Below are 142,643 nucleotides of genomic sequence, written 5' to 3'. Positions count from 1 at the left end.
TCCCTGAAGGCCAGGATGATCTGCTCCAGGACCAGGACCAGGAAGAAGCCCATGGCCATGATGAACTCAGGCAGAGGGAACTGGAGCTGAGAGGAGAGAAGAAGAAGTGAGCAGAGAAACAGGGTGTAACGACAGACAGGCTCAGGTTGTTATTCTAAGTGTGTGACAACATGACAGAAAGGATCCCTACAGAGATAGACCTTTTTGTTACAGAGGAAGATGATTGTTTTAACCACACACAGACGTTACATCGCTCTCTGCAGACACACCAGACTCCATTCATAAAAACAGTGATTTTACCTCACAGAAGGAGCTGCTGCTCTACATGCTGCTTTGATTGGAGAGTCAGTCTGCATTATTGTTTGACGTTATAAATTGAACAAAGGCGGGGCAGCAGCGTCTGTGTTCTGTGAGGTAGAATCACAGTTTTTGTAAATGGAGTCTGGTCTAAAGAGAGCGACGTAACGTCCGTTTCTTTGACCAGAAATAACGAAGTTGTAAAACCTTATTTAGAACTTTTTTTTAATGTTTTTATTTGAAGTTATTGAATTTTATTTACAAAGATAAAAGCCTGGAGAGGCACCGCCTCGTGTTCAAGGGGGTCCCAGCAGTTCACAACATGACATCAGAACTGACAACAAAAGAACAATGACAATAAAACAAATATGAAATCAACAAAAAATAATAATAATAAAAACAATACATATAAAGAATACATAAGGCGCCACACTTCATTTGAACCTAAAGGCCCTTTTACCGATTGTTTTCTCGGCACGAGGGACAGAAACATAATCTGAGGAGGTCCTGGTGTGATGATTTGAGGTAAAGGATACAAAATACTGTCGGACACGAGGAGGATCATTGAAATGAATACATTTAAATAGAAACTGAATCCAGTGCACGTGTCCTCGTAAAGAGATGTCCATGTAAGTGCATCATACGCTGTACATTGAGGAGTTACAAAAGCACAACCTGCAGAGTCTGCTGTATGCAGCGTGAAGATGAACGAGGTCTGAGCGATCAATAACATCACCACAGTCCAGAACTTAAACATCAGTTTGTAGCGAACGCTGCGCCTACAACAATCGGTTTGGAACGTTGATGCCAGCGCTGACTGTGCATGTATCAACGTCATGCAGAGGGCTGCCATCACACAGGTGATCACAGTGAGGTCAGGTTGGGATTTTTAAATTGATTTCTGACTTCAGGTTTCGATGCCGTCTGTGCGGTTCGATCTGCTGTCAGGATCTCTGAGAGCACAGGACGACAGAGTGCTGAGGAGTTAAAACCAGCGGATGTGGAGAAGATTCAGATCAGAGATTAGGATGAAGACAAACCTCACAGAAATACACGTCATCATTATATTAGGATCCACGTATAATTATATCACATCCACAGAAAAACATGCACATGTTTGACAGGAAACGCAGGACTGGAGGAGATCAGAGGAGCAGTTACACTGTCGCAGGCTGATGATGTCACCTTGTGATCTAATGGAGGCTCTCCATTTTTACGTTCACACATCCATGTTTCTCTTTTGAGCTTTGTTTTATTTTGTTTAAAAGAATTTATCAGGTAAAGTTGCAGTATTGTTTATGTGAGCTCCTCTTTGTGTGTGCGTGAACAGCTGACAGGAAGTGTGCCTACTACACAAATATAGCAGAAGAAGAAAAAGATCTGCAAGTGCTCCTGTTCACTTTAAGGGTTAGTATAAAATAACACTGAAGAACAAATAAAGGACCAGAAATAAGATATAATTCATTATAATAAATGTTGTTCTTTCAAATTAAAAGCCCTGAAATGTCTGACAGGCTGAATTTACAACCTTCAGAAAACAACAAGAGCTGGAAGGCAGAAAGAGACACATTAAACACGATGTGGTGAGAGGCAGGAAGTGTGGGAAGACACACACACACACACACACACACACACACACAGTGTTACCGCAGTATTTAACTTCTGCCTGTTCAAGCAGCTGGAGGTTAATTCAATGTTATTTGAGAGGGAGGAAAGCGATTCCCGGTAAACACCCCCTCCTTCCACACGTACCACACACTCACTGAGATAACACACACACACACACACACACACACACACACACACACACACACACACACACACACACACACACACACACACACACGGTTTCCCAGCAGAGTCTTTTTAGCATTGACCTTCAGCTGCCCTCCTCTGCTAAATCTGCCAGTTTGAAGCTTTTTTACTCCACATTAAATCACACTTCAGCTGTGTCAGCAGCAGCAGGGCTCTGACTGACAGGCATCCATAGTGCCCAGTGCATAAACCACAATAACTCTAGTGATCCTCTGAATTTTCCATAGCGACGCCAGCAGTTTCTCGTATCCAGCTTCTCAACATCTCCTACATAAATGAGTTTGGTGCTGACGTTTGTGGTTTCTAGACAAAGACTTTCAAACTTTGGTGATCCTCTGACGTGTGTGACAGCATGACAGAAAGGATCCCTACAGAGATAGACCTTTTTGTTACAGAGGAAGATGATTGTTTTAACCACACACAGACGTTACATCGCTCTCTGCACACACACCAGACTCCATTCAGAAAAACAGTGATTTAACCACCCAGAACACAGGAGTTTTTGCGGTCTACTGCTGCCTCGATTGGTTTGTATGTCTGTTTTCTGTGCATATAAAAATGTTGTGTTGGATCTTAAGTAATCAGTAAAAACACCAAAGTCACACAACAACACAAACTTACTGAAAGATTGAGGCACCTGCAACTCCTGTGTTCTGTGAGGTTAAATGGGCACTTTTGTCAATGGGGTCTGGTGAGTTTGTAGAGTAACTTTTTAGATGCAATTATATTTCCCTTCCTGCAGACAGCTCAGCACAGTGTCAGTTACTGGCAGCAGGGAAATATCAGCCCACGTGTTCATGTTTCTGTCTGTGTTTTTACAGCACTAACAGTGTGTGATCTTACTGTGATCCCCGCGTTGGTGAAGGCCTCGTTGATGCTCTCCAGGTAGTCTGGCAGCAGGTCCAGCAGGCAGGTGGCCAAGAAGACTCCCCCAGCAAAGCAGCTGATCAGACTCAGCATCCTGCGCCGCAAATCTGCAGGACAAAGATCAACTTAAAACTTGATCTACAAGTTTGGATTAGACAGACACAGCTTTGATTTGTTCCTCACCCGGGTCGACGCTGCAGCGGCCCGTCCCCCGGATGATGCAGAGCGGGGCGAATCCGAACAGCAGCGTGACGGAGAGCAGGACCACCAGTGCTCCCAGTTTGATCTCCAGAGGGGGGACGGCGGCAGGGTTGGCCTGCAGCACCGGCGAGGAAACTCTCCCCCCGGCAAACATCTTTAGTCTGGTTTATCTTTAGGAGGAGGAGGAGGAGGAGGAGAGGGAGGAGGTCTCAGAGAGCTGCCATGGATTCACACAGGAGAGGAGAATCTGCCAGAGACACAAACAAACAGTTAAATCTTCTTTGGCTTTGTTCCATCTGTTATGTGGATACGGTAACCTTTGACCTCTTTAATGGCGGTGAAACATCTCAACAACAAGTGGAAAGATTACGATAAACTTTGGTACCATCATTCACGATCTCCAGAGGTTTAATCCACAGTAGATAAGAAATTGACCCGGCCTGAAGGTCTGAAAGTGATGCAGCAGTGTGTTAAACCTGCGTCTTTCTAATGACCAGCAGGGGGCGCCTCCACTGGCTGCAAAAAGGAGTCTGATTGTTTCCCCCACCTCTCTGACATGTAGAGACTGCCAGCTCAGAGTCACGACAGACTGAGAGACTTTATTTAGACAAAGAGCCGCAGTGAGTCAGGGACAGAAACGAGAAACCCTCGAGCGTCCATGAGCAGAAAGTCAGGTGTCTCTAATGTAGGAAGCACCTGAACTCATCACGTTTGCCATTAACGCACGCTGTGATTGTGTTGAATTAACCTGAGAAACATAAAAGTCAGACGGACAGGCAAGCACCGGGGTCATGCTAACAGATGTCGGAGCACGTGAAGGTTTTAAGGTTTTAAACTTTTCAGTTATTAAAACATGATTCTGATCATTTTTGTACCCATCTACGCAACTTGACGTCACGTATTTTTCACTTAAATATATGAAATAACCACATGGTCAAGACTATTTTTGGAGCATCCTGAATGAATTAAATATTTTTTTTTTAAAAAAGCACTGAGTTACTGTTCTCACTTGCGTCCATGTGAATAAATCTTCTCCGTGGCTCGCTCCAGGTTCACTCCCACGAGCGAGGATTAGAACGTAAAGCGATGTCAAAAGGATGTAAACATTGCCGTAAAGCAGTTCAGTCGCTGGATTTGCATCATTACACAGAGACGATATAGAAAAACACGTACGACTGAATGTCTTTGAATGTCCTTACTCATCCTGTTCTCTTTCAGGTGGTCGTGATCCACCTGATTAGGAGGAAACAATAAAGGGGGGGTGGAAGTAGGGAGTAGAGGGAGAGCAGCTGCTCCTACGGCCCTCTGTGGGATGGTCTCAGTGCCTGCCTGCTTTTGTTTGGTTGGCCGGCCCATCAGCCCTTTGTTTAGTCTGGTTTTGGGTTTTTGGTGGGTTTCTTGTAATTTCATAAATGAATTGTTTTTGTGGCAACTCTTCTGACTTTTCATTTTGTTTGGCCTCTTTGATTTGAGCCTTTGGTGAGATCGTAACAAACCCTTTACTACAGAAGAGTACTGAGGCCAGGCAAAGGAAGAATAAAGAACTTTTTTAGGTAAGGTTACAAAATGCGTCACTAAACTGGAGGGAAAGAAAAAACGTATTCATTTAATATTTAGTAAAAATCTAACTGACTTGAAAACAAACCATCCAGAAGGTCTTCAGGGCGAGTCACAAGATTGTTTGATTATATCTGTATTTAAAAACAGGAGAAAAAGATAAATTATTCTTATTTTTCTTGCCTGCTACCAGCACCGAAAGTTTCACTTTATTCTCAAAATATTCATTATTTTTTTATGCCTGGCTCTTCTACTTCACTGTAGTCTGTTTCCAGTTAAACCTCTGATCCTCTGTACGTTCATTTCTGATTTCTACGGAGCAAAATCTGTGAGGAGATTTAGAGCATTTTAAAGTTTTTGATAAATATATGTGTGACTGACTCCTGCCAGTTTGAAGCATCATTACACTGCTACATGTGTTCAGACCAGGAGAGTATTTATTATCTTTACTTAAAGATAAAGTACCTTTGCTTCCTCTGCTGCCTTGTCAGGTGGAACTCTGCGTTTATCTCTTCCTCACATGATAAACAGTCAAGTTTATCATCAACTCGAGTCACTGTTTTGATGACTTGTGACTTGACAAAAAATAAATGACTTGAGACTCGTCTTGGACTTGAGGCATAATGACTTGCGTGTGTTCATAAGTTTGAATGTTATATGTTAAATATAAAATTCAACGTTGTCAAGTTTCTGTCAAACTATCAAGTATGTACGCAGCGCGAACTGGGCATCATGATTGGACGACTCAAAAAGCTCCCCGGTATGTGATCGTCATGATTGGATGACTGGCTGTCAGTCAAACTCCTCGCTATGGCAACCCGCAACATCAAAGCCCCCAAAGAGAAGCCTCATCAGTCGTACTCGTTACTCCTCAACACGGTCTCAGAGCAGACCATCATCATGGCTGCGTCTGTGCCAAGATAACACAGATACAATTCACTGTCATACTTTGTGAACAGGTTATATAAACTGGCCAATAATATCGTTATTAGACGGGCTGCTAACACCTTGTGTTTTCTCTTTATTAAGGCCGGATACTACAGGTCAGAGTGCTGGATCTGGGGAGATAAAAAAGTGACTTGACTTGTCTTAACTGAGGACTTGACTTGACTTGCCCAAGAAAAAAATGACTCGAGACTTGCTTGAGACTTACTTGAGACTCGAGCAAAGATGACTTGGTCACAACACTGCTGTTTCCGGTATTTATATCTATATGTTACTAATGACATCAAACATTAATTAGCCATAACGTGTTTATATCCTGACAGAAATGTTTAAATCTAAATAAACACATAAAACGTCCTTAGAGGATCCTTGATGTCGGGAACACGATCCTAAAGTTCAGACTGATGCATTGATGGGAAAGAAGAATATTCCAAAGATAACATATGTTTAGTCACAGGATTATGTTGTGGTCGTATTTTTGACCTCTGATGGCATCAACCTGAACTTTCTAACGCTTACGTGTTAATTAAAACCTCTTTCGTACCTGACAGGCAACACGCTCGTTATAAGCTCCGGTAAGAGATCATAAACCAGAGGCACGAAACATGTGACTCATAGAAACATGGAAACTTTCACGAAACTTCCAACATTTCCGTGTTTTTATTTCCGCTCGGTGATTAATCCGGATCGTACCTGAATCCGGATCCAGCTGATTCTCCTCCGTAAAAAACGATTCCGTTCAAATCTTCAGAATAGAATTTAGTTTCTTTCTCCGCTCGGTGAGGTTACATGTTGTCCGGGAAGAAGTGGTGGTGACTCAGTTCCCATCAGCTGATCCCGCTTTGTGATGGAGCTGCTGTCAAGTATGTAAAGACACACCGCGTTTCCTGTTTTCAAAATAAAAGCTGGGTTTGGTCAATCTTGGTCTGATGTGAAGCAATTAATTTGCATGTATTGTGGAAAATTAGCTAAGCCCGTTACAATTAGTCCACTACAAATGAAAGTGCTGCATTCAAAACCTGACTTGAATTAATTAAAAGTGAACATTATTAGCTTAATGTACTTTAAATATGAAAAATAGCGAAAAAGTAATGATATTACAGATAAATGTTCCCTGTGGTCAGTATTTTGATATTATACAAAATGTTTTAGGGATTATTTTAATGCTTTCATGTCAGCTAAAGTCAAACAGTGTATTATGGAATATTTTTCTACAGTAAAAATGCAAACTTGGGTCAAGATCCCGATTGAGGCTTTTAGAAAATTAAAATGTCACCTTAAATTTTTGTTGCAGAAAATTACATTTATTCTTTCAAAACTTTATTTATACTTTTTTTTCCGGGGGAAATACTGAACCAGGGCTGCACGGTGTTGCCGTGGTTAACGCTGTTGCCTCACAGCTAGAAGGTCACTGGTTCAAACCCCAGTTTGGGCAAGGTGGGCCTTTCTGTGCGGAGTTTGCATGTTCTCCTGCACGTGGGTTCTCTCCGGGGTCTCCGGCTTCCTCCCACATGTCCAAAGACATGCTTGTAAGGCCAGTCCAGGGTGTACCCTGCCTTTCGCCCAATGATGGCTGGGATAGGCTCCAGCCCCCCCGCGACCCTGAAGGATAAGCGGTATAGATAATGGATGGATGGATACTGAACCATTTTACGACTGTTGGCTTGTAAAATCATTTAAATGAAACATTAGGATGAAACAGGAGGGGAGGGAAAATTAGTAATGTCCAAAAGCACCAGAACCTGTGTTTAGAGGGTCATGAGTAAATAAAGCATCATTTAAGGACTCATGTTAAGTATTTAGAGCACACTTCTTTAAACTGACAGTTAGTGCTTTTATTTTGGTGGTAAAATTCCCTTGTTTTCCGGTCTTGCTGTGTCTGACTCTGTCTAACTTCACACAGCTGCCGGTGGGAGGAGGATCCGTCCAGCTGCTGATGGTGCCGCTGAACTCAGATCCTCGAACCGTTTTTAACACTTATTAATCAACCAAATGTGTTAAAAAGCTTCAGTCAACAGTCTCGCGATGTTTGACTTTATTGGCTGTTTGTCAGAGAATGAAAACGTTAAGACAGAACAAAAACCACCTGTTACACTAAACCAAGACTAAATCCATAAAGAAGATATATATTAAAGTATGTTCAGTACACAACAGAGGAAACAACGTCTGCTCCGTTGTAAATAATCCACATAAAGTTCTTCAAACCCAAGCAAAGGTGATGATGCAGGTGATCTTTATCTTTTTATGTAGCTTTTCTTTTTATGGTTAAAATGTACTGAAGTCACAGGGGCCAAAGGTCAAAGTGAACTCAAACACTAAACATGAAGTCTGTCTTTATGATGGTGTTGGTCTTCATGTGCAGATTTATGGAGCACATTTTATATTTTGGCCACTGGAAACATCGTTAGACCGCTGGGTAATCTTAAAATCATTTAAAATTCTATTTATCTATTTAAGAGTTTAAAAAATATCCCTGAAAAATATCCAGAGACGACGAATGTGTTTAAAAACACCCGAACGCTCTTTCAAAGATCACGTGAACCTCGTGAGGAAGTCGGCGAAGTTTCAAGAAAAGTTGAACGAAGTTGTTTACAGCTTCTGCTTTTGGCCTTTAAATAAATTATTGAGATTTTTATGAATGTATTTACTGCTTTTTTTGTAAATATTGTTTGATATTTGCCAGTTATTTATGTGGTAAAAATTTGCCTTTTGGGGATGATAAAAACATCTCACCCTAAATATTTTCTTTTGAATCCTTTAAAGAAATAAAGAAGACCCTCCAGGAACAGTCATGAGTCTGGGCTAGATCCTCGAATGCCTTTGGAACCCCTCAAGAGCACTTAGATAAAGGTGAACTAAACAATCATAAAAACCCTCTTAAGAAGCAACAGCCTTCATGAACCTGAACTAAAGGTCAAGAACCATTTGCATCCTGCTAGAGGTCCTTAAAACCTGCAAGACCCCCCCACAGTTCTACAAGGACCCTGTGAAGAGGTGCTGAAACCCCCTAAAGTCTTCCTCCATGAATCCCTAAAGGTTGTTTAGGTCCACTGAAAACAGTCTGAACCCTTTAAAGAGTCCTCCAGAAGCCCAGGTAGTCTCTTGATACCCCTACAGCTCCTTTTAGAGTCGCCCAGGGACCCCTCACACCTCCCACACCTGTACAAAATAAACATGCTCACAACAAAGACATTGAAACCATAAATAACAACAACATGCTAACTGTTCATTAAATGGTGTGTATGTCAGGGACTAGTCGTGCTTCATCTGACACTTGGCGCCTGGATAAACGTTTGTATTTGGTGTTGAACCCTCTGTAAAGCAGGAACAGGGAACAGGTAACATGGATGTACAATAAAAATCATGTGAGATCATAAACTGTGAACCGTCTCTTCCAGACCACAATAAAAACTAAGTGTTATGTCACATCACATGCAGAGGATAAAAAAGAGCTTGTGTGCCGATTAGGTGAAAATATGCACCTCAAAATGAAGTTGGAATCAAATCCTAAGGACCCTTTTCAGCGCTGTAGATCAAAAGATACTGCTTTGAGAAACTCATTCCTGAACTCATCCTGAGTTTGTGGGTCACTGGAAGGCCGCTGGTATCTTCTCTTCACCTTCTGAAACTTATTGTTGTTGTCCAAAACACAACTAACTACTACTCCTCCAGGAACCCCAGACAAACTCCAATATTTCATGTAATCCAGAGCTGTGGTAGACCAGCTGCGGGGGCAGAAGGTGCAGCTGCCCGAGGGTCCAAGCTCAGAGGAGGCCCCCTAATAAGCTACGTTTCAACCACATAGCTATATATGGTTTCAGCACTGTGGACAGCGCCGCACCTATGGAGTCCATGTGTGATCTGACTCTCTGACACAGATTTAAAACGCATCGAAAATAGGAGTCAAAATCAGTTTGTTTTTTGCCTTTATTGGACAGGACAGCTGAAGAGAGACAGGACATGTGGGGAGCAGAGAGTGGGGGTGACATGCACCAAACTGGGAGTTGAACCTGTGATCAGAGCGTCAGAGGACTGTCGCCTCTGTATATGGAGCACCTGCTCTAACTGAGCTAAACCAGCGCACAAAATCAGGTTTTTTCTCTGGTGTATTTGTGAGTTGCCTCGACAGTCAGCCAGAGAGGGTAAAGAGGCTCTCTGTGTCCGGTGCAGGGCCCTGTGACAGCTTCACTTTATCATGCCAGTTTTTAACAACCTTTGAGCAACAGTACAAACATGGACATGATTATTTCTTGTGTTTGTGGTTCTGCAAAGAGAAATATGTCTCAAGGACGCACTCACACAAAAATAACAGGTCAGTTAGTCTCTGGCAGCAGCCTGATCTCTGCACTCTCCGGGTCACTGCTGTGCCCGCTGTAAGTTCCCAGCGCATGCTCACGCTAGCTCTCCAAAGCGCAATCTAAGACCTTTCATGCAATAGGAGAAGATATATCAGCTATTTTATAGTTGTAAATTTATGAAGAAGGGCCCATCGAGAAAGCTACGCACCCTCTGGTCTGAGAGTCCAGGTCCGCCCCTGCTTCAGAGTGTATCAAAGGAAACCCTCAAGACCACCTAGGAGGCCAAGGAACTAAAACTTTATGGAGGTCCCTACAATCCAAGCAAACCCTACATCAGTAAAGTACCCTGGTAGCCCAAAATGCATTTTGGTTTGAATCAGGAGCCTTAAAACCTTCAAGGAGCCAGTGGATTTTCACAAGTATACAAGCATTTTCCCTTTTTAACCCCTCTTCTTTCTTTGAAGAAGTCAGACCTTAAATCCTCATTCAGAGGTCTTTCTCCAGTATAACCTCCTCACAGTAGTTGTGGAAGAACGACACTCTGCTGTTGTTCTGGCAGAACTGGTGGAGCCCCGACCAAACCTCAGGGTCCACGTAGGTGTAGAAGACCAGGTAACCTTTGAGACTGGGCAGCAGAGCTTCCAGCTGAGCCACGAACACCGAGCACACTGAAGCCAGACTGCGGCCGAAGATGTTGATGTTGAAGTGCAGGGCGTCGTGGCGGTAGGGGACAGCGTACGGTGTGGTGCACAGGCTGAAGGTGGTGGGCTCAAACTCTCGGTCAACGATCCACGTCAGCCCCCTGCGGCGCAGCACCTCCATGTTGGCCTCCACGGGCTTAAAGAGTAATAAAGAGGGCGAGGTCTGCTGCCTCACAGCACAGAGACAAGATGGCCTGCAGGGGGCGACAGACAACATCACTGGTAGTATAAGAAAGGTCAGATTCTTTCCCTTCGGTTTTTGCTGAATGTGCTGCAGCTGCCTTTATGAGATAACAAGTGTTTAAGACACTAAAAGTGTCCCTGTAATGACACACACCTCCTTGGCTATGAGTCGATACTTGGCCAGTGTCTGAGGTGAAGGCTGGTCTCCTCGGCCCAGCCTGACAGCAGAGACCTGTGGGTGATGAAGGCGGATGTGTTCATGGATGTGCCTCTGGAGGGCGCCAGCGATGCCGCGGCCCCTCAGATCAGGAGCCACCCTGAGACCCTGGAATACACCCGTCTGACCACCGTCAACCAGGAGAGCAGACTCCAGGGCCACCTGTAGGGGGAGCAGGCGAGCTTAGGTGGAATTAGCATACTAAAAAAAACAACAAAAGTCAAATGTAAAGCAGTTTGAAAACTTAAGATTACAACAAACAGAAAACATCCAGAAAACTGCACAATTCATTTTTCTTTTATGGCGTTTGTCTCCAGTCCTCACCACTCTGTTCTTCATCCTTGTGATGAAGACGAGTCGTCCTGGCTCGTGCAGCCAGCGGTGGAATGTAACAGGCATGTAGTCCAGTCCATCGAAGGCGTCACTGCAGATGTTCAGGACCTGAAACATGAATACAAGTATGTTAAAAAAACAACAAATTATTGTTAAATGACAAGTGTCAAGCCTCTAGTCCGGTGTTTTAGTCGCCATCTTGGTTTTTTTATGAAGTCAGAGGTGACCATATCAGGGAGAGAGGGTAGATACTAATTTCTAGGTCACTATCCTGAGTGACAGGTGGCCCCGCCCTAACCCCTCCCCTCTCCCTGCTCTGTGTGACTCTAAATGGGAGCATCAGTGACTAAATGAACATCATGCTGTGTTGAAGTTGAAACTAGAGATTGAGACCATAAACTCATTAGCAACATGTTTACTGAGGGAATAAATCAGGAGAGGAGGAGGAGCATTTTTTCTTCCGATGATGTCGCCCCCTGCTGGCCACTAGAGCAAATTCAGGTTTAAGTTTCAGTATTGGCTTCACTTTTGTGACCGGGAGGCCAGGCCCACATGTTAAATGTAGTTTATGGGTTGTATTTTCTTTCAAAGTCAATCCATAAATCAGCTAGCTGCTTCACAGGAACTTGAGTGTCTTAAGTACTCCAAACGTATCTTTTCATCTTAAGTTACCTGAGGTTAAGGTTCAGGCTGCAAAGCTTCAGTATACTAATGACCAAGTTTGAAAAATAAGATCGAAGTCGTTACAAACCAGAAGGCAGAAAAATAAAGCTTAGAAAGGAAACATGTGGGACCTGCTGGAAGTCCTGCTCCTCTGCCAAGCTGCACACCACGTCACAGGTTTCCTGAGCTGCAGACATCCGAGAAGCTGATTTCAGCTAACTCAGAGAAGGAGATGTTGGTGTAGGCTGTTTTAAAAGTCTCAAAAAAGTTTGCTTTTTGTTTTGAAAAGTTCCCTCTGTTTTTTCCCCTTTTTACACAGAGAGGATTCCAGTCAGCAAAAGGAGGGCAGAGCACCGATCCTGAGCTGCGTTCAAGAGCCACAACATAAAAGCAGTGCTTCATGAGCATGCAAAGGCAACCTTAAAAACATCAGGAGCACGAACGATGACCTTGAACGCAACTTCTGAACCCAAATCCCTCTGCTGGTTTTCTATTGGCTACAAACATCTGTGTCCAATCAGAATCAGGCTGGTGGGAGGGTTCAAATCAACATGACAAGAATAACGGGGCTTCTTAAGTAAACAAAGTGAGCTGAGACAGATCTCATGAAATTAATATTTGATAAAGTGTCACATGCCGGCTAAATTTGGTATTACACGCATATTAAAGGATTACTGAAAATGCTAAATTGGAGTCAAAATATGAATTAATTTAAAATGTTTCTACCATGTCAAAAGCATTCTTCTTCTTTATTCAGGACGAACTCTTTATTTCTATTTGAAGGGAATACGTTTATTTCACTGGCCCTTATGTTTTATATCAAAGAAACTGTTCTGTAACTTTTGAAGATTACTAAGGAGTGTATGATGGTTTTATATGTAGAGGAAATAATAATGTTTATTTATGTAATATACCTGGTATGATCTTTTATCTTTATCTTTTATCTTTATCTTATATGGTCTTTTTGGACTTTAGATTTATACTTAAGTATTTTAATTTTATCTTTTTACTCTTCTTAATAAATACTTTTTGATGCGTTACAGATTTAAAAAATACTATTTATTGTAGATCAAAATATTTTACAGCATAAAAAAGTAGTTAAATAAGAATAATTTGAGCTAACTTTTAGTCTATTTTAGCTTCTAGTTTTGTTTTGTTTTTGTCGGATTTCCTGTCTCTACGAGCCTTTTTGACGCTGCAGAGACTCTTCCCATACAGCAAGTGGCGCTGTAAGCTACCCTGTATGCCAGAAAAATAATCAACAGAAGAAGAAGACGGACAAAATACAGGCGTAGAAGAAGAAAAGACGGAAGCGGACTTGTATTCTGCCAGCTGGACTTTTTTATTTACAGTGAAGCAAAGGAAAGCAGCGTGTTGTGTGTTTGTGTTGTCGGTCCTCCTGCAGCGGCGGAGGGGCCGCTCCGTGAGGAAGAACCGGGGTTTCTAAAGAACCGGAAATACCCAGAAGAAGACGACGAAGAAGAAGAGCGTTTTTGTGCAGTGAGTATTAACGTTAAATGGGCTGTTATCTCCTGTTGATCCGGATGAACCAGGATCAGGCCTGAGCGCTGACAACCAGCTAACAGCTCATTAATACACGGATCACTAACAGCTAATAACAGGCTTCACGCGGGCCTGGAAGAACCTCGAGATCTTGTGAATATCCTTAAAAACAAAAACAGGCTCATGGAAGTTGGAAATCACTTGTGAAGTTTCTGTAAGTTATTTACTCAAGTTTCTTCTGCTTGACTTTCATGTTTTAATTCATGCTACTTAATTCTTTTACTTCAACTACATGCCATTGCATTGTTATACTGTAAATATAACCACCAAACAGTATGAACAACAAATAAAATTAGCTCCACTTCCGCCAACAACAATAATAAAATCTTACAAGTTAGTGCAACAAAAATAATAAAAGTCCTTGTGTTTAAATGAATGCTTTCTTTTATACGTCAACTACATGTTAGAGGGGAATGTTGTTCTTTTACTGCACTACCTGTATCAGGTGCTTTTTAAGAAATTACCTAATTATCGTGTAAAACACAATTAATTGTTTTACAGTGAATGAAACCTCCAAACAGTGTAATAATAATACAATTATCCCCGTGCAGACAGCTACGATATTAAAATCAATAAAATAAAATCTAAATATTAAATCGTACAATAAGTTATAATAATGTAATGTAGAAAAAATGTAAGAGAATGGGCTCTTACATTTGCTTGCTGCATAGTTTAATTTAAGATTTTGAATACAGGTGTTTTACTTGTAGAAGATTATTTTTAAATTGTGGTATTTCTATTATTACAAAGATATGAATACTTCTTCCACCACTCAGAAAAAGGGAAAATAAGCCTTTAAAGTGCTTTATAAGAACACAGACCTTTTACTGAAGTAAAAGCAACAACACCAAAGACGAAAAACTGGAAACACGTTTAGCAGCTTATCAAGTTTCTATTCAGTCGGACAGGTACGATCAGAGGCCAGGAGTGTGTGCTTGTGTGTGTGTGTGTGTGTGTGTGTTTGTGGGTGTGTACCCACCAGGATATCCTCCTCCAGTATTTCGTCACCTGGGTTTGTCAGGATCAGCAGACAGACTCTTTATCCTGCTGTTTGATTTGTGGTGTGTTTACTTTCTCTTACTTTGCTGTCACATGTTCGCTGTGACCGCAGAACTTTGTGTCTGAATATTAGACAAAAGCCTTTTTATTTCTGTACTCACAGGGAACCTTGTCACTATAATCCTTAATATAATAATTAACCCTATTTATAGCATCTTTCTTTAAAGAAAAAGCCACCTAAAGTGCACAACATCTAAAAGAAATGAAGTGTACAGAACAGTTATAACTTAAAATACTGTTAATGTAAATAGTGTGTAATGTGTATTATTAGGGGCAGAAAATTCATCTATTAAATGCATTCATAGAAAAATACAAGAATCTTAACGTTGATCTTGTAACGGACCTGGAGCCGTTACAGACACTTTGAAATCTCCCCGGATGAGCTTTAACTAATTTATGGACTTTTTGTGGATCATGGACATGGATCACAGTGGTCAAACCTACTTAAAGTCAGGACTTCACAAGCGTCTCTGCACCTCTGGTAGAGAGGTCTGACCTTAGAAATAATCTTTAAACAACTAAACGGGGCTGGATGAGATCAGGATCGATGATAACACCCAGAGTTCTTAATTCAAGGCTCATTCAGGATAGCGAAGGCGGTTAACACGGACCTCTGTTAGGTCTAGATTCAGCTGTAGAATATGTGTTTGGTGTTATCTGCATAAAAGTGAATGGAAGTCAGTATACTGTGCAAATTTATAATGGCTCCTGTGTAAACATAAAAAGACTGAATCAAAGAGGACCCAGGACGGAGCCTTGTGGCACTCCACTTGGAACTAAATCATTTTTGTCCATTTATCAACTGATTTTTTGGTTTATAAAAATTGTAAAAAAAAGTGAGAAATGTTTCATCACATGACCCAGAGCCCAAAGTGACACCTTCACAAAGCTTTTTTTGACCAACCAACAGTCCAAACCTCTAAATTATAACAAAAAGGTTATTTAAGACAATCAGAGGAAAAGCTGCAAATCCAAAACATCTGAGAAGCTTAAACCAGGACATGTTTTTACTCTGCAACTGTTTAAACGTATGGGTAGTTTAAGTCACAACAAAACATCACATTTTGAAAACTCTCTGATATGTTTAGTGTAGAAAAAACAGAATTTAGAACGTATCTGAAGTTTTCAGGTTTTTGTAATGGGCTAAAAACTTTATCCAGTAACTCAAGTAAAGTACAAGAACTCTAATTGGTACTCAACTATAGTCCTTGAATAAATGTAAAATGTTACATTTGGTAAAAGACAGATTTGTTTAATTGTGTTTCAGGTCATGGATGCGGAGAGCGGGGAGCTGTTTCCGGGCGATGTGGGAAGCTGGCAGCTCGACGCTCCTTTCTCCTGCTCTGAACTCATCTTCAACGGCTCAGAGAAACCCCTGCAGGACTGGGCAGTGGACCCCGACTGTGTGAGTGTGCACCCAAGCACGTGTGTGATAGAATTAGATGCAGGTGAGGTTTACCTGACGCAGCTTGTGTGTCTCTCTTAGACACTGAATGACAGTGAATCAGAGGACGTCCTTCATGGTGTCGACCCTAACGAGGTGTTCCCAAGCGGGCCGGCTGTAGACACCTCATCTGAGAGCGACAGCGGCATCTCTGAGGATCCCGTAGTCGAGAGTCCCGTCAGCTTGGTGACAGCGGTGAGCACGGCGCCCCCCCAGCCGGCCCCCGCGACCATCTACCAGGTGGTTTATGACATCAGCAGCCTGGGCGGAGTGAAGACTGAACCTGGACAAGAGAACATCATCTCTATAGAGCTCGGTGAGGAGTCTGAGGACCAGTGTGTGTGACGGTTTCTGTAACGTTCAGTCCTTCTAAGGTTTACATTAAAGCTCATTCAGAGAGACTCAGGAATACATGCTCGTTCTTACCTACCAGGCCTGAAATCTTGATTTTGTACAAAAACTAACAGAAAAATCCCAAATAAATCAGAAAAATCATGAATGTATTTGTTTCTTAAAGTCAGGAAGTATCTGATGAAAGAACAGGTGAATCTCAGCAGGTGTTTTTCTTACTTAGATGAGCTTGCTTCTTTGCAGTTAAGCTAGTGTCACAAATGTAAACCAGTTATTTTCAAACACATGCAGTTTAATCAGTCACCTTTTCCTCATCAGTAACTGTGATGTCACTTCCTGTCCCGTGCAGATGAGTGGAGCTCTCAGGTGTTGTTTCCAGACTCGTGCATTGTTAACGAGCTGCCCGTGATCCCTGCTGCTCGCCTCGACGGCAGTCTGACCATCACGGAGCCTCACAGCCCCGACGCTGACCTGGTGAGACTTTTATTTCTTTGTGTGTCTTCCTGTCGAGAATTCAGTCGGTTTGACCTGGAGGACTGACTTCTTCTTCTACTGTTTCAGCTGTATCCAGACCTCCAGCTGACAGAGGAGGAGCAGAAGCTGCTGACTCAGGAGGGAATTTCTCTGCCCAACAACCTTCCTCTCACCAAGGTCAGACTGCTGAAGGAGACCTCGCTTCTTCTTCAGAGACTATAAACCTTTTTGCACCAGTTAGATAACGACAGGTTAATCTGTCCTTTAAACAAATAGACTTTTAGGCAGTTTGTGATTTTGTTTTCGATTTATTTTCAAACTTTTTTTTTATTTTTAGGCAGAGGAAAGAATCCTGAAGAAAGTTCGGAGAAAAATCCGGAACAAGCAGTCTGCTCAGGACAGCAGGCGGAGGAGGAAGGAGTACATCGATGGGCTGGAGGGCAGGTACGCACGCTGACTGGCTGAATGTCGACAGTCTGGACCGTTGAGACCAGGCCGCGTGTTGCTGTCACTGTGGGTTGAGAAAGGAAAAGTCTGGTGGACCGGGTTCTTTCGTGACTGGCTGATGTGTAGACCTGCTGCTTTTAACGAGAGAACTGGTTCACTTAATTCACTCCTATTTTCGCCTCTTCACATCGGCTCCCCGTTTGTTTACATTCGATTCATCAGATTACTTTAAAGGCTCTTCGTGGCCTTTCTCCCTGTTTTATTAGTTCTTTACGAGCCGTGTATGTATGGTTTTTTTTGCCTTCACTGTTTTGGTTTCTGTTCTTTTCAAACCTGCTGATTTTATGACGTCTCAGTTTCATTCTTCGCTTGTGAAGCACTTTTGGTTTTCTTCTGTTGGTTGGACTAAAAAAGACATTTCGCTTCATCATCTTCGATTCTGGGAGGTTTTTGTTATTTTATGTACTCAACTCCTCATCGTAAACTGTCATGAAAACATGAAAATAATCACAGTAATTATAGTCAAGATAAAAGCTTCAAGAGTCTGCTGAACGGCTCTATGCTACGAACGCATCAATGTAACAGAGACAATAATGCTAAAAGTTATCCTTCATAGAGAAAAAGAACACTGCCTCTGTGTGTGTTTATGAAGGACTGTTAAATGTTGCAGTGTTGGTTTTCTCAGCTTACACAGGCCGCCTCAGCTCAGAGCAGGATTTGAGAACTCTCGCTGCTTCAATCTTGAGTTTGGTCATTTATCCTCGTTAATATGGGAGTTTCTGTTATGTTATGTAAAATATTCACTTTATAGAGCCTTGTGTTGTGGCTTGAGTTGAGAAAGTGTAGCTTGTAGTAGTAGCAATTTAGTGTTGGAAGTCTAACTGTATTTCCTGTTCCACTCCAGTTCAGTTGGTGGCAGTATTGCACCTTTTAGCTGCTTAGCCAACAGTCAATGAATCGTCGTCTTTGAGTCTGAAAAGTTTTAGTTATTTTATAAACTCAAGTCCTCATCATAAACTGAAAACATGAAAATAATCACAAGTTAAAGCTCTAATATTACAATAACTGTGTGTGTGTGTGTGTGTGTGTGTGTGAGAACAGGGCTGCAGCGTGCTCAGCACAGAACAAGGAGCTGCAGAGGACGGTGGAGCAGCTGGAGAAACGCAACATGTACGACCTCAGTTATTATTGATTATTGACTCTTTACTAGCAGTTACACTGCGCACACAATTCAAATGTGTTTCCAGCAGCAGAGGGCGCTGTTGTCTTCTTTCTGCTCTCCCTTCTCATATCATTTTAAATGTCCCACTGGAGAAGATAATAATGAGAACTAACTAAAGTACGACACATCGTCTGCCACCATAAACCAGCGTGTTCGTTCTTCCCCCTGTTGTTCAGGTCTCTGCTGGCTCAGCTGCGACAGCTTCAGTCTCTGATCAAACAGACCGTCACTAAAGGAGCTCAGACCAGCACCTGCTTACTGGTAGGTAGAGTGTGTGTGTGTGTGTGTGTGTGTGTGTGTGTGTGTGTGTGTGTGTGTGTGTGTGAGAGAGTTTGCATATTTTGTCATTATTTATACTGGTACCAGTTCCCTTGTTGTGACTGAAACAGTAAAATAAGAGAGGATCTGGTTCCTGTGTGTCCTCAGATCATCCTGGTCTCTCTCGGTCTGATCATCATGCCGAGCTTCAGTCCGTTCAAACGGCACCCCTCTGCAGACGACGACTACAGACCCACAGGAGGTCAGTGCCTGATGATGTCACTTCCTGTTTTTGAAAATATTCAGCATGCAGAGTCACAGACGGTTACAGAATTCATAAAACATCACAGATCGTTGTTTGTGTCTGGAGAATGTTTTACCCTTCTGACTTGTTTTTAATGGAGTAATAATTATAGTAAAGTTTATTTATGAAGCGTTACATGAATACAAAGCGGAGAAGCAGCTGTGAGAGAGTCATTTATATTTTGTGTTACTTTAAAAACAGTAGAAACAAAGTAGAAAAAAATATATTTCTGCATCTTTCCAGTTATTTCCAGAAACATCCTGACAGACCCCGCCTCCTCCCAGCCGGCAGCAGAGGAAGCAGACGGTCCTGCGTTCCAGTCAGACTCCTCATCACCGCCGTCTGAGGTCAGCCAATCAGGAGCCCCGGATGCTGCTGCTTCCAGCTTCCAAGAACCAAAAGACAACCCTGAAAAAACTGATGGGACAGCCGTAGAGGGGAGCCAATCAGGGAACAGCTCTGCTCTTGTTGCTGGGCAGACTGAGCAGCAGGCGATGGGTTTGAGGTCGAAAGGAGGAAGTCGTGATCCCGGCAAACCTGCACACGCCGATGAGATGTAGACAGACTGTTTGACTTCCTGTCGGGACACATGAGCGGTGGATGAAGGCGAGCCTGTGATGAGCTGTAGCAACATGAGGTGCAGTGGACGCTCTGAGTAATCTGTGCTGAAAATGCTCAGCCCATATCGGTCAGGAGGTAACTGATTAGTGATGGCTTAAAAAAATATGCAGATCATAAAACAAGACGGAGACACGGCCGTCTGTCCTCTGATGGATTTTATAAACAGAAATCATTTTTCAAACTGTAACCACAGTTAAACCTTAAATTAAGCGGATCCTCGGATGCTCCTGTTTCCTGTAAAGTGTCCTCTGACGTCGGTGTGTGCTCAGATCTTACGTCCTGATTTAAGAACAACATAGACGCCGCTAAGAACGTGTAATATTTTAATAATTTAGATCTAGATGAAAGACAAAAATTGATTGGCAATAGGTGAATTGATTTTCTTTTTGACCATCAAGCTGCTTTTTACTTTGGTCCGCCATCTTTTCTTCATAATAGGACAGTACGGGCCTTCTCAAACCACACCCTCCTCACTGGCTGTATGTGGGGAAGCTTCGGGATAAACTCTCCTCACTGCGGCTGAAACAGGAACTTTATGCAACCATAATTTCATGTCGCACAAATAACAATCTCGGAACCGGCCGACAGTAATTGCCTCTGGGAATGACGGGCAACTTCTCTGTATTCTTCGGTGTAGCCAGTGTTTAGTGACAAACGACTTCCAGCCAACACTTCCTCCTCCGTGTGCTGCATGTTTACAGTCCAGTCAGCAGCTCGAGCAGCGACCGTGTGTTCAGATCAAAGGTAAATTCTCCCTCCAGATGTGTCTGCTAAATAAACGCTGTCATCTCTCGGTTCGTCCCATCCCCCGGAGGAGCGCCCGTTCATCTGTCTGTGCTGAGTCTCAGTCTCACTGTAAACAGGAAGTTACACAGAGGCTGCACTCTGGCTTCCTGCAGCGGGATGAAGCCCAAACAGAAACAGATTTTCTTGTGATCGACTTTAATTAACGGCTCTTCAGTTTGCTGAAAGAACAACATCATGATGCAGATTAGGAACAACATGAAGCTTTGTCGGGTCTGTCAGTGCCTCCGACACAGTGCTGCTTTATGTGTGCGCTGATGTTAAATCTGAAACACTCATTTAGAGTCATTTTGCCAGTTGAACTTTCTCATTCAGCAGAAGGTGTGCTGGGCTGGTTTGCTGCCATATGTATCTGTCTCAGTATGAACCTTTGAATCCACCAACTCGATCGAATTAGACAATCTAAGGAGCCGAGTGTAACACGGTGACAATCCTGTCGGGTATCAGAATATTAATATTCAATAATTAAATGAAGTCAATACAGACGTGTTCAGGTTGAAGGTGCCTTTCTCAGGAGGACCGAGAGTTTGTTGTGTAATAAAAGAAACACATGTAAAGTGACTTTGAGCTTTTTGTAAATAATGTGGAACATGTTAAACATTGTTTTTGTTTGTAAGAGGGACTTTTTTATTCTAACTCTGAATGTGTCAGAAGTCTGTCTGAATGATTAATTATTGATTCTTTTCTGCTTCATTAAGAAAGTTTCATGTATTTATTGAGCTCCTCTGTAGTTACAGGATGGAGACTGAGAAACGACCTTTGACCTTTTTAGCCTTTCCTGGATCTGAGATGAGATTCAATCTGTGGAATCAAATAAAAACCAGTCAAACCTTATTTTTGATTTCTAACAGCAGTGCAGCGACTCGTCTGTTTGTAACGTTTATGTGAGACGGCTTCATTCATTCATTTGCTCCTGAGTTATTTTGACTTTATTAAAACAGAGCAGTCGGTACTGTCTGAGTTATTCATCACTTATTTAAGATAAAACTATGTTGACATGCGCTGAACAATCTGACAGAACGACACAACAACAAACGTCTCATCACCCATCGTCACATGATACAATATTATCAAGCGCTGGTCCCACATCATGCATCATTTGTTGGGAGGGGGGTGGGGAGGCGTAGTACCTGTATGGGGGGTATCACCTTCTTCCACCCCACTTTGATTGGCTCAGCAGTGTGATAGGGTGAGGAACAAAATAATGTTTGTACTGACTTTTCTTGCAGCCTGGCACCCTATAGCGCCTCATGCAGGACAAGAGAAGGGCGCAGGGTGGTTTTGCACTGTGACTGGAGCAGCACAGATGTCTTGTGTGGCTCCAAAGATGATCTCCTCTGTTTTGAGACTGTTGAGCTCAAGAGCATTATGGTCACACACCTGGACCACCCTGTTGACTGTGTCCAGGTAACGGTCTGGCTCCTCCCCTTCCTTCATCAGTGCCACCAGTGCCGTGTCATCGGAGAGTTTGATGATGTAATGGTTTGGCACGCAGGTAACACAGGGGGGAGGAGGTGTTATTAACACAGTTTGACCATCGTAATGTACAGGTGTTGTTTCCATTATGTTGTGTATTTTGTGTTCATGTTGCACCTCTTCATCTCCAGCTGTCAACCATGGATGTCTCTTCATTAAATGCCGGTTGCCTCAACTTCCCTTCTTGTGTAGCTCCCTCTTCTCCTCTGTCTGTCCGTCTGTCCGTCTATCCATCTGTCCGTCTATCCATCTGTCCATCTGTCCATCTGTCCATCTGTCCATCTGTCCGTCTCTCCGTCTCTCCGTCTGTCCGTCTGTCCGTCTGTTCTTGACTGCAGGACTTTATTTCTGCACTGTCTAATGATCTGAGTACTTCTTCCACCTCTGCACACAAGCAACACATTTTAGAGCAGCCATCTACAGGTGCTGTTGTTTTCCTGTTAATAACAAGACATGTCTCTTTAAAGTGGACAGCTGTAGTTATGATTAAACACAATGAAGACATCAGTATCTGAGGGGATTCTTTTTCCAGCTTGATCGGAGCCTTTTTTATTTCCTAAAACAAAAATATCTAAAGCTGTGCAGAAGAATCCTGTTTCTCCGTGTGAACTAAACAGCTGCTCAGTTTTTCAGCCTCAGCCTTACAAACAGACTCATGAGGGTTTTCAACATGTAAAACCGTGAGTGCTTTTTATAGCTGTTTATTCTCTAAAGGTGGCATAAATGAAAATGTCTCCTCTGGGAGCCAAACACAGAGGCAGACATGAATGTTTAATCTGCTGTGAGGACCTGGTGATGTCGGGACATGTCGTGTCACTCAGGAGAAACCTGGACACGAGGAAAACCATGATGTTGGAAAACTGCAGAGAGGAAGAGAAATGTCAATTATTTATTTCATCAACCTGCTGGAAACGTTTCGATTCACTGTAAAGATCTGTGAGCGGATCGTCTCCTGGAAACAGGAACTATGTCTTTAAACTCGTCTTTGAGTGAATCATTCATATCGGGAGTAACATCCAACGATAGGACTGTGAAACCATTTAGTTTTGTCACTATTGCATCTTTTGAGTGATATGTTATTGGAGGGGACTTTAAAGCTCCATTAAATCATCCTGTCCCTCCATCTCACAGCCGGCCTTTTGATATCATCAGCTCATTTGTCTGTATCATCCATCCATCTTTAATCTGTGCCTGTCTCTTTGGTTGTTGCCATTTCAACAGGAAGTGGAAGCCCTCCCCCCACCCGTCAATAATTCATCAGTAAAGGATGTGAATATTAAAAAAGCTGTGGGTCTGCTCACCGTGTGCAGAGGGACCCGCCTGCCGCTCGGACTAATTCACTGATTAACTCTCACTGAGAGTCTGCTGGTGAGTCCGTCAGATATCAGGATCACCGAGAAGGTCTCTAAACTATCGTCTTCTTTTGCTTCCGTGTTTTAAAGTCTATTTTAATGCCTATTTATATGACCTGTTTTACCCGTCCCAGTTACCTGCTATAATAGAAAATTATATTATAGATATAATTACAATAAAACATAATTTCTTGTTTTTTTGCAAAAACAAATGAGGAAAGATAAAAGACCTCCGTTCTCTGTCCATGGTGCTGAAATATGCCTTAAAATAGATGCTATGAAAGGCGCTTGCAAATCTTTCTCTACGATGAGTCTCACATGCAAACATTAGTGTATGTGATGAACGATCGCCGTTCAGTTCTATATTTCATTCATCTCAGTTTTCATTTCCTGTCATACTTTGTCACCTTCTCCTCTCTCGTGTTTGATGCTTTACTTCCTGCCTTGTATTTTCTTTGTTCGTGCATTTTTGTGAAACCATGAACTCTAGCTCCTTGTGTGGATGTTTGATTTTGTGACCCGTGTTGTCTCCGTGTTTTCTGGACCTTGTCACCTTCTTTATGAACTTCTGATTTCTGACCTGCGCCCCCCCCCATGGACTCTGTAAGCCTTTTTGTTTGTGTTAGGTCAATCCCGGGCCTGCTGTTGGGTCGTCCCCCGGTGTATTAAAACCTGACACTTGAGATGTCTGATAAAATAGCTTTCAATAACGAAGTCAGTCCTTGCTATCTGCTCACCATTTTCAAAAGCAAACAGATGTATTTGTCTACAGTTTGATGCATTTATATTTTTTCTGTTAATTCTGCTTCTCTAGCAAAGAGCACATCTCATGAAGTAAAGGATATTTAGGATAGATGTATGAATGTGAGGAGGCGGAGGAAGTTAGGTCAATCTTGGACGGATGTAAAGAGGTCGGAGAGGAGGAGAGTCACAGTTGGTGGGTTGGTCTCTGGAGTAGAAACAGTCGATACCCAAGATGGTAAACAAGAGAGAAATAAAGGAAACATCTAGAATGTGAAATAAGATGTGTGAAGGGAGGGGAAGAGAGGGAGGGACAGTGCAGGAGCTGAGAGTGGAAGGAGATCATTTAACAGCCATAATAATAATGAGAAGACTCGCACTGCTGACTCTATTATCACCCATCGCTCATTAAGTGGAACCACACACACACGCACAAACACACAAACACACAAACATAACACACGTCAGCTGCTAAATGTCACGTCATAAAATCAGCTTCAGTTAATGACACAGAGGAAAACGCCTTCGACCTCTTCGACCCTCATGTGAGGGAGTAATGTAAACACATTCATCTGTAAATGTTGACCTTTATAACAACATCACCACTTCATGTTGAATAACGTACATTTACTAAGTAGTGCATAACTGACTTACTTTACCTGAATATGTTCGATCATCATTTCTACACACGTTACTTTTCTAGGATGTTTAGATCTATGATTGTTTTCCTCTGACTCCACCCAAATGCACACATTTAATTGATTGGATGTCTTCAAGCCAATCACAGCCTTCCACATCATCTAAAATGGACAGCAGAAGAGCCACGCCACTTTTTTTTAAGTATGGCCAAACATTTAGGTAAGTGCAATGCGTGTAAAACTGTTTTAGTCACTTGTAGGATTTAATCATGAATAAAACATAAATAAAGTTTTTATAGGAATACAAATGAACTTTTAAGAGACATTTGAAAACTGAGAAAATGTAGAGATCACAGAGATCCATGACAATGACTGATCATGTTTTGATCAAAATTGTGTTCTGGACAGAATTTGAGAAAGGAAAAAGCAGGTTTTGTTCTTTACTAATAACCAGATTTCAACATGTAGTTTGGACCTATGATTCAAACTTAAGACATCCATTTAATGCCACTACGTGCACGTTAACCTGTATACAATCACTTCTATTACAGTTTTGTGTGTCGTGTCTGCCTTCACATGTTTATCAAATGGTTCATGCACACAGTTTGTACCCTGAGCTCTCCAACAGCTCTTCTATGTGACACCCCAGCATGCTTACATCCCTGCAATCGCTCCAATGTCCCCCCAGTTTGTGTTAAAGTACAAAATGTTTCAACAGGGAGGTAAGCAAAAATGTTGTTGGTGTTTGCATTCATAAACATATTCCAAAGACCCTCGCTGAATAGTACATGTCTGTTTTTCACCGTACACACAAACATGGAATCATTTATAATCCTAATGTGGAACAGGAAGTTGGGCTGTAATGGAGCCCCCTTCAGAGGAGAGAAGAGGTCAGAGCGGATGGCTAACAGCACATAAGAGGAGGTGTAGTGTTTACATGGAGGATGTACAGGTGGCGCTGACTCCCACACTGTGTTGAGCTAATGGCTTTCCTCGGCAGCTCAACGCCCACCGGATCCTGACAAAACGCTGCTCCTGTCAGATAAATGCAGGCTGTCAGCTGGAGAGGAGACGCAGAGTGTCATATCAGGGCTGCTGTGGACGTAAAATGGACTTTGTCCTCTTTCAGTTTGTGTAAATCCCATCAAAATCTTCTCCGAGCTCTCAAAGTTAAAACAGATTGTCCAAACCTGACACTGAAATGTCTTGAGACCATCTCTGTCTGTTCTACTCCACCTTTAATCTCTTTAATCTCACTTAACTCCTTCCCCAGCTCCTGCATTAAAGCATCCACCTGAAGATTTTCTGCTTGCAGTTAAATCTCATGTGCAGATTAAATGTATCTTCTAACATGCACTTTAGTTGTTTTTATTTAATCCCTAACACACTGTCCCGCTGCCCCAAATACTCACCAGAGCACCTGATGTAGACGTATCTTCCCAGAGCAACAGTAACCATTAAAAGCATCATTTCCTCCTCTTAAAAATGACTAAACTCTGTCTTTGTATTGTTGTTTCGGGGGATTAGCTTGGATCTGAAAGCCACACACAGGAAGTAAGAAAGTACCAAAGGATGCATTAAAGCGCGTCCTTGGTTTGGCTCAGAAATATTAAATATCTCCGTCTTTATCCTCTGAGGAACCATGTTGTTCTCCTCTTGTCCACCAGAGGTCCTCAGAGTTTTCTGTCCTGTGCCAGACACCTGCTCCTGCTCCTCACTGCACACCTGTGCCCACCTCAATCATTCTGCCTCAGACTGTTAGTGTTGCAGGATGCTTCCCCCCCCCAGCAATTTCTAGCGGTCAGTGTTCAGGTTCTGTTCCTGTTGTGTCTGTCTGATTGCCTGTCACCTGTGTTGCTGACCTTTTGCCACACTGTGAGCAGCTTCCTGTCTTACCATTATTGGATTTTCTGGGCAAGTTCCTTGTGGCCTATCCCTGAGTTCTTTGATTTGTCCATGGGGCCAGTGAGTGCATTTTATTTGCCATTGGAGAGGTTCTAGGGGTCATTTGAGTGATTGTATTGGACCTTGAGGTTAAAGTATTCATTACAGATATTTGAGAAGCCTGCTTGTTCCAGTCGTTCTTTAGGCGGTAAGAGAGGCTCTTTGGCTTCTTTAGAAGGTTCCTTGGGTTCCATTAAGGAGGTAATTCTTGAGTTGATTTGTAAGGGTCCAGTAGGAGATTCAAGGGACCTTGTAGTGGTTCTTGTGGCCACTAAGAAGCTACTTGAAGTCCTTGAAAGAAACTGGAAAGAGTTTGTTAAGGATGTTCTTTGGTATTTCTAATGGTAATTATGAAGGTTGTAGAGGTTCTAGAGGTTGTGGTTTTCCTTTAGGAGGATTTCGAGGTTATAGAAGAAGTTTTGATCCTTTATTTGCTCTGTAGGGGGCATTAGGAGATGCTAGTGGACATTGATAAGGTTCAAGTGGCCTTATATTGGTTCATGGGTTAACTAAGATAATCGTAGTTGTAACTATCGGAGTTCTACTGGTTGTTTCATAGGTTCTACTGTAGGTTCTTTCCAAGGTTTCCCCCATTTAGTTCTGTAGGGAACCAGGAGGTTCTAGTAGATGTTCACAAGGATCTAGACGTTCTTAACAGAGTTTCTAAATTAGATGGTCTGTGGGGGTCCAGTTTTAGTGGCCATGCACGGACATGGCTCTTGCGGTCACTGAGGGGTTCTTGAAGTCCTTAAGGTGTTTCCCATTGATCATTGACAAGGTTCTGGGGTCTTTTTTTGGACGGTATTTGGTACTTTAGGTGATTCTTTTGGTCAGTGGGGAGGTTCTATGGTTCTAGATGTTCATTACAAGGTACTTGTGGTCTTTGAGGAGGTCCTGATCATTTAGATGGTCTTTGGGGGTCCAGTTTTAGTGGCCACTAACGAGGTTCTATTGGTCCTGTAGTGGTTCTTGTGGTCACCGAGGATGTTCTTGATGTCCTTAAGGTGTTTTCCATTTATCATTGACAAGGTTCTGAGGTCTTTTATTGGATGGTATTTGGTACTTTAGGTGATTCTACTGGTCAGTGTGGAGGTTCTAAGGTTCTAGATGTTCATTACAAGGTACGTGTGGTCTTTGAGGAGGTGCTGATCATATAGAGGCTCTGTGAGGTCCAATTGGAGGTTCTAGCGGTCACTGATATGGCTCTATGGGTGCTGCAATGGTCCTTGTGCTAACAGTGAAGTTTGCTTTTGGGGTCTATAAGGATTTTCTTTATTAAGTGATTACAGCGTTCACTGAGTTTCTAATGGTGTTGTACATGTCATTAAAGAGGTCCAAACAGTTTAGCTGGGCTGAAAGGTTCCAGTAGGAAGTTCTAGCAGCTACTGATAAGATTAGAGTGGCCCTGCAGTGGTTCTTGAGATCCTTTGGGATGTTCTTTGGTATTTTGGGTACTCTCTACTCACTGGGGAATTATTACCGGAACAGTTTGACATATTGGCAAATATGCTTAGTCACATTCTTACAGAGGATTAAATGAGGAGATTGATACCACTTTAATCTAAAGCTAGAAGATTATTGCCCTGATGTGTCCACACAGATCAAGTGTTTCCAGCAGTATTATGAAACATCTGTTCTGAATGATGACCATAAAAACGTAAGAATACAGCTTGTATTAAAGCCGGCTGGCAGACAACACAGTGCTGTTTGGAACTCCAGCTGTCTGTCTGTTTTTAATTGTGTGTTGGCATTTGTTTTATTGATCTGTGAAATGCTTGTAAAAGGAGCAGCCATGATGGGAGCGAGATAATCCCGAAGGTGCACTGATGGAAGATATCACAGCAATAAAATGTAATGGCAGGAAAACATAATGGGGGCAAAGGGACTGAGCAGGATTCAGTCTATACTCCATGTGCTCATAGTCTGGCTACTGTGAAAATTGATATATATTGCCTATGTTATTTCTACCAAACTGTCAGTATTGCTGAGGATAATAAAGATTTATCCACTGGATGACATACTTCTTTGGCCTCTGTAGTCGCACCTGCAATCTCTTTATTGTCCTTTGATCTATTGGACCATTGGGTCATACTGCAAATAAATGAGCCAGGCTGTTCTACAGTGATAGTGTATATTACAATTGTTTTTCTTTTTAATTGTTTAATTGTTATGTAAAGAATTACAGAATCAAAATTAGTGTTTCATAACTGTCACAATAACACACAATAACGACACTTTAGTCAGAGAAAAGAAAAAACTACTGCAGAAGTCAACAATTGTAAATGTAGTAAAGAAATTCACAATCAGAATAAGTCCAATTCTCTTCTTATGTTGAGCTCTATTCAAGTCTTATTTTTCTAACCATGAACTGTGTTTACTTTGAGAAATCATCTTTTTTTTAAACAGTAAAGTTGAAGTTCTACTGGGCTCCGTTCTGGGTCCACTCGTCTTTGGTCTCTTTGGTTAAATTTGTTCATTTATTTCCTCAGTTTTCTGCCATTCATGCTGAAATAATTCGAAATCAACACAATCATCTCTTTATTTGGACCATGAGTTCCCTTTATATATATTTGGAACTGCTTTTCTTAATTTTGGTTGCTTTGTCTTGCTGCTTGATTTTTTGAGTATCGACTTCTTTGTACAAAGGACGCTTTTTCGTTAGCATGTAGGAGACAATATATATATTCATTGATGTTCTACTTTTTGTCTTTAACTTTATTTTAATTTGCAGACAAATACAGAGTTAAAGTTATCCTTGGTTTGCTCAGTTAATTTGTATATAATGTAAAAGAAAATAAAGTTCAATAAATTGTTTCAAGGAGTTTTTCAGCAGAATATCTTTCACGATATTCCTCCTTATATCCGTTCCTTCCTCTCTCATTTCTTTCTTCTCCTTTCATCTCCCTCAATTGTTCCTCTCATTTCCTTCTCTTTCCACCTTTTCCTGTCTCTCCCGCCCCTTTCTCGTTTTCCTGTCTCCTTCTCTTTCCCTCTCTCACTTTTCCTTCCTTCCTCTCCTATCGATCCCCCCCTCCTCTCCCAGCTCTCCGCACAGACGAACCGCTGGCATTCAGTCCGCTCTGTCAGAGCAACAGAGGCGGACTAACGAGATCAACAATCACAGTTCAGCTCACGTTTAATTAACCTGCGGTTGGATCTTTAAAGGAGTGAATGAAGTGGACCAGATTTTCACCTGTAGGACGATAAAGCAGCTGGAAACTCTCCTGAATCATTTTTAACGGACTTTACCTGCCGGATTCCAACGTTTCACTTAAGCTGAATTTGATTTGTGAAGCCTACTAAAGACGTTAAAATATCACTCAATGCTAATAATGTGGATTATTACTACGATTTTAAACATGTTTTGCGTTTTTAAATGTATTTTAAGCCACATGAAGGTTGGACACCAGTGCTTACATTGATCAGGTGAACACGTTTGACGTAAGTTTCATAGCCTACTACAAGATTTAGCCTAATGAAGGAGAAGTTAGCTTGAAACCCTGGGATATATTTTTACCCTTTTCCACTAAGATTAACACACTTTTAAACTTTCAACCGCTACTTTTCTTCAGCTCACTTTCCCAAAAGACTGCCGTATACTGAGAGTTTACAAGTATTTTTTTCAGACGGAATAACGCGTGTTTTTGGACATTTTCTTCAAATCCAGAGAAACAAACAAACAAAAAATTAACGGTTGCTGTCATAGTGACAGAACGCCGCGCGCTGCTCACTCGCTGCCAGGGAAGGCACGAGCCGGGCATTTTTTCGCGGGCATGGGTATATGGTTAGCTAGTTTTCTATCACCGTGTCTCCCGTTTAAACCACCAAAACTTACAAACAACATGAGGAGGAAACCAGAAACCATTTGAGGTAGGCTCCAGAGCTAAAAGTCAATTTTATATCAGTTTTACAGGATGTATTGATTTACATTTCAGAGGATAATTGACGTTTTGACCGCTGAGGGTCTCGGGGGAATTGATGCTTTTAAGCAGCATCAGTTACAAAGATAGCAACACAAAATTCATGTCATTGTATGGAGGCTGAATAGTGCCAGCATTAATTATACCTGTGAAGCAGATATTTTAATACTCTGTACCATAATGTTGGTTACAGAGTGAATAATTTTTCAGGCACATTTCTTTACTTAGCTATAACACCCAGAAAGAAAGAGAAAATCTAGCTAGTTTTAACTTAGTAATGTTGCTAATTGCATATGTCACTATCTAGTGTTATTATTAGTAGTGATGGAATTGGTATGCTAATACGTTCCTTTCTTTAGGTAAATTGGGCAAAATGTGGTGTAGCTCAAGCCCACTTAAGTACAAAAGTTTGGATATATTAGCAAAAATATGTACCAAAGGATAAAGGTAGCCTTCTAAACTTAAGGGGACCAATTATGTTTTCCTTTTTTTCTGTCAGCCTATGAAGTAACAATGTTGGATATTAATACATCAACATGGCTGTTTCAAATCGTGATGTAAAGCTATCCATAAGGATTTCACAGATAGAATAAGTATAAAAGTATAAAAAATATGATTCTTCTAAGTAATCGCCTGCCGTAGCTGTAGCCAGTATATTTTTAAGTGTCCTGTTTACTACAAATAATGGTTGCAATAAAAAAAGAAAAGAGAAGTGGATTAACTCAAGTAGGCCTATTGCATATTTTACTCTGATAGCTGTGGTTAATGTTTATTCTGCAGATAAATATTGTATAAACACTCTACTATGACACGCTCATAAAATATGATGTATTGCAATGTATGACACTCAGCACCACAGGCCTGCCCCAATGCTTAAATACTGCTACTACAGTAAATCATCAATTATTGAACAATCTTTAGCATAGCGCTGTCGGCACTGCATTCTTTATGCCATGCTGACTATATTACATTTAGTGCTTTTCTCCTTTTCTAAATTAAATTCAGTTTGACATTCAAATTTGGATCCAGTTTACTTTCAATGTCATGTAGAATAATATAGAAATGTAATTTAGTTTGAGCCAGACACATTCAGGATTACTGCAGTTACAAATGAGGTCTGTGCATGCACATACCTTTAAAATCTCTGACTCTTGCATGATGCTAGCTAAAATATGAGAATAGTACACGAGTATAATACCTAAATCCGTGGCTGAATACATGTTTTTCAGCTTTAATAAAAGCACATTTTTTATATGCATCACTTTCAAAACAGAGTTTACAGAGAACTCGCCATCAGTCATTTAACATGACTGAAGCTGCCAAAGAAGTGTCATCAAATCTGTTATATTTTGGGCCATTTTTATGACAGGATGACAATGTGCTTCCCCCTGTCTGAGATGCTCCTAAGGGTGGGCTGTACTAAAGTAAACACTTTTCACTGTCAGTGTAAAAAGCTTACTATGTTCTGTACGAGGTGGGCAGGGCTGGCAGCAAAATTGTCCTCTTATTTTCTAGCTTTGGGGAGTGTTTCTCCCACGACTCAGCAAGGCCCCAAAGGCCACTCAGGACTGACATGGACTAAATAATTACAGTGAATTCGACCATGACAAAAGAAAGCAGGTTTCAGTGTCCTGACTTTGTTATTGGTTTTTAGTTAAAGGAGGAAGTACGCATCATTTTTCTGGTTCGAATAACAAGACTTCATTTATGTTACATGTTTTGTTTATGTCTCCCTTGTGTGCATCCACAGTTAACGGGATAAATTATTTAGCCTTGGTGGAAGCAGACTTCCTGCTGGGAGAGGATGGCCTTTTGGAAGGAGGGCACCACTCTCCTGCTGGTTCTGCTGGTCCTGTTGGACCTCCATCCGGTCAGCGGGAGTTTGTTTCGACACCGCAGCCTGAGACGTCACACTCGGGGGCACCATGAGCACCGGGCACACCAGAACATCACACTTGCTGTCATCTTACCACAGAACAACACAGATTACCCTTGGGCTTGGCCTCGCATCGGTCCTGCCTTGGAGCGTGCTGTCAGAACCGTGAACTCTGACCCCACCCTGCTCCCTGACCACCAACTCACCTACGCCTTCGAGAACAGTGAAGACGAGAACGGCATCTGCTCTGAGTCCATCGCCCCGCTCATGGCTGTGGACCTCAAACTAGTGTACGACCCATGGGCGTTCATCGGGCCCGGCTGCTCCTACACCGCTTCCCCCGTCGGGCTCTTCACGACCCACTGGGACGTTCCAATGGTTACCGCTGGCGCCCCAGCTGTGGCCTTTTACGGTGGCGTCTACCCGTCCATCACCAACACAGGCCCCACCCACAAGAAGCTGGGGAAGTTCGCTCTGCGGATCTGCGAGCACTTTGGGTGGCGGGAGCATGTGATGCTCATGTTCAACGACAACAAGGTGGATGATCGTCCGTGTTACTTTGCAGTGGAGGGTTTGTACACAGAGCTGAAGAGCATCAACATTTCCCTTGTCGACAGAGTGTTTGAAGAGAACAAGCCGCCCGTCAACTATTCCCAAATCCTGTCCGACGTTCAGAACGACGGCAGAGGTAAGTCCTCAAATTTGTTCTTGTTAAATGTACTGAACTCTCGGTGCTGTTGTTTCTTCTCAACATTTTTCACAGGGGCTCTAAAACATAAAATTGCAAGATGTTTCCACTTGACAAAAACAGTGATTTTACCGTGCAGAAAAACAGTACTGACTGGTCTACTGCTGCCTCTGTTAGTTTTTGTACTGTTTGCCTTAATTTGGTGTTTTAAAGGCATAGCTTGGATAACACAAATAAAGTTGCTGATAAAAGCAGCTTTAGACCTGCAACAAAAAGTTTTTACCAATGGAGTCTGGTGTGTTTGCAGAGAGCGATGTAACGACGGTTTGTGGTTAAAAGAATCCTCTTCCTCTGTAACAAAAAGGTCTATCTCTGTAGGGATCCTTCCTGTAATGTTGTCACACACTCAGAATAACAATCTGTCCACTTTTATTGGACGTACTCAGGCACAGTTTTCCTCATGAATTACGTTGATGCCATTACAGCGTGTTTCACTGCTGCTGGCTGAAGAATCGACCGGAGAAATTCTAAAACTTTTTGTCCCAAAAAATGATAAAAATACTGGAAGTCCCCTGTATGTCTAACCAGGTCTGGTTGTGTCCTGCTGTATCGTTGCAGGTGTCTGGCTTGTGTCAGTGTGTCTCACTGACCCTTTTCACTGCAGACGTTTTGACTTGCTATAGCAGAAAAAAAGCACAGGTGGAAATAATAAGGTTAGCAATGGCTCTGTTCCATTAGGTTCCAGTAAGCTTTTTGTTTTAAATGAGCCATTATGCACACTACCCGGACCTTACCAAAGTGGAATGCAGCCATTATTAATGTTATTGAACACACCTGCGCTCTGTCAAATGTGTTATTCGATGCAGACAGAGAATGAACAGCAGGAAAAACACGTATTGCTACTCATGCTGCATTGAGGCAATGTTCGTCTCGATTGACCGATTGTGGTAACTGTGTGTGCTACGTGTCTTCAGGCTGCCCTGTGTTGCACCTCCTTTTGATTGTTGATGTTTGTTAATTAGTTGAGCTTCATTGTGCTGCCAGTGTGGCTTCTCTCTGTCTGTTTGGCTCAGTTCAGCTGGACAACACTCTGTATCAATGGGTCTAATTAGCCTTGGGTCACTTTGTAGAATGTCTCTCACGAACTCGAGCTTTTGCAGGCTCTGCGTTTCGCCAGTGTGTTTATGTTCTTACTGCAGCTAACAGTGGCCCTTTGGCTACATGTGCCTCAGATTGATTTTGTGTGAACAGCGCAAATCACATGGAATCAGATCTTTTCACGTCTGATTGGCCACTTTCATATATGATCTTAAATCAGATACAGGTCTGATGTTTTCGATGCTTTGAACTTTTGTCTGAACTATCTTATCGACTGAAGATGACAGATGAAATGTCCTAAAATGTTGGATGATGGAATTTGGTTCTGAAAAAAAAAGCTTCCACGTAATTTGCACATCAAATTATAAATGCAACCCTCACCTCTGACCTTAGTGACCTTCATATTGATGCAGGACATGATGTAAAAAGTCCCCTTCAGTCCCCGCAACTACAACAAGTGTGGATGCTGGATACAACATGTCTGCAGACATCTTTGCTGTCGTCTTGTAAACGATCCTTCTTCTTCAACCTCGGATGTTTTTAATCTTCCTGTTATGTGTCGCTCTTCTGGTTTCACACAACTTTTCAGGAGAGCAGAGCATGTGTGAAGGGCCCTACAGTGATGACAAAAATCAGCTGATGGGATCTTAAAAGTTGCTCTACCTAAACGAACATTGATTGCAGAACTCAATCATGTGAGTTCTTTTATGTCCATTTATAGCTCAATATAAAGTATTTGTCCCATCAGTTCTTCTTCATAGTGTTTTATCCTTTTTAATAATTATGTTCCAGTTGAGAACACTTCACATATGTGTTATTAAACCAATCAATCGCCTGCGTTTAGAGAAGAATGCTCCTTAAAAGCAGGTATTGACGTGATAATTCACTGCCTGTAAATGGAATCAATTTGTCCCATTCGTCTCAGCTTTTCAGGGTTTTCAGTTTCCAGTAAATCAGCAGTACAAGGACAAGTTGTCTTCTAACTGATCTCTTAAACCAACAGCTAAAAGAGTTTTGTGTTATTATTATAAACTTGTTTATTTAGATGCAGCAGGTGTATCATAAACATTCAGGTTGAGTTCCTCTCCAGTTGTTCCCGCTGAGTCCCGGCTGCAGGAATCGGCCTCAGCGTAGATCAGAATGATAAATAAGAACAGAGGGCAAAGGACAGAATGACAGAATGGGAACACAGCAGGAGATGACGGGTCAAAGTGCAGCAGAGCCGCACGTCTAATGCACACTCTGATCCCCTGAATTACCTGAAACACAGCTTGTTGTGCTTGTTATGGAAATGTGTTGATATGAATGAAGGGCAGAGAGTAACAAAACAAACACATTTGTAGTATTTTCAAACCTTTTCTACTGTTTGTTTTCTTTGATATATTTTATTTTCATTTTAAGGCACTAATCACTAAAACTTTAGATCTTCACCTCAAACTTCCAAACCTGGAAACGCTAAAGCATCCTAAACACTGGAAGTCTTTCCTTAGAAATGACACACTGTAGAAGCAGATGACTTCTGACTTTAAAATGAACCAAACTGAAAGGCAGCAGCCAGAATGGAAAATATTGTAACGACTGATATCTGCTTAAGGAGTGAGATCATTCATATATTCCTGACTTGCAACACTCTCATGGGCTCCCTCAATTATTTGTCCTTTTTACTTTAATACAGAATGCAAATGCTCTTTATTAAATACATTCTTTACATGCAGTGTGCATACACTGCAGGCCATGATATTGTGCCTTGGACTTCCTCTTATCTTCAAGTCTGTTACATTCGTAGCAACAAAATGTGATTATTGTTTTAGAAATCGTTGCCTTGAACATACAAAATCCCACTGGTCGAGCTTGGCAGTTGATCTGACCTATCCTCCAGTGACTGCAGAGGATTATGGGTCAACACAGCCAATAAAGCATGTCGGCTTGCATATTGCGTAACAGGGCTGCACAATAAATAGTATTTTTATTGTCATAGCTGTTTGAACAAGCACAATAAACACATTTCAAAAGACTGCCTGAAGCACAAAAATAAGATAAAACATTTAATGACCACGCAACATGTGAACACGGGCTATGCATTCAGATCGTTTGGCTAATCAGATACACCTGAATTTGGTGGCAAGTGCGAGGTAAGCTAACATGATGGCTCGGGAAGGAGAGAAGAGCGAGGTTAGCTAGCACGATGGCTCGGTAAGGAGAGAAGAGTGAGGTTAGCTAGCACGATGGCTCGGGAAGGAGAGAAGAGCGAGGTTAGCTAGCACGATGGCTCGGGAAGGAGAGAAGAGCGAGGTTAGCTAGCACGATGGCTGGGGAAGGAGAGAAGAGCGAGGTTAGCTAGTACGATGGCTCGGGAAGGAGAGAAGAGCGAGGTTAGCTAGTACGATGGCTGGGGAAGGAGAGAAGAGCGAGGTTAGCTAGTACGATGGCTCGGGAAGGAGAGAAGAGCGAGGTTAGCTAGTACGATGGCTGGGGAAGGAGAGAAGAGCGAGGTTAGCTTGCACGATGGCTGGTGAAGGAGAGAAGAGCGAGGTTAGCTTGCACGATGGCTGGTGAAGGAGAGAAGAGCGAGGTTAGCTTGCACGATGGCTGGTGAAGGAGAGAAGAGCGAGGTTAGCTAGCACGATGGCTGGTGAAGGAGAGAAGAGCGAGGTTAGCTAGCACGATGGCTCGGGAAGGACAGAAAATTCTTTTGCAAAATGTGATGAGGTGTAGAAGGACATCGTGATATTTTTGGCATACTGCATTTGGCACAAGCATTTATTTATTCTGTGCAAAACAGAACCTGACATAGTATTACATAGTAATATATAGTATTACATAGTATTACTGACTTGGGTTGGCCTTTTTTAAGTATTTCTGGGGAAAAAACACAAAACGAAACTACTGGATGAGCATGTGTTTCTTTAGTTCCTGAAAAGCTGACGTTCAGGAGTTATACAGCCCAAATCACTCAGCATATCACTCTTTATTGCATCCATATACTTTAACACAAGCTTTTTATCTTGTCTTTGCACATTATTAATCCTCTCCGAAGCCACCAGCCACAGTGCAGACACACACGCACACACACACACACACACACACACACACGCACACACAGCAGAAGCTTGTCATCACTGTTAGCAGAGAGCTCAGCAGTTTGTTTTGAATGTTTTCTTGTTGATTCAGCTGCTCAGACTGAAGCTGCAGATATTCTGAGCTCATGTGAACACAGTTTAAGAAACCCTCTGCTGCTCATGGTTTGCTCTGATCACTCTGCCATCTCTCCTGTGTGATTTGTGCCCTGTTCGCCCTTTGAGCGAGCCCGGGCAGCACGCCTTGTTAACCCCGACATTAGCTCCTGATCCGTGCCGCAGGGCCTCCTCGCTGCAGCAGCAGCAGAAATCTGAGCCCAATCGATGCGTCCACAGGCCAGACAGCAGCGCAGCTCTGCTAATGGCTCTGCCCGAGGACACAGTGGAAAGTCTGCTTCAATGAATGATGCAGCACATTTCCAGAACAGAGAAGGTGATTAGGAGTAAGAACAGACAGGAGCAACAAAAATCAAATACATAAAGACACAAAATCAAACCTTTACAAGCCTCTTATCAACATGAATTTACAAATGTCATCAGGCATAACAACATACCTGCAAGTGACAAAAGGACTTTGTTCTCAAATACTTAATCCAAATCTGTTATAGAAATCAATGGCATCATTATATAGGACACCACGTCTCTGGGTAATAACTTGATTACAATAATCAAACATTGCTTAAGAGAATAAAATAGTGGAGAAGTAGTAGAAGTTTTTGGCCTCAACCAGGAACAGAGCATTGTAGATCCTTATAGAATCCTGTGTGAAATAAGTTAGGACTTTTATTTTGAAGGATTAACATTTCCAGCCTTATATTTACTTTGTCTTTCTTTATCCAAGTTTGTTGGGCTTTAACAGGCTTTTTTCTAGTTTACCGCTGCCTGGATCTATTAGTTTGTGTTATTGTGTAACTTTGGTGTTTTAAAATGGATAGTTCAGATCCAACACAATATTTGTGTTAAACAAAATAACAAAAAACAAAGTAATGAAGGCAGAGATAGACCAACAACAACCCATGCTGAGAGGTAAAATCACTGTTTTTATGAATGGAGTCTGGTGTGTGTGCAGAGAGCGATGTAACGTCTGTGTGTGGTTAAAACAATCATCTTCCTCTGTAACAAAAAGGTCTATCTCTGTAGGGATCCTTTCTGTCATGTTGTCACACACTTAGAATAACAATCTGAGCCTGTCAGTGGAAACAACAAGAACTGTTAGTGGACGACCTTTGACCCATCAAGGATTATGTTGCAGCCATTACAGCCTGTTTCACTGCTGCAGGATGAACACATCTACTGGAGACATTCACACATCTTTTGTACCTTTGAATCATTAAGACCATAACATATCTCAAAATGTAGCCAAGGACTTAAAACTGATATAATTTAAATTTGAAAAAGTTCTAATTTATTATCCTGGGAGGAACTGAAAGTAGAATAAAAATGCTATAAATTAGATGGAAAAATATTTTGCTAAGATATTTTCAGTGTAGGATTTACGGTCTGTGTGAATAAAAGTAAGAAAACAAGATGTTGAATCACTATTTATGGGTTCTTAAATGTTTTTGTGCTTTGTAGCGTGTGGTGAGTTGATGTTTAACCAAAGAAAACAAAAGTTAAAACGTGAGAACATATATGTTAAGAACTTGCAGGTCCTGTAGGGAGATTTATTAGTAACATAAGTCCCGTCACTGTGTTGTAGTTCTGTATTAGAGTCATAAATTCAGCGCACAGTCCACTGCTTCCTCTCTCTGCCGAGGTGTATCAGTCTGTGAACCAGTAAAGAGCACAAACAAACAGCAGCTCCCCTGTTCGGTTCCCACAGAGGCATGAAACCTCCCGACAGGGCATTTATTAACAGAGGTCAGGAACCTGCCGCCTTATATGGAAACTACAGTCGGCCTATCAGATCTGTAGGTATTTCCTGCCAAACACACTCAGGCTAATTTTACCTTGTGTCTCAGCCTCTTGTCTGTGTAATCAAACATGTGGAGACTGTTAAGCTGCTTAAGAAGAGAGCAGCTGTAAACCTCTGTCTCTGATTGGAAATATCAATACATGTCCAGGTTTAAGGAGGTTTGTGCTCAAAGATATGTGCGGGAAATTACTCTCTGGTTCACACAATCACTACTTCCTTTATCATAGACTCTACTTTGTTCTTCCTGATGAAATGGTAAATGGACTGTACTTATATATCGCTTTTCTAGTCTTTGCGACCACTCAAAGCTGCTTTTACACGACATATCACATTCACCCATTCACACACTGATGGCAGAGGCTGCTACGTAGAGTCAATCAGATATCACATTCATACCCGTTGGCTATGCCACCGGGAGCAATTTGGGGTTCAGTGTCTTGCCCAAGGACACTTCGACATGTAGCCTGAGGGAGCTGGGGATCGAACCTCCGACCTTCCGATTGAAAGACACTCTACCACTGAGCCACAGCCGATGAAGAGAATGCCTCACAGTTGTTGTAGTGTAGTCGTGTGAAAGTTTTGGTCCAAGTTAGGAAAGGGTTAATGTTTCTGGTGTTGTTTACTTTTTTACGTCACCTGTAGTGTTGCTAACATGTGTCTAATAAGACTTTTGGTCGTAAATAAACGATGATTTTTCCTATAAAAGGGAAAGTTTTGTTTTTTGACAGTAAATTTTGTGCATTTATCTTTTTTGTATGTTCAAGATTCTGACATGAGCGGGTCATCCAGATAAAACAACGCCCAGAATGGCTCCCTGATTAAATTGTTCATTTTTAAGATAGTACTCACAGACTGTATTTACATAATATTTTAATTTTTCATGTCACAAAAAGGTGGAATTTTTTCCATGATTACTGGAAAGCTGAGACATGTTAGTCCTTATAAATACTGCTCTTATCCCAAACTCTCTCAAGAGGCAAGTCATTTCCATCTAACTGTGTGTGGCTTTTAGCATTTCTTGTAATCAGGCTCCATTTGCATAGAAAAGAGGCCAAAAAATGCATATTACTTTTGTTCATTTGCTGTGCACAGCAGTAAGGGTTTCATTTATTTGTTTAACCTTTCATTTTACCAGGAATATTCCCATTGAAATATCTGTCTATTGTGCGAGTCCAGGCCGAGACAGCAGCGTAAAATGTTTTACACAAAGAACAAACAGCAGATTGTTACAACCAGAATTAACATAAAACTGTAAATAAGCAGCGTTCAACAACAACATGTGCACTCAGTGAGGGTGCAATGATTCATCAACATTGTCGGCAAAAATGGATGACAAAATTGGTCGTCAACGAATTCAATTGTCGATAATTAGTTGGTTACGCCTTTGCGTGTTTTTCATGCTGTGCGTGGACACATTGTTTTTTTTGAGTTTGCTGACGGGTGAGCCATCTCGCATCCTTACTATCTCTGCTGAGAGTTGTTCATGCAAAACAGCGACTGGGAAGTGACAGGTAAACAACACATAGCAAAATGGCAGCGGCCGATGCAACACCACCGTGTCCTGAAACTTGCTCTCTGGGAGCATTTCAGCCTCAACGCTGCAAAGACAAGGATCACCTGCAGAGTTTGTAGAGCGCACCTTGCTTATCATGGGAGCACCTCGGTAATACGTCGGTAAAGCATCGTTAGTTTCAGCCCTACCACTCTCTAATCCTGTTTTTATAATCTTCCATGCTACTAAAGTAATCTAGTTTAAGGAGATTCTGTAGCTCATACTTTAATAAGGAAGCAAAAACATTACAAGCACTTTTTGTCGTATTCGTGTAGGTTTAGCAGCTGCAAAAGTCTTGCAGTCCTCCTGAAATCGTCCCTGTGAGGGTTTTGTGGAGCTAAAAGTGAATCAATTGATGCCGACATTACAATCCAAAGCGGACACTAACAATAAACAGCAGCAGTGACCTGTTGGAAAAGTTCTGGAGGTCTGTTTGCAGCCAGATCCGTATTCAGACTGCTCTCTGTCTCATTAATGCAGAGCCATATGTTCCAGACACACCGAGGGCTAACAGGAGGGTAAACATTTCCATCTCTGCTGCAACCTCACACACGCACACACTCACACACCTTCCAGCCCTCGGCGACTCAGTGACACCCGCTCAGCATTATATGCAGAAAGGTGAAAGCTGACACCAGACAAAGATCTAATTTCCCCTTTTATATAATTTTCATTAAATACTGGGGGAAATGCACACACAACAGAGGCTCATATTCTGCACTAAATCAGATGTTTTAATGCAGAATTTCACAAACATAACAGCAGTTTATGTGTTTGCAGCATCATGCCAACAGTTGGATACGGAGCACCTCGGGACAGTTAACCCCGACCTTTTCTATTTTCTCTCCATCGCTCTGTAAGACTTTTGGGTTTTTGGGTCAACAAATGCAGTTTATCTACTGGATAAATTAAGGTTAAGTAAACACTGTGTGGGACGTGAGTTTCCGCTTGTCTGATGGCGTCCACAGTGAGTCAGCAGGTTTGGATTCAGTCCAAGTTCATTCATGTTTTCATAGACTCATGCTCTGCATGATGCATCCAAGCTGATGACCTTGAAGTTGATTATTTATTAAGAGTCGGAGGAAGTAAAGGAATTTGTCTTGCCTTGTGCATTACTGTAAATATAAAAATAAAATATAATACATAATGTTTGTCTTTGGTGTCTGAAAACAGCTGTAAAGTTTGTACAGGAATGTGCAAGCTGTTTCCGAAGCCGTGTGCAAACGTTCACTGTATTAACTACAGAGATAATGCTTAATGTATGGAGATATAATCCAAATCATGTGTGTTCATGTAATGCATAGAGTCAGGTGTAGTGGCTATATGTTGCTATAATGGTACTTAAAAGGATCAGGCATGCAGAGAGTTTGTGTCACAGTGGGGGGGCTGAGACCATTTCCATGAGGCTGGCAGCAGAGGGGAAGAAACTCTTGTTGTTGGCATCTAAGATTATTTGCTTTCTTTTGGAGTGTGACGTTAAAGCCATTTTTATACAGTGATGTTGCAACAATACCCCTAATAAAGACATTATGCTTTGATTTGTTTTAAATTAGATTTTACACTGAAACGAAATGCCGGCATGTTGCTGCCCCTGTGGCTGGTATACATGGAATACAACAGTGTTGGTGTGGAGTGGGACCTTTAACACGAAACACAGCCAGCTACATTGCTTTCTAAACACATATAATGATAGTCCTTTAATTTCCCTGTTATACGTCTGTTGTTGTTGTCCTTGGCTTGGAGTTGGTCTTGATCTCCCAGAACTTTTTGCCTATCCCCAATTCATGGACATTTTCAAGTGCTGTATGTTAGCCGCTAACTCCTCCTTCTTTCTCTTTGTGTTAGCTGCTAACTGCTGGGTTGCACACATACATCACTTCGGCTCTGTTACTACCTCCGCTGCTAGATTAAAGGCGGGACAGCATTCCCCCTCCTCATTTGTAGTTCATACCTTTCACACAGAATGGCCAGGTACAACAAAGGTGCAATAATTGGCCTTTAAACAGGCCTGATTAAAGAACAAAAAAGGGGCTTAAAATAGATATCCATCACTTGTCTGTTGCAAACAAAAAGCTGGAGGCAGGACATTGTTAGCTTTGCATAAAGATTTGAAAACACACCCGCCACCTTCAAAGCTCAATGAGTGAACAGGTTTTTGGTTTGTTTAATCCGTACACAAACAGGATTATAAAAAGCTTAGCGGCAAAGATCACCTGGTATTTATCCTCAGGAAAATAGATGCTCTGCTCCTGATTGTTATGATAATGTTGAGACTCAAAGACAAAAAGAATCATGCTGATTCATTTTTAAGATTCAGTGATTTTTTTAATAGATTCAACGCTGTGGGAAGAAAATTGTGACAGTGTCAGTACATGAGAAAACAACTAAAATGGGTGCAGAAAACCTTTGAGTTAATGAGAGGCTGCCTGTGATTGAACAGCCCTCGAGCTGATGGAGGACTCTCCACATCAGCACTCAACACTGCTCGAGGTCAATAACAGCCTGACCAATTAGGACGAAAGGGAGAGAGGCAGCGCGACTTTTCAGCGCTTGATTGCTTTCTAGGAAAACGGGACTAAAGACAGAGATCAGACAGAAAGAGATCAGACAGAAAGTTTCCACTTTGTACCTCAGACAGACAAACTAATTGGAGATTTGAGTCTGCTCGTGTTTCCCCTGAGACTCAAATTCTTCGACAGGATGCTTCTTAAACTAATCAGCTCTGCCCTCATTAAACTGAATCCAGTTCAGTTTACGTTTCACTGCTAACGGATGCTAATTAAGAGCGGATAGCTGGGTGAGTGTGTAACAGCTCACAGGAGAAAGAGGTGAAGCGTTTTCAGATAACTGCTGAGTCTCACGTAGTGAAACAGTCACAACAAACTCTAATGAACGCTTTAATTTCTCAACTGTCGATAAACTATGCCCTCCTCGCACAAGATGACTTTCAAAGCAATTTCCCCGTCGCAGACAATTTTCCCATTTCAGAATAAAATCAATAGTGTGTTTATTAGATGGTGGTCAGCACGGGCGATGTTTGGAGAAGCCTGTTGGAGCTAAATAAACAGAATATTTTCATTGCTTCACCTCGCCGTCACACAGTCCATTCCTTTGGCACTATGTTTTTTAGCCTTACAATGTCTGTATTCCTACACATGCGGCCAAATGAACAGATCAGCTCTTTGGGTCAGCCGTTCAAAGAACAAGCAACTACAGACTAGAGTATATACAGAGTTATACAGGCAGAAGGAAAGAGAGGAGAGAACTTCTGTGGTTGTTCGGTGAGATATTTCAGTCATCATTTGGCGGCCAAAATAGGTTTAGCTACAGCCCTACACAGCGGTACATAACCTAGCTTCCATGTTGGTACTCCAAAACATTCCTTTAACACAGTCTTCTCCAACATCATATCACAAGTATCTCAATACCTGTTCAAATTCAAGACACATTTTCTCGACGTATAGTCGCTTAGTTCTGTGAATTTTGGGTCAAGAGTACTGATGTATTCTGTGGGAACTGTGGGAAGTTCATGTTCGTGTTCCAGACTTGAGCTGTAATTGTCAGGAAATGGTTTCAGTGCATACTTAGTAAATTGGACTGTAACAGGACCATAGCATGAACATCTGGACCTGCGTTTACAGTCTCAGTGGGACCTCGATTTCCCTCTTCATACATCTGTTTCAAGCATTTATGAATACGTTACTCAGCAAATGAACAGGTACATCTGTGGTGGTTATTAGTGTTGTCAGTTTGCACCCATTTATTTTATATTGCTCAAACAATCAGTTATATTGTTTGTGCTTTAGCCTATAACATCTGATGTGTTACTTTTACTATCAGGTTTAAAAGAGAAAAAAGAGATCAATATAATCTAAGTGCATGCTCATGTCTTTATCTGGCTCCATGCAGAAGGCAAAAGCTAGAAAAGAAATCCTCTTTCTTGCTAGTTCGAAATAATCCTCCAAAGATGATATATTATAACGTTTAGCATTTTTACATTATTTTATGCTTATTTAAAACTTAAAGCCCCTGTGAGGAGGTTTTCTTTGGTTATGAAACAGGCTTAAAGTAATTCTGATGACTCTACATGACCTACAAAAGCAAACAGACCATCAGCAACAACATTTATTATGTCTATATAGTTATTTTTAATGTCTGAAACTGCTGGCGGGGGGTAGGTGTCAGATGAAGCGATTAACTGCACGCTGCCTTTGTTTACATTTTCCAGGGTAGAAATGTAAAGTGAGTGATACATGAGACTGTTAAAGGAAGCAGGATGACATTTTCTGTTAAAAGCCACCGCTAAAGCATGAACAGGACAAAATCAGTAAAGAGATAAGAGGCACGGCTTTGTCCACAGGGGGCGCCAAAATCAACACAAACAGAACGTTCCTCACAGGAGCTTTAAGTATAAGAGAAATGCTTTACGATAAACTAAGCTTTAATTTATATATATTTAAGTTAATATCAGAGTTACCATAAATTAAGGATGCTAACTAGCTGATAACTTAGCTGTTGCTAATTGATGCTCCTCTCCTGCTCCACCGTCTCGTCCAAATATGGTCACTTCAGGCTCCAAAAAAAACAAACGTCCACTTCTTATTAAAAAAAGACTAAAAAAACATTACATGTGTAATTGCAGATAAAACATTCTTGAGCATGGCCTGATGACTCCTAACGTTTCTCTTTAGCGCAGATAAACTTTTATAATTAGAGAGTTGCAGCCTTGTTTGGGGCAGATTATACCTTTACTTCCCGCCTCTTTAACGCTCTTAATATCATGTTAGGCTCCATGTTTTCAGTGTTCATCCTCTCATTCTAACAGCCCACAGAAACCGACACGCGTTCAGCAGCTTGGCAGCCTCTGTGGGTTTATCTGCTGCTGCTAAATGCTTCATAATGTGTTGGCCCCGGTGCAGCAGAAATCTATCCATCAGTGCCTCAGAGCTGGCGGTCTGCTCTCAGTCTGCTCTCTGTCCTAAAACACCATTTTGGTTCTGATCCAGACAGTTTCAGCTGCTCAGGAACATCTGAGGCAGCTCTGATAATGTTGATTAATGTGTTTCAGGGCAGTTCCTGGCATCAGTGTCTGTTAAAGGTTTCAGGATGTGTTTGTGCTTTCGAACACCATCCAAACCTGCTGCAAAAACAGCTCTGATTAAAGATATTTATGTCCTTTTGTAGAGCGTCATTATTGACCAGTTGGAAATTTAAGAAAAGTCTAAATTTCTCTGACAAATTTTAAGAAAGGAAACAGTCAGGAGCTGCTGTTCTTTTGTTCTCTTTATGGTTATTTCATACTCTACTTCTCTAGTAAAGAAGAATTCCATTAATGTGGTGTGAATTGCTGTCAGTTGTAATATATGTTCAGGTCGGTGATAACAGCTTTGTTTTTAAATTGGTAAGTTTCTGCTTTGAAATCGTCAAGTCCTGAGAAATGAAGACTCATACTAACCAATGTGCTGCTGCTGAGTTAAGATTCTTTATGGTTATAATCAGAAAAAAAGAGGAAAATATTAGTGTGCTGTAGTGATACAGAAAACTTACCTTATTCAAAGTCTCACTGACTTTATTAACTGTTTAAGAGGAGACCTATGAGAATCTGAGAAAGCAGAGATTACAGCGAAGACAAAATGATTATCTATGATCACTGACCTGAACTGGCCTTAAGAGTATAAAATAACAAAGATGTGCTCCAACATCCTGGAAGACTTCAGAGAAGGTTTATTTTATTTTGGACGCTAACAAAGCGACCTTTAAAACTTTTCTAAAATCATAAAAATAAATGCATTAAATTTGATTTTGGATGGATGATGCTTAAACTCAATCAAACTACCATTGGCTGACTATGAGACTCATCTTTGGTCGCAGCCGGTGCAGATTGCAAAATAGATGCTGCCGTGACGCTTACGTGTCGTGCACGTTCGTCTGACGCTACACTGTCGGTGTAGATTCCCAGTAAAGAATGAGGTGAAGGGATGATGGTTGATACCACTACAGCAGCCTTTTAGTACAGGTAGCCTATAAACAGATACGTGACTGTGTCATCTGGTTCAACGTGAAGTGGATCAGGGCTGGCAGATGCGTTTCACAGATGCATTTCCCTCCATATTTTCCATATAAGAAAAGGTGCCTGGTGCTCCCATCACAACAGGGCCCTGAGTCTCTAACTAGACTCTCCACCTCTGTCGTCCCCTGGAGGTGGAACGAGCTACCAAACTCCAGTCGGTCTGCAGAGTCCCTTTCACCTTTAAGAAGAAGCTAAAGACCCAGCTCTTTATGAACACCTCTGATCTTAATGACATTGATGATGATGATATTGACGATTTTGTTGATGTTGAGTAGGATGTTTATGATGATGATGATGATGGTATTGAGCTTGTTTTTGTTGTCGTTGATGAGGCCCTATACACCAGTGTCCGATCGCACTTGAAGCTGTTTGTTGACTCTTACCGACTTCGTTCCCTCCTGTCTTGATCGTTGCTTCTGTTCTGTGAAATTGTAACATGATGAACGTTTCCATGGCTCTGTTCCTGCAACAAAAAGGACTCTGCTGACGGTTGGGGAAGATAACAGTTGTGGTAACATATGATTCATGCACCTTCTTTCTTTGGCTGCAGACATTTTGTTCAATTTTAACCAAGAAAAGTCCTGTTTTTATAACTTAAACAACGAGAGGGATGCAGGATGTGATGTAAATGTAATTCAGGCAATAATTACACAGGGAACCTGTTGACAATTTTGGGACCGTGTGATCCTTTCTTTGATGTGCTGGTCAAACAGGAAGAGGACCAAATCCTTCCTTTCGGCCACATTGCTGGTTGTCTGTTGGTGTTTTCCAGAACTGCCAGATTGCCAGTCTAAGCCTGTTGCTGGCAACTAAACCATAATAGATGTTATCATGGCTCTGTTTTTGCTACACAACGCAGTCAGTTAAGATTTGGTCAAGGTTGCCGTCTTAGATTCACATGAAGTCCTTCATCTCATCTTGTCTTGCATTTATTTTTTCAGTAGTCAGGCAGGAAAATCACTGTTTTAATTACGTTAATAACCAGTTTAGTTTAGTGTTGTAGTCCTGAGTTGTTCTTATGACTTCTGCAGCACCAACATAACAATTCCTTCATGACGCTAATTGCTTTGTCACTTTTGTTTTTCTTGTTTTGTTTGTTTTTTCCCTCTCGTTTAATGTGTATTTTGTGTATATATATATATATATCTATGTGCGGTGTCCTTGAGTGCAGAGAAAGGCGCCTTCAAATAAAATTTATTATTATTATTATTGATAAAAAAGATGCTAATATTTTGTTCTACACATCAAGTGAGTGTAATCTATAGATATATCAGAGGGAACAGAGTTGGATTGGAAAAAAGAGACTACTAATGCATGAATATTTAGTCACCACATAATTTCATGCATGAATTAAACATAATAAACTCTAAACATACGCTCACATGAAGCAGCACGTCTGGTGTTATCTCACCTGCAGCAGCAGCAGCAGCAGCAGCAGCAGCACATTGATGTTTGGCTGTGTGTGTGTTTGGCTGTGAGAGGCTGGTACAGAGATCTGTACAAACACAGTTTAGGCTCACATCAGTGTCGCTCAGTGTTTGTTCCACCTCATTTTATCTCTTCATTAAGTCTCGCTTAATGTTTCACATCCTGTTTCAGACGTAAACAAACCGCAGGAGAACATCATGATCTCAGAGCTGTTTCTGTCCTCTCTTCTTCTCCACATGAGGTGATTTTTCAGGAGGCGACTCGACGCCAACGATGACTCATTTCAGCCACCGTGTTCCCCTGTGAGTGCTCTGATGTAATGCAGATTCTGGACTGACGCTTTCCAGACCTGCTAGTTTTTTATCCAGATGTTGATTCTCTTGTTTTAATTCCCACATGTACAGGTTCAAATCAAAGCATATACGTGACTGTGAAACTCTAAGTGTCTCAAGACTCTAACACCAGGATTCAACAGAGCAGGTCTCTATGAAATCTGGTCCTCATCACGGCTTTGCTCAGTCCTCCACGTGGCTTCAAACCCAACAAAGAGCACCTGAAAATTGAAGCATCTACCTGCTGTAATTAAATTGATTAAGTATTTATTATTTGGTCATTTTTCCCTCTGCTCTATCCCTGCATACATTCGGTGTAGGACTAATCAGAAAAAGAAGAAGTCATTGCATGGTTGAAAAAAATGAACCGTGTCAAAAATGTAAAAATGCAACTCTCCTTCAAAAAACAATCCAAGGCACACTGTAGGATTTATGTAGAATTTAAAACCTTTATTTTAAATGGCAAATACATATTTTAAAAATAGCCAACACGTTGAGACCAACTGAAGTCTTCATCAGGGCCTTTGTCAGCAGAGCACCTTTGTTGAGTTACAATAATCAGATTCCCGTGGGCTGGGGAAACAGTGCTGGGCTGGTAGATGAACTTTGGGCTGCTTCTGTCGACATTTGGTGGGATTTTGAGCACCAAACAAGCCGTCATTTTAGGGTGAAAAACAGACATTTTCTCATTGTTTTTCCATTTGATTGACATGAGTTGTATTCAGTCCTGTCAATAAAGGAGGACCTACCTTATTTACTTTGACGTCATTATCATTGACAATGTGACAACATTTCTTTTTACATTTCTTAAATCACAAATATTAATTTAAGTCACATTTTATCACTGCCTTAATAATGCCTCATTTTTAATGTTTTTGGTGCATTTAATGGCATACTCATTTATTTATGTTTATATATATTTTTTGTTCCTGATTTTAGCTGTTTCATTCCTCCATAATCCCATTTTGTTGTTTGGTGTCACAGCTCATGGCAGTATTTGATCACCTTATTGTGGTTGGCTACGCCAATTTGTGTATTTGGTTGTCTAACTGCACTCTTTTCTGGTTGCGATAGCATATTTATCTAACATTGTATCTTAAGTTATTTAATGCAGGCATGAAGCTTTGCATGCTTATGATCTGTTTGCTTATTGTGTATGTGATGGTTTTACGGTTGACACGGGTTTCAAGGTTACGATTTGGGCTGGTTTTTATTGGGCTGGCTTTGAGTTGTAACTGGGCTGGAAATTGTCAGTCTGATCTGGCAACACTGGAAGGAATTCCAAACTTGAGAATTGGGATCATCCAAGGAGCACCTGAATGCAAGAGTTTCACCTTAAAGCCGCCCTACAGCTGCTCCACTAAAAATCAACTGTTTGTGTATTTTAGCTGTTTCTAGGAAGCTTTACCTGTAGTGCACATGTTGTCTTTATAAATTGTTGAATTGGAGTTTTGCAAACAGCAAATGTAGCATGAAGATGTCAAACACTGAGGACACAGTAGAATTTGACGTCTCCTGCTGTAGACTCTTTTAGGTTTTAGGTGTTTCGAGCAGATTTTGGTAGCCAGGCCTGTGTCGTGTGATGATGCAAAGTATTCTGTTGTGAATTAGGCTGTGAGACATGTATTTATGGTGGTCTGCATGCAGAGATCTAAACGCACCATGAGCTGCACAGAAGTTTAAGTTGTCTGTACAGAAGCTGCACAGTTGTCATTGTTACGTGTTGACTCTGAAGCTTTAATCTCTCCTGATCGCGGCAACAAACGAAAACGAGGCTTCTCAATCAGCGCTGATAAAGACTCTTTGTGTGAGAGCGCTGATGGAGGCGTTAAATCACAGCGGGGACAAAGAGTCGGAGCAACGCTTCCAGACTAATCAGCCGACGTTTGTAATTTCAAATGTATCAAACCATCACAGTGAGTTTGCGTCCTTTTTGCCTTGAAGGGAAAAAACCTGCTTTGATTTCATCGCACGCTGTCACAGAGCTGACAAAGTGATTTCAAGATAAAGTGACAGCTTTCATATTAAATCATTATTCTGTGGTAGATATCAGATGACACATGGAGGGAGGATAAATTAAACCATTAAAGGATATAAAGGAAAGAAAGAGCTGAGTGACACAAAGCCTCCTGGTACCGAGCAGCTCTTTATGTTATTCACATCTTTTTCTAAAAAAATTAATTGCCTTGAAAAACCTCCAAAGAAGTCGCCCAGGAGGTTCCAGATCTTAAGCCTGAACCAAGGGCACTGTCTTTAAACTTCAAAATAAATGTGATAGACCTAAACATCCCCGTCTCTGTGACATAACCTTCCTAGCTTCCCGTAGGTGATGTCATCGCCTCATCTCCTGTCGTCAGGGCAGCGCAGCGGGCAGTCAATCATCCTGAACAAATCTACCCACAAGGCCGTGCTTCTTTCCGCTTTTCCTCTTCCTCGCCGTTGTTCCCGTCCATCTGGCAGTGGTTAAAGATTAATATGCTGGAATCTCCGAGCCGAGGAGCCAGGAGGAGACGGGTGGTTTTCTGCTGGCAAAGGGACTAGAGGGCTGCAGTCAGAGCCGAGATGTCAAACCGGACTGAGAAGGTTCAGCCGGTTCAGACTGGATGATCTCAGGGTACAGTACATGTTGTAATGATTCTCACTAGTTTGTGTTCAGCACTTGTGGGTTGTTGAAGGCGTTTGGATCTAGGTTCTTAAAACCAGGCCTTGTGTCACTGAACTTCTGAACGCCCTGCACGGCCAGGTCTCTCAGCCTTTGGAGAGGAATGCAAGGTGCGTGGCACGTGTGGAGGCGGAGGCAGGGATGGAGGCAACCAGCAGGAACGAGATCAAGACTTTGCCGTTGGTTGGTTCAACATGATGCCAGCTACAATGGGTCTGGTCGCTCTCTCTTTAAACACAGCTGACAAATATGTGGAGTAAGAACATGATTAAACACCATCACCAGCAGGGTTGGTTTGTCCAACAATTCCTCTACCCATCCCTAAACATCACTCATTGATGATGGAACATGCTGCATCTAGTTTTTTATTCCATATGTAGCCGTATGTTGTGAAAGAGTTTTAGAAGTATTGAGGCAGACTTTTATTTTGAAGGTAAGATCAATGTCACCTGTATGTCTTGTATTTTATGTCAAGTTTTAAGTTGAAAATGTCTTTTTGGGAAATATTTTTAAAAAGTGTTTTGTCCTTAATGTAAAAGTTAGACACTCTTCCTTCTAGCAAAATGTTTGGCTTCACACAGGAAGTTTGTTAAGCTTGTTTTACGTACTTCATTTGCTGGTCAACCGCTCACTACTGCAGTGCTATTGTTGCTGGTTAGGGTAAGGGTAAGGGTAGGGAGTATGCACCATCTATTTTGTAAAGGGAAAGTGAAGCCTGATCAGATATGTATGTATTGAGTAGGAAAGTTGAATTTTACATGAGCTACCCTCCCATCATCCTCCCAGCTGTGCAGGCGCCTGCAGGCTGCAGGTATGAACGAATGATCCTCGAGGCTCTCTAAAAACTGTCAGGCTGCTTCTTATTCATTTACACTTGCCATTTAGCATTAGCATTTAGTATCATTAAAATTTAGCAGCTCTCATATTTTTATCCCATCATTAACACCCTGCCAGTGCAGTTTGTTGGTGATTGCAGTGGTGAAAGTATTAAAGAAGTCCTGCTGCTTTTATTTTGGCATCTCGAGCGTCAGAAGAAGCTTTTGTTTTTCACACAGTCGCCTCCAAAGTAGATGTCTGATCAGAGATCTGTTGTCTGTTCTTCATGTGTGGACTCACTGCTGACTGAATTATGTATTATTTACATTGAAAACTGTCCTCTAAGGTAGAATAAGTCCTGTTTGGTCTCGCTGTAGCTGTACCTGTGTAAGCACAAGTGAAATTGAGGTCAGTAACCGAGCTGTGCGCCTGCAGATCTGTTGTTCTGGTGGGTCATGATCTTCCTCAGTGGGGGGGCCTCTGGGACAGTAAAGCAGATGACAACATGCTGCAGTGTCAGAGCTCACAGTGCGACTTCATTTTCTGTCCGCCTGCAGCGACAGCCTCGGCCAATTTCCTCCCTCCAGGCGAGAACGGACCAAACGGACTGTTCTCTCTGTGAGCGAACAACATGCGAGGGAAGGATTGACCAACCTGCATCACAATCCTCCTCATCTGCTTCTCTTTATGCTCACCCCCCTGTACACCGCTCAGACGGAGTTTCTATAGTAACCATAAGATTTCCATACTGAGACTGTGGAGTTATTGTGGGATTAGGAGGAAATATTGATGGCGACCCCTCGCTCTTTTCTATCTCAGACGTAATTCAACCTGACTGCAGCGTCCAGGCTGTTCAATTAATGTTTCATAACATGACCAATTAAAGGAAAGGAATGTTAAGAGACTACATAATGACAGCTGCACCGTCGGCCATGTTGAATCTCCAATGACCACTTTTAATTGATTTAAATTTAACAACTCTGCAGAGAAAATGTTTCTCTATAAGGAAGATTTCTGTGTTGTGCAAAAGCTGCAGTTCCTCTGGTGTCCACTTGAGGCTGTCTCCAGCAGTGAGTCAGTCCCCATAGAGCCCCATGTTAAACTTTACAGCAGAAATCAACATGTTTACAGCCTGGTACAAAAAACAGTTTGGGTCTCTATAGCTCATTTCTCTCTTCATGACAACTGTACGGGGAGAATCTTTATACAACTCACCTGTTTACGTTATATTAAGGCTTAAAGTGATGCAACATGAGGGGCGTGGCCTCTTTTAGTCACAGCTGGGAGCTGCTAGCTGTCTGCTAGGTGTCCCCTCAGCTAATTCAGTCACTGAACGTAACCTCTGGGCCGTGTTTGTGCTGTTGGAGCCTTTTGTTCATGTAAATATCAGACAGATAATCTGTGTGCGCGCTTTATTGGACTAACAGACCGTCTAACACGTCTGACACACAGCGATCTGTGTCTGTGCTCACCATACCTGGCTGTTAGCTTGTTTTTATGCACAAATCACATGTTATCACTCCGAAGGTGAGCTGAGAGGAAGCTACCCGTCAGGAAGATTATTTTATACCTTCCTCTGAGCTCAGTTTCCTGCGCTCACTATCTCTCCTCCGCCTCAGTGTCTTCATACCTTCACCTCTAATTGAAGCTCCAGCAGCTCAGATCAGCAGGAGGTGAAGACTCCTGAAGGTGAGAGCCTCCTAAGCTGAGGCTGACAGAATATGAAACCGTTAGAGAGGGAGAGACAGAGAGGGAGACAGAGAGACACCACAGAGACCTAGACCTAGAGACCAGACCTAGTCTCATTAGCACTAGTTATTAAAAGAGAAAATAATTAGCATGTTCGTTTAAACTTATTTTTCATAGCATTTCTAAAAACCAGCCCATCACTGAGATTCACGCTCACAGTCGAGCTGCTCCGGTGATAAAATGAGCTGGGAGGTGATCCTTCTGTTGTCAGACGCTGAGAACAAAATTAACTTCCTGACCCTCCTGCTAAGAGCTGCTGGACCATGAGAACTCGTCATTTCCAGATGAGACAGTGTCCACTTAAAACTAGCCTGAAGTCTAATGATGAACTAAGACTGAGATCAAATGCTGAAAAAGATGTATAACTTGTATAAGCGTATTTATACACCGAGGTGTTATGGTTTCAGTCTTATCATAGAACGCATGTTTTTTACCTGTGTTAGCTCCGTCCTTCAAAAGATTGTGACTTAACACTTTACTTAAAATCTTCCAAATTCACAACTTCAGGTGCAGAATCTGTCTCTCCTAAAAAAGCTAAAAACTACTGGTTGAAAGCAACAGGTGATTTATATACACAGTATATATATTAAGGACCAGAGTCTACCTGTTCCTCTGATTAGACCAAGTGAAGGAGGAGGAAGCGTTGAATTGAAAGGCTCAGTATTAAACGAAGAAGCTGACAGCCTTCTGACTTCCCTCATATGCACAAGTATCTAATTAAAGCACCGCAGAGTGGACTTGATGTGCATATGAAAGAGGATCCAGCGTGGCTTCATGCTCAGGAACATCCAGGCTGCGGATTTCACTGACGGCAGCAATCAGAACCAATTAGCTGCGTCAGGCATGCATGGAGGCACAAAAACAGGAGCATTAAGACTTTTACAAACCGTTGCAGAGAAAAGAGTCGACTAGCTTCTTCAGGTGGTTTAAATTAAGCTCTAAATGTCCCAGAGTTCCTATGGTCAATCAATAAGTGATTCAACGTCTCCATCCACCTGGAAGGAAGGATGGAAGGAAGCTTTTGTCAGTTCCTGAGATTTTTCAGTGTTGGGCAATGCTTGAATCTAAGTACATTTAAAAGATTGTCTGTATTTTACACATTATGGGGGCTAAATGATTGAAAGTACAAAAAACTATTAGAATTGCTCTTGCTTTTGGGTGCAAATGCTTCTTGTTTTTGTCACTGACAGGCTCAGATTGTTATTATAAGTGCCTGACAACATGAACAAACATGTCTATCTCTGTAGGAATCCTGTTTGTTAAAGAGGAACATGATTTTTTTAACCAGAAACGGCTGTTAACATCGCTCTCTTCTAAGACACCAGACTCCATTGACAAAAACTGTAATTCTATCTTGCACAAAATGGGACTCGCTGGATTGTTTCTTTGATGTTTTACATTATTAGTTTGGATCTAATCTAATATTTTTGTAACACACAATACCAAAAAAAAAGAACAGATTAAAGTCAATCAATAACACAAACACACTAATCCATCGGCAGCAGAAAAGGTCAGAGTTAAAAAACACAGTTTTGTCAGTGGAGTCTGGTGTGTCTGCAGAGAGCGATGTAACGTCTGTTTGTGGTTAAACAAATCATCTTCCTCTGTAACAAAAAGGTCTATCTCTGTAGGGATCCTTTCTGTCATGTTGTCACACACTTAGAAGAACAATCTGAGCCTGTCAGTGGAAACAACAAGAACTTTTAGTGGACGCACTTTGATCCATCAAGGATTATGTAGCAGCCATCACAGCCTGTTTCACTGCTGCAGGATGAACACATCTACTGGAGACATTCCAAACATTTCGTACCAATTAGTCATGTGGACCTTTACTTACACTTGACATGTCAGAGCCTATATTTATTCCTGATCAGTATCTGCTCTCTGTATTATAACCATTACTGGCCCTGGTCCAGCTGTGTCAGCAGGAGAGTGTTATCACTGCTTCCTGTTTTGTAAACAGCCCATTATGGACTGTGTCCTGTCTACAGATGGTGCAGGTTGGACTCTTACAGCGTGTGCCTTCTGCAGAGTTTTTCACTGTTGGAGAATATTATTAAACATGAATGAAATGTTAGATGACTGAAATCTTTCATCAAGGTAAAAGTTTAAATCAACCAGGATGTAAGAAGTCAAAGCAGATGTGACCCGACTCAGTAAAAAGGGAGCTGGAAATGACGGCACGTATGGAAAGCTAACATCTGAAGAATATATTTAATCCCTCTCGGGCTTGAAACATGATGAGGGGAAAGATTTGCTGCGTTTCCCATCTTTGTTGGCGCGACCGACAGAATATTTTGCAGATGAATATTAATCAGATTAATCTGCCCCCATTCATATTTGAGGTATCCGAACCACTTTCTTATAATGAACGTCTTTTCATCTTTTAATCAGCATTTCCACAGTGATTAAGGATAACTCCAGACATACTATGACTACAGATTCTCCATTTTTATGTAGAATCTGTCGCCTAAATTGAGATTAGCATCATGCTGAGTGTGTGTACAAAGAATCAGACTAATCAAATGTAGCTCCAGGTGCGTCTGTTATTTTCCTCCAGGTGGTTGTTTTTCTCCTCGCTTTGTACTTAAATTGAAACATTATCCAGTTTTCTTCACCTTGGCTCATGCCCCTCTGAAAGCGTCCACATCTGCACCCCTGCTAACACCTTCCCATTGATGTTTTCCAGCATTGTGAACACACTTTTACATTCTTCAGCTGCCAAGTTCATCCTCCAGTGTGCCGTTTGAAGATACAAAAACATTAGAACGGATGTAAAGTTTTTGCTGGAGGGCACCTCGTCTGTGGCAGCCTGATCCTCGTCCACATGAGAGGCAGCTGCAGGATGTTTGTGTGTGAACCTGCTGACGCATCTTTACAATCGATGCTCCTCTGAAGGAGACGGCTGACATTCACTGAGCGCCTTTAATGATGCTGACAGTTTTATTTCTCTTCCAAATCGATGCAAATAGCACAATACTGAATGTTCCCCACATGAGAGTGAGCTGAGAGAGATCACATTAGAGCTTTAACAAAAGTCCTTAATATCAAACACCACAAAAACACACGGGCAGAAGAGTGTAAAAGGTTAGAGGCAGTGATATTTCTCGTGACCTTTACTTTGGCGAGACAAGGCAGCGAGTGTTTCCTCAGTCTGTGTTAGCAGTGTTTAGTTCATAAGGATGGATGCTGCCGCTGAAAGCATCATGAAAAAGCATGTCTTGCAGCCGCTGTCTGCCCCGTCTTATGGTCTGAATCACAAAGGAGATTGTGCTTATCTTTCCAGCATCAACAAAAAGTCCATCAAGTTCTGCAGCTCTGTGCAGTTGGCTCTTGTTGTCTGTCTGATCGTGGAGAGGAGCTGTCTGCACCTCCTCTCTCTGCTGATGGAGCTCAATTCTATCCACATATGGATGATGAGCCCGGGGGGGGAGGGGGCAGCTCCTCTTACGCTGTCTTTTGAATCGACAGATGTGATACCGGTTTCACTGTTTAGGATGTTGCTTCCTCCTCTTCCAGATGAAAATGCTCCCTTCTCCCCGTGCTGTGTAACATCACTGTTTCCATATATCGGGAACAAATGTACCTGCTGTTAATATAATAATAATAAAGTTTAATGCTTATGACCTCCATAAAGTCTGAACATGACACCGATTTCACCAGCAGCTCTCTGCAGTCATATTTTCACTCTACCTGCTTCTTTCTGTCAGTGCTGGTGTTTGTGAATTAGATTTTTTTTAAGTGAGGCTAATGAGCATAGACATTTTGCCAATTTTTACCCGAATGTTTGCTAAATGGCTGATATAAATACATGCAAACAGCACCGGAGCATTGAGATGCTTCTTGTGCTGCAGCACAGTGTGGGCTGCATTCCACCATTTTTAAAGGAGCTTTGAAAAGTAGATGTAGCACCAAGTCTAGCAGCTGCAAAAGCTGTGCAGTCCTTTTGTGAATGCAGTCACGTTTGTACAATTTCTATGGTGCTAAAGTGTAATTCAAATTGTGCTGCGTGCAAGAGCTTTATTTATTAGTCGACTGATCTGTAAGGTATACAAAATAAGTTGATATACAAAATAAACATGCAGCAGACATCTTGCATCCTCTTCATGCCTGATGGAAGAGGCGTGGTGCAGGCAGTGCGTGCGCACACTCGTGCCAAGTTAATGTCGTAGCATTACGTCAGGCTTTTTTAGCGAATCATCGAGCATTTAGGCAGAATTAAAGCGTTGTTTATCGGCGGAAAATATCGGCAGGAAAATGACATATCGGCCAATAATCTGCAGATACCGATAACGTATAATATCTACCTATAATATCAGTCCATGCACACTTCAATACAAATTTGCACAGTAGTTTTTCTTCTACTCAAATACGTCTCAGACTACTACTTCCAAAATAAGTTAGAGTAAAAAAAACAACTTTATACTGAATATATTTGCATATACATAAAACTGCAATTAATCCGAGGTACATGATGCTGTGACAGGATGAGTCAGGACGACTCCAGCTCAAGGTCAGAGTGCAGACACCACCCTGAAACCAGGAAGAGCTCAGAGAGGAGGAGCCCCCCGCCCTCGACCTCTGACCCCTGCACACTTCCTGATGCTCACAGATGTGTGGAGATGAAAGGAGAGCAGCTTCCACTTAATGTACTCTTTCCACTTACAGAGTGACCGCAGGGAAGATGAAAGGCTTTTGTTTTCCTCTCAGCAAGGAAAACACCAGGAACCTGAGCATCTCTGTGAGGATGACACGGGTTTTATTAAGGGAAAGTTTGGAAGTTTAAACAAGTGAAATATCATCCACAAAGTTTAGATTATCTCTTTAATCCTGAGATCATTTAAAAATCAAAGCTTTAAGCCGTCACGCTGCTACTTCCCTTCGTACGAGGGGTGAAGGAGAAGAAAAGCAAAAGGTCGAGCAGGAAATGAGATTTAAAGAAAAGGAATGATTTTATAATCTTCTCTTTGTTCCTCTTCACTCCTTTAATCTAAACAGTGTCACTCCGGTGTGACGTCTTAAGCTTTAAAGATGTCAAGATGTTTCCTCACAGTCAGAAGATTAAATACAAATGATTTTTACGTCATGACTTTTCAACACAGAGAAGTATCAGTATCGGCCTCTGATGCAGCCTACAATGAGGTATCGTGAATCAGAGTGCACCAGTAAATGCAGAGATCCAGTACTGTCACTGATACTGTAAAGCTACAAATCAACAGTTTCAGGTCCATTATTATGAGATGATAACAAACAACAACAGTGCAGTGTTAGCTCTTGAATGGGCCACTCTGGTGTTTGTTTGTGTGTGCATACATTTGAGGAGGTGCAGTGCTGAGAAGGAGGCAAACATTGGAATAAATAAAGGATGTTTGGTAAAAAGATTAAGAGTCAAAGACGGCAGGAGTATTTTAGTGTTGTTATGTAGGTTTAATACTCATGTTTTTTGAGTGCAGTTTGAGTTTCAGCAGACTGTGAGCTCGTCTCGGCGGCGGCAGCGAGGTATTCTCAGCTCAGTATCAATCAGGAAAGCTTTTAGCCTGGCGAGGTCTCTGTGGTTTCACCGTTCACTTCCTGCTCAGAGGTCATTAGAGCTGAAACAATAGAGAGTGTGGGGGGGGTCGGTGGGCCGGAGGAATGTCATCACGCCTCTGGAGACTTCCTGAAGCTCCGACACACAGAGAGAGACTCTGATTACGGAGGAAACTCTCAGCATCCCAGGAGCTGAGAGCAGAGTGTCTGTTGAAATACAAACACGCGTACTAATGCTCGTAAACTTCTCTAACTGCAGCACTAAGGACAGGCAGAGTTAATGATCGGTAACTGCATGGTACAGCTGGAACTGTAACTACAAAGATAATGCATAAAGTGAAAATAAACACACACACACACACACTTTACACGTATGAGATTCCGTTACAAAAGAATCAACTTTATCTTCTTTAGTGTTGATATGTTTTTTTTTTTTTAGCAGGATGTTTATTTTTAAAATCTGAAAATCATATTCTGTAAAGAAAACAATAATAAAATTTTAATAAGTTATTCTGTGCAATGAAGTTCTTCTTTCCCTGTGCCACCACCTGATCGCTGATCAACTTAAATAAGGTTAGGTAAGAATTAAAACCAAAAGACTCTGCAATGCAAACAGTCTCATAATTTAAACATCAATCAGCCAACAGTGAGGGGCAAATACTAAATATAAACAAAGTCAAAGATGTAAGCGGCTTAACTGTAAAATAAAAAGTATTTTAAATAGAATGCAGTGAAATCGATCTCTACTTAAGCTGCATCACCTCAGATATAAAACAACAAACAGCTGTAACAAAGCTTCTGTGTTTGTTTAAACTCATTCTTTTATATCTAAAGCAGACAGAACATGTTTCAGTTACAGTCAGAGTAACCCGAAACCTCGCTGGGTCTCTTTACCGACACATGACATCAGTATGTTATCGATCTGTCTGAATGTCAGCGTGTGCAGACCCAGAGGATTAATGGATTCTTCTCTCTGAAGTTCAGCCGGAGCAGCTTAGTGAGGAAACCTCGGAGTCAGTGATCAGAGGACGAGGAGGATCACCTCGCCTCCCGTCTGATGTGTGTGGGCGGCCTTGACTGCTCGCCGCCAGCTCATTGATTATAGTTTTCTTTTCTCACCATCCTTCAGATCACAAACACACCGAGGACTCGGTTTGCTGCAGGAGAATCAGAAATGAATGCAGGCACTGAGAAGGTGGCTTCATTTTTCAGTCCAGTGTATGTAGTGATGTTAAATCCAGCCGGCCTCAGGGGTTCATAAGGGGTCGCTGTTCGGTGGCAGTGGGGCATGGTGCAGATGTGGATGGTTACTGACTTGATCTGTGGCTTGTCCTCTGGACTTGCTGTCGCTGTTGCCGCTGCTGTGGTTCGGCCCTGTCTCATCCCGCTGCCTCTGCGTTGCCCTGCCGTTTCTATGCGTGCTGCGTGTCGCGTCCGTGTCGTGATGGGGGCATGCACGGGTACTGTGCAGGTACCTTTACTGTGCTTACCACGGTTTGTGCCGTCTCAAACCTGCCAATCTGAAAACGTGTTGTTCAGCCTGTCCTTGGTACACTGCAGGTTAAAAGCAGACGGGCCCAGCCATGGAGATGATGCTGATGGCGATGATCTTTAAATTAAGCAGTTTCTCGTTATAAATTGTTATTTCTCTAACAGTCTTTGGTGGACACATGATGTCAGGAGGAGCTGCGAGTTGCTGCTAACTTAAGCGTAGCTTGTTCGCAGGAGCTTAGCTTGTTCATATCTTGATAATTATCTGCAGTTCTCCTGCTCTGCAAGACAAACAGACGCAGTGATTTAAACCATAAACTCGCACTAAAGCAGTTTCATGTCAAATATCTCTTCTTCATTGTTTTTCAGCAGTGCTTCAAGGTGAAAGAAAGGCTGTTGATGTTTCCATAGAAACCTCTGATAAACAGGTCTTGCGGCAAAACATGAAGCTGAAAAAAGGAACGAAAAGTCGAAGCTTTGAATGACTTGAATTTAAAGAACAAAAACTTCACACCTATTGATTTGTCTTGTACAAGTTTGACCTGTAACTTCTGATCTCTGGTGATCTCCGGGAATTTATTTATTCAGACTTGATCCTTTCACTTCGGTGACCTTTGAACTTTGAAATTTGGTGTCACACAGTTGAAAAAGTTGTTGAATGTCCTCCTTTTGGTCCATGACTGAAACCACTTTCTGTCTCTCCTCTTCAGTGATGTTTGTCTGCTGCTCCCCTGACGTCTTCAGGAAGTTGATGGTCCAGTTCCGGCGGGCAGATCTTCCTCACGAGCAGTACGTTTTCTTCTACATCGACGTGTTCGGAGACAGTCTGAACTCCAAACATGGACAGCCGTGGGCCCGCGGGGACGAGGACGACGCCATTGCCAAGGAGGCCTTCCAGGTAACAGAGCTAGCATGTTTCCATCCATACAAGAAGGACAAGCTGCTCTTTCGTCATTGTGGCTGGTCACTGATTGTGTTACAGCATCCATCACACGCACACGCACACACACACACACACACACTCACAGCGCTCATATTGAATGAGCTAAGGCTATGAGATAAACCTTTGGGAACGATCAGTTCGTCCATTGTTCTCCATCGTTTTCAACGTCACACCCAGAGTTTGTTCCTGACAGATGGAGCAGCTTTTATCTGGCTCACCTTCAATTTGAATTTAATTTGATGCGCATATCAATTGAAGTCAAAAGATTATCTCCTCATGATGCCACAAAGAGGTCAAAGGTGAAGTTTGCAGGTACATCTTTCCTCCTGGCAGGTGAGGGGTTAAACACAGACCTGCTGCACCCCTGAGTGTTTGACGTCAGCCGCTGATTTCCCACGCTGCTCTCGAGTGTGTCCTCTCTCATCTCCATCTCCATCTCCTTTTTACTCTGAAATTGGCTTTATTCTCTGCTGACCCTCCTCTACGCACGCACGCACCCACGCACCCACACACACACGCACACACACGCACACACACACACACAGCAGTCGATCCCCGGAGCAATTATTTCCTGCTTCTATTCAGTTGCTGAGGTGTTAAAAAATTCTGTTTGCAAATGAGTGCTCTGATTTTCTCCTCCACCTCCCTCCCTCCTTCCATCCTTTCTTTCATTTGTTCTTTTTTCTCTGTTAGCTGTGAAGTATTCAGTACAGCGGAAGCACAAGAAAAGAAGAGCTTTTTCTTGAGTAAAATAAATCTGCAGGCTGACTGAATAAATCCAGAATGGCTGTGATGCAGCCATGAGTTCATGATACAACAGAAGATACAACCTCTGCTGTTAATTATCCATCCATCCATCTCTCTATCTCTCCATCCATCCATCCATCTCTCTATGTCTCTCTCTCCATCCATCCATCCATCCATCTCTCTCTCTCTCTCTCCATCCATCCATCCATCCATCTCTCTCTCTCCATCCATCCATCCATCACCTCTCTCTCTCCATCCATCTATCCATCCATCCATCCAACCATCTCTCTATCTGTCTCCATCCATCCATCCATCCATCCATCTCTCTATGTCCATCCATCCATCCATCCATCTGTCAATCTCTCCATCCATCCATCCGTCTATCTGTCCATCCTTTCGTCTATCTGTCCATCCCTCTATCTATCTCTCCATTCTTCCACCCATCTATCTGTCCATCCTTTCGTCTATCTGTCCATCCCTCTATCTATCTCTTCATCTATCTATCTCTCCATCCATCCATCTGTCCATCCCTCTGTGTATTCATCTCTGTATCTATCTTGTCAGGATATTGAGAGTAAAGCATCTTCCTCACAGAGCAGCAGCTCCTCTTCCTGTTTCCCTCCTGGTGCAATCAGAGAACACTTTAATTTCCATTGGTAGAGAAGAACATGTGACCTTGTTCAGATTTATATTTAGATCAACAATGGTGATCAGTCCGTGTTCATGAGGAAACTTGTCTTCCTGTTTTCAGAGCGTGAAGATCCTGATACAAAACGCCAAGCTAGCCAATTTAGCAGTCTAGGGTTAGTCTGGGTGAATTTAACTAATTTTGCTACAATAGCTAGCCCCCCAAATTCTTCCATGTCAGTGAGCATGCTAAGCTAACAGAACCCACAAAGGTCCCTTTTTTAAAATGAATGAATTGCTGATGTTGTCTGTAGTTGGTCTTTTCTGATTGGACAGACGGCATCAGTAGATAAATCCTTTGGTGGTTTGTGTTTTGATGCTAGTGAACTTGATTTCAAAGCTAACGTTAGCTAGTTCTGCTCACTTGGACGCTGCAGGGGAGCTGAAGAGAGTCACATACTCTCAGATAAACAACCCCGAATCCAAGTATAAAACTGAGATGGACGAGGAAGGTTTAAGTTTTCAAAGTCACGTAATAATGCAGTTGAGTGTCGATAGCATTGCTGCTGGTTGGAGGTGAATGAGTGTGCAGGAGCTTGAAGCACAGCCCGTCTCGGTACACAGAGATTAAATAAGAAGGATGAGGCGAGCTGTGATGCGGATGACTGGACTCAAAAACAAAAGACAACAGAGGAGCGGCCGTGAAACAACATCCCTGTGTTTACAGAAACAACAGGTTGACAGAGTGGAGCAACACGCAGCCTGTGTCTCACAGGAAAGGAATCCACTGCGTCTGATAAAGACGTTCTGAACATACAGGGGAGCAGCCTGATTGATTCAGTCCAGAGAAACATATTTACTCATTTCCATTCCTCAGTTTGAAATCACAGATCTCTCTGACGTCAAAGACTGATTGTCATGGAGGGTTCACAATTTAATTAACTTTGATGGAACAGTTTGCTGACACTGAACCAAATTATACAAGTGTTTGTCTCACTGCAGATTAAATAATTAAAATCAATCACTGAATTTTACACAGCAAGAAATGAGCTGGAAAATCAGTTAAACACTAAACACGATGCTGCTATCACTAAGCTGAATCCCATCAGGACACTCCAGGAACTGGATTTTCGTGCTCTCAGCAACGATTTAGTCTCAGTCTCGGTCTTTAGATGAAAATGTTTGTTATTTTTAGTCATTTTTGCCCTTTATATAGTTTTAGTCTAGTTTTAGTCGACAACAACTCCTTCATTTACGTATTAACACGATCATTTTCTGCAGGATTCCTCTCTTGCCTTTTGGCAGCAGCAGTGTTGGTACTGACTATAATTACCTTTAATATATTCATCATCGTCTGACTGAAGCAGGCAGCCGGTGATCGCTCCTTTTAGTGCAGAGGAAGCGTCAAATGACTGAGCCTGAAGCAGAAAGCCTGGGTTAAGTTCATAACCACCTCCATGATACCCGTTATCTCTAACTGTTATCTCTTACTGGCTCTTCAGGCTTTGTTGAGGCTGACTTAGAGAAGGCCTCACCTGTATGCTGGGTGGGATTCAGGCAGATCTGTCCTTCAGCTAATTCACCAGTTACAGGAATGCATTGCTTGTATTTTAACGGACAGATTAGATGCTCAGTGGGGGAAATATCATGGATTGGAAATGTCCGACAGCTGACCACAAACATTTCCTGTCTCGTCTTGTTAACAAAAACAAAAGAGTTTTTATTATCACCAATCTATGTATAGCTCGTCAACGTCTCGTCTTCGTCATGGAAAAAAATCATTTGACGAACATTTAGTGTCGTAATCTTCGTCAACGAAATGAACACTGCTCAAATTTAGATTTTTTTGAGGGACAAATGTAGACCGATTGAGGCTGGTGTCATTTTATCCACCCAATGTCCTCACCTGACAAACGTGGAAGATTTAAAACAAAAAATATTGCAATTAAATCAAAACAAGTCCGATGTGAAAGATGCTCATATCAGCCCGTGTACTGTGTCATATCTGAAGCATCTGGAAAGCTCATTGCTGTCCCGAAAAGACCAAACATTTTGAAAAGTTGTGTCACAGTGTGAAATGTACAACGTAAACTACCGTAAGTCATCAAGGCAACAGTAGACCAGCAGCTCCTGTGTGTTCTGCAAGGTTAAAATCAATGGAGTCTGGTGTGTTTGCAGAGAGCGATGTAACGTCTGTGTGTGGTTAAAACAATCATCTTCCTCTGTAACAAAAAGGTCTATCTCTGTAGGGATCCTTTCTGTCATGTTGTCACACACTTAGAAGAACAATCTGAGCCTGTCAGTGGAAACAACAAGAACTTTAAGAGGATGTATTTACCGGCTGAAGCTTTTTGTAATCGTTTGTACCTGTTAAAGCTGAAAATCTGTAAAAATAGCACCCAGGTTTAAGAATTACAGGATTAACATTTATTAACATTAATCACTGGAAACAACAAGAACCTTTAGTGGACGACCTTTGACCCATCAAGGATTATGTTGCAGCCATTACAGCCTGTTTCACTGCTGCAGGATGAACACATCTACTGGAGACATTCCAAATGTTTGAGCACCTATTTGTCATTTAGACAAAATATGTAAAAACATGGCCCAGGTCTACGAAACTAAAGGTTTTTCAAAAGGTCAAGGCCCTGCTGTAAAACATGAAGTCTTCATGTCAGGATCTAACTGGAACAAATTTAAAACAAACACTTAACACCAGGTTTCACCTTGGCCAGTGGAGACAAGTCAGGTGACTCTTTGTTCACGCCTGCTGCAGCACACTGAGACTTTCCACCTGTCAGTATCATCACAGGAGGATATCGAGTGTAAAGCATCTGCCTGAACTTGTTTGTTTGTCACAAAGCAGCAGCTCCTCTTCCTGTTTCCCTTCCAGTGCAATCAGAGAACACTTTAATTTCCCATTTAGAACAACACGTTAACTTGTTAGGACTGGATCGTCTTTATATTTAGAACAACAATGGTGATCAGTCTGTTTTTATTAGGAACAGAAGGTTATTTTAAAACTGGTCTTCCTGTTTGCAGAGCGTGAAGATCCTGACGTACCGAGAGCCTCAGAACCGAGAGTACAGAGAGTTTGTCAGCCACCTGAAGACGGACGCAAAGAAGATGTTCAACTACACCATCGAGGACTCACTGGTGAGAAGAGTGTGTGTGTGTGTGTGTGTGTGTGTGTGTGTGTGAGGGACATGTCCATCATCGGGCAAATATGATCCAATCAGAAGAGAGGAAATCATCTTATTGAAAATAATGAAAGAGACAATTTATCCCTGTAAAGACTGAAACAGGCGTTATCATGCTAATGTGTGATTAGCTTTGTCGGACAACTGAGCCAGTTCAGTTTACAGACCGGATTTATTCTGCTGATCTTATCCTGCACACACACACACATGCACACACACACACACACACACACACACACACCTACACACACACACACACACACACATACACACACACACACACACACACACACACACACACACACACACACACACACACACACACAGATCTCACACAGTAAATCCCACATCAGCTTAATCTGACACCGTACTGCTAACTGCTGCTCGTATTATCACCTTTCATAAAGATGGCAGGGTGTAAAATAAAAGCAGCCTTTCACAATAAAAATCAGGCGAGGAGGTGAGATATCTTGTTGTCAGATCAGGGATGCAAACTCCTCACCTTTCAGTATCGGTTAGGAGCACAGAAGAGCCGGGACCATTTGAGGTGATCCACAGAATTCTAACTATGTGGTTTGAAGCCTTCTAGTAATGTAAACCCTGGGAACCGTCTTGAAGGGTGTCTCATGCCTGACACATGTTAACCACTTGGTCTGTTGGCAGAGAGAGAGCCCGGCCGCGTCGTTGCACAGAGCTCCGCAGTCGGCTCGCGATCTGCAGCGATGGTTTCGGCGTCTGTTCTATTTTCTCTGCTCGCCGTGAGCGAATCTGGCAAGAAAACACGCTGATAACTGGATAAGATACATAAACAAAGACATTATTATGGCCACAGACCGAACTACACAACACTGGTAACAAACACTGTGTATAATGTGGCCATTCATTCAGGTGCTCTGGAAGTGGGCATACATTCAGCTCCCACATTTCTTGATTCCTTTATGTGCTTTATGTCGGGTTGTTTTACCCCACAAAGGCTGCAAATAGACTTCAAAGTAACTAGAAGAGAGCATGTAGCGCAGAATCCTTCACATTTTTCTCCGGTGGGAGCACGCCCCCGGACCTCCGAGTTGTGGCAGGTTTTCTCACCCTTTCACCTTTTTCACCCCTTACCTGTTTGCACCCTGCAGATGTTTTTACACATTTTGTGTCCTGGTGTCCTACTGTCACTTCAGGTCAGCAAGTACAGAGTTTACTCCATTAAAATCCTTCAGTAGTTATTAGTTACATGACATGTTAGTTAGTTAGTTAGTTCCATGTAGGGGTGTAAATATTCACTAATAAGAATCTGTGACCGACTTTAACGTTACAGTACACCAAGCCCTGGGTCAGTTTGAATGTATACAATTATGAATCGGTTTACTGATGTGTTGCTGCTCATCCTGCATACTGTGCTCTGTGTCTCCAATCTCTCGAGACTCTGACGCTGACCTTTGACCTTTTATGACAGTAAAAGTCAGCGACCCCCCCCAGCAGCAGAAACAATGAGTGTGTGTCATGGGGAGACACTGTGCGTAATTCCACGCGAGGCACAATGATGTAACTTCATTGATGATGTAAATCTCCCATCAGGACCGCCCAGGATCTGCTGTTGTTAATGCTCCGTGTTGTTCTGCACGTCCAAGACGTCAGACAGTTTCCTCTGGCCTGACAAGTCTAACACTAGTTTTGCTGTCCCACCATATTTGCTGCAGTGACGTTACTGTGCACATGGAAACGTTTACAATTACTGAAAGCAGCTTCTCTAATCTTTTAATGAAAATCGTCAGAATGAAGCTCATTAATATGCTTGAATTGTAAATTTAAATTCAGCTTTTTAAAGTAGGACTCATTAAATTCTCTTTTCTATGAAGGGAAATGTTTTGATGTTTGTTGGATTCTTAAAAAGCATTTCTTTGATGCCTGATACTAGGGCTGTGATGCTGAGAGTTTCCACTGATCATGACAACAATGTCTGTAAATAATATCATTTCATAATTATTCTAATCAGGAGATCAATCAGGCTCAACCCCGGTACACACGGAAACACTTCTTCCGCATGTGTGGAGGCGGCCTGCAGCCCCCTCCTCTCCCTGCTCATCAGCGATCTGTGGAGCTCAGTTGCTGCCTGAGCTCCATGCAGCAGAGAGAGGAGGTGTAGACGGCTCCTCTTCACAATCAGACACAGAACAAGAGCAAACTGCACGGAGCTGCTGAACTTTATGTGCGTGTTTGCGCTTGAATATCATCGGTGTAATTTGCTTTGTCAATCGGACCTTGAGACGGAGCAGATAGAGGTGCAAATGAAGCAGAATTTATGGGGCAATTGTGCATGCAATCCAAATCTTTAAAAATAAACTCACATATTTATAGTTTTGTGCTTAAAACGGCTCAGTTATTTCCTAAAACAGCCGCTCACTTTAGTTTTATGAAGCACACAGGAGGAGACGCTGCGTTAGGTATCACTGAGTCTTTTTACCTCAGTGTCTTTGTTCCGTTAAAGCAGCTTTACTGGAACTAAATGACATTTTTCTCCAACGACACAAACTCAATAAAGCAATTTGATGTTTTCTCTGCAGGCTGTGATAAACAACAGATGAAATAATGAGAAAATGTAATTTAGCCAATTTCACAGCTTGTACGACGATAACAGCTTTTCTTCTGTGGTGACGTGTGTGAAGTGTGTCCGGCAATCAGCGAGCTCAATCCAGCGTGTCATTACAAGCAGAGCGACGAGGAATGTTAATGAAACCGATTTCTGGATGTAAAAGGATTCAGGAACACTGACTGATATCAGGTGTGATCAGTTGTGGTATTTGAAAAAGGACAGCAGGTCCTGAAGTTCACGGCTGGAAGTGTTACAGAGTTTAAAGATAATTTCACAGCCTCTCTGTAGGACAGCCCTGACATTTGAGGTGTGTATGTGTGTGAAATGTCTCGCACATATCTGACAGTTTGGAAGTTAAAGCTTGAATCAACACACAGCTAAGCTAGGCTAAACACTTCCTGGATCTGTTTAAGAGATGAAACCGACAGAGGTCTGCTGCCAGCTGCTAAATCTGAGTTTGGCTGCACTTTCCTCAATCAGACGGATAACAGGACTCCAGTTTGTCCCTAATCAGGCACCATATGTGAGCCTGATAAGTGGGCAGGTTGTCTGGCAGCTAATCAGCAGCAGGCAGACAGCTGAGGGAACCCTAATGTAGTTAACACACACACACACACACACGCACACACGCACACACGCGCACACACGCGCGCGCGCACACACACACTATGATGTAATAAGATGACACTGCAGTGATCCCTGTGGAGAAACATGATACATGAAAGGAAAGACGACCATTAGGACACAAACAGATGGCAGCGAACGCAACACAACCAACAGTCTCACATCTGAGAATCCATCTTTTCCAAACTACAGATGACCTTTGACCTCTGCTGGGTTTAGGATATCACAAGCTTTTTCTCACCCTGAAAGAAGTTCTCCTTCAAATCTTAAGCAGTGTTGTTTTTGCTAATTTCTTATTTTTCTGTGCGTTTCGATGTTTTTGCGTCTCCGTCCCGTGTCGGCCTGCACACTGGAGCCCCCTCATTAGATATAATCACACCGGGGTCACGACCTAACCAGCTTGAGTTCTGTAATTTCCACATTTTATATAATTTTTTTCCCATTAACCAGGGTTTCATGCTGCTTCCTCGCAGCTCCAGGCCCTCAGAGGTTGATTTTAAATACCATGTTCAGACAGATTCATCAGCCGGTCATTCTACATCACCTGAAACAGGTCACAGGAGCAGCCCTGAACTGTTCATGGTGTTAAAAGAAAAGTTGATGGTTTGTGTGAATATTATCTGAACTTGTGGAACAATTAGATGTTTGATGAAATATATCACAGGCCCTGTGAATATACAAGGAGCCTCATTCACCTTCATTAGGCCTTAAAAACATCATATGATAAAAACTGTGAGGCAGACTCGCAGCGCTGAGCGAGGGAGAGCACAAGACCAGAGAGAGGGAGGGAGCGAGTGTGTGATCGCGGACTGAAGTGATAACGTGATATAAAACTTAGTCTGATCATGAAGCCTGATGCTCCTCTACGGCTCTGTGCGAAATATATGACCTGCAGACTGGAGTCTCTGTTAACAGTGACAGACAGATCCGTGTGATTAACACAGATCCACATTATTAACCGCCTGTGTCCTCCCCGCGCTGCCTTATTATAAACTATGATGAGCAGATCGCAGGTCCCAGCTCCTGCCCGTGTCGTTCACATGTGGAGACGTAGTTTATACTTTATAGTAACTGTGCGCAGAAACATGGACAGATGGCGACCTGATTGAGCCAGGTACAGAGCATGAGAAACACACAGATCTGAGTCATACCTGCTCGTCTCCTAACGTCTGTGGTTTAAAAGGAAAAAAAATAATGTAATAATAATTTTTGCCATCTATTACCATGGCAACGATCAAAGCTTCCAAGCATTAAGCCTTCAAAGCCGCCACCTTCAGCGCAATACAGGCGTATGCGTCTCTCTCTCTGTTTCTTTGCAGCTGCTGTTTTCTTTGTTCTTTCTTTCCCAGTGCCGCTAGTTAATCGATCACGGATAACGTTCTCTCGAATGGATAGAAAGAAAAACAACAATAAAATGGGTCGCCAAATCTACCTGGGTGGACCTTAATCTACCTGTGTATAAGTCTGTGTGTGGGAAACACTGTTATACCACCAACCAGATGCACTTAAAGTTTTTGCAAAACAATTTAATTCGTACATCAGGAAGAACAGGAGGGACGTCATAGCGCTTCTTATAGCTTTGTTTCTCTGCAGAGCCTGTGTCAATGTCTCCTCGGTGATCGAACTAGCTGATTGCTGATCGTATCCTTCTATCACTTGAAATAAAAATATTCACAAATGTGCCGCTGTATCTCCCTTAGCTGCCGTTAACATACCTGAGCGACCAGCAGAAGTACAGTCTCTGTGTGAGAAAGCTAACACTGATACTGATTGAAAGAGCATTCAGAACGTTCTACATCAGCAGCAGCCATCTTGGTTATTAATACAAATTCCTCAACAACACTTCTATTCAATAAACATGTTATTTTGTCAAACTTCCACCAGAATAACTAAAACGTGAACTCTCATATCGTTCCTCTTTTGTTGTTCGACTCGCTGTGTTCCCTCTGTTTGTCTAAACTCTGCCTAAACACCATCATTACATGCAGCAGGGGTCAGAGAGGATTATGGGTAATCATACACTGATTTAACTCTAAGTGATGGAGAGTCACATAAACCCCTGCTGTGTTTGGACCCTGTTTCAAAAGCAATTAAAAAGTAATCACTGTGTTTACGAGTGTGAGGTACAAACAGGGTTTGTCTATCTATCAGTTAATGAGCTGTGGGGAATTCAAGTACAGAGATATTCAGAGCAGGAACTGATGTTCTCCATATCTGAGTTTTGCACTGACTGACAGTGATCTAATTTGATTCACCATAAGTTTGCATGTAAAATGAAAGAAGACAGAGATATAAACCAAATATTAGAAGCGTAAAGGGGCTGAGGTGATTCAAACGGAGCAAAGGGTGATTAAAAAGAAGTAAAACAATAACTGTTTCTCTTCCTGTTATTTGTCTTCCAGATGAACATCATCGCCGGAGGATTCTACGACGGTTTGATGCTCTACACTCACGCTCTGAATGAGACCATGTCGCTGTCCGACGGTCGGCCCCCGGGAGAAGTCGTCACCAAGAGGATGTGGAATCGAACCTTCCACGGTTGGTGGAAGTGTTTTTGTGTGATCTTTGAAGTTTATCTTATTTTCACTGGTTCTTCTTCTTCCTCTGCTGATGTCTTTACCTATTAAAGCCGGGGTGTGTTCATGTGTCAGGCTGTAGCTCTGTGCTGCTAGAATGTAAATTCACAGTCTTGGAACATTTTGCGCACAAAGCACAAACTGTTCTTTGAGCATTTAAAGCTGCAGACGTGAGAAATGTGTCGGCAGGTGTTTCCCTTCCCGCTGTGTCGTCGTTGGTTTGTTGTGTGTGAAACAAAGGGTTTTATAACCTCTCCACACAGCCCCCCCCGAGCTCTCATGTTTATTACTGAGGTGTAATTCAGTCTCATTTACACTCACAGTTTAAATGAACGCTGCAGGTTTAACATGAAATCTGAAGAGCTTCACTCCAAATGAATCCTGGACGTCTGAGGATTCTGACGCCCACTACAATGAAATGATGTCTGACACCGAGGTCGGACTCATTATGACATGTTGTTCAGGTTATTACAGGTGCTGTGTGTTCATCCTGCAGCTCCTGTGGGAGAGAGGAAACTGCGAGACTGAGGGAACAGTGTCTGAATTCAGATTTAAACATGTCTTTCAGTTATTCTTAAACCTGGGATCCCTTTTAAATATTTAAAACTTACGTACAAAACTTTGAAATGTCTCCAGTAGATGTGTTCATCCTGCAGCAGTGAAACAGGCTGTATTGGCTGCAACATAATCCTTGATGGGTCAAAGGTCGTCCACTAAAAGTTCTTGTTGTTTCCACTGACAGGCTCAGGTTGTTTTGCCTCTTTTGATGATTTTTTTTGGTTCATTTTGTGTTACACAAATATTCTGTTGAGTCTGAACTAATCATTCATAACACCAAAGTCAGAAAATAATACAGGAAAAACTATGCGATCAAGGCAACAGTGCCACCAGCAACTCCTGTGTTCTGTGAGGTTTTAACCACAAACAGACGTTACATCGCTCTCTGCAAACACACCAGACTCCATTGATAAAAACAGTGATTTTACCTCACAGAACACAGGAGTTGCTGGTCTACTGCTGCCTTGCTGAGGTAAAATCCCTGTTTTTATGAATGGAGTCTGGTGTGTTTGCAGAGGGCGATGTAACGTCTGTGTGTGGTTAAAACAATCATCTTCCTCTGTAACAAAAAGGTCTATCTCTGTAGGGATCCTTTCTGTCATGTTGTCACACACTTAGAAGAACAATCTGAGCCTGTCAGTGGAAACAACAAGAACTTTAAGAGGATGTATTTACCGGCTGAAGCTTTTTGTAATCGTTTGTACCTGTTAAAGCTGAAAATCTGTAAAAATAGCACCCAGGTTTAAGAATTACAGGATTAACGGTGCTTTTCTGTTGTATTATGCTCTGAAAATGTGGTTTATACACATTAGTTAAAGTATGCCTTTATTATTACATTGGTCATAAAGTAAGGATTTGTGCCTATATTGTTCTCTTAACGACAGAGAGAGCAGGTAGGGTGCTGCTTGTTGATCAAACTTTCAGCTTTCTTTATGTTTTCTGCACACAGGCAGAATTTAAGCATTTAATTTTCTGTGTTTGTACCTTTTAACATCCGTCCGAGGCTCCTCCCGCTGTTAAAACTCCACAAACTGCAGTGAGGTGAGCTTCTCACACGGCTGTGAACGTCAAGTTAATCAGCAGAAACTCTGCGTCTTGATTGATTTGAATTAATCAGAGGAGACGTGTGCAGTGTTTGTGCAGATGTGAGAAGGTGGGAGGCAGTAATTTTAAGTGCTTATGATTCAATACAACTTTTATTTTACTTCAACAATCAGTGTCTGCATTTTACAGACTTCTCAAAAGCCTTTTAGCTCCAGTTTGTGGCTCCTGCCTCTGAGCTCTGTGATGAATCAGGACCTTGAACGTCACACCTGCCTCTCCCCTGCTTTTTGGCTTCAATCAGTCTCATTGTGTCGTGTTTCCCTCTTCACAGAGCTTATCTCACAGCTCATATCAGCTCATGTCTGATGCCAGCTTTCTATGCAACATATCAGGAATGTACAGTATGGTCTGCTCTGATATCAGCCCGGCAGGAAATCAAAACTAATTTTTCTGCCGCTGTAAGAAACAAGAAGGTCTGAGGGTCTCTGAATGAGTCACAGCTGGACGGGAGCTCCTGGAACATAACCACTGATCTGGGCTGCGTCACACCCAGTGCAAGTGGTCATGTCCGGCACAAACATGAGTGAGGGAGGAAAGGTACAAACAGGAGGGGGTTCATTGAACTCAGCTCGAACGAACTACTCTTGATAAATAAGATAATCCGTTATTGATGTACAGTAATGACAGAATACAGCTTGTAGTCCAGCTCCAGACGCTGTTTCTGGTTTAGTGTTTCTCACACAGATAATAGGATTGTGGTTAATAGTTAGATGTTTTCCATACATGCATAAAATGAGGAGGAAGATTTTTAAACCACAAAGGTGGATTTCTTGAAAGAAATGAGAATGTGCTAACTCTTTGGCAGTTAGACATCGTAACGTCATGTACTCAAACGGTAGTGAGGCCGAGAGCAGGATAGGATACTGCCGATGGAGTCTAGACACTGGTGGTGGTGAAGGTGAAGTATGTAAGGAGTGGACTTCTGAAGAGCTGAACCTTGACACTGATGAAAGGATCAGAGGTGGCTGGAGGAGGGTGGAAACAATCCACGCTGGAATGACAAACTGACAAACTGACCGCAGCAGGAGGTTTAAAGTGACTGCAGCCGGATGATTGGCTGATTCAGGTCTGGTTGTTTAAATACTTGTGAGAGTGAACAGCCACTATCAGCTGATCAGAGAAGCAGGTAGAGAGAGAGAGATAGAGAGGGATATGAAGGATGAACTTATGAATGAATGGATGAACTCGTGCTGAGCTTCATTTCTCCAAAATGTATAATTCAACACGCTGGATATTTAATAAGTATAAAGAATTAATGTCTGTGCATCAGAATTCATTTATATCATTAAATTAACGAGGTCTTTGCAGAGGCACAGATGTGTTGATAATCTGCAGCTTCTGGTTCTTTTTTCATCCTTTTATTGTGAGTCAAACTGATTTCTTTCAGCCGGGAGGTTTTTTAAAGTCTGTCATCGTTGCACAATCCTTTGGAAACTCTCTGCGTGCTTTTCTTCCCATGCTGAGGTCTGTGTCCTGTTACAGTAAAGAGTTCTGCAGAGATTTATGCTCCATTTGTACCTTAAAGTTTATCTGTACAGTCCTGACCTCTGACCCCTGCTGTCAGAGGAAGTAGTGACGCTGTAGAGAAGAAAGCAGCGCTGCATTACACCGTCGTCCATCACTGTTTGATTCATAGAACACAAAGCAGATGATATCAGCGGCCGTGTTACATCACGGCTCCGCTCTGATCTGCTGAATGTCACTGTGACAAAGGATCCACAGTTTGTTTGAGCTTCATGGCACCATCTTTCCTCGTCCTGTTGGGCTCTTTCAAAATAAAGGTCTGAGAGGTAGAAAAAGAGGAGCAGAAGTGATCACGCAACATGTTTTGTTAAGATATAGTTCCTCCCATCTCTCCTCCTCCTCCATCATCTCACAGTTTCATCCTTCTGCTGTCAGGTTTCTGTGACCTTTGACCCCCAACTTCGTGATTCAATACAAAATGTGTAACATAAGTTTCTGTTGAAGGACTTCTCGACTGAACGATTAAAATGTAGGAATGTAGAAACACAAACAGACCCAGACTGAATTTAAATCAGGCTGTTGGTGCACATAAAACTCCCTCTGTTAAGATGTTAATGTGTGTATTTTTCATGGCAGGAATCGTCTCTGTGGCTCATCTGGTTTCCATAAAGCTCGTATTTTAAAACTTTAAACACTTCTTTGGACAGTTTTACTGGAAACGAGTCGGCGAGGGACTTCGAGTTGGTCTCAGTCCTTCTGTTTGTTCATCTGTCAAATCTGGCAAATACTCCTGCTCTCATGCTGCAGGTTGTGACGAAACGTCAGGGAAAGATGCATCTCACTGCACCGATCATTAGTTCAGAGAATGACTCTTTAAAACAGTTTGCTCTTTATTATATACCCTTATTTTAAAAAACAGACACAATGTGCTTCAGAGACGATAATTCACACAGAGTCACATCATTGTGGATCCCTGAGTGTGAATTTTGCTTTATGTTGAATTTATTGCCAACCTCGTCTCCTATAATTACATTTATAAACTTGTACAGCTAATTAGCAACAGAAACATAATGAGGTGTTTTGAGATGTGTCTGACGAGTTGATACTGACTTTTAATCAGTTTAATGGTTCCTTAAGTCATATTTAATGTGTTTTATCTGATCCTGCTGAATAATATCCGCTGATACTGATGACAGCTAATTAACTTTTCACGATTTTATTGAAACACAAACAACTCTTAAATTTAAGGTTAGACAAAGAACGTGGATGATTTCATTTGAGACTGTTTTTTCACCTTTAACTGAAACGTGTCCCTAACTTTAACCAAAGTGCTTAGTGTGTATAAAAAGATGGCCGACATGACACCTTCCTAAAAGTGAAGCCAAACCCTCTCTATCGCCCCCTGCTGACTGGCTGCAGTATAGCTCATAAAGCCCGCCTCCTCCATGTTAACAGATGGGACATGAGTCAAACTATAAAATCTAAATACACGTCAAATACATTTTTCTCCAACATGGTTTCTGTCATTATAGTTAGTTCTTATCATGCTGATTTATGTCACAGTGTTCATTTTTCTGACAAGTTTACCTTAAATTAGTTATTGGATGCTATAAAAAGGGGGCGTGGCCTCATGATTGACAGCTCTGTGGACAAATGGGGCTCCTGCAGTGTTCTGTTCCCGAGTAGCAGAGTAGAGGAGGAACGGCGAGAGGAGACGTAACTAACACTAACACTACAGTCATTGAACTTTCCATCAGCGTGAATATCTGCTTCAGACCGACACAAGAAGCTGTTCTGCTGCAGACTGAGCCCACCTGAGGGCTCCAACACGCCAAGGACACCTGAGGGCTCCAACACGCCAAGGACACCTGAGGGCTCCAACATGCCAAGGACACCTGATGGCTCCAACACGCCAAGGACACCTGAGGGCTCCAACATGCCAAGGGACACCTGAGGGCTCCAACACGCCAAGGACACCTGATGGCTCCAACACGCCAAGGGGAGTTTAGGCTTCACTTTAGTCCAGTGAGAGGAGGTGGAGACGAGTCGGCCATCTTTATATACAGTCAATGATTTTAATTTAACCACAGGCTGCACCAGGGATACAAAGCCTGTACTTTGATGTAACAATCCTGTGCTTTATACACACGCTATCCACACACGTCTCTTCTACAAATCAAAGTCTTCTGTGGAAGAAATGCTTGATTCTTCTTCTGTTAAAACACATTTTCATGGAACAAAAAAAACCATGCTGCCTACTGTCATTACAACGGGGAAAGTACAGCTGATCATCATAATAGATCTGGTTTCAGTCTGTAAAACTTCTCAGAACTGAGCAAACAAATCAAACAATACACGGGTCATTATTGCACGTTTTTGTCAGTTAATGGGTTTTATAATCGAGAATTATAATTATAATGATCTTTATTTTGTATGTGTTCTGCCAAACAGTTTTCTGCAGGAATGGTAGCAGAACTCTGTCTTGTTGGTTGACAGGGTGGCGAGTAGAAAGCTTGAGTTATCATACCGTGTATGAAAATGTTGGCCGACAGTTGCTGTAAATGTCATGTTTAAAAACAAGCTTCAGGCAAAGCTGCAAAAACAAGACGCTGATGTAACAAGAATGCACCCTTTGAGAGAGACGAATCAGGTCGCTTTGTTCTGCTGGATTCTTCGGGACGAGCGTGTTTTACCCTCTGCGACTCTTCAGGATCCTGCAGAGGAAACACAGAGCGACAGAAACACCAGAGCTCTGCCTCTTGTCTCTTTCCTCCTGCTGAAACAGGAACCTGAGATCCCTTCAGCTCTGTGCCTCTCTGGACGCAGGTTTCCGTTTCTGCAGGAGGAGATGTCACTGGAATTGTTTCCGCTTTGTCCTGATGGTGCGTTCAAGAGGCTATTAATAAGATGCAGGTGGGAGGCACGGGGCTGTTCGAGAACAGGAAACTCCTCTTTCAGAGTGTTCCTTTTGTTTTGGACTGTAAATGCTGTCAGAGGACAGTTTGTTTACGATTGTATATAAGCTGAATGTAACTCAGCCAATCAGAGCTGAGGGCTAGAGGTACTGTAGTGTAGTGTGGGGACAAAAAGGACATGATAGAGTTTACACGCGTGGGGACATAAAATCAGTTCAAACTGACTTTTTTAAACTTGGTGGGGTTTTTTTAAACTTGGTGGGTTTTTTTTAAACTTGGTGGGTCACAATACCAGAATATTACACTTCGATAGGACACGATACTCGATACCCGTTTCCATATCACAACAACAGAACTACAAAAAATTACTCCAGTACCAAAATTGCATAATCTTCCTGTTTTTAATTTCCCACCTGCACACAGTGCTGGTACAGACAAAGTCACTGAACACTACCAGCTCATCTGACATCCTATTAGCAGGACATTGTTATTTAATACTGTTTAGACCCATATTAGAAAATCTGCTCTCTGTCTGTCTCTCTCTCTGTCTGTCTCTCTGCTCTCTGTCTGTCTCTCTCTCTGTCTGTCTCTCTGCTCTCTCTCTGTCTGTCTCTCTGCTCTCTGTCTGTCTCTCTCTCTGTCCCTCTGCTCTCTCTCTGTCTGTCCCTCTGCTCTCTGTCTGTCTCTCTCTCTGTCCCTCTGCTCTCTGTCTGTCTCTCTCTCTGTCTGTCTCTCTGCTCTGCTCTCTGTCTGTCCCTCTGCTCTCTGTCTGTCTCTCTCTCTGTCCCTCTGCTCTCTCTCTGTCTGTCCCTCTGCTCTCTGTCTGTCTCTCTCTCTGTCCCTCTGCTCTCTCTCTGTCTGTCCCTCTGCTCTCTGTCTGTCTCTCTCTCTGTCTGTCTATCTCTCTGCAACAGACTCTATCGTAACTTGTTCATCGTTATGAGACGTGAGAAGGACTTCTCATTCCCAGAACGACACATGAAGACGTTTTGTGAACAGTCCGCTGTGTCGCTGCTGTATCAGAGCTGCAGGTGTGACGGAGGGCGGAGCAGACAGACACACGGTCGACTTCGGCCTATAAAAACTAAACCCTGTCCCTTCCTGCGGGCTCGTACGGAGGTGTAGGCGTGTTAGTTTGTTTAAGCGCTGTGAAACAATCACAAACAAATATTTTTGCATTTAACCGCTTTGTTTTATTAACTCGCTTGCTCTCTTAAATTCACTCGACCACAGCTGCTCTCGCTTGTGTGAGACTGTATCATTATGAAGTACTTGGTGTCGAAGTATCAACAATTTTGACGACCTTAGATTATAATGTAATAAAGCAATAAAATAAACTCTATTTATGATTCTTTTTCTTATAGATCATCTATACAAGCAGCTTATTAGCTGAGGCTCTCTGGGCTGTCGTTATTATGACAGTAGCGAAGAGGGAGGTGAAGTAGTGACGTAGTGACGTAGCATTAATCGCTCACAGGGAGGAGGTCAGGTTTGAGGGATGGAGTCTTAGCAAGGAGACCTTTGTTCTGTCTAGTGTGGTCTGTCAACCACGCTGGCTTGTTTATGTGTCCTGCTTACGCCTGTCCTTGCTAATCCAATTTGCATAAAGTTATTTTGTAAATAAGTGGTAATAAAAAACACTTGGTGTAACCATCAGGAGCTACAGGTGTGGTTACTTGTGGTTACTTGTGATTTCTTGTGGTTTCCACCTCTGCAGTTGAATTGGATGTCTGCAAAACTTTGCAGAAACATCGTTCAGCCTGTTCGCTGACACACGGAGCAGTTAGTCATCCTTCTTGAGCAAAAAGGAAACTATGATGTTCGCTTGTTTTATTGTTCACATCGTCACTGACCGCAGGCCGACTGCAGAACACCGACTAATGTCAGGGAGCGTCTGTGGCCCGTGTTTAAGCAGTGACCCTCACTGTTGACACTAGAGGGTCTGTGTGATAGCATGTCAGTAAGAGAAATAATAACAATAATAACTGGCTGATCCGCTAAGCTAGTCCGTGCACGAGAAGCGAAACCAAAGTGAGGCCAGCAAGCAAACCTCTCTGATGTGGGTCTGATGTCTGGCGTGTCTGGGGCTTTGCTTAAACCTTAAATTGATTCTTGCTGCTTCTGCAGAAAGTTTCAAGTCTCCTCTGAAAGTTGCTGAAACCAAAAGTTTCCTGAAAGGTAGAAAATCAATGAGCTGACATTTTTTAAAAGCATGATATTTAGCTAATGAGATGAAAAACGGACCTTTGAAGTTCTAGTGTTCGATCTTTTCCTGCAGGTGTAAAGTCCGACGTTCTGCCTCAGTGGTTTTGTTCTTGGTGAGTGTGTGATGATAAAAGTGTGTGTGTGGGTATGAGGGAGTTTCAGTGCGTCAGAGGTGAGCTCAGCCTGCAGATCCAGTTGATGAATGACACGAAACTCCACCAACTTCCTCTGTAACGTCTCCTGAACGCACAAACACACAGCGGCCGGCTGACGGATGACTGAGGCTCACACTCACACATAAAAACACACAAACACACAGATTCTCAGACGTCCTCCGTCAGGTCCGACTCGTTTACCCGCCCACTCCGACGACACGCTCGTCACCTGAGCACCTCTGATTGATTTGTCTGTTTGTCATTGGATCATGATGTTTGCTTGGCTGAGCCGAAGGCTCGGATGGTGTTTTATTTTGAAAGGTCGCCGGGTCAGAGGTCAGTGTGGAGAAGGAAAGTGGTGACTGACAGTTAGAGAATTGGTGGAATTTTTCTGCACATGTCCAGAGTGATTATTACTGGTGACTTTCTGAATGTTTCTTCCCTTCAGTGTTCTGGGGCTGCTGCGAGTAGTCGGCGTAATCAATCACACCAACGATGAAAATACAACATTAATATTTTTAACGGACTGAAGGTTTTTCATTGTTTTTCTTTCGCATCATGACGTCAGTCGTTTTTGGCTCGAGTTATTGGTCGGCTGAGCAGCTCCAGTCAACGCACACAGTTTGAAATATGGCGGCGGCAGCAGCAGAGTCTGACTCTGTTCAGAGTGAAAGTTTCCAAAGGCCCAAGGCTTCGAAAGTAAGGGAGTACTTCAAATGATCACAAAACAAAGGTGGTTTGTAACCTGAGCAAAGGTTCTCCCACAGAGTGCTGAACGAGCAGCTGAAGAGAAAACACACAGGCACTCTTCTGGATGATGGACTGCTAGGAAAGGCACAACCACTGTGAGTGTTGTCTATACATTATTAGTGAGAGCTTTTAAATATCGTTTGTCCTCATAGCGGACAATGGCCGCCCTACAGCGTTCATGTCTCTTCATCCTGTGAGGAGTAGGATGTTATTAGCTTTGTTCTCGATCACTGTAGCCCCTCCCACAAGTTTCAGCTATAGGAAAAGGTTGCTCTTCTGCTCATTAGGTGTCCATCCAAATGGCTTTGATGATTGAGCCAATCAGATTGTAGCAGATAGGATAAAGAATGAGTACCAGATGGCCACTGAAAAAGTTGATGAGTGTGGATGAGTGGGTCACAGTACAGCTCGTTTTAAATTTACTTACAAGAACAATAACAATAATCTGTGTAATAATGTGCTGTATTCTAAAACTAGCTAACCAAAGAAGTCCCTCATGTCCCTGCAAACACAGTGAATAAAGGTATAAACATTAAATGACTCATTTTTCCTCCTGTCCCCTGATCGGCTTTGATTAGATTATTTGCTCAGCTCTTCATTTCTTTCTCTCCCTCTTCCTCTTCTTCACCTCTGTGTTTTTCCATCCATCCGTCCGTCCTCTGTTAGTCCCTCTGCTGTCGTCGCTCTGTGTGACCTCAGGTTAAAGAAACCACAAACTGTGGAGAGGCGGAGGAAACACTTCAGTCTGTTTAATAAATTGCTTCATGCAGCTTCAATAAACAAGTTTATAGTTTTCAGTCTGACGTCCCAGAGGAGGACGAGAAGGAGGAGAGACAGAGCAGAGTTTTAAAGCATCTATTTTACCACCTAACATAATGCAGAAATGTTTTTCATTTAGATAACTGACCCAACACAATAAAAGTCTTTGACATGTTCAAGAATAAACCATTAAACTTTGTCAAAGTTTCACAGGTTTGTTTCCTTTACTTTCTGACCTTCAGTGCGAACACAGTGTCGGAGATAAACTCTCTGTCCTTCATTTTCCATCTCCTGTCGTCTCCTGTCATGTTTCCTCTTCTCTCTCTGTCTCATTTCTGTCATTCAATCAACATCCTCCTCTCTCTGTCTCCTCTCATCCATCTCCCTGCGTTACGGCACAGGACTTGATCGCTGCTCTCTCCTCGTCTCATTGTCAGCAGCAGCTATACGGCGGCGGAGGAGACCCCCAAAAATAGCCCTGAAATCTAATCGTGTGAAAGCAGATCCTCCCGTCTCCTCCTGCTTTCAGCTGGAGGTCGAGTCCTTGTTTCTCCTTCACCCTGCTGCTCCTCTGTGTGTCTCCTATCTCTGCCTGTCCGCCTGTCTCTCCTTTCTGTGCTGTGGATGTCCATCACTGCGTGGCCCTTAAAATCTCTGGTAGCCCTGACATGTCTCTGTAACACCTGTGAGGGGGATCAGAGCTCTGTGGGCGGCTGATAATTACAGTCAGACTCTCAGCTCTTTAAAACCCAAAGTTAATCACACGTTAACGCCTCTTTTTGACGTGCAGTCTTGCATTTTATCCTTTGTTTCAGATCTGTTGTGACAGTACTCAGTTAGACAGTTATTGTATCCTCTATAATAAAGTGCAGGGATCGGCTGGAGTCACACGTCCTTCGTGGTTAGCTTCATTCTTCAGAAACACTTTGTTTTCTGCCTCATTTGTCAAAATTCAAGCCAAATATGGAATAAGATGTTAGAGCTGTTTTACACTTGATTGACATGATGTGAAGCAGGAGTTGCTCAACTTAATGAATAGATTTAAAATAAGAAGTAAACATGGAGATGAATCAATGCTCTGAGTGTAAATCCTGGAGTCAGTCTACTTTACATCTCTCTCCCCACTTCATACACTTTTTCCAGCCTAGCTAACTTAAAGGAACAATATGTAACATATTTACTGTATTTATCATAACATGATATGTGATCAGAGAGTAAGGTGAAAGACTGTTTGAAATTCATGACCCATCCCTGGTAAGTAGAGATTATTCTGTGAGTCAAGTCAGGCTTTATTTAAAGAAACACTGACGGTTGTGAACTTGACCGGTTGGTGGAGGAAGAGAGAGATTGTGTAGTTTTGGCGGACTTCACAAAGCAGGTTCATACAGCCTGTTTAACACATGCAGTTGTACTCAATAGCCTTTGCTGAGGAGCGAAACTCTGTGGAGGATTCAGAGCTGAATTCCTGCCTACTTCCACTTGCTTTGTGATTGAAATCATAGAAGTGAATAGTTTCAGGAGTTTTTTCAAAAGACTGTGAGTCTTGGTCTCGCTGCAGCGGTGCTTTCTCTTCCCTCTCAGCTGAACCTCGGCTGGCTGTTTCAGGATCAGAGTTTTCAGTGCCCGAACACATTAGAAAGCTGCTCCAGTCGCAGCTCCGGCTTCAACAATGATTTAGTGGTTTGTGTGAGATGAAGGAACAGACGCCTGCAGGGGAGCCGGCAGCAGACACCAGAGGGGCTGTCACACTGTCATTTATCTACTGTACGTTATGTCCCCTCCTGGCTGCCGTAGATTACCCTCCGCTGCTTCTAACACACACACACACACACATTTCCATCATGAGGGTTGTGTGTTCCTGCTGCTGTGGCTGTGTGTGGCTGTGAGATGGACCTGTTTACGTGCTGCTCTGTGACTGAGTCTGACCTGACAGTGTGATGAAACAGCACACGCACGTTATGATGAGATTTGTCAGCCTTTCCTAATCTGTGATTTATAAGCAGCGAGCAGGATAAACCGAGGCGGGGCGGTCCTGTTTCCAGGCAACAGGTTTCTGATCAGGACCGAAACAGGCCCCTGAAAGCAGACGTGCCGCCGCTCTGTCAGGAAGTTAATTCTATTAAACAGAGGCAGCGGGGAGCGACAGGTTCAGACAAACAGATGTCACGCTGCCAGGAGAACTGGAACACTCTCATATTGTTCTGATGCACACACTGAAATGAACCTAAGCCTGCTCATACGTTAAAGGCTCTCTCTGAGGAAAGATCCAGAGACAGCTGTTAGTGAGCGAGTTGTGTCTCCGTGCACAGTTGAACAGATTTCCTTGTTTGTCACATTTCCTTTAAAGCAGAAATCAAAAGAAATCGATTAGATCAGGTAAAATTGTGTTAACATTTCTGAGCAGGACTGGAATAACTTGGATCCAAAAACCAGGATGATCCTGATCCCAGCAGAGGGAGGATTCAGGCTGGATTACAGGAACTAAATGAAATGTAATGTACTTTATACTGTAGACATGCTGCACGGTGGTGCAGTGGTTAGGCCGCACAGCTCGAAGGTTCCTGGTTTGAATCCCGGTGCAGACGTAGTGGGCCTTTCTGTGTGGAGTTCCTCCGGGTACTCCGGCTTCCGCCCACAGTCCAAAGACATGCTCGTTACGTTCATTGGTGACTCTAAATTGCCCGTAGGTGTGAATGTGAGCGTGAAAGGTTGTCTGTCTCTGTGTGTCAGCCCTGTGGTTGACAGGTGATCTGTCCAGGTGTAACCCCGCCTCTCGCCCAATGACAGCTGGGATAGACTCCAGCCCCCCGCGGCCCTGAACAGGATTAGTGGTGTAGATGATGGATGGATGGACTGTAGACATTTTTAATACTTGGCTCTTGAGTTACTGTATCAGCACTATGTAGACCTTATGGTTGAAAAAAGTGTTTAATCCTCATAAAATAATCCACCAAACTGCATCAACATCAAACATAACATTTTCACTTTAAAGCAGCTGTGAGGAATGTTTGTTTTGTGTGGATTTTGGCGCCCCCTGTGGACAAAGTGTGTCGTGTGTAGTCCCATTTAGAGCTCTGGTAAGATTTGGTCATCTTGAAAAGTCTGTATTTGATCAGGTTGTTCAAATCCAGTTTTACTTTGAAAAACCAGGACAGGAAGATGGATGAGCTGATCCTGGATAGAAAATCATTTAAAAATCTTTCTGATCCTGATGAAACTTTTTGAACCGCTGGGCCCTGAGGACCACAAATACATCTACAGAAACCTAAAGAGAATGAAACATCAACTTTTGTGGACTCTCTGCTCACAGTGCTGATGGCAGTATTGTTTACACATCATGCTGTAATGTTTGACCACAGAAAGAGCAGCTCTGACGTGATACTGCTGATGTTATCTGATAATTGAACAGAAAACATTTCTAAAGTGTTGCAACTCAAACGTGAAGACCAAACTGTAAAACATTATGTCCACCCTCTCAGTGCTTCTGTGCAGAATGTCCCAGAAACGGTGAGCTCCGGTTTGAGCTGTGACCTCTGTGCAGACATGACACCATACATTTGCATCGTCACATTTAGTCGTTTTGAAGGTAACTCTCGATTTTCTCTGCATCTGATCCTGTGAATTCTGCCTCTACACAGTAACTCATCCTCATCGTGCACATTAATAGAAGAGGCCACAGGTTTGTGAAGCTGACATGTAAGGAGGGAGCACGAGTGTGTGAACAGACAGAAAAGGCGTGAATGAGTGAAGGAGATACGGAGGCAGAGTAATACGATTAGATCTGAGATAATATCCATGACAAACAGGACGGAGAGGAAGGAGGCCGGCTGAGGACGAGCAGGAGGGAGATCAGATTACAGCCTCCATTAACTAATGGACGTGCTGTCAGTGTTCAGATCTATTGTGTGCATCTGGTTCAGGGCTGCATTTAACTGACAGGAGCTTCTACTGGCTGCTGTCGCCTTTCACAAGCAAAACAGGAAGTAGTGTGATGTCACTGAGGTCCTCAAACAGCTGCTATCGTTAATGATAGATACACAGCACGTTCTTGCTCTCCCAACTCATCAAAAATGGTTCAAAAACTTGAAAATAAGACGTTGTTGGTACCCCGCTCGCCTCACTCTAATTTACAGTCTAAGCCGGGACACGTACATCAGCCTGAGCTCTCTGGTGCGCCCTCTAGAGGTATCCTCCAGTAACATGCGCAGTGCATAGACAAGCATGTGAACAGTTACGTTCATGATGCAGCCGGTTGTGTACGCGAACGTAAGGATAAAAAGCAAGAATATCTCTTAGTTTTTTAGTAGTTCAGGCTTCAGTGCTTTGTCTCTGTCGTCATCAGCTTGATGAGTACCTTTCATTAACATCAAAAATCAGGTGGTTAAGTGACTTACTGCTCTCTCTCCCTCCGTCCTCTCACCACCTGCTCACAGAGCTCTTGGCCCTGATTGGTCAGTAGGTGGTGTTTAGTACAGGTTGATCTCTTATGTCCGACACGACCACGTCTGTGTCGGTGGATGTCTTCTGCTTTTCTCTCGTTCTTCCTTTTCTTTGTGAAGTGAAAACACACGGTCAGAGAGTGTAAAAGTGTGTCCTGCTCATATTGCGTCATAGAAATCTCAGGTATTAAACGTGTCATTGTGCACAGTTATCTCCTAAGGATTATGTGGATCATAAAGACGCCAAAATGTGTAAGAAATAGTGCTCAGGTTTAAGAGTAAGTGAATTCCTCTCTAAGGATTGTTGGATTATAAAACTGTATTTTTCCAACAGTTTTTTTTTACAGCACTTAGCAACACCTGGTGAGGAAACACTTACAGTATGTATACAGACATGGATAAACAACCGAGCGTCTTCTGATTATCACAACATGTAGAGAAATCCCTCACAGTGTGAACTCACTCTGATTTATTCATAAAGCTTTCTGACAGCAGCTCTCTTCATCAGCCTTCAGACCGTGTTAGCAGCTGACAGAGCCGCACACCTGAATCCTCCATCACACATCCAAAGCGTTCTCGTCATTGTGGGCTGCAATTAGAGATCCAATTACTGTGCCATTGTGGTTCCTCCGGCGCTCCTGAAGTCAATTTTCATCACGGCTTCTTCTGTTCTCACAGCTGCTGCGATTGTTCGAACCCCCTCGCTGAGATCTGTGGAGTGGCCCTGAAGCGAACAGCTCCCGCTCACTGACGCTCTGTTTAATTATCTGTAGAAGACAAACAGTACGGAGGAAGCAGAAATCAGGGGAGTAATCAGTCTGCAGAGTGAGATTTGTTCAATCAGTGTTTGAAGGGCAGTGAGTGTAGTCAGTGTTTCAGAGGAAGCTTGTCTGTGCAGCACCACTTATTATACTTAATCCTTCCTCCTGGTTATGCTGACCGTTCAAGGGAAGTTTTGTTAAGTTTTCAGTGCTGCTATACTGACAGAGAGAGCTGAGTTTTCCTGCTCTTGGAGCCACAGTGCCTTCATGTACCAGAATGCATTGCAGTGCTGGCAGTCACAGCCTTGGCCCCGCTCTGCTGATTTTTTTCCGGCCGCACACACTTGCTTCAATAAATATGAATTAATATCCAGTAAGCCATAAATATCTCCTTACCCATAGCATCCTCATATCTTTGCACCATTTTCTCTGTTTTTGTTGTGTAAAAAGGCCTTTTTTTAGGTACATGCTATACTCTCTTATCAAGCTGGCAGTGCCTACATGTACCAGGATGCATTGCAGCGACAAGTCACAGCCTTGGCCTCGCTCTGCTGCTTTTTTCCAGCCACATACCCTTGCTTGAGTAAATCTGAATTAATATCCAGTCTGTCAAAAATCTTTTAAAGTTTTTAAGTGCATGCTCTACTAAGTTACCGTGCTGGCAGTGCCTACATTTACCAAGGTGCATTGCAGCGAGAAGTAACAGCCTCAGCCTTCCTCAGCTACATTTTTCCGGCCTCATACTCTTGCTCGAATATTTAGCTAAATATCCAGTGAGTTAAAACACTTTTTAAGTTTTTAGGTGCATGCTATACGTGTTTATCGTGCTTGCAGTGCCTACATGTACCAGGATGCATTGCAACAAGAAGTCACAGCATTGGCCTCGCTTTGCTGCTTTGTTTTTCGGCCATTTTCTCAGTTTTCTTTGTGTAAAAAAGGAATTACAGGAGCCCGTACGGCGAGCGATAAAGTGAAATTTTTAACGTCCTTTCTGAGTTAGATCTTAAGCGATAATATAAGATAATAAAATGATGTTTTATGACCTTGTTAAAATGAGTATTAAAGTTTAAATCAAGAGTCTAAAGTCATATCAAGTTTGAGAAGATTAATCTATTTTTGAGGTGTGATATGTGAGGTTTTTCTCCCGTTAGTTTGGACCTTTTTTTCTCATTTAGTTTTTAAATCTTTTCATTCATTAATGTCTGGACAGACTCAATGACCATTGATCATTTGGTGAGACGGACGTATGAAATGATTCTGGCAGACATAAGGCCTAAATCTTTGTCAAAAATCCCTGTTTTGAGCAGGAAGTAGCTAGAGGTTGTTGTTGTTTATCGTGATGGGGATCCATAAACATTAACACAGAGTTAGCAGAAGCTTACACTCCCAGTCTACATCCTGTGATTTGGACTAAAAAACAGCCTTGATGTAATATTTTCAAAATAAAAGAGGCTGAATGCCACAGGTGCAGATAATGTCAGAGTTTGTTTGTCCTGGTCTTTCTCTTTGTGTCTGTGTGCTGAAGGCAGCAATTCAGATTAGTGATTGAGTTTTCTGTTGTTGTGATGACCTTCACATGCCTTTGAAAAAAACACTTTGTGTTATCCATCTCTGACCAAGACACACACACACACACACACACACACACTCACAAACACACTCACACACACGCACACAGAACCAAAACCAAACACACCCTCATTCTGGAAAGCGATGCAACACTTACCAGGAAGAAATAAAACTCATACAGGTCAGTGACACATTGTTCAGTGTGTGTGTGTGTGTGTGTGTGTGTGTGTATATTTATGACTTCAATAAGCCCTCAGCACTCTGACATTTCAGCGGCAGGAGCGCCCCCCCCGTCCAATGAGCTCCTCTCTAAATGTCATCCTGCATCATAAAGACCCTGACCGCCTCATTATCTGACACCTGACCCCGCCCCCTCGTGACATCATCATTAATATATCCACCAAACCCTGTGTTTATCATCGTATCACATTATGACCTGTATCCTGTCTAATGCACATCAAAGAGCAGTTCAACCCGCTCTTTGCTTCACACACGTACAAATAGAACTTTGAGTGTAACTGGAAACAGGAGCAAACACAGGTAAATTATTTTAGTCCACATGTTACTATGAAGAACAACAACAATAAACTCCAGTTGTTTGTTGTCTTTTATATTTGGTCTCTTGTTTGTTGTTTTCTTCATGTGTGACCTCTCTGACCAATCACTGCTCTCCTCATCCCTTAATTGCCTTGTTTCTATGGAGATGAGTCATCTGGGTCTTAAAAGCCACCCACCCCCACTTACCAATTACACACACACACACACACACACTGCCTCACTGCTAATTTAATCACCTGTAATTTGTCTCTTACAGCTATTTACATTTTTCCCTCCCCCAAATCAGAGAAATACAGTCGGGCCATCAACATCTCCTCCTACGTTCTTCTTCTACTCTCCTTTTTGTAGCAGATCAGGTTTTTAAAAGGTGTTTTTTTTTATCAAAAGTAACTGTCAAAATTATGGTGAAGATGATGGTGATGGTAATTATAATGATGATGGTGATGATGAAGATGATGGTAATTATAATGATGATGATGATGATGATGATGGTAATTATAATGATGATGGTGGTGGTGATGATGGTGATGATGATGATGGTAATTATAATGATGATGATGGTGGTGGTGGTAATTATAATGATGATGATGATGATGATGATGATGATGGTAATTATAATGATGATGATGATGATGATGGTAATTATAATGATGGTGGTGGTGGTGATGATGATGATGGTAATTATAATGATGATGGTGGTGGTGGTGGTGGTGGTGGTGGTGATGATGGTGATGATGATGATGGTAATTATAATGATGATGATGATGATGATGGTAATTTTAATGATGATGGTGGTGGTGGTGGTGGTGGTGGTGATGGTGATGATGATGATGATGATGATGATGATGGTAATTATAATGAGGATGGTGGTGGTGGTGATGATGGTGATGATGATGATGACGGTAATTATAATGATGATGGTGGTGGTGGTGGTGGTGGTGGTGATGATGATGATGATGATGATGATGATAGTAATTATAATGAGGATGGTGGTGGTGGTGATGATGGTGATGATGATGATGATGATGGTAATTATAATGATGATGATGATGATGATGATGATGATGATGATGATGATGATGGTAATAACAATAATTCAAAAAACATCAAAATGAAAAATAAATCTTACAAAAAGAGTTAAACTGTGAACAAAGACTTAAAACCGGCGGCCGTAACAATCGAGCAGTGTTATAAAAACACTGCTGGATGTTTTCAGACTGAAACAGTTTCATCATATAGTTCCGTATTTATTTATTTCACTTATTTGTGTTTTCAAGCTCTTCCTCCTCAGCTGCTCTGTTTCTATGGTTTCTTCTCTCAGGTGTCAGAGGACATTTGCATAAAAATACAGCTCTCTTTTCGAATCTCAGCAGCTCCTGCTTTATAGTGAAGCCTGAGCTGAAAATGTGCACCTTTATGTCTGCACAGGAATGTTGAAACTAAAAGTCACACCTGAAACATTTCTGTATCGCTTTAACACAGAACAAAATACACACATACCTGCTGCAGTCTCAGAGCTAATATGAGACACTGTTCTTCTTCACCTCCTTCATTCTTGACTCCTGGATCAGATGTTTACGTTGCTTTTGAACAATCAGTCATCTTCAATCACCTGGCCGAGGCTGACAGGTAAAATTCTGTGTTTGTTTATGTTCCTCAGGTGTGACAGGACTGGTTCACCTGGACGAGAATGGAGACAGAGAGACAGACTTCGCTCTGTGGGACATGATCGACACCAACACCAGCGCCTTCCAGGTAAACAGAGGATTTAAGTCTTAATAAGATAAAACTTTATTGATGCCACAATGGGGAAGGGAGTTAAAGATAACATGCGTTGGTTCCCGAGTGTTTACTCTTAATGCCTGTAAAAACATATTTTGGCCGAGAACCACGCGCGGCTCCTATTCTCTAGGTTTTTGGTGCTGCAGCAGCGCGTGAGACGCGCTGACATGCACAGCTCACGCAGGCACGCTGAAGACTTTAACCTGTTTACATGCAACCGAAATGAAATTGAAGACGTTCTGCGGCTGTCACGCACTGCTCACGTGGAGAGAAAGATCTGCAGTCACTTCTCAGGGCTGCAAAAAACTCAAAACAAAACTGACAACCTCAGTGATACTTCCGGTTCAAGAGTCTAATACTGAGCGCCGTGCAGCAGTTCATGTTGTGGTTGCACCTGTCAAAATATCCAGAGTCAAAACATGTTTAGTAAACTTTACTTTCCTGCCTGTTTCACCTGGATTCAAACAGAGTGTCAGTGAGTTCAGTCAGGACGAACGTTTAATTACTCGCCTTTCATCTCGTCTGAATGCGGTGTTAAAGGTTTCACGAAGAATCACGAAAAGGAAGAAATGTAATCGTAAACAAGAAATGTTTATGAAATGGTAAAAACTCATAATAGCTTCAGGCTCAATCCAGAAGTCAAAGGTAGTCAGAGAGATGAAACACGGTTCGATCGTCCTCCACGTGTTTCAGGCTTTTTCACACTTAATTGATCTTTTTCATCCTCTCGTTCTGTTTCTCCATCGCACCTCTCTGCACCTCTCTCCTTTCATCAGCTGCCCTCACACTCAGTAATAGTTCCTGTCATTCAATGTGAAGGTATGAGGATTTAACCACAGAGATAAGAGGCCAGCTGTCTGAGGGGTAGTGCTGCTTAAAGTCACACTATGAGTCTTTTCCTCCACGTCTGCTCGTCTGAAACTGATTTTAGAGTTCAGTTCAGCGTGAGGAAAGACGGCAACAACAGCTAAAATGATTATAAAGATAAAAGAGGGTGTCGTCAAACAAGACATCAAAGACAGCACAATAATGTCCTGCATGGTGGTTGTTTCACTGTGTATCATGTTGTAGAGCATATACTGTTGTGTTCTTGCAGATAGTTCTGGTGTACAACAGCTCAGAGGAGCAGCTGACCGCCATACCTGGAACGTCTCTGCACTGGCTGGGCGGAGTCTGTCCTCCTGATGTTCCCATCTGCGGCTTCAAGAACGACAACCCCATCTGCCTCGCAAGTCAGTCGACACAACGAGAACCAGTTTACTTTAATTATGCAAAGGCTGTGTTAAGATGTGTCCAGTGTAACATCAGAGTATTTAACAGTTTCTCTCTCTCTCTGTCAGAGACGATCACCATCCACCAGATGGTTTCCATCGTGCTCTTCTTCATCTTCACGATGACCATCACCATCACCGTCTTCATCTACAGGTGAGAGCTGCTGCTGTCATCGCTCTTAAACTATCTTTGGCTCAACCTGCTTCCAAGAGAGCAGAGAGGAAGGAGAGGAAGGTTTTTGATGCATGTTTTGTTAGAAATATGGAATCAATCGTGTCTCAACGACTAAGTTACGCAGGTTGTGAGGTATGATTATTTCTGCGAGTGATCGTGTTTTATCTTTTCAGTGTGAGACTGATTGACTGACTTCCTTTTCTCTGATGCAGCAATTTTTATTTCCTTTGATATATTTTATTTAAGAGGTTTCATCAGACAGCTGTTTGTTTACACAGTTTTACACATGAAATGTCTGTCTTGGTGAGCCGAATGTGGAAAAGCTGGAAAGATGTTTTTTCTGATGTCTGTGTTTTGAGCAGGAGAGTGAACCATGCTGGTTATTGAGGACAGTTTTTGAGCAATTTTCACCTTGCATCTTTGTAATGGAGTGGATCACAAGTTTCAAGTCTTCTTCAATACACAGCATGATGTTCATTTAGTGAGTTATGCTCTCATTTAGAGTCACAGAGACCATAAAGCAGGGGAGGGTTTAGGGCGGGGCTACCTGTGATTGACAAGTCAGTTATCTAGCGACCTGAAAAGAGCCTTGTTCAGCCTGCACTTGTACTAAAAGAAACATTTAAAGCCAATTTTCCCGAGTGCAAAGTTTCCATTTCATAGTTACTGTGAATTGCAGATGCAACTTGCTAACCAAGCTAATGCTAGAGCTATAGATAAGGTAGTATTTGCAAGCCCTTCGCCCCTCCCCAGCTTCAACCTCTCCTCCAACATGGTTACTTCAGGCTCCTAAAAAAAACAAGATGGGGACGACCAAAATGTCAAACTCGTGTCTGTCTGTCTGTCTGTCTGTCTGTCTGTCTGTCTGTCTGCAGGAGGATGAAGCTGGAGAGAGAATTGGTGGCTCAGCTGTGGAGGATTTCCTGGGACGACATCCAGATGAGCAACCTGGACAAGGTGCTGCGGAGTGGCAGCAGGATCACACTGTCCCTGGTCAGCACACACACACACGCACACACACATGCACATACACACCTTAATTATCCTTGTTTCCTTCTGTAATTGAGTCCTCTGTTCTCTGTAACATGAAGCACTCTGGTTATCCATCTCTGACCAAGACACACACACACACACACACACACACTCTGATCCTGTGTCTGTCTCCAGAGAGGCTCTAACTACGGCTCTCTGATGACCGGAGATGGAAACCTGCAGGTTTTCGCAAAGACTGGATATTACAAGGTCAGTGTGTGACGAGTCTCTGTGTGACGAGTGTGTGTGTGACGAGTCGGTGCTGATGAGAAGTCAGACTGAGTGAAGGTCCAGAGTCTGTCATCACAGAAACACAAAAACAGACGTTACATCGCTCTCTGCAAACACACCAGACTCCATTGATAAAAACAGTGATTTAAGCTTGCAGAACACAGGAGCTTCTGGTCCCCCGCTGCCTTGATTGATTTATCTTTTAATGGCTTTCATGAGAGAAGACGCTGAGCTAGAGAAGCAGCATGTACAGATGCATGCTGGGAATGGGGACATAAAAAACATCTCTGTGTGAGTTTTTGGAGCTGATGATTGAGACCTCGCAGAGAAAGCTTCCTGCCTAATTATTTAGGATCTGGGTTTATAGCTTAAACCAAGAATAGAATCATATTAATGTTTTGATAAGAGTTATGGGTTTGAAGTTTACCTAGTTAACTTTACTCTGTGTGTTCTTCCAGGGAAACATCGCAGCCATTAAATACACCAACAAGAAACGCATCGAGCTGAACAGGATGGTCCTGTTCGAACTCAAACATGTGAGTGTCTGAGCGTTCTCATCTTCAGATTCAGACGTACAGAGAGGATTCAAATGATTAAATGATTACATTCTTCACCTGAGAATGTTCAGTGTAGAGGTCAGGGCTGTTCTACGTGATCATGAAGAGGTCAGAAATCAGGAGAATATGTGTGTGTGTTGTGTTTGTGTAGATGCGTGACGTTCAGAACGAACATCTGACCAGGTTCATCGGAGCGTGCATCGACCCCCCAAACACCTGCATCATCACAGAGTACTGTCCCAGAGGGAGTCTGCAGGTACCTGGCTGTCTATTTACCTGTCTGTCTGTATACCTGTCTGTTGGGCTGTTTGTAAAAGTCTGTTTTGTGTGTCTGCAGGACATCCTGGAGAACGACAGCATCACTCTGGACTGGATGTTCAAATATTCTCTCATCAACGACATCGTCAAGGTTCGTTTCTTTATACATGTTTCATCTTCCACAGCTGTCACATGTTTCTAACCTGATATTCATAAATAGGCTATATGAAAACAGGTGTACTTGCACCTGTTTTTCTATGTTTGAATACCTCTATGTGTCTCTGCAGGGCATGGTGTTCCTGCACAACAGCGTCATCGTCTCTCACGGAAAACTCAAGTCGTCTAACTGTGTCGTGGATAACCGCTTCGTCCTGAAGATCACAGACTACGGTCTGTCCAGCTTTCGATCCGACAGCGACTCAGGAAAAGACGCTCATGCATATTACGCCCGTGAGTTAAGAACACCATCCTTGTTACCACAGCTTCCCTCTGTGTTATTTAAACATCCAGACATGTGTTCAGTCTTTCTGCAGTCCCTGAGATCTAGTAGTTTGTTCCACACAGGATTCCTAAAATGTCCAGTCGTCGAGCTTACATGTTCTGTCTGTATGTTCTCCCCTCCAGAGAGGTTGTGGATGGCTCCGGAGCTGCTCAGGATGGAGTCGCCTCCTCCTCGGGGGACTCAGAAAGGAGACGTCTACAGCTTCGGCATCATCCTCCAGGAGGTGGCGCTGCGCAGAGGAGCCTTCTACCTGGAGGGAGAACCGCTCAGCCCTAAAGGTAGGACGCAGTCGACACAACACAATCTCCACACTCACAGACTTTGACTTTCATTCTTTGTCAAGATCTCTAATGTGACTCTGTGAGTCCACACGTCTGCAGACTTTCCCTCACCTGCCCTCCCTACATCCATGAGCCCCACAACTACATGTACATAAACCAAGCATGCATGGTGTAGGGATACATATGCATGTAAATAAAAATCCCTACAGCTAATGTAGCTATGATCAGCTTTGCAGAGAGCTTTTTCTCCTGTCATTAACGCCCTCCTGGACCTTCATGTCTCAGTGAAATGAACTCTGGATGTTTTAGTGACCTGATCGTGGAAACAGGAAGTGGTGAGAGAAGCAGCAAACAAAGCGGAGGTCGGCGGTTTGTAGATGGAGGGATTTAGAGCGATTTACTCTGAGTCGTGACGGCGACTGAATGAGGCGAATTAAAGCAGAAGCATGACACGACTGAAACCAGCAATTAGCCCCTGACAGACGAGGAGAAAACAGAACGAGAGGCTGAAAAGAGAAAATTTCTCTGTGTTTCTGCGACCTGATCATCAGCCAGCTGGACCAGTCCATCCTCTTTTCCAGCTTCATTTCCAAGAACACTTTCCAGGACTTGAACCGCCAACGCTGAAGTGTCACACAGCCGCAGAGCCGCCAGCCTGCAGTCTGTCAGGACCTCGTTTATTTTAATTAAGCCTGTGGTGAAATCAGTTTGCATGTGGTGAAATCACAGAGAGAACTTAGAGCTGACATGGAAAGTTTGTGTTTCCAAACCTCAGAGGACAGAGCGGAGGAGAGTAACTGATGAAGTGTTTCTAAGGATTTCTAAGAACTGCACATGTAGCAGAGTTTGTGTTCAAACCAAAGCAAGTACTTTTTTTGTGAGGGGCGATTACAAACAAAGTGACAGCTGAGTGCAAAGACAAAAATAAAAAACATTTTAAATTTGATATTGCAGCTTCCGCAGTAATGCAGGCGTTTAACCGTCAGGGAGGCGCCCCGGAGGCATCCTGATCAGATGCCCGAACCACCTCAACTGCCTCCTTTCGATGCGAAGGAGAAGCGGCACTACTCCGAGCTCCCTCTGGATGTCTGAGCTCCAGACTCCCTGCAGAGGAGACTCATTTTGGCCCGCTTGTATCTGCGATCTTGTCCTTTCGGTCTCAAAGCACCCAAAGCTCATGATGAGGGTCGGACTGTAGATCGACTGGTAAATCGAAAGCTTTGCTTCAGGCTCAGCTCCCTCTTCACCATGACGGTCCGTGCATGACGGTGCTGCACCGACCCTTCTAACGATCCATTTTACCCTCATGTGAACACAACCCTGAGATACCTAAACTCCCTCACTTGAGGCAGAGGCTCACTCCCCACTAAGAGGGAGCAATTCACCGTTTTCCGGCTGTGGTCTCAGACTTGGAGGGGCTGACCCTCATCCCGATCGCTTCACACTCTGGAGATCCCAGCTTGATGAAGCCAACAGAACCACATCTGCAAAAAGCAGAGATAATATTTGAAGGCCCCCAAACCGGAAACCCTCCTCCCCCCGGCTGCGCGTGATTTTAGTGAAATGAGGATGAATGTGATAATTAATTCCTCATTTTAATTCATGCATCAGCTGCTCCTGGTCCAGTGGAATAAGTAGAAACAGGGCGCTGGACGTATGTTCGGTCCAGAACAGTGCAAGAAAGTTCTCTGTTGAGCTTACACACTGGATATTTGGTGAAAGCGGCCGTGAATGTTTATAGTCTCAATCAAAGATGTTCATGGTGCACTCAGCTGAAGTAAAAGAGTAAAGAAGAAAATAAATCGATGATGTGAGTTTCAGACGAGCACGTCCACTGAGGTCTTTTAATCTAGTGTCTGTAAATAAATCAAGTTTTATCCTTGAGGTGTTCAAGGCTCTCTGGATTTAATTAAAGTCTGTTTCTGTGCACGTCTGTGGTGATTAAAACAACAGAGAACTCCACCAGATAACTAGTTCATTAACTCTGTCCACATTCATTTAAGACCTGTCGATAATTACAGACTTTTCCTCTTTTTCTTTTGGCAGTTTCTCCTCCTCGGCCCAGCTGCTTTTCTCTCCTCTTCACCTCACAGTGTTTCTGGTCTCTCGTGTGCTGATTCTTCCTTTGCTCAACAGACTGTGGAAATGCAGTTGAAAGCTTTGACAGGATAAGATCTGTGAAAATGTCTCATTATATTCCACAGTAAACTTCTCCTGATTGCTTGTTTCCGTCCCGATCCTCCTTATCCTCTGCAGAGATCGTGGACCGGGTGATTCTGGGCGAGTGGCCCTGCCTCAGGCCGACCATCGACACGCAGAGTCACAGTCCCGAGCTTGGTCAGCTGATGCAGCGGTGCTGGGCCGAGGAGCCGACAGAGAGGCCCGAGTTCAACCACATCCGCGTGCTGCTGCGCAAACAGAACAAGTGAGTGCTTCATTTACAAGAGGAGGGTTAGTGTGGAGACGAGGAGAGAGGGAATCTGAAGGTGATACCAGGGAACTCTTTAGAGACGTCTAGTGGTAGCTGGAGGAAACTACGACATGCTAACCCTCCAGGGTTAGCATGTGTTAAGGTGTGTGATCATGGACTCATTGGTTTCTGGTCTACCTTTTTAAAGCCATGAGTTTGGCATTTTTGCCACCGCCATCTTTGTTTTCCATATTTGGAGGAAAGGGTGGAGCTGGAGAGGAGCAAGGGGTTAGCAAACGGCAAGTAAGCAGCCACAGCTAGCACTAGCTTTGTGTGTAAAATGCATCAATAAGTGCACAAATCATTATTCACATTGTGTTAATGACATTTTTTCAACTGAAGTAAAACATTCTGTTGACAACCTGTCAGAGTTGCAAGTCTTCTGCTACTTGACTTGCGTCAGAAATGTTCAAACCAAAGTCCATTCAAAAAACAGTCATTTTAAGAGATGTGTTCTTGTCGTCTCACAGACAGACCTGGCAAAGCTTTAACTCAGCCTCTTTACAAACCTGCATCATGATGTAGTTCTCTCAGCATCCTTTCAGACTGTTTATTGTCATTAAATCTCAGTAACATCTGTTTGTATTGGCTTCATAGCGCTGTAGTAAGACAGTGTTCAGTGTGACTTGTTAGATACAGTGAAACTGCCACTCAGCGGAGACAGATGGACAGGCGCTCCACAGCTGAAACAGAACGCCGGTAGTTGGTGTCCATCAGAGAAATCCTGGTACTGATCCGAGCTCACAGCTCATCACACTGGGCACTGGTCAGCCTCAAGGAGCTGGAAGCAGCAGGAGAGTTCATCCAGACACAGCTCAGGAGGAGGAGGGAGGTTAACCAGCTGTGATGATATGAACCCAGACAGGATGGTGTTTGGTTTTACGACACTGGTCAAAGTTGGGAAAGGTTTAAAAAGTTGCTTCCCTTTTAGACTGAACCAAAGAAACCTCTCTGGCAGCACGGCATCTTAATCAGATGTCAAGTGGATGTAAGGCTCCAAATATGAAGCTGTGGTGGACATAAAGCTGATCACTTATAAACTCTAAAGGTGTTTTTAAAAGTTGTCTGACTGTCTGTGTGTTCAGGGAGTCGAGGACGAACATCCTGGACAACCTGCTGTCTCGCATGGAGCAGTACGCCAACAACCTGGAGGAGCTGGTGGAGGAGCGAACGCAGGCTTATCACGAGGAGAAACGCAAGGCTGAAGCTCTGCTCTACCAGATACTTCCACAGTCAGTACTACATACACACATACTACTGTACCAGATACTACATATATATATATATATATATATATATATATATATGTATATATTCATCTCTGTCTCTCTGTTTGTGCACCTCTCTCGCCCGTCCTCAGCTCGGTAGCGGAGCAGTTGAAGCGAGGAGAGACGGTTCAGGCTGAAGCCTTTGACTCCGTCACCATCTACTTCAGTGACATCGTAGGTTTCACCGCCATCTCTGCAGAGAGCACGCCCATGGAGGTGAGCAGAGTCATATTCACTCAAACGGTGCTGGCCATTAAAACAACTATTCCTGTAAACTACCTGCAACCTGGAACACAGCAGAACAATGTTTTAACAGTATTTTAGCGTCCCATACCAGCGTGACATCATAGGAAAATGGCCACCATACTAAGATGGTGTATGCTGATGTGATCTGTTCTGAATCTGAGCTGCCCATCCCGTCCCCCGTCTCTGCAGGTGGTGACTCTGCTGAATGACCTCTACACCTGTTTCGATGCCATCATCGACAACTTTGATGTTTACAAGGTGACAAAACCAACAAACTACTGCAGACATTTAGAGAATTTCCACTTTAACCCTGTGAAAAGGTGGCTGTGAGAGATGCTTCTGGTCATAACCCTGTTTAAATTGAACCTAAAATAAAAACAGATAGAGTACAAATAAAAACCGTCTGGAGTAATAAGGTGTATTAGGGCGATGGAGCTGGTGGAGAAGACTCATATTCTGAGAAAAAAACTTTTTTAAGATTAAAGTCATAAATTTGCCAGAGAAAAAATGGCGAATTTGGGAGAAAATAAAAAGCAGAGTTCTGAGATTATCAAGTCATAAATGTGCACACGAATCCTCTCTGGACACCACCCAAGCTCGTAACACACTTAATCTAGTCGTCAGCCACAACCTTTGGTTGGTTGTTTGTTGTATAAGCCTCCATCCAAACAACAAAACCACTGAAACCTCTGAGTTAAAGTAGTTTTGTATGTTTTGTCTGTAATGCAGGTTTGTATTGCAACTCTCATGTGTGATGGTAACCTCTGGGGCAAACAGAGAACAGCAGAGGGTCGCTCAGTCTTTCTCCTCTGTGAAGCTTCTTGTGTGCAGAGGAAACAGGCTGAATCTGCTCCGAGCTCCGTGCCATGCACGCCTGTGTGAGCAGCAGAGCCAACAGGGCAGAGAAGAGACACAGGTGTATCAGAGGGAGGGGGCCGTGAACCACAACATGCTTTTTTGGGGGGGGTCGCTGCTCAGAAAGGTTCCTATGAACACGATTTTACTCGTTTTAGTTTCCCGCAGAATTATGACTTTCAATTTTCTAGTTATTTTCTCACAAATTTGCCTTTTTTCTGGTAATTTTACGACTTTAATCTCAGAATTTTCTAGTTTTTTTCTTTGAATATTACTCTTTTCTTTTTATCAAAACCTGTTATTTGTATTTTTCATCAATTATTGAGGCTTAATGACTTACATAACCTTTTAGCTGAAGTTGTTCTGTGTCTAGTTATATGAAGTATTTAAAATTACTACAAGAAACATAACCCCATTAGGCAGAATACTAATGTAGGCACCGTGGAACCGTGAGGGTTTGTGGAATAAAACTGCAGATTTCCAGATGAGGTTTTGTATTAGCTTTGTGAGAATCAGCTGTGTGTTTGTTTGTTCAGCAGAGAATTCTGGGTTTCAGCCCGTCAGACTCATTTGTTCTTTAAACATAGAAACATCTTTAAAGTTAGAGGAGAGAGACAGGATTTTATTGATCCAAGGGGGTCACTACTTGTTCTGTTGCAGATAAAACGTTTTTACACGGTGTAAAAATGTCATCTTCAAAATATCAACTTCTTTGGAACAAAAGTCTCCTCCAACATATGAATACCTACACAACTGATGAAACGATGAAACAAAAACTATACTAAAAAAGAAACCAGACCACATAAAGTAAACATGACTCTGACATTGACCTGTTGTTGGTGGTCGTGTGGCGCCCCCAGGTGGAGACTATTGGTGACGCCTACATGGTGGTGTCGGGGCTGCCTGTAAGGAATGGGAAGTTGCACGGCAGAGAGATCGCCCGCATGGCGCTCGCCTTGCTGGACGCCGTCCGAACCTTCAGGATCCGCCACCGAGCAGAGGAGCAGCTGAAGCTGAGGATAGGGATACACAGCGGTGAGGAGGGGGGGGCAAAGTTAGTTTAATTTATCGTGTTTTTCTTCTGTCAGACTCTAGAACATCTTCTGTGTTAAATGCTGCTCAAAGTTTGTTTTATTTTATTTCATTTCATTTTATACTCTTCATTCCTGCGTGCCAATGTTCTATAAGAGACTGAATTTCAGGGCAGGTTGTTCCTTACATGTTGTCAACATAAGACTAAAACCAAGATTAAGTTAACGTATGAAATAATTGTTAGAATAAAGTTTGTAAACAAACAAGATAATTTCCTGAAGAAAAAAGTGGGACAGAGCTGCTGATAGAGCTCCACCTCATGCTCGTCAGGATGTGTTCATAAGCATTCTCCTGCTGTGTGTTACTGTGTGTGTGTAGGTCCGGTGTGTGCGGGGGTAGTGGGTCTAAAGATGCCACGTTACTGTCTGTTCGGTGACACTGTCAACACGTCGTCTCGTATGGAGTCCACAGGAGAAGGTCAGAACTACACGCGCACACAGTCCTCCATTAAGACCTCTAGTTTTCTTTTGTATGTCAGAAACGGTCTTTGGCAGCCGCTGTTATGAGCCCGATCAAAGTTTGCTCAGATTGTTCTTCTAAGTGTGTGACAACATGACAGAAAGGATCCCTACAGAGATAGACCTTTTTGTTACAGAGGAAGATGATTGTTTTAACCACAAACAGACGTTACATCGCTCTCTGCACACACACCAGACTCCATTGACAAAAACAGTGATTTTACCTCACATAACACAGGAGCTGCCGGTCTTCCGCTGCCTTGATTAGTTAGTTTTTTTTGTTTTCGGGTGTTAAAAAAATATTGTTCTGAATCTGAACTTTTAGTGGACGACCTTTGACCGATCAAGGATTATGTTGCAGCCATTACAGCCTGTTTCACTGCTGCAGGATGAACACATCTACTGGAGACATTCCAAAACGTTTTGCTTCCTTTTGTCATTCTGACCCCAATATATGTCACATAGGTGTTCATCAGTTAGTTAGCATCTTTAAATCCTGCTTGTTTGACTACAGTTTCAGGCTAACGATGGTGCCTGTTGTCAAATATTGCAGTATAAATACACATAAAGGTAAACAGTGTGTGTACCTGTATTTACTGTATCTGTGTGTGTGTTTGTGCAGCACTGAAGATCCACGTGTCGGCAGCCACTCGTGACGTCCTGCTGGAGTTCAACTGCTTCCAGCTGGAGCTGAGAGGCGAGATCGACATCAAGGGCAAAGGAAAGATGACCACCTATTGGCTACTGGGAGAGAGTGACAGCCAATGACAACACAGCAGACAGGAGGACGAGCGAGGACAGAGAGGAGGCGAGGAAGAAGGAAATGAGGGAACAGATGAGAGGAAAGAGAGAAGGGAGCCTGAGAGGAGAAGAGAGATAAGAATAGATAAGAGATAGAGAAGGAAATTAAGAAGTTAAAAGCGCCGAGGAGGAAAGTTTAGGTGTGAGAGCAAACGAAGCTGATGAAGGAAATGATGCAGAGATGGTATCTCTGCAGACGCGTCAGGTCCTCGTCATCCTGCAGCTGATCTGCCAGAGGACTCTCCACCTCATGGATGTTTTCTAAGGATTTAAACTTCACAACACGGAGGAAAACACTGGTACATTCACCACGAACATGAGTGTGAAAGTGACAACAAAACATAGACATGGAAAGGAAGTCCAGTGTGGAGGATGAAACCAGCAGAATCAGTTATCAGACTGTACACATATTCCCCGCCTCAAAGCCTGCAAGAGACTTCCTCCTTTGTGCTCCACTGCTGACGTGTGTGAGAGAATCCGGTGTTATTCAGCCCCTCTGAAGACGTCTAATCGACTGTGTGATGGTGGTCTCACAGAGAAGCGTCTGTGTGCTGCTGTGGGATGGAGGTGAAGCAGTTAAACAGACGTGCATCTCTAGCGCCCCCTGCTTACTGGCTGCAGTATAGGTCCTAAAGCCGGCCTCCTCCAGTTCTTATCATGCTGATTTATGTCCAAGTGTTCATTTTTCTGACACGTTTACTTTTAATTAGTTATTTGAGGCTATAAAAAGAGGGCGTGGCCTCATGATTGACAGCTCTTTTGACAAATGGGGCTCCTGCAGCGTTCTGTTCCCGAGTAGCAGAGTAGAGGAGGAATGGCGAGAGGAGACCTAACTAACACTAACACTACAGTCATTGAACTTTCCATCAGCGTGAATATCTGCTTCAGACCGACACAAGAAGCTGTTCTGCTGCAGACTGAGCCCACCTGAGGGCTCCAACACGCCAAGGACACAAGGTAAAGGTGTGTGTCGGGTAGAGGAAGGGGCGGGACGTCGATACTGCGGCTCCACCAGCCGATCTCTACTGCACACACTCTCAGTTTTGCGCGCTCACTTTAGGTTCATTACTTCCCCATGAGGCCACACCCCAAAATCAATCACTGGTACTCTACAGTTGATCAGAACTGCATTATAGTGATTATTTACCGCCAACAACAGGTCACAATGGGTCTCTTTACACCATAGACTGTATATAAGAAGTGGAAGCACCCTCCAGGTCTGCTAAGCAAAGCAGATGCAGAAGTGCCTTGACCCTGCATTCTGTCTAACTGCAAAAGAAGTGTGATCCTATAGAAGTCTATGAGAACATGCTCCTCCTCCTCTCCTGATGTATTCCCTCAGTAAACATGTTCCTAATGACTTTATGGTCTCAGTCTCTAGTTTCAAGTCTTCTTCAACACAGCATGATGTTCATTTAGTCACTGATGCTCCCATTGAGAGTCTCACAGACCAGGAAGAGGGGTGGGGTTGGGGTGGGGCTACCTGTGATTGACAAGTTGGTATTAAGGGACATAGTAGAGTATGTATAGGAGAAGTATTCACCCTCATGTCCAAATATGGTCACTTCTGGCTGCAAGAAAATAAGATTGCAACACCAAAATGCCAAACTCAAGGCTCCTGGCAGTCTGAAAACTAATGGGTGACGTCCTGGTGGCTCTGCCAACTTCTTACACACCGTCTATGATTCACACTCAAAAAAGGAACCTGTGACACACCTTCCCACATTCAAACATGATGGTTAGCTTCGCAAATATAGAGGACTAAAAAAGCTTGAGCAGCTCATCATGACCTCTTTTCAAAATAAAAGTCCTGTAGATACGAATGTTTCCCCCCTTTTTTAAAATAAGAGGTCAGAATCACATGAAGTTCTAAAAATGTTCCGGACGGCCCTCATGTTCTCAGCTCGATGGAATGATCATGCTCAGCCAGGACGCAGCGCAGCCGTCAAAGGAGCTTTAAGTCTCGAGGGCGACTGTTGGGGATCAAACCTGTGACGTCCACGTTATGAGACTGTTGTCTGCACATCTCTCCGTTTGGACGCCTTCGACCGGTGGACTGAGACATCACATGGGAGGAATGTGTCTCCTAACACAGAAATCCTCAAAAAGTAAACGTGTCTTAACGTGTGTTATATTTTTATATCGTGCCATCACACGTGGAGACTGTGGATTCAGAATATATGTTTAGTTTCGTCATCACAGGTCGTTTAAATCGTGCTGTGAATTCAGTTTGTTGTCTGTTGTTTTCTCTCGTGTTGCACTTCCTCTCTGGAGCCATTTTGCATCCCTGCATTAGGGAAGCTAAACGTTAGCTTCAGTCAAAGCGGGGATTCAGAAAAGGTCTGTTATTCTTTGGGATGAAACCAGCAGTGTTTTGTTTGTACTGACCTGTCGTGGCCTGAATAAAGTTCTGTGCAGAGCTGCGTGTTCTCGGTTGTTTTGTAATGCGGCTGAAATTTGAAGTTGTTTTGTTTCTGTTCAAAGAGGTAAAAGATGTTTGACATATTAACACAGTGACCATTTTCTTCTGACGTCTCGTTCAGGGTTGGAAGCAGTTCTACAATCATACGGCTGTTTCAGGTCTGACAATCATCCAGAGGGTGTCGGCCCTTCTTCTCTGGAAACAGGAAAATCTTACAGTACATCAGATTCCAAAATCCTAAATCCTACTGATAATCAATATCAAGATTAAAGTATTTAAAAAAAGCTTTTAAAGACCTGAGGGAAGTTCTGAATTAAAAAGAAATTGTAAAAGAGATTAAAATTAAACAGACTGACAATAAATGATTTAAAGTTTAATTGTACACAAATATTTAAGAACAGTTTTATGGGCACTGTTACATACATGTTCTTCAAATAATGTGACTGCACAAATGATCCTTTAAAGATCAACACAGAACTTGTTTTGATTAATTTTGCATTATTGTTGAAATTTAAATAAAGTGCTGATTTTCTGTTTTAAAACTTTGCAAATGAAATCAAATTTTGGGATCAGACAAAAGAAATGTTATGAAACGTTTATGACTTGAAGAGTTCAGAAGGCGTGTAGATTAGTTGGATGTTCGTTCTCATTCCACTCTCATTAGTTTCATAAAAAAGTTAAAATATTCATAAAAACCTAAAAAAAGGAGCCATATGCAGAATAAAAACTTAGAATATATATATACATGTTCATAAAGTTAGCGACACAATGATGATAACCACTGAACCATTGTATGGCAGATGTACAACATAAGGACGTCCTCTGTGACCTTCACTCTCTCCTCTCTTCCTGCAGCCTGGACCAACATCCAGAGAATACTAGCACAAATACGACCAGCCAGTAAACCAGTATAACTACTGTGACACACTACCCCCTACCCTCAATGCAGTTTGCAATCACATACACAAACTCTCAACAGCAACGTGCTAACAATCACCTCATGATGATTAGCAACCATTAGCTTATCTGGAAATTCATATAAGTGCTCATTACAAATATCCAAGCAACCATTGCTGTAACCAACTGTAGTCCTCGATGCGGCAGCCCCGGGTCGACTCCAGCCGTCGACTCTTGGCCGCATGTCATCCTCACTCTCTCCTCTCCCGTTTAAACATTTTCCACCGTCCTCTCTCTCTGAATAAAGGCTGAAGAAAAAGCTAAAAACCTAAAACATCCAAAGCAACCACCCTGACCACGCCCACACCCACACACCTGCCTGAATGCCTGTTTCTAATGTGTCTGATGTCTAAGCCAACGGTTGGAAACAAAGACATGCTAACCATCATCAGAACACTGAGCAGGCCTCCAGACAGACTCTGCTCCCTGTGATTCTGGGGCTGAATGATGAATACATGTTAATAAGAAAAATATTCTTTATTAATCTTAAGTAAATTTGGTTACTGGTCAAAATGATAAAATAAATGATGGTAAAAATAAACAAAATACATAACATGATAGCAATGAAAGGCTTACTGGTGCAACAATACAAACAAAAAACAAAGAGTAACATGTCTTCAGCTTACACCGGGGCGCTCCGAAAGCTTATTCAAAGGTATGTTTTGCACGCTCTTACAGCGAGGAGGTTAAAAGGAAGAGTGACATCTGCAGCCGACAGATGTGGATTATCAGTGAATGGCTCATTCCTGAATCTTAGAGGGTTTATGTGAAAACCAACTCCAGATTTTAACCCACCTTTACCTTGTATCACTGTGTTAAAGTGCATATCATTAGGTGCAACCATGACTTGATTAATCATGATCATGATCATGATCTTCATTGGTTGAGAGGATTTCTTATCAAGCTCAGGCAAAGAGGTTAAACACAATTTAGGCTGATCAGAAAACAAAATGCACTCTTACAAACGTCATATAGAGGCTATAAAACACATTTCAGTCATTAAATGTCAGTGTGGATACAGGATAACAACACGGTTAAATATGAACTTTATCACTTCTTATAATAAAATGATTCATCACTATCTTATCTTTTAATATCAGTCTTCCCCATATTATCATAAGTATAGTTGCTAATGGTTATCACAGACCTGGTAAATGGTAAAGGGTCTGTACTTAGAAAGCACTTTCTTTGTCACATTCACCCTTTCACACACATTCACACACTGATGGCAAAGGCTCCAATCAGGGACTAGATACACTCACACACTGATGGCAAAGGCTCCAATCAGGGACTAGATACACTCACACACTGATGGCAAAGGCTCCAATCAGGGACTAGATACACTCACACACTGATGGAAAAGGCTCCAATCAGGGACTAGATACACTCACACACTGTTGGCTGTGCCTTCAGGAGCAACATGGGGTTCAGTGTCTTGCCCAAGGACACTTCGACATTTGACTGTAGCAGTCACGGATCGAACCGCCAACCTTCACGATTGACTCACTGAACCACAGCTGCCCACTTCACCGGTTACTATCTATATTAGTATTCTTGCTAATATTACATGTTTTACTATTATTATTGGAACTGTATTCTCTGTTGTTGTTGTTGTTGTTCTGTTTGTTTGTCTTTGTCCTGCATCTCCCTACACCCACCTTTTTGGCCTGAACAATGTTAGCGAAACAGTGATTGGCTGACTTATTTACATAGACTGAGGCTAACAAAGAGAAGCTCCAAAGTTCTGTCAGGGCTTTGAGTTCACCATCCTGTGTGCAGTCCTTTCCAAGCCTGTTCGAATGGGGTCGTAATTTCCCCCTGACCTCCATGGCTAAGATCACAAGTGTCTTTTTCGTCTTCTTTTGAGTTTCTTGTTGTCTTCTTATCTTGAAAAGCAAATATCAAACAAACCAGGCTGTTCCTGCTGAAAAACTGCCAGAGGATAAGCAATGTATGTACAATGAGCTAGCCAGAAATATCTCCTAGAACCTATTCTTAACGTTTCTGATAATATTGTATTGTACATATTATTGGTTGTTCGGTTAGATAGATTTCAGCTTTGTCATATTGAATGCTAAGCTAATATTAATGATGTTAGCCTACGAGCATTACAACATTTTGATCACTGTTACCCTGGAGGATGACTTTAATCAATGGCCGCTTAATTGTGTGAATTCCTCGCTCAGTCTTTGACGAGTTATTTCAGCTGGCACAGCTTAACAGAAGAGCCCTTCCCCCACACCCTGAAGATTGGGTAGAGAGGCTTGGTGAACTTGGTGAAGAAGGTGTGCAGGTGTGTCAGCGACCTTTCAGAAGAGACTCTGTAGAAGGAAAGCATGCCTGCCTTCCAGTCCAGATACACGGCCAGTCTGTGAGAACCAGCCAGAGGGACACCGACGGCGGTGCTCTCGAAGTTATGATACGCGCGGTAGCCTTTACCAGAACAGTGCAGACTCCAGGACTTTGTATTGTACCCCATCAAACAAGCATTGTCCTGCCCTTTGCGTCTGATGTCCTTGTAGGCCACTCCAATGCCAGCCCATTTTCCTTCCCACTCTATCTCCCAGTAATGGCGCTTCTCCAGGCCCTGCTGGGCCAGGACTTGGGGCCAGTAGTTAAACCGTTCAGGGTGATCACGATATGTCTTCTTTTTTGAGCCCTGGATGACTTTTCGGTGCTTGTCAGAGAAGACAAGAAGTTTGTGAGCAGTGTTAAGATTCATCGTGAGCTCACATTCATCTGGTAACCGGAAGAATAGAAGGAGTTAGACATGTAGAACGGAAACCACAGCCACAGAATATACTTGCTTCTGACTGGCTGGCAGGTGTCCATGTATCAGGACACCTCAAACCAAGATCAGGTCAACATAAGATCAACTTTTAAATGAGTCCTCAAGGTTTAAAGTAAAGGTAACCACACAGTACTAATGTTCCCTGCTGATTACCAGTTACTCGCTGTTAAAACAACACATACATATGGAGAAGGATTTATGAACTGGCAACCTGGGGGCTGAAAAATCTGGACAACGGAAGCGTCCAAACCTGCAGTTCCTTTAGTGGCTACTTGAGGCTGACTCCAAAAAAAGAGTCAATCCCCATTAGATGTTAAAATGTCCAGTGTTACAGCAGAAACAGCTTGGTACAAAAACATTTTTGTTTCTTTAGCTCATTACTGTATTCATGACAAATGCCCAACTCAAGGTTTCAAATTGGCAGTCAACAGATGAACGGTTGACGACACCTTGGTCATTTTCATTATTTAAACTGTCTACGGGATTTACCCTCTTTTTTAATTGCAATTATGCATGATGAAGGGTCCTTTGTAGGAAAGTATTGCACTGTCGTGTCAGTCTCCACCTCTAAAAGGATGTCAATTGTTTGGCTCCAGATATCAACACAAAGGTCTGTACTCAATATTGACCGCCTTTTGCCAAACAAATCTCGACTTACATCGTCTCAGTCCCGGTTTAAACCAGTGTTCTGCATTGTGATGGACTCTGTGGAACAGAAACACATTTTGTCAGCCTGGTTTATGTAACAGCTGTAACAAAATGCCAACAAATATTAGGATTGTTCTTTACCTGAGTTTCGTTAATTCAGATCGTCCTTCCTCGAGAGCGTCAGAGATGAGTCTCACTCCTGAATCTCCGAGATGATTGTAGCTCAGGTCCAGCTCGCTCAAGTGGGACGGGTTGGACTTCACTGCTGAGGCCAAGAATTCACATCCTTTCTCCGTGATGTTACAGAACGACAACCTGTGACACAAGGACAGAGTAAGCCCTTAACTGGTGTTGGAAATCCTTCCTAAGTATTCAACATGCAGTAATTGTTGTCTTTAAGTGATACCTGAGGGTTTCCAGTTTACAGCACACATTTCCCAGTTCTTTGGAAAGCAGCATCACTCCTAAGTCTTCAATGTCGTTGTCACTCAGGTCCAGCTCTCTAAGATCTGATTTAGGACAGCTCAGGACTGAAGCCAGCTCTTTGCAGCATCTCGGAGTCAGATCACATCGGTTAAGCCTGAAAAGACAAAGAACATGGACCAAATAACAGATTGCAGTACAAAGAAACCAAGTCCACTGAAGTCCATCCATCTACCATCTGTACCGCTTATCCTGTTCAGAGTCTGCGGGCTGGGGATGGGAGACAACCTTTCATGCTCAGTCTCACACCTATGGGCGATTCACCAATGAACCTAATTAGCATGTCTTTGGACTAGGAACCTTCTAGCTGTGAGGAGACAGCACTAGCCACTGCACACCAACCCGTGCGGCCCACAATTAAACGTTCATCTGTACTTAAGATATCTGCATATGAATACAGAATCTTTGGACCACTGACAAGTTTTTGGGTGTTGGAAGCGTTGTTGTTTCGGTTTGTAATTTGAGTAGTATTGTCCAATTGCGTCTCTGCAGTCATTTGTTGTGAGCAGGAAAATAGTCGGATAGTCAAATAGGCGGACCTTTATCTACAGTAATCTTGTAAAACCGATGTCTACAGATAAATGCAGATAACCATTGGATATAGATGTCATCTCTCCCCTCCAACATCATTCTCACGTCCCAAGTTCCTAGTCAGACCGTTAACAGTACATGGAAAGAGGTCATGGCCCGGATATCCTCGTTCCATCATCTACCGCTCCCAAAGGCTTTACTGTCATCAAACCATAGCCAAAAAGTAACCGGCCGTGCATCAAGTCATGTATTCTGGCTAAAAGGAAGCTCCGGGGAATCCCCCAATCTTTGTTCAGTCGCATTACAGACAGCTTTAGCATTGACTCACCTCAGCGTCTTCAGCCTGCAGGATGGACTCTGGAGTCCCATGCAGAGATTCTCAATTCCTGAGTCTTGTAGGTGGTTGTCACTTAAGTTCAAATAATTTAGCTCATTTGAGCTTGAGCTTAGAATGGAGGACAGCTCCTGACAGCAGTCTGCAGTGAGATTACAATCATTCAACCTGATAAACAGAAGAACAAATTCAGTTTGTTATTAAAAATCTATACAACACTGGTTCAAGATATCGGGTCAAGTAGGAAATGATCAAAGACACTTGCATTGCTGATCTGGATGCCTTGATGGCTGGAAGGAGCCTGTGAAGTCCCTCTGTAGTTCTGGAGTATTTCCCAAGGTGAATCTCTTCCGGCTTCTCCGGTGAGGTCAGCAACAGAAAGACCAGAGCTGCCCACTCAGCTGCAGACCACTCATTTGTCACCATGTCTCGGTCTGAGTCCAAGTGCTGCTGGATCTCCTCCACCAGAGAGTGGTCGTTTAACTCATTCAGACAGTGCAAGAGATTGATGTACCGCTCTGGTTCGGATAGATTTATTTTACTCTTGATGTATTGGATGGATTCCTCATGACATTGGGAGTCCCAAGTGTTGACCACAATTTTGAGGCCTCTGAGGAGAGCCTGACTGGACTCCAGAGAGAGTCCAAGGAGGAAACGCAGGAAGAGATCCAGGTGGCCTTTGTCACTTTGTAAGGCTTTGTCCACTGCAGCTTTGTGCAATTCACACACAGGCTTGATCGGATCAATCGGTTTTTTGTCCATTAGGTTTACACCACTGGCCGTGTACATGACATGGACGTACAGAGCTGCCAGAAACTCTTGGACAGACAGATGCACAAAGCAGAAGACTTTATTCTGCAAGCAGGACTCTTCCCGAAAGACTTGAGTGCAAACTCCTGAGAAGATCGACGCTTCTTCGACAGCGATACCACAGTCCCTAAGATCGTCCTCGTAGAAGATCATGTTTCCTTTCTCCAGCTGCTCAAAGGCTAACTTCCCAAGTGACATTATCACCTTGTTATTCCCTTGGGAGTCAAGCTGTTGCTCTTTGTCATACTTGACATGAATCTGTGAAGTTTGATGTGCCAGAAAGTGGATGTACATCTGAGTCAAAGTTTTTGGCATTTTTCCTCCTCCTACTGTGGCACATATTTCCCCAAGGACAATAGAGGAAATCCAGCAGAACACCGGCACGTGGCACATGATGTAGAGACTTCTTGTCGACTTGATGTTTGCAATTACTCTTTTGGCTAAGATTTCGTCATCAATTTTCTTGTGGAAGTACTGCTCCTTCTGTTGGTTGTTGAAACCTCGTATCTCGGTCAAGCGGTCAACATGTTGGCGAGGTATGCAACTTCCTGCAGCAGGTCGGGTAGTTATCCACAGATAAGCTTGTGGTAGCAGGTTACCTGCGATGAGGTTTGTCAGCAGCACATCAACTGAGGCTGACTGTGTTGCATCACAACAGATCTCATTTCCCTTGAAATCCAGGGGGAGTCTGCACTCATCAAGACCATCAAGTATGACTAGAACTTTGCACTGAGTCAGGTCTGTGATTCCAGATTCTTTCAGGCCCGGAGAGAAGACATACAGCAGCTCCATCAAACTTCTCGATTCATTTTTCAGCAAATTCAGCTCCCTACAAGGAAGTGAAAACAGGAGTTGGATGTCTTGATTGGCCCTGTCCTCCGACCAGTCCAGAATGAACTTCTGTGTCAACACAGTTTTGCCGATGCCTGCTATCCCCTTGGTGAGCACCGTTCTGAGTGGTTTGGCTTCTTGATTTGGTAAGGGCTTGAAGACGTCCTCACACTTGATGAGAATTTCCAAAGATCGTCGTTTGTTGAACGCTGCCTCAATTTGTCTGACTTCATGTTCACGGTTGACCTCTCCACTTTCTCCCTCTATCAGATAGACCTCCGTATATATCTTTCTAAGAGGCACGGGCCAATTCTGTGTATCTTCCAAAAGGCACTCACTTTTAGTCTTCAGGGAAGACTTTAGTATCTTTTGGTACATTGCAATGACCCCATAATGACCTAACAGCAAAGTGAAAAAAGTAAAATGAGGAAAATCAAAGAAAGAAGAATTAGCCATGTGATTATCCCTCTTGCTACCCATCCCATCAGTTCACTGAAGAGGTGTTTAAGCTCATTTCTACTAGCGGAGACTGTTGCGTTTTAGGGCATCTCAGATTGAGCTTGTCAAGTTCAGGTCTACATAACCACACTTGACTCAACCATGTGTTTTTATCATCAGTGTATGCTTAAAGTTCTCACACGTTGGTTTGGCGTTATGCTAATATTACCACAACAAGCAGTAAATTTAACAGGTTTATATATATTATTATATTTTAAACTACAAAATAGTTAATGGGCAACTTACAGATTGTCAAATTGGTGAGAACCTAATGTACAACATTAATCCAACATCAAAGGGCAGCTACGGTCGGATCTCTTTTTACACACATACAAATAAGACAACATGCAGGCTCTTACTTTGCTCGAGTATGTGGGCATGTTCATTCTCTTTCATCGTCCTCAAGATATGCAGGGCGATCTTCAGAGCGGCTTCATTTGTTTCATCATCAGTCTTAATCACTTGATCACCAGGTGCGTCCTCTTGCTCGTCTTCCTTTAACAATCCTTTAGCAGAGAGGACCTTCGTATGTGTTCTCAGAGCTTGCTTTACAAAAGCCATGGTTTGAGACTCAAACATCTGACAAAGACCATGAAATATATTATTAAACCTCCCTCATGGGTAGGTCTACATCGCAGTGAAATGATGTTACAAAGTTACTGCAAGGATTCTATGATGTGCAAAACGACTGCAAGCTTTTGCAAGTTCTGAAAGTTCATCAAAGAATAAGTGAGATGTGCAGTTATAGATTATTTAGCTTCAGATGGTTCTGATTGGTTCTGATTCCTCACCAACTTGCACCAAGTAACAAATCTGCTGATATTTTCCTACTTTGAACAACAACAAAAGCCAGCTCTGTGCCTAACACATACCATTATAATGAACAAAAAGTAGCTGATTATTAAACAGAACTGCCTACCTGCAGCATGTCCTGGTTCGACTGGATGCTCGAAGAAGTCTGGTCACTGGAAAAAGTACAAATATAAACTATCAGGCATGCATTAGTTCTTGTGTTTGTAAGTGTGGTGGATGCCTGTCAGCTTCTGTCCACAGTTTAAGCAACAAAAAAACACATTCTTAAATAGATTTTTTCATTACATCTACTGAACCCAACATCTACGTGTAAACCTCATGATGATTATTTTATTTACAGAGGCATTAACTAACATTATACATTAGTGCATTGATTTACAAACTGTAGGCATTTCATGGTACCGTTCATTATATCTCTATATATGCCGATGACAGTCTGCTATTTTAATAAGGTGGTGATGCTTTAATTAATCACTGCTGAAGTTTAAAAATCTAAACAACCCAGTGAAGCTCTGAATCTTCAAATGAACACATCTAAGGGTCTGGGTTTAATGCTGAAATGGAAAGGGTTTCTTCACTTCTGATCTTTTTCATTAGGGCACAGGTATCTTGTGTTTGATTCAAATTGAAATTAAATAATTAAAATTGTACTCTCCATTTTTTAATTGTATTTTTCTGTTGGACTAAATATAGAGGAAACTAAATAAATACTTAAATTTTTTTATGAATGTATTAAAAGTTCCTTTATATAACTTTAAATAAAAATCTTTTTAGACTTACTGTATTGAGCCAAGTTCATCGCTGAATTCCGGTGGATATTCTCTGGAGCGATCAGTCTTCCCAGACATCATGCTTAATGTCGACGATGTTGCTCCTTCTTCAGATTTACTCGTTTTCATTGGTTTGGGCTGACCGATGTAGTCACCAATCAAGTTTCTGCCAAGTATTGTGAGGGATGAAAGTTAAAAGAGTGGATTTTGAATTCTTTAAACTTACCTGTGAACAGACGAACACGTTTACAGCCTGTACATAATCTTTAGAATAAAATCTGACCAGACTGATCATTTTACCTTTTTCTTGGACGTCTGGGTTTATTGCTGAATTCAGGAGGATATTCCCTGGAACGTCGACTTTCCACAGTAACAATACTGGCCGTTTCAGATCCACCTTCCCTCATCTTCAGGCTTCTGGTGATTCTGAAATGAAGGTCAGTGTATTTGTAGATTACAACAGGACTCGTATCACACAGCAGTAGTAGGTGTATTAGGTGCTGAGGCCTGCAGGTGCTATCATCCAAGAATAAAATCTGATACAGTACATAAACCGATCAGCTACAACATTATGATCAAAACATTCCTGACTCGTCAAGGCAATGGACTCCATTAGAGCTCTGAAGGTGTGCTGAGGTATCAAGACGTGAGCAGCAGATCCTTTAAGTCCTGTAAGCTGCGAGGTGGGGCCTCCATGGATCGGACTTGTTTGTCCAGCACATCCCACAGACGCTCGACTGGATTGAGATCTAGGGAATCTGGAGGCCGAGTCAACACCTTGAACTCGTTCCTCAAACCATTCCTGAACCATGTCTGCAGTGTGGCAGGGCGCATCATCCTGCTGAGAGAGGCCACTGCCATTAGGGAATACCAATTCCATGAAGGGGTGTACTTGGTCTGCAACAATGTTCAGGTAGGTGGTACGTGTCAAAGTAACATCCACATGAACGGAAGGACCCAAGGTTTCCCAGCAGAACATCGCCCAAAGCATCACACTACTTCCACCGGCTCGCCTTCTTCCCATAGTGCATCCTGGTTCCATGTGTTCCACAGGTAAGAGACGCACACGCAGCCGGCCATCCACATGATGAAAAAGAAAACGTGTTTCATGAGACCAGGCCGCCTTCTTCCATCGCTCCGTGGTCCAGTTCTGATGCTCATGTGCCCATTGTAAGCGCTTTCAGTGATGGACAGGGGTCAGCATGGGCACCCTGACCGGTCTGCAGCTACACAGCCTCATACACTACAAACCGTGATGCTCTGTGTGTTCTGACACCTTTCTATCAGAAGCAGCTTTAACTCTTTCAGCAGTTTGAGCTTCAGTAGCTCTTCTGTTGGATCGGACCACACGGGCCAGCCTTCGCTCCCCAGGTGCCCCAATAAGCCTTGGCTGCCCATGAACCTGTCACTGGTTCACCTGTTTTCCTTCCGTGGACCTCTTTTGGTCGGTACTGACCGCTACAGACCGGAACACCCCACAAGAACTGCAGGTTTGGAGATGCTCTGACCCATTTGTTTAACCATTACAATTTGGTCCTTGTCAAAGTCGCTCTCATCCTCACGCTCACCCATTTTTCCTGCTTCCAACACATCAACTTTGAGGACTAAAAGTTCACTTGCTGCCTGACATATCCCACCCACTGCCAGGGGCCATTGTAACGAGTTAATCAACATAATTTACTTCACCTGTCATCGTGTTTTGGCTGATTGGTGTAATCATTGGCATAAAATCGGACAAGACTGATAATTTTACCTTTTTATTGACGGTATTGACTTTCTTGGATGTCTGGGTTTATCGCTGAATTCCGGTGGATATTCTCTGGAGCGATCAGTCTTCCCAGACATCATGCTTAATGTCGACGATGTTGCTCCTTCTTCAGATTTCTTCATTTTCATTGGTTTGGGCTGACCGATGTAGTCGCCAATCAAGTTTCTGCCAAGTATTGTGAGGGATGAAAGTTAAAAGAGTGGATTTTGAATTCTTTAAACTTAACTTGTGAACAGACGAACACGTTTACAGCCTGTACAAAGTCTTTAGAATAAAATCTGACCAGACTGATCATTTTACCTTTTTCTTTGACGTCTGGGTTTATTGCTGAATTCAGGAGGATATTCCCTGGAACGTCGACTTTCCACAGTAACAATACTGGCTGTTTCAGATCCACCTTCCCTCATCTTCAGGCTTCCGGTGATTCTGAAATGAAGGTCAGTGTATTTGTAGAGTACAACAGGACTCGTATCACACAGCATGTAGTACGTGCTGTGGCCTGCAGGTGCTATCAGCCAATCCAGTGCTGCTTTTCCAAGATGTCAGTCCCTAAACGATCAGCCATGATGCCCAGTAACTTATTCATAACTTAAACCCACAGTCATAAAAAATTAAACATGCTTCGAAACCCTGTGTATGTAGTTTAAACAGACAAGCAGGATATAGAGTGAATACTGGACTTACATTTACGAGCTAGAAACAGGAAATAAGGATGCTAACGTTGCTCTGTGTCTGCTGGGCGGAAACACTTCACTCAGACAGCAACCAGCTGAGGAGCTGCTCCTGAAGAATTTCAACAACAGCAAAAAGTTGTTTTTATATTTTCCCAACATTATTTGAACTGGGCAGAGATTTTCCCCATAATCAGAGGGACGCACCTGCTCTTGTTCCATCTTGTCCGGCTCTCTGGGTTTGGATTTTTGCCTCTTCTGTACAAACACATTTAGTTTTATTAATCCTGGTGTTTTATCATGACACCTTTACCAAGTAGAGCATTTCATGTTTTAAGTCAAAGGCAGCAGAATTAAAACATTTTGAAAGCGGTGCATGTGTCCTCAAACTGACCGAACATCTAAGAAATAAATTAAATGAAAAACTTACATCAGTGAAGTGTGCAGAAAAAGTGGACATGCTCCGGCTCTGAAGTGGGTTTGTAAGCTGTGGAAGCAGGTAATATGTAGTGAGAGAAGTATCCCACTTCTTTTTTTTTAATGTCCGCTCTTATGTGAAAACAGAAGTGAGCGAGTCAGAAAACAGAAAGGTCAAGGTTAATGAAACGTTCAGAAACAGAACCATGCTGTGAACAGCAATCATGACTCCTCTGTGGCTGCACTAAAAGAAGTTTTAGTGTGTGAGAATGCTAATGCTCAGGTCGAGGATGACGAAGTGGAGTTTAGAGCAGAGGTTTCACGTTCACGAGGGGATCACAGAGCGGGAGATGTGTGATTAAGGTCACGTGAAAAATGTACCTGAGTTCTGGCCACGGACTGGATAAAAAGATGGCCGACATGACAGCTCCAAGAAAGTGAAGCCAAATCCCTCTCTGTCGCCCCCTGCTGACTGGCTGCAGTATAGCTCATAAAGCCCGCCTCCTCCATGTTAACAGATGGGACATGAGTCAAACTATAAAATCAAAATACACGTCAAATACATTTTTGTCAAACATGGTTTCTGTCATTATAGTTAGTTCTTATCATGCTGATTTATGTCCAAGTGAGAAGTTTACTTTTAATGAGTTATTTGATGCTGTAAAAAGGGGGTGTGGCCTCATGATTGACAGCTCTGTGGACAAATGGGGCTCCTGCAGCGTTCTGTTCCCGAGTAGCAGAGTAGAGGAGGAACGGCGAGAGGAGACGTAACTAACACTAACACTACAGTCATTGAACTTTCCATCAGCGTGAATATCTGCTTCAGACCGACACAAGAAGCTGTTCTGCTGCAGACTGAGCCCACCTGAGGGCTCCAACACGCCAAGGACACCTGAGGGCTCCAACACGCCAAGGACACCTGAGGGCTCCAACACGCCAAGGACACAGTGTGTGTAGGGTAGAGGAAGGGGCGGGATCTCTACTGCACACACTCTGGATACAGATGAGCAGGATGGCAGCACCCGCTCCGGGGGGGTTTGGCTTCATGTTTGTACAACGAGAGGAGGTGGAGACGCGTCGGCCATCTTTATATACAGTCAGTGGCTCTGACTTAAAACTTAGTATTCTGACTATGTTGACAAAAGAAAAAGATTCTAAGTAAAAATACTTAAAACTCCAAAATTAAAGTAAAAAGTGAGTTTAGAGTCAGAATTCCGACTTTGCTTGCAGAAAGGGAAAAAAATTCAAAGTACAAAAAAAAGAAAAGAAAAGTTAAAGTTCAAAGTTTAAGGTCAAAATTCAGAGATTAAAATCTGGCAAATAGATAACGTCACAGTTAGCAGACAGTAAATATCACAAGTTAGCATTCAGAGCTTTAGCTAGACCTCCATGTTTAAACTAAAAGTCATACATGCCGAGATGATCATCAGAATTATGACTTAATAAAAAGTCAGAAGAAGAAAATTTACAACTTAGAAAATAAAGTCCGAATTCAAAGATTTCATTGAGAGTTTAAAGTCAGAATTTTTCAAGATTAAATTCCATATTTCCAGATATAAGTCAGACTCTTCAGATCTTCAGGTTTTCTGGCTGAATTTCAGGTTTAAAGTCAGAATTCTAACTTTAAGAACTCAAACACATTGTTCACATGTGGCTCTGATCCTCTTCTGCCGACAGGTTCATGCAGCTCTCAGTTCTTTGCTTTAGCTGCTTACCAACACAGCCAACCGTATAAGCTGCAGTCATGTCAGTGTAACCTACACTGAGCATATCATGTCTCATCCTGAATGAACTTCCTTAAATGAGTAAAACAAGTTTCTCCTGTTTGAGGATAAGCACGGAAAAACACACATTTCACTTATTGAAAAAGTAAACATGGATCAAGTGACAAAAATCACATCACATGAAGGAAAACTAAGGCAACATTTCAAACCAAAGTCTGAGACATTCACACATTTCAGAGTTTAGAGAGAGTCAACACCTGCGACACCTGTGAACCTGCACAACATTGTTAACACGTAAAGTTTGAAGCAGCTCCTCTGTTGGAGCATCAGACGTCCAAAATGATCAGAAACACATCACAGCAACTCATTTCATAATTATTCGGCATCGAACTAGAAAACTGAGCAAACAGTCGTCCTCTTGTTCTGCAGAGAAACTTAAACTGCACAAATCTTATGACAAAAATCTCAAACATGTTCAAAGTTAAACACATTGTGATGCTTCCTGTATAACATGATGTTCAAAGCACTTATTTTAGCAACATATGACGTCTTAATCTACATTTAAACATGTAATTCAATCTCATTGAAATTGCACAGGATTTTGTTTTTGAAATCAATCCCTCTGCTTTCTGTCTGTCAGACACTAGATGGCGCTGCCTACCTGGACTCCGTTGATTTGTTTTGGACTCCAGCCAGCGTGGCCGCTCCCTTAGAAAACAATAACACAAAAGAGCTTATTTATTATGCAGCTGTTGGCGCTGAAACACAATTCATGAGTTAGTTAATACATGTGTTCTAAAATACGATCTTTCACGTCGTTATTTTATCTCGGAGTTTAGTCAACAGATTTATTTCACAAATTCTGGTTTCACCGCTGAGACTGAAAAGAGGACACGTTCTGAAGTCTAATCTGTGCGTCTGTATCTCCTCAGTGACGCTGTTTGTGGTTTTATTTCATACATTCATTTTAACTGATGAGTGCAGTTAGAATGTCCCTGCGCAGTGTCTCGCAGCAGGTGGTAACTTTTGATACCAAAAACTTTTGTTTTGATTTCAAATGTGCCACGGCAACCAAGGACGTGAGAGAGAGAGCGGGAGGGAGAGAGAGAGAGAGACCCAACTCCGCGTCCTCGCTTGTAACACGGAGCTTTTTTATTTTATACATTTTGGAACGAGCTTGCTTGAGAATAGATTTAACAAGTCATTAAAAAGCGTCAGATGCGCAAATCAGGCAAATAAATACAATTATTTAGCAAATATCAAACATCCTGTTGAACATCCGGACAAACTGCACACAGATGTTTTATTCTATATTGACTGTACTGTGCACAAAGAGCTCTATATGCGTTAATAAAGTGGAAACACTCACCTGCAACTCTCACGGTCCCGCAGACTCTGACAGACTCCAACTGACGCAGACAGAAAAAGAGCAGGCTTAAGTTTCGAAGTAAACAACTTCTTACTTTCACTTTCCAAGTTAGAGCTGGAATGTATGTGTGTGTGTGTGTGTGCGTGTGTGTGTGTGTGTGTGTGCGTGTGTGTGTGTGTGTGTGTGCGTGTGCGTGTGTGAGATAGCGAGGGAGCTTGAGAGGTGTGTTCGCAGAAGATAACTGCATACACTGTGCATGCTTAGTGTCAACAGAACAGACATGTATGATGAATAACGAAGCATACTTTTGCTCTTAACCGTTTCAGGTCCATTTCTGGCGTCTTTCTGGAAGCATATTAGAGTTTGTGTGTTTTGATTTCAGCCCAGAATGTGGTCTGCAGACTTTGATCCTCTGGGTCTAAATAAAACCTCCAGGTAAGGCAGCCTGACAGGAAGAACATGTAAGCAATGCCTAACAGAAGCAGGAAATGTATACATATTTCAAAGGGAAACATTAAAAAAACCTGTAATGTTCATCTTAAAAGAATGAAGCTTGTTGGAGGGAAAGTGTGGGAGGGTGCTGCTTCATATTAAATATCAGGAAAAGAGGAGTCACAGTAGAGATACTTGTGAGGGAAATTCTCCTCCTGAAGATAATTTGTGAAGAACAAGCAAACTCAATGTTATGAATCAAGTCTCTTTACTTACATTTTACATGCAGCATGGAGAGAAGTACAGCAGTTCTCTCCCTTGCTGTTACAGTGTTCAAGCTTATATACAACATCAACAACCCCCTACCCCATCCCCACATGGTACTTCAATCAGCCACCTGGCCTTCGTCAGCAAGATAAGATGATCCTTCTCTGCTCTCCAGGGGGGAAGCCGGGGGAAGCCGGGGGAAACCGGGGTTCACCAAGTAAAATAAATTGCCCCCCCATATAAATTTAATACCCCCTTGATGATCCCTGGAAAATTCCCACATTCTGATAATCTAACTTATTAAAGTATATTAAAATGAAAGTAGAAACTCTGCCTGTTAAACTAAACCACCAAAGCACGTCTGCTTCCTGTGTTTGGCCTCAAAGGAAGGAAACTAAGTGAGCCCGGTCTTTCACAAGTGACCTCCTTTATCTCACAACGTGCAGCCTGCTGCTTTTCTCATGACATTTCAACAGTCTGACCTCAGATCAGTGGGTCTTATAGGCTTCCAAACATGGACGTGTGATTGGTGCATTGGACCACCAATCACAATCATGAGGCTCAGACAACACCATATAAATAAATGTGGCGTATCAGGACACAAGACAAGAAGAGAGATTTTTGTTATTTTGCATTTTGAGGAGAAAGTAAAAATCCCTCTCAGGGCTGTTTTTAAAAACGGGAAATTCGACTTTAAATCTGGAAATTCGACTTTATTCTCAACATTTCCACCTTTTTCTCTCACATGTACATTTTTTAAAGATGCCTGACTCGGATACTTTCTCTCAAACAATCTTTAATCTCATCTGAAAACCTGACTGAGAAAAACAAAGGCAACAAATCGACTGAACTTTAAAGGCCGGGTTCTTTTCTTCGATATGCGATGATAGAAAAACAGTACATTTTATGTCTACAAACAGATTCTGCATATAAACGTAGAATCTGTAGGCAAGGGACGAGATTTTTGTTGTCCAAAGCGTCCCGGTCTCCCCCAACAATGGCCTCCAGACAATATGTTGTTGACTGTTAAATATTCTTTGATTAACAGCTTTTTGAAGACCTTCAGTCACATCAGTGCTCACATCACTATATTTGCCTCCAAATCCCCTTTGTCATATAGGTCAGACTCCACAAAGCTGAGTCACTTATAGTCATACCAACACAAAGGAGAATGCAACAATACAGAAAGTGAAACATCAGAAAGTTAGAAGATGTTTTCTGTATTTCCAGAGGAAAGTTCAGGAAATATCTGCGTTCACTCCCCAACCAGAGACGTGTCTGCTGTCCGGCTGTGACGGAGAAGATTGTTTACTTAAACACCACAGAGAAACATTCGAGACGTACGGAGCTCTCACACCTGAGGGGTATTGCACAAAACCAAGATAAGGGATTAAACTGGGATTTTCCAACTATCCTGGCTGAAGCTAGCCTTGACTCAGTTGCATGAAAGCAAGTTAAATTAAACCCGGTCAAGTTACCATGGAGATTTATTCTTTGCAGCTAGCCTGCTCCAGAGCAGGATAACAACCAGGCTAAGGTTAGTTCAACAGTCGATCCTATGAGAAATGAATGTTTTACCGCATGGTCTTTCATTGTAATTATGACAGTTTCAGTGGAGCACTGTTTATTAATTGTACATTTTTACACTGCTTACACATTCAGCTGGCCCGCTATAGTCTGCCAGGCTTTCTCTCGTTCTTTAATTATAGCAGCTGTATTTCCTTTTTTTCTAATTGTTTCATTTCTTTGTATATCTCCGTGAGGAGCTGTTGTTCTGCTGATGAAAAGTATGATGTACAAGTCTTCCAGTCCATTTTTCCATCCGTGATTCTGTGATCAATCCCGTGGTCTATTTAAGAATGCCTTGATCGTGCACTTATCCCGACTATCTGCACCTGGTTTCACATACCTGCGCCTTCTCATCCTGGCTCGTCGAACCTGCAACCAATTAAGCCAGGATGCGCAGATTAAACTCGGTCAGGCCGGGCTTTCTCAGTTATCCTGGATTTCTTTTTTTTACTTTTGTGCCACCCCCCTCAGGCTCAGGTCACATATTCCAATATAAAGTGAAACGGTAAACAATCAGGAGTTAAACTTTGCACTGTGGAAGTTCCTGCAGACAAGTTTCAAACCACATGACGACAATTTTGTTGAAAAAGTGTTTTAATAAGTAAATTACTCAAAACAATTCATGTGATTTTAAACTGTAACTTAAAGTTTGACAGAAAACAAGCAAAGAAAGAAAACTCCAGAAACAAAGAAACACTGAGTCAGACATATCTCCACCTGATTAGAAACATATGTACAAATGTTAATGAGAACGAGAAGGTCAGACCCTCCGTTCTTTTGCTTCCCGCGGGTCCCACGTGGTTTTTTTTCTCATAAATGAACGAAGATGAACGTTAATCTGAAAATCTATACACAGGTCACACATGAATAAAAAACAGAATTATGTATAAAAGTGTTTGGTATGAAAACAAACTGATGAAAGAGGAGGTTTTCCCCGCGTGATGTTGCAGCGTCTTCATTCTTCAGACTTCATGTGATGAGCTGTGACGACACGTTCAAGACAAGAAATACAAACGTCAACGTGAGAGTCGCAGCCGAGTTCTGGAGATGTTCTTGCTTCTTCTCACTAATGAAAAGTTGATTTTGTTGCAGTGATGAAATTAAAAAAGTACTCAAGTAAAAGAGTAACATCAGAGTGTATTAATACTCCATTACAAGCAAAAGCCCAGCGATAAACTAAACATTCTTACAGCACCATAACTGAAGGTAACCTACTCATTGTGCAGGACGGCCTATTTCAGAATATGTTTAATATCAGTGGAATATTATGTCAATAATTTAAAAAAATAAATAAATAATTTATATATATATATATATTTTTAAAGATAAATATACAAGCAAAGTACATTACCTCAATGTTACACTGCTACTATAAGATCAGTACTGAAGTTAATGTTTGTTTATTATTGACATTATATGTAATAAAGTTTTTATGGCCGGTAACATTTTAAAAGTTAATTTTGGACCCTGGTCACAACAGAACAGTGACAGAGTCAGGACCCGGATATTTGGGGTCATGTACTCAGCTTTGCTCCTGTTATTTTATATGCATGCTCTATTTGAAGAAGGAGGAACATGTTTGCTAAAAGAACAGCAAGTGTGCAGCGCTGCAGAAACAACATGTCAGGTCACACATCGGCTTTGGCAACACTTCACCGAGCTGCTGGTGTGAGGTTTCCTGCCACACTTCAAAACAGGCTGCTCAGATGCTCTGGCCAAAGATAACAATGCACCACACAGTGATCACGAAAGTGACTGACTCGGCGACACGAAGTGTTTACAGACATGTTGCTCACTTTTGCTTTCATTTCAATGGATCCAACACCAGACTACATTTTGGCTTTTTGAGTCACCAGCGCATTACAGACCCAAAACAGACAGCAGGCAAACAGCTGTCTGTACTGTTTCTGTGTACGAGGGAAAATGACCTGATTATTTAGATAAGCAAGAAAAACCCCAACCACAAGGTCTCAGAAGGTTTTTCCATCCACAGTCCAAAGTGTGAAGTATTAAAACAACTTAAAAAACAAAGAAGAAAGAACATGTTGCCATAATTTGCTGTCAATCAAAAATTGATCAGAAACTAATAACTATCTAACTCCTGCAGTCAGGCCCTTGATTACAAGGACATCCCTCTGAATCACACACTGAAAACAGTGAAGAAGCAGATTTGAACTGTTCTGGCTCAAAGTGTCAGCAGGAGAAGATCAAGTGGAGGCTTTGGTTTGTTTGAATGCTGTATTACAGGTTTCATATTAAACAGATCATAAAGCAGTCTTTGAGCTGTTGTTTTTCAGGCGATCATAACTGGTGGAAATATTGAACAGTGAACAGCTGCTCCAGATCCTGATCTGAAACTATGTGGACGCACTGGTTCATTTGCATTCTTCTTCAGGTGCAGCAGCAGCCGACTGAATCACTCAAACATCTCTGTAGATCTTCATCTACAGAAGCTTGGTTTATATGTTGCTGTGCGCCTCCCTCTGACATTTCCTGTGGATTATCACTCCTTTTCCACTTCCTGTAACAGGAAGATGAAGTGATCTGTTTGTTTGTTCGTCGCCCCCTGGTGGACACGAGAACATCCTGTGTCCATAACCTTCTGTTACAGTGTTTGCTCTGCTGAGTGCAGATTAAACTCCTTGTTTTGAAACATTGATCACATAATTATTTGGTTGTAAAAAGTCCTTTTAAATCACGACAGTCTGACTCTCTTTACTGAGAGGCAGCAAGTCAATATAATCGTTTCATTAATGCTGCTCTCTTGTGGTTGATCTGAATAACTACACTTTATCAAAATGGAGTTTTAAGTTTAGAAAAAGAACTTCTTGAGATCTGTTTGATTGTTTAACAAAGTTCAGAGTTCAGTTTGCTTTTTTTAAGAGAAGAAAACTTTATGAAAAATCTGCATTAGCTGCAAATATTATTTAGGTTTCACTGCCCTCCATGTAAATGACGTCGAGTTTATGTGGTCCTGAATGTTTGGTGACATTAAAAGAACAGTAGAGCGGTTAGTTGTAGTAATAGTGGTCAAAGTGGTTCCCTGTCTGGGTCTGTAACGTGTAACAGGACCTGGAGGCGTCTGTAAGACCAACTGCTGAAGCCTTGAAAGCTTTTGGATGAGATGAGATTTTAATACGATTGTTTGTTGAGTGCAGAAACTACATTTTTCAGGGTCAAAGGTCAAGGTGTCCTTGAGTTCAGAACATTTAAACAGAATCTGATTTCATTCGGCCGACAGTTAGTGCTCACGTTTACGTTTACCTTTGAAGCAAGATATTATTTTAATTTATTTAAAACGTGAAAAACACCTGAACGTGTTTCAGTTGCATTCGTTCGTTCTGGTAAAGTTACAGTTTTATTCATCCTATTGTTTTCTAATCACCTTTACGACTTAAAATTCTTTGGAGGGTGTTTGAAGCTCATGGGCATGTCGCTGCTGCAACAGAGAAAAGAAATAATTGTTTTATTTTACTATAAATTATTAGTTAGTGAATGGACGGCTAAATTCAAATCATATTTGAAGAATATTTACAGTGAGGACTGAACATAAGCAGGATGGCAGGTGTGCTATGTGCGGTGTGTGTGTGTGTGTGTGTGTGTGTGTGTGTGTGTGCGCACTCACAGATTTGACGGTCTGTTTGATGTAGTCCTTCTTGCTGGTCAGGTTGTGGTCTGGATACGTGTCAAACACCTGAAACACACAGGAAGGAGCGGTTACTGTAACTTTATTCTAAATAAATGATGTTTATTAAAATATAAAACAATAAAAAAGCTGCATGAAGTTTTTATCCTGCAGCATCAGTGTGATTTTCTGCTGTCTCAGTCCTGCATGTGAAAGCAGGAGCAGGAAGCTTCTCACCCTCTGACAGATCTGCTTCATGGTCATCTCCTCCAGGTTGGCCTCCTTCAGCAGACTCTGCACCGTCTCCTTCAGCTGCTCGTCCGTCGGCGCCTTTTTAATCATCTTGATGAGCGGCTCGTCGTCGTCTGAACTGTCGTCCGCTGCAGGAACAAACAGATCATCACACAGACACATGAGGGATGCTGCAGAAAGACAGTTCGCTAAAGTCCAAGTGTTACAGGTAAGAGGAATGATGTCATCACAGAGTTAGAGAGTCACACCTGCAGCTTATCTAGAGCTTCATCAGGCCTTTTCATTTAAATTAAGCAACAGACAAGAGCCACAACATGAGTGATAGCACACAGCTTTAAAGCAGAATATTCCACATATACGGTACATTTAATAAACAGATTCCACATCTGTGATTGGCAGGACTTCACCTGTGTTTGTGTTGTTTTTGCTGTTGCTGCTGCTGTCGGCCTTCTTGGTTTTGGCGGCAGGTTTGGCTGGAGCGGATTTCTTCTTTTTGGGCTGTAAAACAAAAACCATCACAACACACCTGAGAGCTGAACTCCAAGAAGCTTTAAAGACAGAAAAGCAGAAGGAAACAGGCCGCGAGGCGAATTAGGGCCAGTGTGTGTTCAATAAAGAAACTACAGAGCCGGGGACGGGGGGGATTTTGTGAGGAGAAAAAGAAGGTATTTCAAGATTAAAGTCACACATTTACAAGAAAAACATTCAGATAATATCTGATAACAAAGTTGGACATAAATAATAATCATAATTTATTTTTGCTATGGTTTCAATGCTCCAGCAGCATCAGTAGCAGTGTGTGTAATGGAGGCTGGAGGAATGGTAGCTTTTCGTGATTTTATTTATGAGTTATGGATTTATTAGTTTGTTTACTAGTTAGTAAGGTTGTTCTGGTTCCGACGGCCCACTGCCTGGTCTTTTTCTTTTTGTTTTCATCCTTAACAGACTCCAGTGTCCTTTAGCTGTTTGCATTTTAATATAGTTTTGTTAATAAACACTCATTCGTTTGGCAACTTGGTACGCATGTCTTCTTTTTATATGCTACGGTATGCATATCACAGTCAGGTAAATCAGGTTCACCTTCTCCTCGGCGTCACTGTCGGCGTCAGATTCTGACTCGTCTGAAAGCTCCTTCTTCGTTCTCTTTTTAGGAGGACCCGGCTTCTTCGCTGGTGTCCTCTGTCTTTTCCCCGGTGCTGATTTCTTGGACGTTGACTTCCCTCTGCTCGACTTTGATTTGGGAGACTGAAAGAAAAAGTTGGTGGATAAAAAAACGACTAAACTCTTAAATCTCCACTTTTTTAAATAAATATAAAAGTTGCTGATGAATATTCTACCAAGTGACTCATAAATTAATCGACTCACATCAACACACTCACCCTACACTAACCCTGAACAATCAAGATCTTAATCTTAAAAAAGTTATTTTTCTCACTCGTTTATTTCAGCGTATTTCTCTGCATCTTTAAATCATCGCAAAAAAGGAAAACATCAAATATTCCTGAGGTGTACATAAAAGTAGAAATGATTGAGTCAATTTTAGCTTTCAAAAATAATTTCCAGTTTTGTGCTCACTTCGTCATCATCCTCGCCTTCCTCCTCCTCCTCCTCCTCCTCCTCCTCTTCTTCTTCTTCGTCTGCAGACTCCTCCGACTTGTCCGACTGGTCCTCCTCTTTCTCTGATGCTTTGTCTTCTGTATCCGATCCTTCGGCCTCAGCTGAAGCTACCGCCTTCTCGTCTTCCTCATCGTCGTCGTCGTCGCTGCTCGAGTCCATGACGATGGCTTTGGACTTGCTTCCTGTTTTGGACTTCTTGGGGCTTGACGACGAGCTCCGGGGTTTGGGTTTGCTCTTCTTCTTGGTGCTGGCCTTCGAGTCGTCGCCGGACAGTTTCTTCTTTGATTTCCTCTTTTTCTTCACGGGGAGACGCTGCAGGAGGACAAACAGGGATGTCAGTTTTTACAGTGAAAATGACGCCTGTGTTCTGTGAGGTAAAATCACTAAATGTCCCTTTAAGCAGACACCAAAAGGGTTCCCCTTGAATTTCTAAGGGAGCAGAGGGACACGAGGACTTTAAAATATTCTTTATTGACAACATCGTTCACTGGCAATCAAATGGAGAATTTGAGCCTCGGAGCGCTCTGCTCACCTTCCCGCTGTTTTTAGGTGCGATGAGGAACGTCATGATCCTGTCGACCAAATCTAAATGTGTTCCCTTCTTCTCCAGATCCAAAACACCACAGACCACCTTCAGCTTGGTGTTGGTGAAGTTTGAATTCCTGCATCCAAAAACAAAGAAAAGACAGTTAATAAGCAGCTGTCCTCTCTCACCTGAGAACAGTCTTTTACTGTCACTGAGCTAAGATACAGAGTGACCGTTTTATCAGGTGTAACTCCAACTCACGTACCAATTCATGAACAAGTTGGACATTTTATTCAACTACATCGACAAAATAAGAGCAGCTAACAGTTAGAAAAGAACAAGCTGATAAAGGCGGATAAAATCGATAATAAAAATCTAATTTAATATCTGTATCTTTTTATGTCAAGAAAAAAATACTGACTTCCACTTCTTTCTCCCTGACATCACATGATGACTGGAGAACAAACGGTCTTTGCCCGGAAACTCACTTGAGAAGCTTTTCTCTTTTTCTGGTGTACTGTTCGCTGTCTGCATCGAAATTAAAGCCGTTAAACAGCCGCAAGTTCTTCTTTATCGTGGCCATCTGAGAATAGAAAAAAAAAGATAAATCAACGTCATTAATACTTCAGTGCAAATGTAATTCTGGAGTATTTTTGTTTGCAGCAAAGACGATGACTTTACACCCCTAAAAGAGACGTTTTCCACATGGTTTACTCACTAATCTCTCAGTAATAACTTATGTGATTAATAAGAAAATATAGTCAATCACTAAACTTAACTCACATCGACTGAACTAACATATGAATCTCTACGTCTGTACCTTTCCTGGTCTTTCAAACAGGATGGCGTGCAGAGGTTTCAGGTCCGCTGGCTTCATCTTGGTGATTTGGTAGCCGGTGCGAGGAATGTCTCCTAGTTTATCTCCACTACCTGAAAATACCATTGATAAACAAGCGCATTGCTTTCATTAACATATCAGAATACACCTGGATTATTCGTGTATATGTGACGAATATTCAAAGAACAAAATCCAAACGTGTGTCTCTCAAAATTAAAAATGTACCATCTCCAATCTTGAGCTTCTCTTTTTGCTTCGGTGCCTGAAAATCGAGCCTCTCAACTGTCTTCTTCGCCCGCTTGCCCTCAATGATTTCACCTGCAGCTGCAACAACAAGGACAGAAAGACAGTGAAAATATATTCACACTCAAAAAGCACTGCAGTGAGCAGATAAATTAAAGTTTAGTCTGTTCTTTTCTTTGTAGTAACAGCCAAGTGTATTGAACTACAGCCAAGGATGAGGGTTTATAAATTGTGACAACAAATCGAAGAGATGATAACACACTGCTTAAATGTCACACACATGGTTTTAATTATCGCGGTCAAACATAGAGAGAGATAATTAATTAATTAATTAAGTCCAAGCACAAACACTTCATCAGTGTCAGGTGTTATCACAGTTGCTGACTGAAGCCTGAACATCAGAGTAATCCCTCCTTTTCTTTCTTTACCAGATATTTTGGAGCGGCTTTTGTCTGGACTCGACTTGTCGTCCTGTGACGCCTCCTGCTGGTCCTCCACCTCTTCCTCTGACACTGCAGAGCTGTCCATCGCTTCATCCGCCACCTCACTCATATCTGCCCGGGTATCAAGTTATCCTAATTAAACAGTAGGAAGATGAACATATTAATATCAGAAAATCTTTTAATAATTGCTTTCTATATACACAATCAAGAATACACACCTAAAGTCCACTTATTGCATTATCAAGGTATTTTAACAATAACAGAAATAATTGTTGTGTTTTAGAAGTATGCCGAAATGTTATGTGGCTTGTTAGAATATTTATAGTCTCAAATTTGGCATTGTAAGATTGTTTTTTTTACAAGGCAGGAGCTGTTTATCTTAAAAATGACAGAATTTTATATGGAGTCTGGCTTTGATGCAATATCTAGCACTTATAGTTGAGTTTGACTGTCCAATAAATTCACTTGTAACATGCAGAATCATCTATCAAACCAAACGTTTGACTGTAAATAAAACACGAGTCTCAGACCTATTAGAAAAAACTCGGCTCCCTTTTAAAGATCACTTGTTGTCCATGCTTTACCGACTGATGCCGTTTTTGTTTCTGCGCTCCTTCACAACAAACGTCCGTGCGGATTGGCGCGCTATAACTTTACATTACGCTGTTCAAACATGTTAGCTAGTTAGCCCGCTATCAGGCTCCGTTTAAAACTCCAATTTCACCTTTGCTTGTGTCTCATCCCAATGTTTGTTTGCTATTTAGCCGCTGTTACAAATTTAGCATTTGAGTTTAAAACGAAAGCAAGCCGTTAACGTTTGCAGGTGGACGGCTCAAACAGCTAGCAGCAGTCCGCTAACGTTGACGTTAGCTATCATAATGTTCATAGCTGCGAACATAAGAGAGAATTAACGATATGGCCCGTTTATAACACAATGAAGTGGTGCAACAAACTCCACAAACATGTTACAAAACATATTAAATCTTACAAACTCACATTAGCAGAGAAGCTAAAGAAAGTTTACCTTCGTATGAACCAGAGAACTGCGTCTCATCTGTCAGTTTTTTGTTTTTAATTTCATGATGGCGGTTTCTCAGCGGGGCGGGGATTACTGCGGCAGCCGCTCCTCTGATTGGACAAGAGTACTGCTGACGTTGTCCTTCTTCGTATTCTTAATGGTGGATCGAGGCCTCTAAATCCGCATTACTGCCCCCTTGTGTGAGTACTTGCAACATGGCAGTGTTTTGAAAATTAATTAGCACACTTTGGCGTAAAAATAAACAAATTGTAATATTATTGTTATTATTATTGTAAATTATGAAATAATAAGAAGAAAAACAATTACATTGATGAATATGGAAGCTAGAGAGACAATCAAGGCGATTCAATTCAATTTATAAAAGTAAGAGTGTCATGCCACAATGGGAAAATAAATAAACAAGAAACAAAGAAACCTAATGACATGGTGAGTGCAGTTTCCCAGAACAAAACAAAAACTTTCTGTAGCAAATTTTGAAAGTAAATGTGATGTGCTGGTATTTCCTCCAGCTCTCAGTGAACAGAATGTCTCTGTATCTTGCAGTCGTTAATCACTAGTCGCTTCCTTCTGATATTTGGTGGCATTTGTCTAATTTCTGCCTGCAGGGCACACACTAATGACACTCTCTGTCTGTTTATGATCTGACTCGCCCACATAAGACTTCCTGCAGAGCAAGAACTTTGTGGTAACTGTTTCCTGCTGACATCTGTTAACGTGAAAAGTGTCCCTGTCTTTGTGCTGACTCACTTACAAACTTCTTCAGTGTTTCCAGCCTGGTCAGGTGGGAATCATTCAATAACAGAAAGTCTGCAACTCTGATAAATGTTAATAAGGCTCAATTGATTGCGATCATTTGATAATAATAATTAAATAAATACAAGTTACACAAAAATACACATACAGGAAATGTTGAAAGGTTGTTAAACAGGCAGTAAACTCTCTGTCACACTGTGTTGCTGAGTTTCTGGGCTGAGGCTTTAGTTGTTATCTGAACCTTCATCTGTCGTTGCTCACTGCCCTGTCACAGTCTGAAAACAGATCATTTGCATGCATGTTGGCATTTCTGATGTGTAAAATGTTTGGAGTCACTATGAATTATGTAACTGGGACACAGTCGGTCCCTGAAACAACAAACTAACTGTGGCACCAATCTGCTCGTTAGGATTCAGATGTCAGACACTGGAGGAGTGATGACAGGCCGAGGAGTCGTCTTAAAGTGCTTTGTGGGGTTTACATTTGCATTTTAAACACTTTGTGATGTCTGTGAATAATATTAAGCTTCCAAAGTGTCCACCTTCTTAAGCTCAAACTGCTGCTGTTTGATTATCAGACAGTCTGCTATGGTCCCAGCTGCAGGCCTGACCAGCAGAAGCCTCCCTCTTCAGACACATGTGGATGGATAATGAGATGTCGGGCAGCGGCAGGAGCAGCAGGTGCATGTGGAGGACAGGTGGATGTCTGGATGCTGCCGTAATTGCTGCTCGGGTCGCACTCAGAGGTCAGCAGGCTGCGAGGAGTCAGGATCCAGAGACAGAGCCATCACAGCATGTCGATCTCAGGAAATACAGCAGGAAACAGAAGGTAATCTTAAATAGGATCATTGTGTATCTTTAAGTTAAATCCTGTCTTACATATATCTCTATATCTCTATTATCAGCACCTCATTGTCTCCGAAAAGCAAAACCACCATCGCTGCTGAGGAAAAAACAACCAGAGATAAAGAAACCAAAACCTGAAGGAGGTCAAAGTTCAACTGAGAGCCAAAAGAAAAAGGACAAAATGTGAGTGTTGTTCTGTGTGACCTCCACCAGATGGCCACATTTCACTGAAGGACAAAGACGGTGCAGCTGTAACGTCACGCAAATGTGAAAATCCTAAAAGCAATTGGCGGGGGCTGTCATTGGGCAAGAGGCGGGGTTACACCTGGACAGGTCACCTGTCAATCACAGGGCTGACACACAGAGACAGACGACCTTTCACTCCCACAGTCACATGTAGAGTCACCAGTGAACCTAACGAGCGCGCGTTTGGACTGTGGGAGGAAGCATGCACGGGGAGGACATGCCAACTCCACACAGGAAGACCCACTACGCCCGAGCCGGGATTCAAACCAGGAACCTTCAAGCTATGAGGCAACAGTGCTAAACACTTCACCAAGCCATTGATTATTATTATTATTCATATAAATATAATTGTTGCTGTATTTTATGTAACTTATTTGATTATACAACAACACTGTAAGAGCATCGTTTATAAGTTTATAAGTGTATAAATTCATTCAACAGTAAGAGCTCATTCACACCTAAAGTCTGTTTGTTTGGATCAAAGACCAAACTGTTACAAAGTTGCATTTTGCCTCGTTTGGTTTGTTCACACGGCAGCTTTCACCACGAGGAAACTGCTCTCTGATTGGTCAGAATTTCCACGTGGGACAACTCCCTGAAGTAAACAAAGCAAGACAACACACTGATCGATCACTCTCAACATGATCGCAGACTTTAATGTTTTGTTGTCAGAGTTTTTTTCCACAGATCGATCAGTTCCTCTCTCCTTCAGTTTTTCTCGGAACACTTTGAACACCTCCGTGTTCTCGTTTGTTTCCACAGCGTTAGTGAAACTGTTTGGTCGCCATATTTCTATTTCCTCGTCGCTCCTCCACGTCTGTCCTCTGCTCATCTCGCTGCGTGTCTCTGCAAGTGTCAGCACCCGTAAACACTACAATGCACAGCCTTACAGTTTGTTTCCTGTATTTGGTCCTACTTTAAGTCTGTTTACGTTCTCACCAGAATCAAACCGGGCCGTGGTTCGTTTGGAAACGGACCGAGACACGTCTTTTCTAGCGACCATGGTCCGATTGTTTGGTCAGCATTCCGGCGTTTCACAGCACCTAAAGGAACCGCACCGAGGGGACAAACACTCCAGGGTTCGGTTCAGTCAGACTAAACGAAGCTGGTGTGAACCCGCCCTATGAGTCCAGTTTTTTAGACCGGTTCAGGGTTATGTTCTCAGAACCGACTTAAAGCTGGTCCAGAACCACAGACAGCATTAAACAACTGTGCTCCCAGTTTTTCTCTGGTTATGAAACAGACTGAAATAAATTCCGAGGCCTCTCTTTGAGTTACAAAAACAAACCAGACCTATATAATCTATATAGTTATTTTTAATGCCTGAAACAGCTGGCGGGGGGGGTGGGGGGGGGTGCGGGGTGTCAGAAGAAGCGATTACCTGCACGCTGCCTTTGTTTACATTTTCCAGGTCAAACATTTAAAGTGAGTGATACATGAGACTGTTAAAGGAAGCAGGAGGACATTTATTGTTAAAAACCACCACTTAAGCATGTACAGGACAAAATCAGCAAAGAGATGAGAGGTATGATTTGTCCACAAGGGCGCCAACATCAACACAAACCGAGCGTTCCTCACAGGAGCTTTAAATGAATCATCTGATGTGGATGTGTAAAGCTGGCGTCACGCCCCTTTAAAACCACTGTTCAGTCTCTGTTGTCTCTTTTTGACACTGATCACCTCCTGTACATCCTCACACTTTCACAGGGACACGCCGCTCGAGTCTTTTTAATGATTTTAATAGAAACACTGAGGTTCACAAATTTAATTTTTGTGCCATCAATTACTTTATTATTGACACAGTACATCCTGTGTGATGTTGGGTCGGCTGATTTAAATGTTGAAACTTGTTAGCATCATTTATAACACAAATACATTTACAAACCCAGAATCAGTGGACGGATAATATCGACAATGTTAGAGTGAGCGGGGTCCACATCTGTCTCCTCCTCCTCCTCCTCCTCCTCCTACGTGGCATGCATCGCCCCTCATACCTTCCTCTTGTTTTAAACCCGCACCGCGAACCGCACTGAGCAGAGAGCAGAGGCTGCACCAGCTGCTGGATCCTCATGTCTCTCCTCAGCACACATGTGACTTTAATAATGTGAACATTTCCAGAACCATGAAACACTCATCGGGGATTTTCTTACACATGTGGATTTATTACCACCGAACAGACATGATGAGGACCCTCTCTGGTTAGAGCAGGTAAGACTCACCGTGGTTTACTTACCGTGTTGTGTCCACGCTGTCGTCACGCTCGTGGAGATATATTAGCAGACAAAGATGCTTCTTATGAAATGATCTTAGGACAAAGTAACAAGGCACTTTAGGAAAGCAGAGTAATCAGATGGGAGGAGATTCAGAGACTCACTGAGTGATGTGTATTTAAAGATAAAAGGGACTCCCCCTTTTTTAACACTATTTATATCATTGAAGTCCTACAAGCTTTAAAACACTAACAGTGTTTGTTTCTAGTTTCATAATATCAGAGAAAAGTCACATGACTGGAGTACAGGTCACATTAGCATACACGTTACAAACTGCCTCCAGCTGTGACCTTTCATCAGCCTGTATACAGAATGTTTCATGCACATCGTGTTACGGGTTAAAGTAAATGAGTTGTTTCTTTGTCAGATGGTTAAAATGCACGCAGCTCTTTCCTGCCACATCTCAGTGACCTGCTGGTTTTAACCTTGAATTAGAGTCAAGCTGTTCTCGGTTGGTTTCCCCTGATCACTGATTCATCCTCAGCAGAAGAATTCAACACTTTCAAAGGTTTTTCATATTTTTCAGGACGTTTCTTTTTATGCACCTCGGAGACTCTGAGTCCCACGTCTAATTTCAGAGGAAGAGGAGACGAATTCAAGGCTGTTAAACTTTATATGAAATGTGTCTGAACGGACATCTCAGTATGTTATTTTCTTCACCCTCAGTTGAGTCCTCAGTTCATCCAGAACTGTCTCTCTGGGAAGCTATCGGACCTAACCGACGAATGAATAAGCTGGCACCTGAGGACCGTGAAGCCTGCTAACGAGTGCAAACAGAGAAATAAAATAATGTGAGTGTGTTGGGTAACGTTACTTTTAAAAGTAACTCGTTACGTTCCTGCGTTACCTCCTGAGAAAAGTTAAACACGTTGGATTACTTTTGCGTCACCAAAAGTTAACCCCCTCTGCGCCTCGTTCCACATGCGTGTTAGATCGTCAGGGCGGCGTGTAGCCTGCTGCACGTCTACCTCTGAATGTATCGACTCTACCGTCTCTGTGTCGCCTTGTTTACGGCCCATAGTCTGTAACTCTGCAGCCTGATAACAGGACTGACAGACGCAGTATAACCTTTACAGCTCTTTATGATGCTAACAGTCTGACAGTGAACTGGGCAGAGGCCTACAGTATTAGGCACAGCTGTTTCCATGACAACAACACAACACAGGCTCTTAGTCCCAGCAGTGTTGTGGAGCTGTGTTTAGCTGCAGATGCTTCTTCACGTTTGAAGTCGAGCTCTTCACAGCTGACGAGCACTTCTCCTCCAGACACAGCTTACATTTCACCGTCATGTTGTTCTCGTCCCTTTCACCCAAACATTCAGAATAATGTGAATATTTACACAAAGTAAACGCTGTTCTCTCTGACAGCTCGCTAGCTGAGTTAGCTAGCTACACACGCCCCTAATGCTGCATCACTTTAAGCCTTAATATAATGTAAGCAGGTGAGTTGTATAAAGATTCTCCCCGTACAGTTGTCATGAAGAGAGAAATGAGCTATAGAGACCCAACATGGGGCTCTATGGGGACTGACTCACTGCTGGAGACAGCCTCAAGTGGACACCAGAGGAACTGCAGCTGTTGGCACTGATCTCTCAGCTCTGCAGGTTCCCCTTTTCTTTCACACCATGTTTACAGTTTCACACAGTTTCATAATCAAACCCAGGAGATCAGCTGTTGTATATTTCATGTTCTGGAGTAAATGAATGAAATAAACAGCAGCTACACGTTCAGGGCCCCTGATGACGGCTCACATGGGGCTCTGAGGGTCTGAATATAGACAATCTCTGCATGTTTCAGGACTCACAGCAGCCGTGCAGCATCGATCCAGCTGCATCTCGTCTCTGTGGAGGGACAAGGACGCAGAGATGGTCTGTTTCCTTTCACTGTGGTCTCTCATGTAATCTATTCACAGTGTAAGAAATTGTGAGGCGGCACCTGGCAAAAGGGAAAGAATGATCACAGGAATAGTAACATTAGATCTATTAATTAAGTAAGCGAGCTGAAATATTTAAACATTCCAGCAAGCAGAGATCTGCAGGAAGTAGGACACGACCAGAGGCTCCCGCTCTCTCACATCGACGTCTCTCCTCATTTCATGGACCCGTCTTTTATCTTTCTTGCCCTCCCTCTCTTTTTATATTCACATTTCTTCTTTATTCTCTCTGATTCATTCTTGCTTTGCTGTCTTAATGAAAGTAAGCGAGGATAATGTGGAAAAGCTCCTTCAAAACTACCCCGGATCTTTGACAGCAACAGCACGACTATAAAACTGCTACGACTGAAATACGACAAGGAAGCATTCATTCATAACACACTCATCTTTTAAACTCCGCTTGCTTTAAAGGAAGAGACACGAAGAATACAAATGTCCAAACGTTTGGGTCAGTGTGGAAATATTTCAAAGTCATGTAATCTAAACACACAAGAAGCAGCACTAACTAGTGTCAAGTTGTCATTTGAAATTATAAGACACTGCAAAGACTATTTACAAACTACAACAAGACTCCTGTTGAGATTATTTCCCATCATGCACCTGTTGAACATGGACCAAAAGAAGAACAAACAATGGAGCAGAAACAGAAGCAGCTTTTAGCCACAGCTGCCACATGTGTGTTTGCAGTGTGTTTGTGTTATCTGCACTGACTGAGGCTGTAACATGCTGTTAGCGTGTTAGCATTACCAGCTGCTGAACAGGAGCTGCATCCTTCGAAGGACGCGGTCTACAGAGGACGAGTCACGAAATGAGACAGTCTGGTCTACAGAGACTTCCCTGTTTGCATTGCCCTTATTCTTGCGTCACAAAACGCAGCTTCTATCGCCTAGCAACAGGTAGCTAGCTAGCTGGCTAACTAACTAACATACCTAACGTCTAATTTAAAGAAAATGTAAAGTTTCAAGGCCCCTCTCATGCTTTTACATCTGTATCGCAGCTATTTGATTGAGTTGAAATCGAGTTTTCCTCGGCTGCCATATTGTTTGACTTGGCGTGCAATGAATCCTGGGATACATTGGGCCATGAAGGATGCACCTGCATCTGAAGGAGCCTTCAAAATGGGACAGCCTTCGACGCGCCACTGTGACATATATGTCCTTCCAAGGCTGCAGCCCCTGAACTGGGACACAGCTGAAGACTGTTTCCATTGGACGATCGTGCTGCTCCATGACTGCTTGGGTGCAGAAAAAGGCAGCTGTTCGCTAAGATGTTAGCATAACAACTAAATAAGGTATCAGTCCGTCTGTTCCTTTTGTCTAACCGCTTGTTTTTGCCCTCTGAGACATGTTTCTGCTCTTCCCCAGCTCCTCCCTCCTCCACCATGAGCCTCCCCTCCAGCTCAGTGGCGGACTTCTACAGCGACCCCGCCTCCCCGGTGTCTCTGGACTCCAGTGTTTTCTTCAGCGAGGCGTCGCCGTCCTGCGTCAGAGACCCGCTCGACTTCCTCATCATCAACGTCGGGGGCAGTCGGTACGTGCTGTCTCAGGAGCTGCTGGCGTCCTACCCGGAGACTCGGCTGGGGAAACTGGCCTGCTGCAGCCGGGAGTCAGCGCTGGAGCTGTGCGACGACGCCGACCTGCTGGAGAACGAGTTCTTCTTCGACCGAAACGCACAGACCTTCCAGTAGGTGGAGCCGTTTTCTCTTTCGTTTATTTGGTGCGTGTGCAGCAAAAAGAAACATCATGCCACCTCTGACCTGTGTCGACCTCGTGCTCCCAGTTCTTCTGCCTTGGGTCAAACGTTAGTTGGAGTCTCAGCTGCACCTGATCGTCTTCACAGGTGTGCTGTCAGCTCTTGTTACTAATGATGTCCTGATGGCCTTCACACATAGAGCTCACAAGCAGCCGGGGAACAGCAGCAAGAAGAAATTATCTGTCTGTTCTTTTCTGTCGCTTCTAATTCAGAATATCTGCATTGATCTGTGTTGTGCAATGTTAACTTGTTTCAGTGCATGCTCCGTGTTCCAACGACGCCGACGTTTAGCGCTTCTTATGCTTCAGAGCCAGAAGGAATCAGAGCCAGTGGTGCCGGTGAAGCCTGCGAGCATAGAGACGAATAAGAGCGGTTTTTCCTTTGCCTCTGCCTCTTCGCTCTCCTTGCCTGCAGACTGCCTTCATTTGTCGATCTCTGTAATTAAAGCTAATCTTTGTTTTCCTTTGAGGGTCCTGGAAGTTGTGCTTGTATGAACTCCTTTTCCTCGTCAGGCAGGCAGGTTGATACAGCAGGTGACCTTTGACTTGTTGGAGGGATTTTTCTGTCAATGCTTCCATTAATTTGTCGTTCCCTCTTCACATCGTCTTCCCTCTTTCACCCAAACAGCACGGGGAGCGACCGTAGAGCTTCTTCTTTCAGACAAATCCAGAGAAACCTCCTCGGCTGAGCAGCGTTGGGGTCTTTTGGGTCATTTTTCCAGTAAAGCTTCTGGAAATCTTTCTGTCTGTGTGTGTGTGTGTGTGTGTGTGTGTCTGTGTGTGTGTACAGGTATGTGATGAACTACTACCGGACGGGTCACCTGCACGTGATGGAGGAGCTGTGTGAGATCTCCTTCCTGCAGGAGATCGAGTACTGGGGCCTCGACGAGCGGCGCATCAACCCCTGCTGCCGCGAGCGTTACTACCGCCGCAAGGAGCAGAAGGAGAGCCTGGAGGTTCGGAGAGAGTTCGAGGTCGAGGATGACGACGAGGACTTTGTGGGCGCCGCCTGCCCGGCTCTCCGGCGCTGCCTGTGGGACCTGCTGGAGAAGCCGGACTCGTCCCGAGCCGCTCGCACCTTCGGCTCGCTCTCAGTGTTCTTCGTGGTGGTGTCGGTCATCAACATGGTGCTGATCTCTCTGGACCTGGAGGAGATCGTGGGCGTGAGCGGCGTGGCTGCTCCGCTGCTGCTCGATGCTCTGGAGTACGTGTGCGTCGTGTGGTTCACGGGCGAGCTGGCTCTGCGCTTCGTCTGCGTGAGGGATAAGTGCCGCTTCAGTCGGAGTATTCCCAACGTGATCGACCTGCTCGCCATCCTGCCGTTCTACGTGACGCTGGCGGTGGAGAACCTGCACGGAGGGAGCACCGAGCTGGAGAACATGGGCCGCGTGGTGCAGGTGCTCCGCCTGCTGAGGTCGCTCCGCATGCTGAAGCTGGGCCGGCACTCGACAGGTAAACACGGACTCTGTGTCTCTGTGTGTTTCAGTGAGTTTATTAATTAATTAATTTATTATTATTATTTTTTATTTATTTATTTATTTATTTATCAATTAATTAATTAATTTAGTTTCAATGTTTTTATTAGAAGCATTTGTGCGATCACTTTTTGACATTCATACTTCGTAGAAAATGCTTCAGATTTTCACATTTTTTATAGAATGACAATTGTAAAGGAAAGAAAAAAACATTGAGAAAAATATACAAATGAACAAACACAAAGTAAGGGGAAACATTCACATCAGCCCACCCTCCCTCCCAGCACTACATGTATTTATAGGTTAGAGCTCAGTTTGTGAGTTGTTGGAGAAAGAAATAAAGGGTGACCATGATTTCACAAACAGATGAAGTTTATCGTTCAGGTAAAATCTAATCCTCTCTAGATGCAACACGTCGGTTAGTTCTGTGATCCACAGCTTCGTCGGAGGGACTTCAGCTTTTTTGCAGAGATTAGACCATAGGAGATAAAGTGTTGTTGGGGAATAGATCATTCACTGAGTGCCTCTGATATTCCTAGCATAATCAATTTCGAGTCTGGCTCTAGCTGGGTTTTCAGTATATCAGAGAAGAAAATGAGTAAGTTTGGGGCGAAGTTCAAAACTGTGGATCAGAGTGGCTTCTTGGAACTGACAATTGTCGCAGAGAGGGGAAACATTGGGAAAGATTTTATTCAGTTTGGATTTTGAATAGTATAACCTATGCAACACTTTAAACTGTATCAAGCAATGTCGGGCATTTATAGAATTTATATATATATATTTATATTTATAGGTATTGATATATTGTAAGCTTTCATCCCATAAGTCACCAGGGATTTGTTGACCCATCTCTTCCTCCCACGCTTGTTTGTAAACCGCGGATGCAGGGGCATTAAACTTTGTAATGTAATGTAAATATAAGATATCAGCTTCTCTGAATCTGCATGTTTCTTCAAACATTTGTCGAGTTTATCTGGACTAGCTTTGTTGTAGTCCTGCATGTATGTTTTCACATAATCTCTAACTTGAAAGTATCTGAAAAAATTGTTATTATTTAAACCATATTTCTCCCGTAACTCTTGGAAGGACAAAAAAGAGCCCTTTAGATATAGGTCAGTGAGTTTAAATACTGATTCTTTTTTCCACCTGAGCACAGGAGACGAGAAGCAGCTCTCACACACCTGGAGAAACATCACAACTTTAATAATCAACTTTGGACTGATTGTGAACTTTTACTTTGAAAGGCATCTTTTCACCATCGTAACTCTCCGCTCTTTTGTTTCTTTCTTTTTTAAATAATCCTGAATGCAAAAGATAAAAATGATGACGACACGAGGGACCCAAAGTCTCTGAGGCTCCTCTTTGGTTTAAATACATCCTCACAGCCGAGCAGGTTGTTTAAAGGATTAAACACGACTAAGATGTTGGTTCGCCTTAAAAGCAGTTCAGATCAAACCTTCAGCTGCAGCCAGGTGTGATCAGGTGAACACGTCGTTTCATTTCACAAGTTCTCAGCCTGGACGTGAAGCGAGCAGCCGGAGAGACGACGAGACATTTAAATTCTCCTCGGTGGAAGCAGCCGCTGAGAGATCACAGCCCGGAGGGTTCCTCAGGACGAGGGAGGAGAGGGAGAGACAGAGGGAGGAGAGGCGGAGGGAGGAGAGATGGAGGGAGGAGAGACGGGGGGAGGAGAGATGGAGGGAGGAGAGACGGGGGGAGGAGAGATGGAGGGAGGAGAGACAGGGGGAGGAGAGATGGAGGGAGGAGAGACAGAGGGAAGAGAGAGGGAGGGAGGAGAGAGGGAGGGAGGAGAGACGGAGGGAGGAGAGACGGGGGGAGGAGAGATGGAGGGAGGAGAGATGGAGGGAGGAGAGAGGGAGGGAGGAGA

General features: G+C 42.6%; 7 protein-coding genes across 11 annotated transcripts in view; 3 read left to right on the top strand and 4 right to left on the bottom strand.

Moving 5' to 3' along the window:
* Positions 1–6,489, bottom strand: part of LOC138584122 (zinc transporter ZIP1-like) — an 8,974-nt gene extending 2,485 nt beyond the window's left edge. The window contains exons 1-4 of the mRNA XM_069656280.1: positions 6,376–6,489; positions 3,163–3,427; positions 2,956–3,086; positions 1–86 (exon numbers count right to left, since the gene is read on the bottom strand). The exon at positions 1–86 is cut by the window's left edge and continues 2,485 nt beyond it. Coding sequence (XP_069512381.1) covers positions 1–86; positions 2,956–3,086; positions 3,163–3,334 — 389 coding nt within the window. The 5' untranslated portion in view covers positions 3,335–3,427; positions 6,376–6,489. The remainder of the gene's footprint in view (positions 87–2,955; positions 3,087–3,162; positions 3,428–6,375) is intronic.
* A 3,650-nt stretch (positions 6,490–10,139) lies between these two features.
* LOC138583550 (histidine N-acetyltransferase-like) lies at positions 10,140–12,274 on the bottom strand. The gene is given in 3 exon segments (XM_069655407.1): positions 10,140–11,243; positions 11,406–11,522; positions 12,209–12,274. Coding segments are annotated over 3 exon segments (960 nt in total). The 3' UTR covers positions 10,140–10,466.
* Positions 12,275–13,439: 1,165 nt separating this feature from the next.
* Positions 13,440–21,615, top strand: LOC138584081 (cyclic AMP-responsive element-binding protein 3-like protein 4). 2 transcript variants are annotated; one of them, XM_069656219.1, is made up of 10 exons: positions 13,440–13,577; positions 15,967–16,104; positions 16,186–16,459; positions 16,844–16,968; positions 17,056–17,145; positions 17,306–17,412; positions 18,517–18,585; positions 18,814–18,898; positions 19,064–19,157; positions 19,443–21,615. In XM_069656219.1, exons 2-10 carry the CDS (start codon positions 15,970–15,972, stop codon positions 19,757–19,759), a joined length of 1,296 nt encoding a protein of 431 aa, XP_069512320.1. In that variant the 5' UTR covers positions 13,440–13,577; positions 15,967–15,969; the 3' UTR covers positions 19,760–21,615. The 2 variants fall into 2 exon arrangements, with proteins under 2 accessions (XP_069512320.1, XP_069512321.1); XM_069656220.1 differs by lacking the exon at positions 13,440–13,577 and adding an exon at positions 13,716–13,794.
* An 8,546-nt stretch (positions 21,616–30,161) lies between these two features.
* Positions 30,162–104,221, top strand: LOC138583753 (atrial natriuretic peptide receptor 1-like). Its single transcript, XM_069655722.1, has 22 exons — positions 30,162–30,645; positions 32,446–33,259; positions 61,689–61,876; positions 66,338–66,451; positions 72,106–72,241; positions 91,177–91,271; positions 92,395–92,530; positions 92,639–92,723; positions 93,620–93,737; positions 93,912–93,986; positions 94,466–94,543; positions 94,716–94,820; positions 94,902–94,973; positions 95,110–95,272; positions 95,447–95,602; positions 97,862–98,030; positions 99,161–99,307; positions 99,436–99,559; positions 99,779–99,847; positions 101,305–101,479; positions 101,855–101,953; positions 102,617–104,221. The coding sequence occupies exons 2-22, from the start codon at positions 32,500–32,502 to the stop codon at positions 102,760–102,762; spliced, it is 3,210 nt and encodes a 1,069-aa protein (XP_069511823.1). The 5' UTR covers positions 30,162–30,645; positions 32,446–32,499; the 3' UTR covers positions 102,763–104,221.
* A 2,411-nt stretch (positions 104,222–106,632) lies between these two features.
* Positions 106,633–120,697, bottom strand: LOC138584728 (NLR family CARD domain-containing protein 3-like). 3 transcript variants are annotated; one of them, XM_069657030.1, is made up of 18 exons: positions 120,633–120,697; positions 119,925–119,971; positions 119,255–119,360; positions 117,553–117,609; positions 117,330–117,380; positions 117,136–117,234; positions 116,752–116,877; positions 116,437–116,616; positions 114,984–115,109; positions 114,694–114,849; positions 114,020–114,065; positions 113,460–113,679; positions 111,227–113,000; positions 110,956–111,129; positions 110,020–110,193; positions 109,755–109,928; positions 109,624–109,670; positions 106,633–108,913 (listed from the first exon to the last, which is right to left on the bottom strand). In XM_069657030.1, exons 7-18 carry the CDS (start codon positions 116,856–116,858, stop codon positions 108,372–108,374), a joined length of 3,720 nt encoding a protein of 1,239 aa, XP_069513131.1. In that variant the 5' UTR covers positions 116,859–116,877; positions 117,136–117,234; positions 117,330–117,380; positions 117,553–117,609; positions 119,255–119,360; positions 119,925–119,971; positions 120,633–120,697; the 3' UTR covers positions 106,633–108,371. The 3 variants fall into 3 exon arrangements, with proteins under 3 accessions (XP_069513131.1, XP_069513130.1, XP_069513132.1); XM_069657029.1 differs by lacking the exon at positions 119,255–119,360; XM_069657031.1 differs by lacking the exons at positions 116,437–116,616; positions 116,752–116,877; positions 119,255–119,360 and having other exon boundaries at positions 120,633–120,696.
* Positions 120,698–123,530: 2,833 nt separating this feature from the next.
* Positions 123,531–131,540, bottom strand: dek (DEK proto-oncogene). 2 transcript variants are annotated; one of them, XM_069656468.1, is made up of 12 exons: positions 131,469–131,540; positions 130,430–130,576; positions 129,984–130,082; positions 129,741–129,850; positions 129,409–129,503; positions 128,927–129,056; positions 128,353–128,706; positions 127,858–128,022; positions 127,185–127,275; positions 126,763–126,905; positions 126,526–126,594; positions 123,531–123,881 (listed from the first exon to the last, which is right to left on the bottom strand). In XM_069656468.1, exons 2-12 carry the CDS (start codon positions 130,551–130,553, stop codon positions 123,870–123,872), a joined length of 1,392 nt encoding a protein of 463 aa, XP_069512569.1. In that variant the 5' UTR covers positions 130,554–130,576; positions 131,469–131,540; the 3' UTR covers positions 123,531–123,869. The 2 variants fall into 2 exon arrangements, with proteins under 2 accessions (XP_069512569.1, XP_069512568.1); XM_069656467.1 differs by lacking the exon at positions 123,531–123,881 and adding an exon at positions 126,286–126,339.
* Positions 131,541–138,904: 7,364 nt separating this feature from the next.
* Positions 138,905–142,643, top strand: part of kcnv1 (potassium voltage-gated channel modifier subfamily V member 1) — a 6,005-nt gene continuing 2,266 nt past the window's right edge. Inside the window, exons 1-2 of the mRNA XM_069656986.1 lie at positions 138,905–139,212; positions 140,071–140,732. Coding sequence (XP_069513087.1) covers positions 138,911–139,212; positions 140,071–140,732 — 964 coding nt within the window. The 5' untranslated portion in view covers positions 138,905–138,910. The remainder of the gene's footprint in view (positions 139,213–140,070; positions 140,733–142,643) is intronic.

This window comes from Semicossyphus pulcher, unplaced genomic scaffold, assembly GCF_022749685.1.
Source record: "Semicossyphus pulcher isolate SPU_LCO1_2020_fin unplaced genomic scaffold, fSemPul1.0.p SCAF_9, whole genome shotgun sequence".
NCBI classification, from domain to species: Eukaryota; Metazoa; Chordata; class Actinopteri; order Labriformes; family Labridae; genus Semicossyphus; species Semicossyphus pulcher.
This window is presented reverse-complemented; position numbering and strand designations above follow the sequence as displayed.

Bases quoted from the DNA above. Each gene is read 5' to 3' on its own strand.
- LOC138584081 (XM_069656219.1), top strand. From the start codon at position 15,970: ATGGATGCGGAGAGCGGGGAGCTGTTTCCGGGCGATGTGGGAAGCTGG. The intron at 16,460-16,843 runs GTGAGGAGTCTG...TGTCCCGTGCAG, and splicing joins CATCATCTCTATAGAGCTCG to ATGAGTGGAGCTCTCAGGTG. The intron at 17,413-18,516 runs GTACGCACGCTG...GTGTGAGAACAG, and splicing joins ATCGATGGGCTGGAGGGCAG to GGCTGCAGCGTGCTCAGCAC.
- dek (XM_069656467.1), bottom strand. From the start codon at position 130,553: ATGAGTGAGGTGGCGGATGAAGCGATGGACAGCTCTGCAGTGTCAGAG. The intron at 129,851-129,983 runs GTACATTTTTAA...TGGTATTTTCAG, and splicing joins GAAGCTCAAGATTGGAGATG to GTAGTGGAGATAAACTAGGA. The intron at 128,707-128,926 runs GTGAGCAGAGCG...GTCCTCCTGCAG, and splicing joins CACCTAAAAACAGCGGGAAG to CGTCTCCCCGTGAAGAAAAA.
- LOC138583753 (XM_069655722.1), top strand. From the start codon at position 32,500: ATGGCCTTTTGGAAGGAGGGCACCACTCTCCTGCTGGTTCTGCTGGTC. The intron at 91,272-92,394 runs GTAAACAGAGGA...GTGTTCTTGCAG, and splicing joins CCAACACCAGCGCCTTCCAG to ATAGTTCTGGTGTACAACAG. The intron at 99,848-101,304 runs GTGACAAAACCA...TGGCGCCCCCAG, and splicing joins ACAACTTTGATGTTTACAAG to GTGGAGACTATTGGTGACGC.
- LOC138584728 (XM_069657030.1), bottom strand. From the start codon at position 116,858: ATGAGGGAAGGTGGATCTGAAACAGCCAGTATTGTTACTGTGGAAAGT. The intron at 114,066-114,693 runs GTAAGTCTAAAA...TACTTTTTCCAG, and splicing joins GATGAACTTGGCTCAATACA to TGACCAGACTTCTTCGAGCA. The intron at 113,001-113,459 runs GTAAGAGCCTGC...CTTTGCTGTTAG, and splicing joins TGCCCACATACTCGAGCAAA to GTCATTATGGGGTCATTGCA.